The 144,179-nt window shown below is 29.9% G+C and overlaps 4 protein-coding genes across 8 annotated transcripts; 1 reads left to right on the top strand and 3 right to left on the bottom strand.

The window, feature by feature from the left end:
* Positions 1-11,894: 11,894 nt before the first annotated feature.
* On the bottom strand, positions 11,895-12,593 carry LOC135950319 (uncharacterized). The gene is made up of 3 exons (XM_065499859.1): positions 12,412-12,593; positions 12,082-12,351; positions 11,895-12,013 (listed from the first exon to the last, which is right to left on the bottom strand). The coding sequence occupies exons 1-3, from the start codon at positions 12,564-12,566 to the stop codon at positions 11,995-11,997; spliced, it is 444 nt and encodes a 147-aa protein (XP_065355931.1). The 5' UTR covers positions 12,567-12,593; the 3' UTR covers positions 11,895-11,994.
* An 18,829-nt stretch (positions 12,594-31,422) lies between these two features.
* Positions 31,423-96,894, bottom strand: Ca-beta (Ca2+-channel-protein-beta-subunit). 5 transcript variants are annotated; one of them, XM_065501435.1, is made up of 9 exons: positions 75,445-75,888; positions 54,337-54,453; positions 54,053-54,274; positions 53,877-53,991; positions 42,961-43,457; positions 42,731-42,898; positions 42,559-42,673; positions 41,781-42,038; positions 31,423-31,934 (listed from the first exon to the last, which is right to left on the bottom strand). In XM_065501435.1, exons 1-9 carry the CDS (start codon positions 75,559-75,561, stop codon positions 31,423-31,425), a joined length of 2,121 nt encoding a protein of 706 aa, XP_065357507.1. In that variant the 5' UTR covers positions 75,562-75,888. The 5 variants fall into 5 exon arrangements, with proteins under 5 accessions (XP_065357507.1, XP_065357504.1, XP_065357503.1 ...); XM_065501432.1 differs by lacking the exons at positions 41,781-42,038; positions 75,445-75,888 and adding an exon at positions 96,636-96,894; XM_065501431.1 differs by lacking the exon at positions 41,781-42,038 and having other exon boundaries at positions 75,445-75,887.
* Positions 96,895-97,909: 1,015 nt separating this feature from the next.
* Positions 97,910-98,203, top strand: LOC135950366 (vitelline membrane protein Vm26Aa-like). Its single transcript, XM_065499913.1, has one exon. The coding sequence runs from the start codon at positions 97,910-97,912 to the stop codon at positions 98,201-98,203; it is 294 nt and encodes a 97-aa protein (XP_065355985.1).
* A 4,741-nt stretch (positions 98,204-102,944) lies between these two features.
* On the bottom strand, positions 102,945-103,340 carry LOC135952207 (vitelline membrane protein Vm26Aa-like). The gene has a single exon (XM_065502049.1). The coding sequence runs from the start codon at positions 103,319-103,321 to the stop codon at positions 102,995-102,997; it is 327 nt and encodes a 108-aa protein (XP_065358121.1). The 5' UTR covers positions 103,322-103,340; the 3' UTR covers positions 102,945-102,994.
* Positions 103,341-144,179: the final 40,839 nt, after the last annotated feature.

Here is a 144,179-nt window from a genome sequence, read left to right as displayed (position 1 = left end):
ATGACTAATTATGGACCGATCGTAACAAAATTTGGTGACATGAATTTTGTATATATAAAACTTATTTGGAGCGTAATTTGTGGAGATACATTTATAAATTAAACATTTATGAGCGATAAAGTCCAATTTCGAGAGGACATTTGTATGGGGGCTAGGTGAAATAATGGACCGATTTCAGCCAGTTTCAATAGGATTGGTCCTTGGGCCGAAAAAATAATATCTACCAAATTTTATCGAAATATCTTCAAAATTGCGACCTGTACTCTGCGCACAAGGTTTACATGGACAGCCAGCCAGACGGACGGACGGACATCGTTTAATCGACTCAGAAAGTGATTCTAAGTCGATTGGTATTACCATTGTGATATTGAGTCCACTACCATGGAATGGATCTATTAGATCTTTAACCACTCATAGTCCCTGTCGAATCACATGACCTGTTGCAAGTTTCCCGGCATACAGTTATCCTAAAAGTGGATAGGAGTGTTTGGCATCGCTGCGGTAAGGTAAGTGCTGTTTGTCAATTTTTAAATTCTCACTTGTTTTGTAATATGCTGAAAGATTTGCATTGTCCATATATCATGGATTGGCGCAACTTTATTTGTAAGATTTCATTCAACTCTGATGTTTCCATCGTCAAAACATATACAAAATCAGTGAGCAGAATCTGTTAGTGTATATTGCTGGCCTGTATAGAGGATAACAATGACCCATAAATCGTTTGCATTATAATTACTTGAATGATTTGCATGAGTTATTATATATTTGTCAATGAAGTGGCACCACCGAATTATAAATCAGCTACAAATGTCGTCTTTAAAATAATTCAGTAGCTGCCACACGACTACAACTGATTTCAGCAGAATTTGTATTCCTGTAGCCTGTTGTCTTGAATGTGTTTAATGCATTAGTTCTGAGACTTCGTCATCACCTTCATTTGTAAACTCTTCATACGGTGATCAGTATTCTCATCACTTACTAGGACATCTTCTGCATCTGACATTTCCATATTTTCTGCTTCTGTCATTTCCAAATCTGCAGCATATGCTGTTTCTTCATCTCCTCTTTTAGACAATTGTTCATCCTCCACAATATCGTCGAAAATAGATTCGATATAATTAGCTTTTTCTTTATCTGACGAATTATTGTATTGACTTTTTGATAGTAATTCTACTTTAAACAAAATTCTTACTAAATTTTAAAAATTCAAATGATACTCTACCAATACCAAACAAACCTTATCAACAGAAAGTATTTGTGGAATTTCAGCAAACTAGATTCTTTCGTGTTTTCAACAGACAGACGAACGGGCATAGCTACCCACACGCAGAGAAAAAACATGGTTGGACATGGTTACGACAACTATACTATGTTCTCTGTAACAATATATTGTTGTCGTAAACATATAATTATTGTTTTAATTTAATTTCAACAATATTATAGTTACTGTAAACGTTTATATTTTCATCGCAATTATAAAGATGAATACAACTAAATAATGATAATTAGGTAAACATATTATTTTTATATACAACCATTAAATGTTAAGTTTATATACGCGTAGTCATAATATGTTTAAGATGCAAACAAAATATGTTTACTTTTAATAGTCTTTTTTCCAACCATTTGTGAGTGCTGGTGTTTGTCTAAGCTGTGTTGTTTTTACAAGTAAATTTTGAGTGTCTGTAATTCCCATTCGCTCTATAGTTTTATTTGTATATTATCTTTAACTTTCCTAGAGCGAATAACAATAAATTTGATTTTATCAATAATATTTTAATTGTGAATTTAGTACTTTAAAACTAAATCCTATTAAAATTTTGTATTTCCAAAAATAAATTTTAATAATAATATGATTATTTTGGATCATAATATGATTGTTTTGGATCATAATATGATTTAATTGGGTCATAAATATGATGACTCTGGGTCATATTATGATTGTTTTTTATCATAATATGATTATTTCAAAACATATTATGATTGATTTTTATCATAATTTGATTATTTCAGAACATATTATGATATTTTATGATACTAATAATGATCATAATATGTTTTGGACTGCAAGCAAAAATCTGATCATAATATGTTGCTCTTAGTTTATGGTTACCACAACCATGTTTTTTCTCTGCGTGCATATGATATATACGTTTTGGTTCTATGACCCATTTTTCGATATGTTACAAACGGAGTGACAAAATCAATATACCCCCACCTTTTTTGATGGTGGGTATAACAATTGTGTTTTCTATTTTACTAAGATCTTGCTTTTATTTATTCACTTCCTTTAGAATATCAATTGGTGGAGCTCGCTTTTTCACTTGTGTTCCCAAATAATGAAAATACATAGTACATTTATAAACCAATTGAAACTTAACATAAATACCAAATTTCTGTATAAGAATTTCTTTTAGACATTAAAATTATACCACCCTCTCTATTAGCAAAACACACCATCATAAAAGTTTAAAAAAAAAATCAATTTTGTCAAAAATAAAAATATGTATATGAAAAACTAAAACATGCAACTGCAATCACAAAACTAAACAGTACAAGTGGTTTCTCCATGCTGGCCACTTTGTAATTTTTGAAAATATTCGGAAAAAACACAATAAATATAAATAAAAAAAAACAACACAACATCGGCAAAAAAAAAAATTCAAATACAGAGAGTGCTTGTAATTTAAAGTCATTGGTTTTTGCGGTGATTGTATGTATCAAATTGTACATGGCGATATTCTAAATACGAACAACACTAAACAACAACAGCAATGGCAAATAGCAGCAGCAACATCAGCAAACGGCAACGAAAATTGGCAACCAAATGTGCGAGTATGTGGTAGTGGTTGTTGTTGATGGTTATTGTTGTTGTAGTAGTCACAGTTTTGGTAATGACACATACTTGTACATACAAATACTATCACCGTATCTAATGTCATGTTGTTTTTCTATTTCTAGTTTTGTGTTTTTTTTAGCTCCTCTTGTTGTATTTGGTTTACAACTATGGCGCCAATATTTGAAATTGTTACGCGTTTAAATCTTCTCACATAGAAACACCAGCACACAGGCACAATCCTGCTAGCAAACGTTAATTTTTATTTACTACAAACACAAAGACAGACAGACAGAACAGTTAAAAGGACAGACAGGATAACAGATACATACATACATACACCGACAACCAAAACCATTTACAAACATTCATGTGCACCCATGGATTCCCGTTGACCAAATTTTGTTTACGACCGAACACACACTTTGTTTTGTAGGTTTTTATTTGTGAACAGCACATCAATATAACATTCGTTGCAATAATGGCTCTAGAGTTATTCTACACCATTTCCGATAATTTGATTTAACAGTGTTTTATCACTGCTTGCCAAATTGAATATTTTAAGTCTCTTTTTCGATATAAAATTTCTTATCTCCAAAAAAATAGCTTTAAATCTTTATTAAAATTTCCTAAATAACATTGTAAATGGTGTAATATTACTATGTACTTCTACTACTACTAGCTGTAGCTGCAATTGCTTTACTAGTTATGTGTAACCATTTACGCGTGCTCGTTATGGTATCCAGCCACAATTCTCTAATACCCCAGGCAGCCTGTATACGCGGTTATTTCTCTATGGTCTTCATTTCCGGTAGTCATTTTCAATGTGTCCAAGTGTGTCTGTGTTGTGTTGTGCTGTTGTTTATAGCGTGGGTGTCTTAAATGTATTTTACGATTTTATAGTTAAAGGTTCAATTTACAGTTGATAACTGCAATGAGAAAACCAAACCAAAAAAAGTAACAAAAGAATTGTTATTAAAATTCTAGTGACTATTTACTGAATCGATTTTATTTTTGGGTACAAAGATTTACATGCATTTTCTAACTAGACTTTTAAAGATGCATATAATGAATAAATTTAACTATTTGAGTGTAATAATATAAGATTTGCTAAGTAATTTAAACACCTTTAGCACAAATAAAAATGAAACAAGTATGAAAGTATGGTCGGTCAAGCCCTACCAACATATAACAAAAACATTTTTCTTTTAAAATTTCAATAATTTATTTTCGTGAATGATTTTCGGAAGAAGCCCTAAAATGATTTCCGGAAGTAGGCTATGACTAATTATGGACCGATCATCATATAATTAGGCAACATGAATTCCGTAAATATATATAAAACTTATTTGGAGTGAAATTTGAGGAGATACATATATAAATTAAACATATGAACAATTAAGTCCAATTTCGGGAGGACATTTGAATGCGGAATAGGTGAAATAATTGACCGATTTCAACCAGTTTCAAAAAAAGTATATACCAAAAGTATATATCAAAATTGCGATCTGTAGCTTCGGCATATATCAAAATTGCGATCTGTAGTTTACATGGACAGCCAGCCAGACGGACGGACATCGTTTAATCGATTCAGTGATTCTGAGCTAAACGTTACGGTGGGTGTTAGACTAATATTTTTGGGCATTACACACGTCAGCACAAACGCATTATACTCTCGGTATACCTTAAAGTATACCGATCGACTTAGAATCACTTTCTGAGTCGATTAAACGATGTCCGTCCGACCGTCTGGCTGGCTGTCCATGTAAACCTTGTGCGCAGAGTACAGGTCGCAATTCTGAAGATATTTCGATAAAATTTGGTACATATTATTTTTTCGGCCAAAGGACCAATCCCGTTGAAACTAGCTGTAATCGTTCCATTATTTCAACTATCCCCCATACAAATGTCCTTCCGAAATTCAACTTTATCGGTCATAAATGTTTAATATATATATGTATCTCCACAAATTCCGCTCCAAATAAGTTTTATATATACAAAATTCATGTCACCAAATTTTGTTACGATCGGTCCATAACACTATGCAACAAATGAAGACTTTTGCAAAAACACAAGATCATGACATGACTTGACTATACTATGGGCCCCTAAAGTTTCTGAAAATCAGTGGGGCCTCTAAAAAAGGTGTCATCAGCTAATTCAGACTTTGTTATACGGGTTAACTTTATATGGAAATAATATAGCTAAGAATCCGCCAAATAAATTTTGTTAAAATTTTTTTCCAAAAATTAGCTTTTTCGTGCACTTTTTTGAAAAAAATTATTTTTTTTACTTTTTTTAGAATAACTTCCAGGGACTCCTAATTTTTCACTAACAATATTTAGCAAAGGTAAATCTGAATAACTCTTGTGAACATATTAATGCAATCTGAACATATCTAGGCACTCTAAATAGCTGTCAAAAATCACTTTGTGGCTTAAAAATTTTAGTTTTTTTTTACTATTTTTTGACTCTAAAACAAAGATTTTTTGTTAAAAATGTATGTTCGAGTGTATAGTATTGTGCTGGAATAACGAAAAATGGGCAAATCATTATCACTTTATACAATCTTGATCACGCAAGACCGGCTTGATGCAAGATATGAAAAAACTTTAAAATTTTTGAAAATGGGCAAGGTTTGTGGAGCTTCTGAAGAGTAAATATAAGCTATTTATATAAGTTTTTGATATCGGTGGAAACCCTATGACTTGAAGATTGACTAACAATATTTTAAAATGGTGACTTTCCATCAAGAAAAATTCAAATTTTGAATTAGTGTAAAATTTGAACAGTTACAGACATCACAATAAAATTTAGAGGTAATATAGATCTAAATATTCTTAAGTCAATGGCAGCACTAATGTTGCCATTCTTAGCTTTTAAACACAGAAATTCCTAAAACGGGGAAAATGTGTTCCAAAAACTGAGTTTTTTTTAGTAAATAGCCCACTTTGATGTTATTTACAGTATGATATTAAAAACGTTTGTATGTATATAAACAACATATAGCGCTATACAAATATGAAGAGTTTGAGGATCGGTGCTTTTCGTTTTTAGAATTTTTTACTCAAACCAAAAAATTTGTTTCAAAATTGGCCAAGTTTGGCTAGGGCTGGGGTATACAATGTCCGCTTAAGTTAGTCAAATTTTACTTTATACGTTTTTTCATTAAGTTCTCTTTCCAGATCAATAAAAAATGTATATAGTCCCGAAGAAAATTAGTTTTTTATAAAAGAAAAAATATGGGGACATTTTTGGGAAAAAACTTAAAAAACACACGCATACAAAGTTGAAATATATGTATAAAAAGATGCTTCAACTTTGGATGCGTGTAACTTTTTATAGGGACGAAATAATTGTTATCAGGTTGGTTTTATTTTCTTTAGAATTTTATCGCAAATATACGTCATATATAAAGAACTATTTTATTGTAAATTTTTTTAAACACTTTAAATTTTAAGCTATTTTTTGATAAAATAATACTTTTACTGAAATTTTTTTGTATTACTCTTTTAAATACATTGCATTTAATATTGTTATGTTTTCGAAATAAAAAGTTAAGAGATTATTTTCAAACACGCCTTTTTTATTGATATCAATTTGATACATTGCGACTAGTTTCGATTGAAAATGATTGCGACTAACGGAGGGTTAAATTATAACTTAAATCGAACTATGGCGGCATCGAAAAGTTGATTTCAACATACAGATGGGTAGACGGACATGGCTATATCCGTCTTTCCTCTCTCTTCTTGTTATATATTTTTTTAAAACATTTATACTGTGACCAAAACGGGCGATACTGCCTCATCCATGGGCCAATAGGAAACAATTAATCACGCCTGTCTCTGATCATATGTAAACTTTGAGGGATGGTACATGATCGACAAACGAAAACAAAAGTTGGTAATATAACAAAATCGATTGCTCTGTTGTCAAGTTAATAGGTGTTGGTAGATGTGCCCCTATGGCGCATGGTCCCCCTTATACCCACCACTCATGCACATGGGTATAATTATGAATATCTTGTGACTTTAAAAAGAACTGTAAAAATTTCCTCATGAAGTGCTCTTAAGGGTTAATTTCCATTTTTGTGCTGGTATTGTAAATACTAGACTTCATTTTATATTTTTCTTAAGTTTCATCAAAATCGGCCCAAAAATATATTATATTTCGCTATCTTTCCATTAAAAATTCCAAATATTGAAATATTTGACGTTTGACCTTCACGTTAACCCTTAACGTTTTCCGATTTTAGGAAAACTTTCAGACTATATTTAGAATTACCTGGACTATAATATTCTGAACAAATTTTACTTAAAATTAATAACTATATAGGAGGTATTAACATACTTTTTCACATTTTTATTCCCTATGATGTTGTAAATAAATCCCCATGTGATAATCAAAAAATTCCGAAATTTGTTTAACAAAATTTTTAAAAATTTGAAATTGGAGTTTTGAAACTGCCGTTTAAAAAATATTTTTTTTTGGTTATACCTGCGAATAGGTTAAGTGTATCCTATGAAGATAAAAACTCATATACAAGTAAATATGGATATATTTTATGTAAGAATAAACTTTTGTTTTAATATTTCTCAAAATATGTTAATTTTGTTCCTACATTTCTTATTCTAGTGGCCTGAGACACGTTAATGGCCTGGCGATTTTTTAATAACTTTAAAATTTTTTAACCAATTTTTGTCTTTTATATCTTTTTAGAACGACAGTTACAATTACATATTTCGATTCTTTTAAATTAAATTGCAAAAGTAATTTTTTAATTGTAAAAATTAAAAAAACAAATCTAAATCGAAAGTCCGCACTGGTTGCCCTTCTTAGAACAAGCTAAAAAATTTGTTGGTGGTATTTTACGTCATTACGAAAGTATTCAGCGGCTACCGTTTCAACATTTCAAAAAATTTAATTCTAAGGGACACTCTAATGCACAGTAAAACTCAAAATTCTTAGATTTTGACAACTAATTCATCGATTTGAAAATGGCATGAATCTTGAGACACTTGACTCTGCACCTGGGAGGAATTTCTGGATCACTTTCAAGAAACTTTTTATTCAAAACCATCTCTATTCATATATAGGCCATTTAATTAAAACTTTAATACTAAAAAATATTTACTAATCCTCCATTGTAACAGCGTAATAAACATCCAGTTACACAGTTACCAATTAAAATCTCATTTAAGATTTAAGAAAAAAAGTATATCAACAAAATTCTACAAAGTGCGAATATTTGTTGCAAACAAATTTCCATGAACATCATCAACCAACTGACTTCATAAATACTTAAATGCCACATTGAAAAAGAGAACCATCAGCACTATTACTTCACCCCTCGTGCCCCCGATCAGGTACATACGCAAATAAGGACATGAACACGAACACAGGCTTCCGTTTTAAGGTGGTGTCAGTATTGAATGATGCTTTTAATACTCATTTCCGGTCATTTGTGTTTGTGTTACCAATTCAAACACTTTTTGTGGTCTCATTGAAGACTAACAACAACAACAACAACTACACAACATACATTTGTACGTACAACAACAATAAAGAGCTCATGTGATTATTTGTTGTAGTTTTGTAATCGAGGCATACCACCTCAATTCAAATAGTGTTTTGATTCTTTTGCAATTGTTTGTTTTTTGTTCCAGCAATTTTTGCTGCTGTTGTTTGAAACACTTGTAGTTGGTATTAAAATTGACAAGTATTCGTCACAATTTGAGGTCAACCGATGACAGAACATAGCGTTATTGACAATTGGTAGGAGCAGCAGGTAGATTTTACTGCAAAAATAAAATCTGTAATTTGGGTAAATCTCGTAGCAAGTAGCGAAGTTATACTCAGCTATATTTGATTAGGGGTAAAGTGTAAATAATCAACTCCATAGATTTATTTGAGTGTTTGGAGAATTATATCTTTACCCCCATTAACACGAACTCTGGTTATGCCTTAACTAATAGTTATATTGTCGGTTCAAATAATTTTTGTATGAAAACTGTCAGTATAACTATTAGTTAAAACATAACCAGACTTTGTGTTACTGGGGGTTAGTGGTCAAATTTAAGCAAGGAAACATTACCATGTTATTGATAGAACAAAAATTTTGCAAGATTTGCAGATTTAGTTTTGTGGGTAATTGAGGCGAATTTATACAAGTGACTACAATGGTGAATTAAGAGAAAGCGAATTCAATAATTTGCAGTTAAACCATTGCACAGTGGTTCAGAAATTTTTTTTGGAAATGACTCGGTATCTCGGGAACTATAAAAATATTTTAACGAAGTTTTACAAGATTGGAGCTGAGGAGTATTCAAGTTGATTTACTGTTGTTCAGCTTCCAAATTTCAATTTTGGTAATTTTTAAAAAAAATCATTAAAAGTCCATTTGTAATCCGAATAAGCTAAAATTTAAAATATAAATAATCCTTGGGAAGATCAACATAAATTATGCTTTGATGTTTATTTGAGCTCTTCGTTCACGAGAAACTTAGGTTTATTTTTTTTAAATTTTGTTCGATCGTTTTTTGGTTTTTAGATATGGCGGTTGAAAATATCACCTATATTTGCTATAAATTGTAAATATATTAAAACAAAACTTGTCCCTATAAAAGGTTACACGCATTCAAATTTGAAACATATAAAAAGGCCGTATTTTTTAAATTTTTCCCGAAATGTGCCCATATTTATTCTTTTATAGAAACAAATTTTATGCAAGACTATATATAACTTTTATACAATCCGGAAAGAGAACTTAATGCAAAATGGTGTAAAGTAAAATTTTGCTCACTTAAGCGGACATAGTTCCGCCAGACCTATCCAATTTTGCAAACAAATTTTAGGTTTGAGTAAAAAATTCTAAAAACGAAAAGCACCGATCCTCGCAAAAGCTCCATGTTTGTAGAGCCATATTTGTTATATAAAACAAGTAAGAAAGTATGGTCGGTCAAGCCCGACCATATAATACCCTACACTAAGTAAAAGAGCAAAAACATTTTTCTTTTAAAATTTCAATAATTTATATTTTCGAGTGATTTTCGGAAGTGGGCCTTATATGGGGGCTATGACCAATTATGGACCGATCACCATGATATTACGTCGTGTGATTTAAGTCTATATTAAAGTTAACTATGTTGAATTTGGTGTGTATACCAACATTTTTAAGCGATTTATGCACGTTAAAGTGATTTTCGGAAGCGGGTCTATATGGGAGCTATGACTAATTATGGACCGATCGTAACAAAATTTGGTGACATGAATTTTGTGTATATAAAACTTATCTGGAGTGGAATTTGTGGAGATACATATATAAATTAAACATTTATGACCGATAAAGTCCAATTTCGGGCTAGGTGAAATAATGGACCGATTTCAGCCAGTTTCAACAGGCTTGGTCGTTGAGCCGAAAAAATAATATGTACCTAATTTCATCGAAAAATCTTCAAAATTGCGACCTGTACTTTACGAACAAGGTTTACATGGACAGCCAGCCAGCCAGCCAGCCGACCAGACGGACGGACGGACGGACATCGTTTAATCGACTCAGAAAGTGATTCTTAGTCGATCGGTATACTTTAAGGTGGGTGTTGGAATAATATTTTTGGGCGTTACAAACATCTGCACAAACGCATAATACCCTCCCCACTATGGTGGTGTAGGGTATAAACAGATAAAATTTTTTTTACTATCCCACTGTAAATAACTTCACAGTGAGCACTTTTATTAAAAAAACTAAGTTTTTGGTTTCCTTTTGGTCGTTTTAAGAATTTCGGCATTTGAAAATAAAAAATATCAAAAATTATAATGGCATTATTTTAAAAAGATGTGAATCTATATTAGTTCCAAATTATGTTATGATATCTTTAACCGTTAAAATACTACATTAATTAACATTTTATATTTTTCTTCATGGAAAATCACCATTTTATAATTTTTTTAGTTTTTAAGATAAATGAGTCCGAAAAATTTATAAAATTATTTAATTTTACTAAAATATCAATGTACAAGTCCTAAGGTATTCACCAATACCAAATACTTATATAAAAAGCTTACATTTACTCTTCAGAAGCTTCACAAGCTTTGCATTCTTTGAAAAATTGCACCAATTAATATTAGGTGGCAGTGGCGAATTCAGCAAATACAAGCGAATTCATATATTTTTATACCCTACACCACCATAGTGGGGAGGGTATTATGCGTTTGTGCAGATGTGTGTAACGCCCAAAAATAACCTTAAGGTATACCGATCGACATAGAATCAATTTCTGAGTCGATTAAACGATGTCCGTCCGTCCGTCTGGCTGTCCATGTAAACCTTGTGCGCAGAATACAGGTCGCAATTTTGAAGATATTTCGATAAAATTTGGTACATATAATTTTTTCGGCCCAGGGACGAAGCCTATTGAAACTAGCTGAAATCGGTATATTATTTCACCTAGGCCCCATAAAAATGTCCTCTCGAAATTAGACTTTATCGGTCATAAATGTTTAATTTATATATGTATTTACACAAATTTCGCTCCACATAAGTTTTATATATATAAAATTCATGTCACCAAATTTTGTTACGATCGTTCCATAATTAGTCATAGCTCCCATATAGACCCGCTTCCGAAAATCACTTTAACGTGCTTAAATCACTTAAAAATTTTGGTATACACACAAAATTCAACATGGTTAACTTTGATATAGACATGAATCCCACAACCTAATTTCATGGTGATCGGTCCATAATTGGTCATAGCCCCCATATAAGGCCCACTTCCGAAAATCACTCAAAAATATAAATTATTGAAATTTTAAAAGAAAAATGTTTTTGCTCTTTTACTTAGTGTAGGGTATTATATGGTCGGGCTTGACCGACCATACTTTCTTAATTGTTTATATATGAAGTTTGACATTCTAAACAACTCTCTCATTGATGAGAATGTCAAACTTCATATATGAAAAATTAATAAATTAAATCGGATTTGCCTGAATTCGCCACTACCTGATATAAATTCGTCTTGCTCCATACATACAAAATTAATGAACTTTCTTAAATTCGCCTTTGCAGTTACCTGCATTTATATTCAAAATTTGCAATTATTTCCACATACATATGTATTTGTTATTAAAGTAAGCTGTCCTTGTTTCCCAGATTATCATAAAAAAGATTTTTGCCTGCAAGAACAATTAAAAACCATACATTTTCAAATAGCATTACAAAGTTATTAATATATTGTAATTACCGGATTTGTCGAAAGAAATTAATGCGTTTTCTCGCTTCACTCGGTTGAGAGAAATGACCATCCATAAATTTCCCAGGAGCCCATGGAAGCATTTGAAAAACATTTACCGGACGACGATTAAATAGTGGATCCAAATTATCATCTAATACAGGTTTTGGCGGACACAAGGGAGCATAGGGTGCATAATAATCACAACGATAAGTAGTTGATTTAAAAGATTTTTCCTGATTTTCATGATTAACATTAGGTTTATTATTTTCCAAGCTAGAACTACGATAAATGTTTTAATGATTTTTAGTGGTTACTAAGCCAAGGCCATGGAAAACTTACTTTTTGGAATTGTACACATTGAAATTTACTTGCTTACGTCCCATTTTTTTACAGCTGTTGTTTACTTGTCGACCACTTTGCAGGTCTTCATGAGTCACTGATATGGGCGTTGGTAATGAGGGATGAGTATAAAACCAATCTGCATTTAAATTCATTTTGTTAGGTTCTTACGGGATTTTTTAATTTGGTTGCAATTAAAAAAAGAGCATTAACAAAGTTTTATTCAATTTAATATAGACAATTTATTTTTTATTTAAATTCAAATAAATTTTATTTGGTCTTGTCAAGAACATTTTTTACACAAGCTCCCTCTGCTGTTATTAGCCCATGAACATTGTAGAATTTATGACAGTTTGGATTTAGTGAAGACACAAACACCATGTACCGGTATAAACGAAGATTTGGCAGCACTTTTTGTACAGTATTGGCAAACAAAAATAAGGTGAAATTATTATTATAAACGGTCTTTCATTAAATTAATATCTTTATGAGCCTTATTTTCTAAATCCCGAAGTCAAGCGGTTACTGCGTAACTCAATCCGAAACAGAAGTGTTCGAAATTGTGTGCTAAATTCATTGTAATTCGAAACAATATCCTTTCGAAAAGAATTAGGGAGTAATCCCTAGGATTTATTCAAATTTTAAGCTTTTATTTCGATTGGCCATTGCTAAGACCTTTTCCCATTAAAATTATTTTCTTTTATATCGTTTAAGCATCACTTTGGATATGCAAAATTGACTTTCAAAGTTATGAGAAATATGCCTGACCGAAAAATGCCTCACCGAAGTGTGCGGAACGTTGCCCGAATAGTGTTGTTGAACGCTATATCCGAACATGTTGCTTTGGCAAAACGAACTGACAGATGTAGCTTCAACAATAGGGCCGCTATCAACTGTCAACTATCAACTGTCATATAACCAATAAACTCTTATTTACAAAGTTATTGACGATTTACTGTTTTTCGAGTTTGTTGATTTTTGTTCAGAAATGTGACTGATCACAATCAGAAATATGAATGATCACCAGGGCAACTAAAAATATGCAATATCATATTTTTTGCTGTGCATCGTATAAACATATGAGTTAGTTATTTATCCGTTTCAGACAATTATAAGAATTTTGGCATCGATTTGTTAGTGCATATTTTTGCATATTTTGCTCTTTACTGCATATTTTTGCATATATTGCGTTTTATAGCATATTTTTGCATATTTAACTCATAACTGCATATTTTTGTGGCATATTTTCTTTATTTCCATTATTTTGTTTTCTAAATATAATTTTATTGCTTGTATTGTAATTTTTCATTTCTATATTTTACAATTTTGTTAAGGTCTAATGATAATTTGCCTAAGCTACTTAAAGAAAAAATTAGAGTACCCATAATCGACTTAACTTCATTAAATTTTCATTGACTTAAGGGATCTTAGTTTCAATATATTTGAATTAAATTAAAAATATTCACACACAAATATCAAAATTTAACAAATATTAAAAAATACATAAAACATTAAAAGAAAAGAAAATGGGCAACTACTTAACAAAATGTTGGATACATTTAAAAAAAACTTAAGGTGGTTTGAGACAGTTATGGTTGGGCATTAACAGTTTACCACTAATGCAGAATTAAACAACTTTTCAGCAAATGTTCAGAATATTAAGATCCATCGAAAATATCACGTTCAAGGCACGTTGATAGATTTACACAAATTGTAACAAAGATATTAGGAAATCATTAAAAAACAATCAATTGATGAGAAAGAAAGAAACATAGGAAATGTCACGGTATTTTGAGTTCCAATAATAAAAATGCAAAAAAGGTTTTTTTTATTTTTCCGCAGTTTTAAAGAAAACAAATCATTTCACTATTATAAGGCTTTTTGATAATTCTGTTTAAATTTTGGAAATCAAATTTAGATGTTAATCGTCATATATGATGAATGCTCCAAAATCCAATGCAATTTTTTACCAAACAATTACAAACGCTCTCTATAGTGATTTCGAAACATAATTCAAATGAGATTTTAAAGAAATTCTTGATATCCTCTCCCTACAACTAATTACTAAACAAACTTTTATTTACTTCTTATATTATTTTTAATAAAACATTGAAATCAAACAAAAACCAACTATTTTTAAGTGCATATTTTTTATATTTTAAGAGCATATTTTTCGTTTTTTAGTGCATATTTTATGCGCATAAAACACTTTTTTAGAGCATATTTTTGGTTGCCCTGATGATCACTGATCGTGATCGTTTTCTTAATACGATTTTTTAAATTCACATATAAATACATATTTAATTTTTGGCTACAAATATAAGTGAACAAAAATCGAGCTTCTCTTTCGATTAAACGAATATTTAAAACATTTTTCAATTCAAATCAACTTTTCGCCAGCAACGCAAGTGATCTCAAACCTAGCTTTATTCTAGATTAAAATCATATTTATGGACGATATAAGATTTTTTTAATTTTCATATAAAAATGCCAGAAATGTAAGTGATCTAGCTTCTTTTTTTAATTTAACGCAAGTTTGTAAAGTTACTGACATTTCAAGATTTTCAGAGGTTTTCATAATCCATTCAAAATCTATTTTTTTATCAGATATATGAGGGATCAAGGATCAAGCTCCTAATTAAGAAAATACTCGATCAAACGCTTATAAAGAAAGTTATTGGTGATTTCATATTTTAATGATTTTTATGTACATATATTTATATAAATACCGATTTCTGGTCATTATTTTGAGTGATAACACCTCGACTACTAATTTATTTATAACGTTTAAAAATATTCTATGTTCATAATAATACCATATTTTATTGGAATCATATTAATGAAAGATCGTTTTATAAAAACTATTAAAATCTGCACAAGATAAATCTAAAACAGCTACTCAAACTAGTGGATAATGTTGATTTCTAAAAAGAAAAATCAAGTAAATTAAAATAAAACAAATAAATTCAGAAAACCAATAGTGTAGTTCCTAACCCACCGCAACTGTCTAAAAAAGTTAATTTTTCGTCGCTCAGGCGTTACATTAATCAAATGATCATCCATAAACATAAATTCTGAAGAAGTCACTCGTTCCATAGCAAAATCATTTAAAGGTTTGCGGTTCCAAAAGTTATTGGGCGAAGTTTCCTTAAATGGTTGTGAAACAGAAATGTAGTCATAAGGTGCCGCATAATCCCGTTTGTAGGATGTGGTTAAAGGTATTTCTTTGGGATGCTCAATTTTGCTGACTTCAAAGTTGAAGCTGTATTATTTATAATGTGAATACAAATTTAATTTTAATTGAATAAAAGGACTTACGATTGAAAGTTAAATCGTTTTTTGCTAACAATATTATTATTTTGCCGGTTTGTTATGCCCATTTGCAGCATTTCCTGTGTTGTTGATTGTGGTGTGGCTTTATATTCCTCCATATGGTACCAATCCACAGACTGAAGTGGTTTATACATAGTATTTCTAATAGTGAGTTTGGTTAGGAAATATATTTTAGGTACATTGTTTTGTTCTAATTAAAATTGAATTAGAAAAAGGAGCTGCCAAATCAAAAACTTAAACGATTGACAGTTTTAACCCTCCGTCATGCACATGTTCCGATAGTCACGTACGTAGCGCATGTATCTGGCCAGATACACTATGTATTTCAATACATTTATATGAAAAATATGCTATTTTAGTGATAATATTACATTGTTATTACGCCAGGCAGATATATATTTTCTATTTTTTGTTCTTAGTGCATGCGAAACCACCTACCCGTGCAAAAAAAATTTAATGAGAAATAAAACAAGAAAAATTTTATTTTTGTGTTTAATTTAAAAAAAAATAGTTGTTCATTTCAATTAAATTTAGTAGTTATAAAGTAAGTTTTAATTAATTCTAAATTAAAAAAGTCTTATACAGCTTCAGGTAAGCAATTAAAAAAAGTACAGTGCTCTTCTTAAAAAATGTGTGTGTATCTGGCCAGATACATGCGCTAAGATCTTTTAAACCGTTTACGTATAGATGTTAAATTAAAATATTAAGATTTTGATTGATGTCGTAATTACAGTAGAATGAGTTCAATTTAAATTTAGTGTGTCTATTTATAAGATTTGTAGAATATACGATGTATAGATGAAAACATCCACATAAATTTAGTTTGTTGTTTTTTTTAATGCGTTTTTTCATAAAACGATACCTAACAATATTTGTAGAGGGTAACTGGAGACTCAAACCCCTAGCCAAATTAGAAATATATTTAAATCACAGTTAAATTCGTAAAATATCTGGCCAGATACATGTGCATGACGGAGGGTTAATATAAGGAATTGAATATTGATTGGAAATATGAGTAATTGCAAATCGATCCCGATTATTTATAGGGATAATATCAGAAATATGAGTCATAAAATACCAAGTTTCATTTATTGATGAAGTGATTGACGTTTTAAGATCTTAGTAATTTTCATTTAAATTATCAAGATTTGACAGAAATATAAGTGATCACAAAACCAGACTCATACATATAACAAAAAGATTTTCGTTCAGAAATATGAAGGTTTACAGATAGAGCTCCTTTTATCAACTGAGATCTTACTAACAAAGACATTAAGCATTTTCCACTTTTTTTGTTTTTTATATTAATCCCGACTTTTAACCAGAAATATGATTAATCACAAATCAAGATCTTTTTCTCGATTAAGCACATATTTGCAATTTTGAAGCTTTTTATATAAAAACTGATTTTTGACCAGAAAAAAATTCAAAAGCAATTTTTTTTAATAAAATTATAGTCGAAATGCGAAATATTCACATTTATGCAGGGTTCAGCAAAAAAAATATTATTTACATTTAAAAAACTTGCAAAATATACAAAAGCTTTTTGCTTGAAAATCTTTCCCTGATATCACAATTCGAGCTTCTTTCATATAAAAAACGAATTTTTTATTGAAAATATGATTCATCGATTTTTTCGATGAAACACTTATTTACAAAGCTATTGATAATCTTTAATTTTTTGAATTTTTTAATAAACCAATTTTTGAACAGAAATATCGTAAAATATATTTATTTTTAATATGAGAGATCAAAGATCGTGGTCTTTTTCTCGGTAAAAAGCTTATGTACGAAGTTGTTTTAGATTTAAGATTTTCCCATAAAAAATAGATTTTTGGCCAGAAATATAAGTGATCACAGATCGAGTTCCCTTTTCTCTATTAAGCGGATATTTACAAAGATATTGATGATTTAAGATTTTCTGAGGTTTTCTTATAAAAACTCGTTTTTTGTAAAGAAAATTGAGTGATCAGAGTTTATACATACTTTTTTTCTTAAAGCAAACGCTTATTTACAAATTTATTGGCGATCTAGTTTTTTGATATCTATCTACATATATATATAAAAACAAGTAAGAAAGTAAGGTCGGTCAAGCCCGACCATATAATACCCTACACTAAATAAAAGAGCAAAAACAGTTTTCCTTTAAAATATCAATAATTTATATTTTTGAGTGATTTTCAGAAGTGGACCTTATATGGGAGCTATGACCAATTCTGTACCGATCACCATGAAATTGGGTCGTCTGATTTATGTCTATATGAAAGTTAACTATGTTGAATTTTGTGTGTATACTAACATTTTTAAGCGATTTATGCACGTTAAAGTGATTTTCGGAAGCGGGTCTATATGGGAGCTATGACTAATTATGGACCGATCGTAACAAAATTTGGTGACATGAATTTTGTATATATAAAACTTATTTGGAGCGGTATTTGTAGAGATACATATATAAATTAAACATTTATGACCGATATAGCCCAATTTCGGAAGGACATTTGTATGGGGGCTAGGTGAAATAATGTACTGATTTCAGCCAGTTTCAATAAGCTTACTCCTTGGGCCGAAAAAATAATACGTTCCAAATTTGATCTAAATATCTTGAAAATTGCGACCTGTACTATGCGCACAAGGTGTGTCAGCCAGACGGACGGACGGACATCGTTTAATCGACTCAGAAAGTGATTCTTAGTCGATCGGTATAATTTAAGGTGGGTGTTACACTAATATTTTTGGGCGTTACAAACATCTGCACAAACGAAATGGTTCATGGTCATTTCGAAATGGTTCATGAAATGGTCCATGTAATGGTATCACTTGAGAACGGCTGGAGCGATTTGGCTGATTTTTATGTTTGTAACGCCCAAAAATATCAGTCTAACATTCGCCTTAAAGTATGTCCGTCCGTCCGTCTGGCTGGCTGTCCATGTAAACCTTATGCGCAGAGTACAGGTCGCAATTTTAAAGGTATTTCGATCAAATTTTGTACATATTACTTTTTCGGCCCAAGGACCAAGCCTACTGAAACTGGCTGAAATCGGTCCATTATTTCACCTAGCCCCCATACAAATGTCCCCTCGAAATTGGACTTTATCGGTCATAAATGTATAATTTATCTATGTATCTACACAAATTTCTCTCCAAATAAGTTTTATATATACAAAATTCATGTCACCGAATTTTGTTACGATCGGTCCATAATTAGTCATAGCTCCCATATAGACCCGCTTCCGAAAATCACTTTAACGTGCATAAATCACTTAAAAATGTTGGTATACACACAAAATTCAACATAAATAACTTTCATATAGACATAAATCACACGATCTAATTTTATGGTGATCGGTCCATAATTGATCATAGCTCCCATATAAGGCCCCTTCGAAAAATCACTCAAAAATATAAATTATTGATATTTTAAAAGAAAAATATTTTTACTCATTTACTTGGTGTAGGGTATTATATGGTCGGGCTTGACCGACCATACTTTCTTACTTGTTTTTTATTCGAATCGAAATTTTCAGGAGATGGTTTGTAAAGAAAAAAAATTCAAAAATTCCTGGTCAACTCAATTTAAAAACCTCCCTAAATTATGCAGTACAAATTTAGTTGTTGTATAAAAATTGATTTTAGCCAGATATATAAGTGATCATGATACAAAGAGACTAAGCTAAATCCGTTCTCTCTTTCTGTAGCCATATTAATTTTCTGACGTTTGAGCGTATTATTATTTTATTGCCTAAACTCGTGCAACCAAATCTATTTAATAAATTTGAGTTTTTTATTTACTTTTTGTTTAAATAAAAATATTTTTTTACATTTTTTGAGAGGGATCAGTTCATAATCATCAGTAGCGGAAACTAGAAAAAAACTCAAACAAAAAAATTACTCAAAATAATCACACATACTAGTTTTGTTTTTGTTTTCACATAGTTTTTTCTAATAATACATTCTCACCACATAGGTTTTTGACAACTGAGTTAAGTCTTTGACAGGAGAGTTTCCGCTCTATGTCTATTCTCCATGACTCAAACATTATATGAGAGCCTACTCCCACTTATTCGAACATAAATCATTTTAAAAAGGTTGTATCGGGTAACAATTTGTCATAGCTCTTCAACTAGAACTACTCCCGAAAATCACTTTAATGTTCAAAACCCTCAAAGTGATGTATCATTCTGGTTTCCGCTCTATGTGTATTTCTCTGTGAGTATAGCCATATGTTCTTGACAAGAGAGTTTCCAACCTATTTGTATTTATTTATAATTATACCTAGTTACTTTTTTCTATAATGCGAGTGATCTCTTTCAGATTTCAATTATTGCACAAGACACATCCTGGTCACGTTCTCTCTCGATTGGGTGATCAGAAGTGACCCCATAGGTAATGTGTTTAAATATATTAGAAATATTTTTAGGTCTATGCCAAAAAGTCCACAACCAATAGTGTATTGATAGAGGACAAATTTCTGCAAAAAGGTATGCTTTTCATTATATAACCCTAATCTGTGTACCTGCACTTAATGATTCAATCCTTTTAAAATCTATAATTCTCAAATACCTTTTAACGAAATAAAACTCCAAAAATTTTTACAAGAATTTTTTAATTCAATTTATTGAAAAAAGATTATTTTAACATATTTTTTTTTTGGTTTGGTTTGGAATAAATATATTTGGTTTTTTTCTTGTTTTGGTTTTCAAGCTTTTGAAAGGAAATAAAATTTAAATACAAAAAAACTAAATGACTTAAAAAGTTTGGTTTTAATTATATGTTTTTATTTATTAAACAAAAATTAGATTAACTAAAATAAAATGTATTTTACACAATTTGTTGGTTTTTAAACTATATTTGGAGAACTGAACAGAAAACAAAGAAAAACATTTTAATAATTTTTATTAAATTTATTTGTTACTTAATAATTTTATTTATTTCGTGCCTAGTTTTGTGTATTAATAATTTGTTTACGAGTTTTTGTTTTGTTTATATTTCAAATAATTTTTTTTGTTTTGGTTTTATTCGAAATATTTGCAATGCTAAAAAAATAATTGCAATTATGAAAATAGCTGAAAAAAGGATTTTTATTATTTATTATAATTTAGTTGTTATTTCTTTTTTTTTGGTTTTTTTATTTTGACTAATTTTGTTTAAATTTTTTTATTTAATTAAAATTTGAAAAAATACTTAAAGTATTTTTACTATCAAAAATTTTGTTTTTTTTTTTGTTGTTTTGAAAAAAAAGATCAGTTTTTTTTGTTAATTTTTTTTTTTGGTTTTATAATAATGCTATGCTATGGTTTTTTTAATTTATTTATCAATTAATTTATTTTTATTTATAATTTTTTTTTGTTTGAGGACATTTTGTTTTTAATATATTTTTAATAAGTTCATTTTGTTTTGTTAAAGTTTTTGCATTTAATCCTGCTTTTATTTTTCATGTTTAATTTATTTAATTATATTAAATCTTATTTGTTGCAAAAATTTGTTGACTAATGTTTTTTAGTTTTGTTGGTTTTTAATTTTAAAGGAATTTTGTTAATGTTGTTCAATTTTGGGGCGACCTTTTTATTGGTTTCTTAGATAAATATTAAATTTTGTTATTTATAGCATTTAATATAGTTTCTTTTATTATTAATTTGGGATTGTTTGTTTTAGCTATATGAATTTTTATAAAAAATTTTTGTTAAATTTTTTAAGCTTCTTATAAAAAAAAATATTTAATAATTTATGCTCATTCAAAGATTTATGCCAACAAATAATGGAATGAGCATTGGAAAAACCTTTTAAGCTTGTTTAATTAAGAAAACCGGAAACTTCGAGAAAGATTCTGTAGAAATGTTTGATAGGTAAAGGATTTTTTTTAAATTTAAACACGAAAATAAATTGGAGTTGTATTCCATGTTCGGATGAATGGGTATGTCAACAATCCACAAGATATCCAAGAGCGTCAAATACATCCCGAAAAAGTTACTATTTGGTGTGAATTTTTGGCTGGCCAGTTTATCACCGTTAACGGTGAGCTCTACAGGGCGATGATTACCAACATCTTTTGACCTTAATTGGATAATATGGACACCAGCGAAATGTAGTTTCAACAGGACGGCTCTACGTTGCACACAGCTCATGGCATTCGGCATAAGCGATTTGAGGGCATGGTTATTTTACTTGGTGGTGATATTAAATGGCCACCGAGATTGTGCGATTTTATCCCGTTAGAATTTGTTGGCTGTTTTTTTAAGTCTCTATTATAAAGATCAGCAGATTTTCTGATCCAGTGAAAATAGTTTCCCCTCTAAAACATTCTTTATATTTTTTGCCAAGTCTAACTAAAACCTTTAAATCTATTTAATACAATTGAAAATTTTAGATTTCTTCAAACAAGTTTTAGGTTTATTTTCCATATAATTTTTACACAACATTTTTTTTTTTAAAGATTTTCTTAAATGAATTATTTTATGTTGTTTTTTATCATCATATTTTACATAATATTACATTATACGTAGATTTGGAGTTTTGAAATATCAACTAAATTTAAAACTTTAAAGCAGTAGCTAAAAAAAATGGATAAGTTCAATGAAAAAACATTATAATAATTTAAAATTGCCATGTTTGATCGCTTTGAATACAGCACACGTTATTAAAAAATATTTATTAGATAGATGTCTGTCTGCTGAAACGTGTTGAATTTTATTAGCGGTTGGAATTGTAAAAGACTGCTTGCCAGGATAGAATCAGATCGGTTTGATATAAAAGACTTGTAACTTTTTGTCATACAAAAAGTTTTTAAATATTGTAAATGTCAATGTGATAAGCACAGTTGAAATGTTGTGTAAAATGCTGTGAAATAATGTTTTAAGGTTTAAAGTGAGTTTTGTATGAATAAGTTTTGAATAAAATGAAATATATTTTGGACTTAATTTAGGTAATTTCCGATATTGTATGATCTAAGCTGAATATATGGCACATCCTTGTAAATTACACAATATTTTATAAAAACCAAAATATAATTTTTTACAAATTTATAAGCAAAATAAATAAGAATATTCATACATGATTGATATCGATGGCCATAAGTTGACAACCTAATTAAATTAAGATCCATATTGAAATGTAAGTTAAAATTTTGAAGTCTCTTATGACCATCTATATATGCATGCTTAAAAGATTTTATCAAATGTGTTGCGAGATATATCTAGTCAATATTTGGCAAACAAAAAAGTTTAAAAATCTTATATAAAATTCAAGGGTGACCAACTCTAATTGCTAGAAAAGCTAGGAACTCATTACTAAAAATAATTAATATTATAACTGAGTAGAGACAATTAATCCGTGAGTTTGGCCACTAAAACCTCTACTTCTTTAATTTCTCGCTACTTAATTGAAAGTACAATACTGCTCCTGTCAACAGACATCTGTCAGTTGACTTCTGTCAAAACCTGAACAATTTGCTTCATTTAGTTTGGTTTTTACAGACATTAATTGCAAAATACCACGTGACTTGAGGAGAAAGTGGAAAAAAGGAAATTTCGGGTGTTCATTACGCATTATTTTTTGCGGAAAAAAACCATTACTCAAACCAAGGCTAAAGTCGATAAATACTATGTGGTTTACTGAATTTCGTTGTGGCCGTACAAGCACGAACATTCTGGACGCCTAGTTGAGGTCTCTACACCCGAAATAATTGAAAAATTCACGATATCGGAGATTATGTAATGATCACATAGATATGAGAAAGCTTTCCGCAAGACAAATTTGGTGTTTGCTCATAATCGACAAGTAACGCAATATTAATACTGTGTTTGGCCTTGTTCACCAGCAATATGGACGAGTTTTTGCTTCGTTTCGTAACCGTCGATCCACCACAATACACCCGAGACCAAACATCAGCCAAATAAGGCCAAGGTGGGTATGGAATGCATATGGTATAATCCACATTGACCAACCAAGGGTAAAATAATCAATGGCAAATATTATGTCAACTTATCGATTTAATGAGTGTTTGTAAACAACGACCGCATTTGGCCAAAAAAAAAGTTCACTCATTTGCAATTTTCCTGGGAAAATCCATGCATTAGAATTGCTCCCTCATACGCCCTATTCACCGGTTTTAGTCTCGAGTGACTATTTCTTGTGTCGAAACCTCAAGAAATGTTTCGGCTGAAAGTGATTTGACTCCAAAGATGAAATCATTTCACTAGGAAATAACTATTTTGATGACTTCGACAAATCTTTTTTTTTTGGAAGGGATAAACACATATTTTGTGATTGTAACTGCAAAATTAGATTATGATGTAAGAAAAATTTTGTTGTAATAACATGTGAACAAATTCGATGTTCCCAACCGACAAAATATTGCATTAACCAAAAAAATCTAAATTTTTTTGGTTAATGCAATTTTTTTTTTAAAAAAAACTATAAAAATAAATGAAATTTTCATTTAAAAATTAGAAAATAAAGATTTCAAAGAAAATAGAAAGCTGTAATAGAATATTTAAATTCATATTTTCCCTTAGCTTCAACTACAATTTCACCAATTTCTGGACTCGCACAGGAGGTTATGTTGAGTAAAAATCGTTGAAGTAACGTACAAGCCATTATGGAATTTGGAAACTTTGCCCCCCACAATACTGGCACCAAGGAAGTGTTTACGCCTAACCATCTTCGGGACTGGTACAGGTGTTTTTCGGAGTCATAGTAGTGTTCATAATTTTCTTATTGTGGCTTACATTTCTAAAGATTTGTCGGTTATCGTTTAGTTCGGCGTGATATACGAGTTCTATGCTTAGTCGTATTCTGTAATGGTGTTAGTGTGGTTCACCAGTCCAAACGAATATTAACACCGCGGGCCAGTTGGCTGATACACGCAGATAAAAAATATAGTTCTGCATGTTTACTGTAACCATTTCAATATTGTTACAACTTTTTAACAATATTATAGTCACAGAAACTATTTCCATGATTGTGGTAACCATAATATGGTTAATTTAGGATTCACATTATTGTAACAACTATATATATGGTTACAGTAAATAACTATATGTTTGTGACAACCATATTTACGATGAATAATTTTATCATAATATGTTGGTTTCAGATTATGATATTCATAAGCCGATAGCAACATAAGTCCTTCATAATAAAAATGATTGTCTAAAACATATACTTGTTTATTGTAACCATATATATAGTTGATAAAATCATGTGAATCCTTAATTAACCATATTATGGTTACCACAATCATGGAAATAGTTTCTGTGACTATAATATTGTAAAAAAGTTGTAACAATATTGAAATAGTTACAGTAAACATTCACAACTATATTTTTTCTCTGCGTGTAGTAATTTTGGGGTGGACTTATAGCCGATTCCGTATCCAAGTCCAAGCCATGAGAATTTAGATATAAAAAAATTTGACTATTTGACCTGTACTCGCTGGTTTTCATAGCCTCAAACTCTATACATGTTCAAAACGAAGATATAACTGGAAAGTGTTTATTCTACCAAAAACATGTGGCAGCAAAATGTTATGCCTCATTGCTGATATCTTTATCCCAGGTGATAATATAGGTTATAATGGTGAACATTTTATGACTTTATTTATATAAAATCATTAATTTCTTTGTGGGTTAAATTCTCCTCAGCAATAAATAGATTGACTACATGTATTGAAATATTACTCATGCACAGAGAAAAAAAATTCATAGTAAATTTTAGAAGTTGTAACTAAAGTTTGGTTATTATAACCGAAATTGTTCTTTATCAACTGGCTTTCTGTTGATAGAACCGAAAAATGTTATGTGTGTAACCGAATGATTCGATTGATAACAAATTCGGTTGTTACAACGCATCAGTTTTCTCTGTGTGAGTGTCAGAACCCTTGAATTGTAAATCAAAAACATCAAATATTTTGTCAAATCTTTACCTGAACAGATTTTTCCAAGTTTATCAAAGAGAAGAATTATGACATTATATCGTGTTTTAAAACCTATAATGTAATACTTAAATATATTTAGATCAGTATTAATATTTTATCATAAGTAGTTGTGAGTACGAATATATTCGGTAATCTGAATCGAATAATGTGAACCGACAAAATTCTATTGGCGACAAATCTGTTTTGTCTGTGCAACTATATTGAAAAATTAAATGATTTATTATCCAAAAACCTGTGTTCATTCAAAACGTCACGGATTTATTGACCCCTTGCCCTCGTATCTCAACATTCATTATATCGAGCATAACATTTTGTAAACGTTCATTATATAGGTCAGTTAATGTTAAAAATTTCGGTGCATGTTTCGTTAAAGTGAGATTCGTTACAACGGCCTTTTGCTCTACATACATATTGTCACGAATTTGCATTAGCGATTTGAATTTATCGATCTGTAACATTCATGATGTTTGTAATCCTGTCCATCAGTAGAAGCTTCTACTTATCAACAATGCTTGTAAATGTTTAAGCTGCTAAAATTAACATTGAAGCTGCTAAAAGCTGTAAAATTCCAATATTCTAGTTTTGCCCGTTAAGATTTTTCAAGAAGCTACTCGAAGGAAGATGGCGATGTGTATAAATAGTGGCTGCGGTTGCAGTCCTTAGCCAGTTTGTTAGAGTTAACATCAACTTTCTTGTATATTGTAAAGTGTAATTTAATTATTATTATTGTAAATCAAAATCTTATATTTGTATAAAAACACATAGTGAATATTTAAACTGTTGTTGTGTAAATTTTAATAAATAAAGAGTTGTTATAATTTTTAAACTACTAAACTGGTTCTATTTGCAATCAAAAATATCAGGTTTATTCAAAGAAAAGAAACCACCATTTTTAAAAGGTAAAAACGTAATAATATGTAATATCTTAAATGGCAAAAAATACTTTAGGCCAGTATCTAGATTGTAAAAAAAAATTGTATGGAAATCATTCCAAAAATAATTGAAAATTTTCAAAATTATCATAAAATTTATTTCCAACCCTCTGCTTTGTATACAAAGTAATAAAGAACTGGTCACCCTTTGAAACACCTTAAGAAAATATATATAAAATATACAAAATTACTATACAATAGAAAAATATTATTTTCAAACATAAGCAAAGTTTAAGCTAAAAACTAGAAATACAAATTTATTTTAACTTAAAACAAAAAGAAAAAACTTATTAAAGAGATTTCATGAAATTGTTTGATAAATATTATTTATTGATTTATTTGAAAATAAATAAAATAAATTGTGCAATATTGTTGTTTTTTTTATTTGCAATCAGAGTTAAAATTAAATAAATATAGGAATAGAATAGCGTTAAGAGAAATTTATGTACAACAAGATTTTTTTGTTAGAATTTCAAAGTTAGTAAGTTAATTTATGATTTTGTTTAAAGTATTTAGGCTTAAAAATTACAATTGGTTTTTAGGCTAAAGAATATGGAAAATATTCTTAAACTTTATATGGATTTTATATTAAATTTTTATATTTATTTCTTTATTTTCTATTAATAATAATAATATTTAACTATTATTAAAATATTAAAGCTGACACTTATCCAGTACACAATTTGTTTTCAGTTTTGCCTTCATTTGCATTTTCAGTTTTTAGGTTTTTTTTAAATTTATGCAAAAATTTTACAAAAATCTGACCAAATTTTAACCGGAAAAAATTGGTTAAATATGGTCGTTTATTTAATTTTAAAAAATATTTAGTTTTTTATTTAAAAATAAAAAAAATAAGTTTAAGGATTTTGGTTTTGTATTACATTTTTTTACAATTAAAGTATTTTCCTTTTTCATAATTTTTTTATTTAGTTTTTTTTTTTAATATATGTATTTAGCTAAAATTTAAGACACATTAGGCTTGTTAGCATTATCTTTTTTATATTGTAATTAAATTTTATTTTTACTTTTAAGTATAAACAAAAACAAATTAAGTTTTGCAGCGTTGAAGTTTTTTTTTATATTTTTAATGAAAGGGGGCGTTTCATATTTAACTTGATTTATATCATTATGATTTGAGTGTTTTGTTTGTTTTTTTTAAATATTCCTATTAAATTTTTAAAGTTTTATTTGGTTTTTTGTATGTTTTGGTAGTAAAGAAACCGAAAATTAAATTTAAGATTTAATGCTTTGAGTTTTTACATTAATTTCCCAAAATCATGTAAAGAAATTTATTTAATAATGCTGAATTTTTTTGGCACTTTAAAAATGCGTTTTGGTTTTCAAAATAATAATTGATAAATTTGTATGTATATTTTTTTTATTATTATTTACTTTAGTTATGTTTTAATGATTGTTTTCACATGTTAATACGAACAATTCTTTTCAGTGTAAGAGAGAAATGAAACACTTGGTTTTAAAGAGAGAGGGAGAGAAGAAAGTTGTGAGCATATAAAACGACTCCGCAGCTTTAGGAGGGAAAACATTGTAACTGTATGGCATTTCGTACCAAGAAGGTAATGTTTTGTACTGTTTTAAATTTTAGTACCTCTTAGAAATATTCTGCAATAACTCGTCCAGAAGATATAACTCATAACCTCATCTTAGTGTGAAATGGTTTTAAACACAGAGAAGCATAGAACGGAAACTAGAAAAAAACTCAAACAGAAAAATACTCAAAATTATCACACATACGAGTTTTGTTCTTGTTTTCGCATAATTTTTTCTACTAATACATTCTAAACACTTAATTTTCTGACAACTGAGTTAGGTATTTGACAGGAGAGTTTCCACTCTACGTCTATTCTCTATGGTTTTAACAATGAACTTAATTGATCATGCGTACTTGGTACTTTAAATTTATAGCTTCTCTTCTAAAGCTGGGTTTCCGCATACACCGATAACGAAAACTGAAACTGAAAATCGTTGGTGTTCGTCACCGTCTGAATTGTTTTCGTTTCAGTTGGGTGCGTTGCGACATAAAACAGAAACGAAATTATTTTTTAAGTTGTCAAGTGCAAATTAAATAGAATTTCATTATTTTTGACAATATAATAAGAAAATTTACATTTTTATTCATTTTGATTTGCTTTAAATTTGAAATAAAAAAATAATTTCGTTACTACAGCACCGAAAACAACCTACTTAAAGTTGTTTTCGTTCCGGCCCCAAATGACAGGTTTTTCGTTACTGATCGGTGCCGTTTCGTTCCAAATTTTCGTTGCCGATTTCTGAAACGAACTTTTATTTACAGTGTATGCGGAAACATAGCATAACAGAAACTAAAGCCGATCTAAATTTTAACCTTAAGAATCCTAGTCATTTCTTTCAACTATAAAATATAAAATTGATTTGACTACGCTTAAAGGAGTCGATAGGATCAGCTAAGACAAACACCTCAGTGATCTAGAAATTACATACTGGATGCATTAGATAAAAAATTGGACCAAATTAGATCTATTGATGTTACAAACTCCAAAGTACATGAATTTAAGTTCAAATTGTTTTAACACATAATCTATCCACCAACTTAAGATTACTTTCAATGAAATTGCAACCGGTGTTAAAAGATTAATTAATAATAAAGAATTTTAGTCTTCGATTGAGGATTGTTAAGGATTAATTTAGGTTTCTTAACATAAACTAGTAATAAAGGGTTTCTCAATAAGGTAAAGACGATCATGACAGTCTCTTCCATTTATATTTTTTTGACTATGTCTTATTATCGAGTCACTGACAATTTATCACCCTATCAAATTACACGTTTGAGAAAAACGCAATAAATCCGCAAAAGATGAACTTCTTTTGAAACGATCTTGTGGTGGTGCTACAGATCAAGGATAACCAACATATTTTGGTTCTAACATAACGATATTAATGTGGACGACATGTGGTTTTAGCTTGATCTCGCTTAATTCCTCATTAGGAACGTCACAATGGACTATCCGCATGAACTGATTAAAGATATGATTAAATATATGTCTCGCTGATCATGTATCTCGGTGCCCTCAAAGTCTACATAATCCTGGTTTTCACTCCAATTCAGCTGGAAATATGTGGCAGAGTCATTGCCAAGTTAATAAGCTTCAACTCACATTTGGCATATACTAGCCTTTCAAATAAAATCGTTATAGTTTTTTTTTCGATTTAAAAATTGAAAACGTCCTAATAGTAAAACCCTTAGAGGCTATTGCAAAAAGGATGTTTAAATTCATTGCAAAATTTAATAAGTTCACCTAAAACATTATTATTGAAATTAGAGCTCATTAGATGCCAAAAAGATGGACTTCTTTTGAAACGATCTTGTGGTGGTGCTACAGATCAAGGATAGCCAACATATTTTGGTTCTAACATAACGATATTGATGTGGAAGACATGTGGTTTTAGCTTGATCTCGCTTCATTCCTCATTAGGAACGCCACAATGGACTATCCGCATGTACAGTTTAAAGGTATGATTAAAAATATGTCTCATTGATCATGTATATTGGCTATCAAGATCGTGCGATTTGATCTAGCAAATGCTCGATGCCCTCAAAGTCTACATAATCCTGGTCTTCACTCCAATGCAGCTGGAACTATGTGGCAGAGCCACTGCCAAGGTACGAAGCTTCAATTCACATTTGGCATATACTAGCCTTTCAAATAAAATCGTTATAGTTCATTTTACTCCATTTAAAAATTGAAAACGACCTAATTGGAAAACCCTTAGAGGCTATTGCAAAAAGGATATTGAAATTCATTGCAAAATTGAATAAGTTCCCCTAAAACTAGGATCAACAATAACGATGCTGATGATAAAAAAATACTAAATTATATCTCTCTCTCTTTTCCCTCTCTCATTAAACAGTGTTTCCCTACCTTGAGTCTAATTTAACGTTTCCTTAAAATAAATATGAAGAAAACACTTTAAATTGTGATGAAACAAAAAAAAAAAAAAACTAAATCACATGAAATCTCTTTAATACAAATAGCTATTATCACTGCTCAAAATATCTTCTTCGTCCTCTTCGACAATGACCTTATTACGTATGGCATTGGTTAAGTCATCGACATTCGTGAATGAGGATGTGGCATAGTCAAGTTTATCGGCAACGATCACATCCTCTTTGTGGCGACCTCTCAACATTTGATAGTGTTGCTGTTGTTGTTGTTGTGGTTGCGAATGGCCTTGTAGTTGTAATTTCATGTGCTGTGTATTGGTGGTGGCTGTGGTTGTGGTATTGACAGATGGACTAATGACTGAGGTGTTGGAGGAATGTGCTTGATCGATATGGTGAAGATGAAATATATCCGTTTTATCTTGCATTGGCAATGGTGGTGGCATGACGGATGATGTATTGGATGCAACGACATCTGATACAGATGATGCAGTAGGTGGTGACATGGGATTGATAATATGAGACGTGAAACGTGTGTGTTGTTGTGATAATTTATTACGTCTATTCATACTCATACTACTACTCATACTCATACCACTACTACTGGCCTGCTGATGTGGTATTGGTGGCGGTTCGACGGAGGTAGATATTGAGGAGGACAATAATCGTGATGATTTCGTGGATTGTTGCGACTGTTGTTTGTTTGTCTGTGTGGCTAGATGTGGCTGATGGTCTTGATGATGATATTGGCGATCGATATTACTAGAACTACTTGGAATTTCCTTGTGCTCTCTAACCCTTGACGTTGAGGCTGCCGCATCAGCCAGCAACGCCATGCCTTTATTATCGATCTGATCCCACCCCTATATCCACGATTCCTACATGGCATTCAGCATTCTCCTACTACTCCCACCACCTCGGTGCGGACTGTATTCATCGCGATCAACCACCGGAGCACCGCGTCTTGTTGTCGGCGCCGAAGGTGGTAAATCTCTGGGATCTATAACACGCGCTGTTGCCCCAGCCGAATAACGGCCTGCCCTCAGATCTTCACGTTCATGCAAAAGTTCAGCCTCATCCATAACCAAACGACTGCCTCGAGATAAATGGCCATGGGGGCCACCAACCACAACACCGCCCCCTACCGCTCCTACCGCTCGATGTGGTGGATAGTCGGCAGCATAGCTACGTTCATCTAACAATTCCTCACTATTCAGATCGTAATGCATCAAATCACGGTCGCGGGCATGCAAACGTTCTCTCTCACGTTCACGTTCATAACGATCTCGTTCACGTTCTCTTTCCATACGATCACGTTCATAGGCGACACCACCACGTTCGTGATGACGACCAGAGGCTGGACGACGATTATGTGGATAGGAAGCACCTCCTGTAAATTACACAACATTTATTAACATTAATACTTTTTGTGTTACAACTTTTTTAAATTCAAAAGAAGAACGTAAATTTTTTGGGTTATTTATTGCTTTGTTGGTTTGTTTTATATATAAAAAATTCAAGCATCCAAATAAATTTTTGAATTATTTAAAACATTTTTATATATAGTTTTTAGGTAATTAAAGAAAAAACATAACAAAAGAACTAAAACATTAATAAGGTAAAGAAATTCAACAAAAAACATTGTTATATTTATTATTAAAAACAAATCATTTAACAAAACTTCTAAGTTATGAGCGTTTAAGTATTTCATTTAACTTGTAGTAACTAGTTTTTATTTTTGGATAGCACTGTATTGCTTTTGGGCAGGGGATAACAAAAAAAAAATAACTTTTTTTTATTAGTAAGACTATAAAGCATTATGAAATGTGGTAAAATAATGTGGAAATTAATAATAAATGGGGAGATTTAGTATGGTAAAACTTGGCTGATAATAACTTTTAGTGATTTTCGCTTATGGCGATTTTTGTATGATCCTTTCTTGTTGTGTATATCAACCAAGTTGTACTGATTTTTTGTGTGTGCTCTAAAATAATGTTGATTTGTAGGAGTAATAAGGATGGAAGGAAAAAAATCTTTGTTTTCTGTTTTTTGCGAAGGCGCCAAAACTAAATTGTAAAATAAATCTATATGTTATGTTAATAAATTCAGAGTTTTTATTCTAGCCACTCAAAAGTGATAATATTTCAACTAAATCTGCCTCTACTTTAAAGCCTCTTTGTATTATTTAGTGTATTACTCTCATTCCTATAAGGAACAGGCTATAATTGTGTTTAAGGGAATCTAAAGCGAGTCCCCGCGTAGTTCCCTTACGGCATGCCGCGGCACTAGTTGGAACTTAGGGGCGACGATGATCCGTAACTAACCTCAAAACAACACGAATTTCAACAAAGCTCATACAAATTATAAAATATTGTATAGAACAAAAATCACAATCAATTGCAATTTATTGTTTTCAATATACCGATCACAGCCTTAAGGACTGTGATATATTTTTTCTAATACGTTGTGGAATGAATCAGTACTAGCAATCGTAATTATATACATACAATATAAAACAAGTAATGAAGTATGGTCGGTCAAGCCCGACCATATAATACCCTACACTAAGTAAAAGAGCAAAAACATTTTTCTTTTAAAATTTCAATAATTTATATTTTTGAGTGATTTTCGGAAGTGGGCCTTATATGGGGGCTATGACCAATTATGGACCGATCACCATGAAATTAGGTCGTGTGATTTATGTCTATATTAAAGTTAACTATGTTGAATTTTGTGTGTATACCAACATTTTTAAGCGATATATGCACGTTAAAGTGGTTTTCGGAAGCGGGTCTATATGGGAGCTATGACTAATTATGGACCGATCGTAACAAAATTTGGTGACATGAATTTTGTGTATATAAAACTTATTTGGAGCGAAATTTGTGGAGATACATATATAAATTAAACATTTATGACCGATAAATTCCAATTTCGGGAGGACATTTGTATGGGGGCTAGGTGAAATAATGGATTGATTTCATCCAGTTTCAATAGGCTTGGTCCTTGAGTCTAAAAAATGATATGTACCAAATTTGATCGAAATATCTTCAAAATTGCGACCTGTACAAGGTTTACATGGACAGCCAGCCGACCAGACGGACGGACGGACATCGTTTAATGGACTCAGAAAGTGATTTAAGGTGGGTGTTAGACTAAAATTTTTGGGCGTTACAAACAAACTGGCTACTTTCGTTCCAGCTGATATTTGTTATTGCCTCATTCCTCCTCTCATTTTTAATATGACAAGCAATAAATAAGTTGTAAGTTGTCTTCTAGATACCATTCACTTATTTGATCAAAGGTTTTTGACACAAAACCTGTTTATAAACCTTTAATAAAATAAAAGTTTTCAAGTTTTTAGATTTTTAAAATAATAATACTTTTCCTAAACCAATTTTTACAAAAGTATCATCTTTATGAGAAAACAAGTAAGAAAGCATGGCCAGTCAAGCCCGTCCATATAATACCCTACACTAAGTAAATGAGCAAATTCATATTTCTTTTAAAAATTCAATAATTCATTTTCGTTAATGATTTTCGGAAGAGTGCTATGATGGGAGCTATGACTAACTATGGACCGATCGCCATGAAATTAGATCATGTTATTTATGTCTATATGAAAGTTATTTGTGTTTAATTTTATGTGTATACCAACACTTTTAAGAGATTTATACCCGTTAAAGATATTTTTTAAAGATATTGTGGGCCTTATATGACTAATTTTGGACCGATCGTCATGAAATTTTGTTGTGTTATTTATGTCTATATGAAAGTTATTTGTATTGAATTTTATGTGTATACCAACATTTTTAAAAGATTTATGCTCGGTAAAGTGATTTTCGGAAATGGGCCTTATATGGGAGCTATGACTAATTATGGTCCGATCGCCATGAAATTTGGTTTTGTTATTTATGTCTATATGAAAGTTATTTATTTAAGAGATTTATACCCGTTAAAGATATTTTCGGAAGTAGGCCTTATATGGGAGCTATGACTAATTATGGACCAATGAAATTAGGTCACGTGATTCATGTCTATATTAAAGTTATTTATGTAGAATTGTTTGTGTATACCAACATTTTTAAGAGATTTATGCTCGTTGAAGTGATTTTCGGAAGATGCCTTATATGGGAGCTATGACTAATTATGGACCGATCATCATAAAATAAGATCGTGTTATTTTTGTCTACATTAAAGTTATTTGTGTTGAATTTTATGTGTATACCAACATTTTTAAGAGATTTATGCTCCTTTAAGTGATTTTCGGAAGCGGGCCTTATATGGGAGCTATGAGTAATTATGGACCGATCATAATAAAATTTGGTGACATGAATTTCGTATATATAAAACTAGTTTGGAGCGAAATTTGTGATGATACCTATATAAATTAAACATTTATGACTGATAAATTCCAATTTCGGAAGGACATTTGTATGGGGGCTAGGTGAAAAAATGGACCGATTTCTGCCAGTTTCGTCGTAGGCTCCGTCGTTGGGCCGAAAAATTATATGTACCAAATTTCATCGAAATATCTTCAACATTGCGACCTGTACTCTGCGCACAAAGTTTTCACGGACAGTCAGGCAGCCAGCCGACCAGCCAGACGGACGCACATCGTTTAATCGACTCAGAAAGTGATTCTGAGTAATATAAAACTGTTAACTTCATCTTATCATATGAGTAGGATTGTCATGACACTTCCGAATAATCCTCAAACGGAGTCGGGTAATATCTTCACGCAAGTACATATTTATATGAACATTATTGCCTGAATTATTTTAAACGATCGTTTTGTTACCTATTGGGGAACCCATCCATGATGTACACAAAATGATGCCGCGCAAAATATGAGTTTTTGTCGCTCTACTGAGGACAGACGTGAATTTGTTAGTGGTTTTCTAGTTCTATCGATCGTCAATAACACAGTTCAACAGTAAAAACGTCTTCACTAACCACTATATAGATTTGATGCATCATGATTACCTAAGTACAAAAATGAGAAAGTTTTTTAATTCTATGGATAGATTTTTTAAAAAAAAAACTTTTTTTCTAAAATTGTGAATTTTTTTAGATGTTTCTCTATATAATTTATGATAACTAGTCCGATATTATTGAAGTAAACTTAGAAAAATTTAACCTTTAATCTGTTTATATATTGCTTTTTAATCGGCTCAGTCGTTTCGGAGTTATAATAAAAGATTGACACAAAAAATATATTTTTTACCTGAAAATAGAAAATTTTTGTGCTTTAAAAAAATTCATGAAAAATTGAAAACGGTTCAGGTTTATTACTTTGTCAATCGATTGATTCTTTTCGAATTTATTCTTAATTAAGTGTATTCGCTCATTTTCACAAAATTTTACTTTTGTGTTTGATATACATAAAATTGAGTAGTTAATATTCATATTTCGATTGAGTGAATTTTGAAAACATTTTCCCCATGCTATCTACAATTTTCACATATATATTGCGCTTTAATCGGCTCAGTAGTTTGGGCGTTATAATAACAAATTGAAGCAAAAATTATATTTTTTATGTGAAAATACAAATTTTTTTTGTTTTCAAAAAATTGTGAAAAATCGAAAACGGCAGAAATTCTTTAGATTTATTGCTTTATTGCAAAGCCACATGTAATAGAAACTAAGTGAGATATCGGTCATAAAAATCGATGGATTATTTTCGAATTTATTCACAGTTAAGTGAATTCGCTTATTTTCAGAAAATTGTATGTGCTTACAAGCGGGTACTTTGAGTGTACATTTTACATGTGTTGTGTTTTTGTTAAAATTTTTTTTAGCAACAGAATACACTGATATTTTATTTTATAAATAAACAAGTGTATTGTGCATAGTTTAAGCATTTAACCCGAAAAATTAATTTTGAGTTGTGTAACTTTTGAACTGGGTTTGTGATATATTCTGGATCATTATAGTTAGCAGAGCCGATATAGCCATGTCCGCATGTCTGTTGAAATCAACTTTCCGAAGCCTCCGCTATAGTCCTACTGAGGTTGTTATTTAAAATCGAGAAAATCGATTTTTTCACCTAATTTTCATAATTTTTTTTTAACAAATTTTTCCCCAAATTTTTTTCACCAAAAATTATTGTTAATAATTATCATAAAGTATACTTTGGTGAAGGGTGTTTAAAATTCAGCACAACCGAATATTGCACTTGAACTAATTTTGATTTAAAAACAGCAAATTAAATAATAATAATTAAATTAATAAAAACACATAACACTAAAATTAAAAAAAATGTTCTTTAATAAAAACTTCCATAACTATAAAAATCAATATTTATAAATATAAAACTGAGATTAACAGTATCACACAGTTAAAGGCACAACATTCCAAAGGAATTTTTGGAAAAGGGGATAACAAACAAAAAAAACTATAACAAATCAAAAATTAACCACACATTAACATTAACTTTGGAAGGGGTAGGGTAAAACACAAATTCAACATTATTTTACTCACTAATTAACATTTATAAAACGATAAGAATATCTAATATAAAACTATTGACTGTTGAAAACATTTAATGACGTTGAAAACATAAAACAAATACGTATAAATATCACAGGGAGATGATGGAGTTTGAAGTAAATATGTGTAGTTTAAATTAACTAAGTTGAAATTGAAGTATTTAAAATGTAACGAACACATTTATTGTTGTGTGAAACTCTATAAAAATTTTAAAATTATGTTAAACAAAAAAAATGACAGATATTTTTAAACACGTACTACACACGTTCCGGGTGTAACTAAAAATAAATAAAAAATATTAATGAAAACAAATAAAATAAAATTAAATAAAAATTGTATTAAAATATCAAAGAATAAATTAAATATGATGAAAATGTGTTAGCTTTCTTTTGAATTTCTGTAGTACCTATAAAATATTCTTTTCCAATACACTGTAATAAATATTGTATACCATTCAATAGTTTAAGCCTTCAAAGTTATTTGTCAATCAACCGTTGGGAATTAAGCACTAGTTATTTTTCAAACTTTTTAAAATTGGGATTTTTGTATAATGAGTTCAATTACATCATGAGGATTTTATGAAATCTAATACTTTCGAGACAAGTAAATAAACATGATAATTTCTCGAAGGGAATAATGGAAGTCCATATATGGAATAATGAAGGAATCGAGGTTTACACAGATAAATCTCAAATAGAGCATGGTATATGAAATGATGTTTATTGAGAAAAGATAAACATTATTCAGATAATTCGATATTGAATAATTCATTTTCCAATCCGAAAGTTTTTCACTGCCTGAATTCGATATTCTCAAGAGATGTAGTAATATAATAAAAGTAAAAGAAATATTACATGAATGATAGCTAAAGCTATTGGTTCTCAATCAACAACGTGTATTGAAATTTAAATAATTATAAAATGGATGAATTAGCTAAAGCTATGTTTGTCAAAATCGTCTGTGGATAGAGTGACATCCAAGAAGAATTTCATGTTTTTTTCTGATATTTGTGCAGCAAAGTCTTTCCAACAAAGAGAGATTTGAAAGCAAACAGTTTCGGTTTATTTAAAATGGACCATTACACGAGAGAACCGAGCGCCACTGTTTGTTATGGATTTCTACAGAAATCAATGAACAACACTTCTTCTAAAATGAGACTGCTCAAGCAGTGAGTGGCATCGATATGTCATGATAACAGAGTTCTTTCAGCAAAAATTTAATGATATTGATGTGGACAACTTGTGATTTCAACAAACCCAAGTTGCTACATGCCATATACAGCGTGAAACAATTAAATTTCCTGGTCGGTGATTTATCAACATTGGACTTATTTTAAGGTCTATGTATTGAGAGTGAGAATTCAACAATACATCAACGAAATTCAGACACATTTGTGTAAAATTATCTTAGATATGATGGTGGAGCCATTTGCCTACCCCTACTCATGCAAAGCATTGTGTTGGAACTAGGAAAATAGGTTATGGGAGGGAGGATAGAGGGAGTAGTGTTTGTGGACATTATATTTGAATTTTCCTATATTGAAAGTGACAGGAAAGACTTCAGGGGGAAGATTATTCCACATACGGACAGTACGGCTAAAGAACGAATTTTCTCTGTAATGTGTTGTGCGATCCACTGTCCAGTCGACAACGAATTGGTGAGATCAGATGGAGTGAAGTAATTCTTACACCGTTTAAGGAAACCAAGGCACTTGAATGCTTCTTTCGACACTCGAAAAATGTGTTTTGTCCAGCGGACATCGCACTGAATATTCATGCCTAGAACATCAAGAGCTTCTGATTCATTAATATTTACACCACCCATGAAAACAGATGGAGCAACATGATCTGTTGTGCGTTTGTGTGTTAACATACAACATTGAGTCTTGAGTGCGTTGAAATCGACTCTATTCGCACAACCCCATTCAGAGATTGTCACAAGATCTTGGTTAAGCGTATCATTCATGTTTTGCCTCATTGCCCCAATCTCCGACTGGCTTGGTCTATAATTGAATGTATATGAATGGCAAATGTTGCTGTCATCTGCAAAAGAGTAGATATGATTGGAAGTTTGACGTAGAAGGTCGTTTATAAAGATAAGAAATAGAGTAGGAGAAAGAACGGAGCCTTGCGGTATCCCTGAATTGATCTTGAGCTCGTTTGATGAGATTCCATCTATAACAACTCGTATAGTGCGATCTCTGAGAAAACTCGATATAAATCGAGAGAAGCTATTACAAAAATACAATATTACAAAAATACAATCTTCTTGACAAGATTGTCAGGAATGCCTCGAAAGAAGTGCCTCATGAAAGTGATACAGACGATCGTGTCATATATCAGCATAAGGTATATAAGTACCTAAAATACTAGCACCTAGGTTGTCTAATGCAGCAACTACAGAGAGCGCTATAGTTTTATAGCTTAAGTCCATTTATCCAACTTGTAAGTTTAAGGTGGTTGGTAGCAGTGCTGAGAATCTGAATGGAAGACTAGTAGCTGGAAGTTGTTTTGCAGTATCAGCACATGGGCGGATTATAATAAATTAAGTGCTCATCCAAGGACGACCTTCTCACCCCATGTCAGGAGACGTTAATCGATCTCTCACTAGAAAGTTGCTCCAAAAAATGGTCGTCAAGTCTGATGATCAATGATTTAGGTAAATCACCAAAACAAATCATCCACAGGATGAAATTTTAATCTCTAATTTAACCAAAACAACCATGAATAAACAATTTTTTCGTCCGGCACTGGCTGGACTAATTGAACAATAATTATTAGATATAAGATTTGAACCACTTATTGTTAGTTTATTAAATAATGAAGATACAATAAATAAATGAAAATGAAGAAAAAATAAATTTTAAGATAATTATTAGTTGTTCTTTCGAACTCTAGTGTAATACATTGGGGGAGTATTCAAATTATTGGAATCGTCAGAAAAGATATTCTTCGAAAATGCGTCGATAAGAAAATAAGTTCATCGGAAGGGTTAAACATCATTCTTGATCCATGATTCGTTCTGAATACTGACCGCCATTTACGAACTTTGACTCGTTATTCAAAGCTTTAATTCCTTCTATATTGTATCACTGATATAGACAAAAAACTTTAGAAAAAGTCATCATTACATCTTCCCGAAGCCAGATCTATAAGCGTTCAGAGAAGCATGTCAGGCGCACTTCAGTCACTCTGATCTTACACAATTTACTTATACTTTTTCAGTAAGGAAAATCTGCCGTGAGGTGAATTCCGCGTTAAATATTTTAGATGTTGTATTTCTTAAAACCCCATGAGACCATTAATAGGCTGTATCTGTTGAATTCTCATAAAGGATGACACAAAATAAACAAGAATAGGATTGCTAGAAAAATGTAGCACAAGGAATAATCCACTATACAACTATAGTTCTGAATAGCAGTTTTAGGACAATGGGAAAATCTATCCCAAAGCGGACAGAAAATAGCACTTTCGGATTGGTCATCTCCGATTTTAATGCAATTCAGTGTAAAAATGTGACGACTTGAAAATTAGAAAAAATTTAAAAAATTTCATTAAATTTAATTTGAAAGAAAAAGAAATGTCCTTTAAAAAGTTATGAATAAATTACATTTATTTCAAAAGTTCAAAGGTCAATGACATTAAAATTCAATAAATAGTAACCTTGGAAAACTTTATTAATATAGGAAATGACAAATTCGACTGTTGTCCGATTTAGGATGGATCATCCCAATGACATTATTATCCAGTTATTGGATAAAGCATTCAAACGTCTTGTACTTTCTTTCAATAGTAATTATCGCATCTGAGGAAATGGAAGGGAGGAAGCAGTTATGATTTATCTAATTTGTAGGGAGCTATAATGGGCAACCTTAGATACTCAAATACCTTTTTTTGCAGCATAATAACATATGAGTTGCTTGATGAATATGATTTTTTTAGTTAATTTTTTAGTATCAAAGCATAAAAATCAGAAACTAATAAAGTATTAGTAAAAGAAACACAAAAAATTATTAACAAAGGAAAAAAACTCAAAACAGAAAGTAAAAGATTTTAATATCGTACTCATTAAGGGTATGGATGATATAGAAAAAAAACTCAAGGGTATTTTGGAACTGCTTCTAAGACAATTGTGATGGAGTTTTGATAAAAATTAAATTAAAGCTATTGTTTTAAGAGAATATTTCTAGGAAACGAGTTTGGTAAACTAGGGAAACTTAAAACGTAAAGGTACCAAATGATGTATAAGCTAAAATAAATTTGAAAAAAAAAAAACAAGAAAATTATAAAATGAAAATAAACTATAATTATAAAAAAGCTTAGTATAAAGTATTATAATAAACAGCTAATAATATAACTCTTTACACATGAAATGAGAAAAAAGTTGAATTTGTTTTCAATTGTAATTTTAACATCCTGATCAAAAGGAGTATATATGAAAAGTTTTTTATATTTTAAGTAACAAAAAGCTTTGCTAGGGATATTTAATAATACTTGTAATAATATGTATGTATTGTAGTAAACTTTAAATATAATTAAAGGCCAATTAAAAAAATAAAAAAAACAATTTTGTTGATTCATCAAGTTTTAAAAGCTCTGGTAATATTTTGTAGTTTGTAGTAAGTAGTATTTAAATATAAAACATGGTTGAAAAAAATTTACATTTAAATTTCAAAATAAAACAGTAAGTAAGTAATAATAAACTGAAATATAAAGAAAAACATATTATGTTGTAGTTTGTTTACCTTGGTCCCAATCGAATTCTCTATCCCAATCTCTTTCTCGTTCTCTTTCCCATTCTCTTGCTCGCTCGCGTTCCCATTCCAAATCTCGTTGACGTTCACGTGGCGTACGACGACCCTTCGAGAATTCATTATCCCAAAACTCACGCTCATAGTCAGCATCTCGGCTAGTTTCACGCTCACGCGAAATATCTCTCTCGCGACTACCCTCACGCTCTATTGAGCTCATTCTATAATCCCTTTGATCTTCTCCCCCATCCACTAAACGAATGGGAATGCCAGCCCAGCAAGAGCAACAAGACATTTTTTGCAAATATTATCAGAGAACGAGAAAGTTGCGATTCGATTGATTTATTGATTGATTGTCATTGTTTGTATTTATTTTTTAATTTTTTTTCAATATCAATAAAAATAAGTGAAAAAAGTAGAATAAACATAATTTACAAAAATTTGTTAAAAAGGTGTTTTGTTTAAGATTGTTTGAAAATTAAAAGGAAAAATTATAATTGAAAATAGAGAAATCATAAAGAAAGAAATGAAATTTGTATGTGGTGTAAAATTTTCAACACTTTTCTTAATAAAACTTTGATCCTAAATAGAATTTTAATTTATTTTTAAATGAAATTTCCTCGTAAATATGTATTTTATGTATTTTTCAAACATTTTCTAATTGACCTCCAAATAAAAATGATAATGATTTTCGATATTCGGCTGTTCTTGTCATCAATGAAATTAATAAACAAAATCATGATGCAAGTTGCGAAAAACCTAACAAACTTACCGGGTGGTGTAGGACCCATGCGGGCTTGATCTGTGGTAGGTGAAGCTTCCTGAGGTAATGGTCTAGGTATAGAGGCAGCCGTATTAGTATCTGGATGAGTGGCTCTCCAATAGGTCTGGAAGTCAGCAAATTGTTTATTAAAAATCGTTTTCTTAACAAGTATTTATGTTACCTCTAAATATTCAGCAATGTGTTCACAGGCATCTTCTAATTGATTTTCATCTAGGATAACATCAAACATTTCCGGTGGACATTGAGCCAATTTTTCAGCGGCTACCATTTGTACGGAAAGATTTTTTGCCTGTGATTTACCACGTGATTTGATTAAACGCTGTAAAACCTTTAAAAAACAGAAACCAAATCAATAATTTTAAAATTTATTTCAGGTAAATTAACCCTTACCTTACTACTACTAATTTTAAGATAAACTATTGTTGGTGCTAGTGAAGTTTTTGCTAGTTGTGACGGATGATTGATTGTATCACAATCGAGTACTACTAATTGTAACGTTCTGGCCAATTCGAATATTCGCTCGATCTCCTCCTGCACTTTGCTGAGGCAATCGGAACGACTGCTCGATCGCTCCATGATGGCACGCTTCGAGGGATTATTCATGATGGAACGTTTCGCCAGCGAGATATCGGCCATGACTCGTGTTATTATGATACGACCTTCGAAACGATGTTTCAGGAAGTCGAATAAAGCCTTTTGCATCATATCGGTTACTTCGTAACCTTTTAAACTTGGACCCACTAAGACGACGGGACGCATCGATGGCACAACATCGTATGGGGATGCGGTCTCTTGTTTCTTGAAGAACGGTTTGCGTTTCTCCTTGTTGGGCGGTGTGGCGAGTGTTGCTTTGCCACGTCCTGGTCCCATGGAATCTGATTCGTCACCTGATTAGTTAGTATCATCGAAAAACAAGCAAGAGAAAAAAAAACGAAACGAAAAAAGGTATGGAGATTCGAATGAGCGAGTTTATGGCATCTACATGAAAATGTTTATTTTTGATTGTTTTTTTTTCTTTTTTGTTTAGTTTGTTGTTTTACTGGTTTTTTGTGGTTGCTGTTTTAGTTGCAATTTTGATATTGTTTAATTGATTTCTAACGTGAATGGGTGTTTTTTTAGTGGGCTAAATTATTTTGTTGGTTTTTCAATTAACGAAAGTTCAATATTTTGTTTTTTTGGATGTATGCTAAATGTTTAAATGTATGTACAATAATTATACTGAATTTGAAATGATTGGTGTATAATACAAAAGTGTGTGTAAGAATGTGATCGTTATTATAGAGATTTAATTTTTAAAGAGAAGTAATAAAGTGGTTCATATCCTTATTAATGTTATATATTATATACATCATCAGTATAATACCAGAATTTAAAGACGCTAAAACACGAATTTAAAAATTTAAAAACGCTCATTAATACTGAAGTTGTTTTAATATTCAAATATCCGAAACGGATGTATTTAAATAAATAATTGTGATGCTTAACTTTCAAATTCTGCCTATTATCACTTCGACAAATACGATTTTTTTTTTTGTTGGCAGTTTTCGACATGATTTGGACCAAATTAAATTGGTTGGGCATTTAAACAGGAGGAGGTCTCAGTCAATATGACATAATGTTCCATGACTTCGACAACCTTCGTTCCCTAGTACACATGGTGCACCGATTATATTTGCATACAGCTTGTGACAGTTCTAAAGACAAATACTGTCACAAAGTTTTTTTTGCTTCGAAAATATCGAATTTTGTGCCAACAAAGCGTCATATGCGGAAAGTTTTGCGTTAATTCTTTAGTTTGAAAAAAGGGACGCTGAAGCACATCGATTGCTCACCGAAACTAATGGTGAATGTGTTTCATTGGTTTCAACGTTCGAGAAATGGTTTATGCTGTTCAAGAATGGTAATTTTTACAAGGAAGATGAAGATTGTTGTTAAACTCTACAAGGGCTTGCAAAATCAGTGGGAGCTACTCAATCAGGAAATTCTAAAATGTTCGCTAGCAGCAGGATTCATTCTAGAGCAGAGGAATTGGCTACCATACGAATTGAACCGGATACGATTCTTCATGTCCGAATTGATGATTGAACGTTATAAAATAAAATCATTTTAGCAGCAAATCGTATTATGTATAGCCAGGCCAATCAGCCGAATCGACACCAAAGCCAGATATACTTGCCGCTAAAGTAATGCTCTGTATTTGGTGGGACCAAAAGGGTCCTATCTATTATGAGCTCCTGAAATATGTCCAGACCATCACAGGGAATCTATACCGAACGCAACTAATTCGCTTGAAACGAGGAACGAAAACGTAATATTCCATCGTGACAAGGCTCGTCCACATGTTGCAATACCAGTTAAAAAGTATTTAGAAAGATACTCGTCCGACTACTATTTGTTTCGATTGATGAAGAATTCTCTCTCTGGGATACGCTTCATTTCAGAACACTCAAAAGATGAGCAGTTCTTTTGGCGCGGAATTTATATGTTGCCATAAAGATGGGAAAAGGTCATAGCTAGCAATAGCCGATACTTTGGATAAGTTTATATCGTATAAATGTTTCAAAATACAATCTAAAAATTTCTAAAAATCAGCCATATATTAAACTTTTCTCAAACTTTTGAAAAAAGCTTCCTGATGAAGCAACCAGTGAAAATGAAAGGAATAATTAAAATGGAAGCTTTCATACAAAAATTATTTCAACTGACAGTATTACTGTAAGTTTACATATAACCAGACATCGTTATAATGAAGGTTACAGGATAATATAATTTCATTTTAATTTAAATTCAGATGAGAAATCTAATAAGGAGATGGTGTATTGCTTAGCCTTGGAATGTTTAAAGTTCAGAAAACTTATTACAATCCGCGGGAAAATTGTATAAATTTTTGGGGACAGTGCCAACGAAGGTAATAATCGTTCAGTTTCTCAAAGCGCATGCCAGCCATCGTTGAATAATACACAGTGGAGACATTTGCAAAAATGCTGTCTTTAGAACTGTCACAGACTGCATGCAAATTTCATCAGAACATCATGTATACGAAGAAACGATATACATGGAACACAATATCATATTGATAGTGACTTCCTCCTAAGATATCATCGGAGAACAATAGATACTACTGAGATATCAATACAGAGACTTTGGTCGTGTGCTCTATACAGAGCGGGGCTTTGGACGATTGTTCAAGACAGAGTCTGCGGTCAACTGTTCAACACAGAGACTTCAGTCGTCTATTCAGGACAGGGGCTTCAGCCAACTGCTTAATACAGAGACTTCCGTTATCTGTTCCAGAGAGAGAGACTTCGGACAACTTTTCAATTCAGAGACTGCAGTCGTCCGTTCAATACAGACACAGGCTTCGCTTGCTACAAACTGCCCAGTTAGTGAGTCATGTCAATATAGTTGGAGTCTCCTCCGAGGCATATCACGACCTACATATGTACGATGATAACATACAGATGTACGAGGAGGATCCACTGGGTCGTCAGCTTTAAATAGCATTCATAGAGACACCATCAATTCCACAGTCGCTGTATACAGCATAAATGTCATACTTCTAGGTCAACCATCGGCAATTTATTCTCAGGTTTTGGTCAGGGTACCACATGTTTAATTGCCAACAAACCCTACTTCTCTTCGTCCAATGAATTAAGGGAATAACGCGATAGAAGTAGCAGAATCTTCTGATAAGAAAATTTAAGTCTTTGGCGAGATTCATACCTGAAACGTCCAGACTGACAGGAATACGATTTTGTTTACGATATTATTATTGGTGAGACAAGATTGATGAGTTTAATTAAACAGGATCTAAAACTTGATCATGTGAAACTAAACTTTATCAAATAATGAACATAAAATTCCTAATAATGAAAAAATTAGGAATATTTTGATGTGACTAAACAGATAAGAATACACTGTTTTGATCAATACGGTTTCTCGGTAGTCGAATAAACCAAAATTGTACCCGCTTAATTCCAAATACATTTTTTCCGTCGTTTATTATGCGGAGAGGACTAGCTCTGAAGAGAAAATCTACAAATTTACAAGAGTGGTATTTAACCTAAGGGGAAGAGAACTAACACAATACTTGTCACGTGAATAGTTCCAAAGTTATAGGTTCGCATCAGTTCCTATCAGTTTAACATTGCCTAGAAAGCTGCAAAATTATACCTTTTAGCTACTAAACCAAAAGCTGGTCATAAAGTTAGACCAAAATTTATTGATTATACAATATTTTTTACCAAATTTGCTTAAAATTTATCAATAAATTGTTATGTTCATAGCATAATTGGACAAGTCTACTGCGTTTAAAACCAACAAGAACTTCCCGCAGGTAACTTATTTAAGCCCCTATTTAATAACAAGCATCTTAAGTATTTTCCTCCACGCAATTCACACGATGATTTTTTTTTATGTTTGCCCAGACGTCTGTTTTCATGTTTGTCGATGATTGGTGATGCGCGAGGTAGAGAAGAATAGGGGGTAAGAAAACAAACATGATTTTGGTTTTTCATGTTTCTTTTTGACATTCCTCTTTACATTCATTCGTATTCTTCTTATTATGTTTTATAATTTTTCGTTTGTTGAAGTGAAAAAAAACATCATTTATATTAAAAGAGACATTTTTTTTGATTTCAATATCTTCATAGTCATCCAAATCAGAATTTTTAATTGCCAATTCAGTTAAATCAAACATTTCTTCAATTATTTCATCAAACATTTTGAAGTTACTTTAAAAAAACAATTTAAAAAATTGTCCAATTTATTTTCCCCAATCAAATAAGATGTTTTCGTTTAAAAAAAATATTACGAATAAACATCTAAAGAGAATTAACAATTAAATGTCATAAACAAGACAAACATAATTTCATGTAAAAAATCACCGTGTAAATGTTCATGATTTTTTGGAATTCAAAAGGGAATTCGAAAAACAGACGTCTGAAAAGTCTTATTGTAAATTACGCCCTCCATTGATATTGTTACGATGCAATACAATTTGAATTTAACAGTCTGTAATGGCTGCTTGCAACATTCATCATGTTTAGAAACATTTCCAGTGCTCGAAACATCTACTTATCAGCAATGTTGATAACATGCTGTTATTACCACTGCTTATTAGTATAACAATATTAACTGTTAAAGCTATTAACATTAAAGCTGCTAAAATCTCTAGAAATAGAATATTCTAGTTTTGTCCGTTAGATAATTCATGAAACTACTAAAAGATGGCACCATGTATATAAATAGTAACAACAAGTTGCAGAAAGTTAGTGTATATAGGCGCTGTTAGGATTAACATTAGCTATATTACCAGTATGTAATAAACGATTTAATTAGCTTACAATTTGTAAACTCCTAAACTGTTTTTATTTGCTCTTAAAAGAATGCGGTTTATTTAAAGGAAATAAACCACCGTTTTTAAAAGGTAAAAACGTAACAATATAAAGAGTTAGCATTTTAACACATTACATGGCAGTGCAAGTTTAGATATTAAATTACTTTACATTTGTTTAAATGAAGTTTGGCTTGAAAAGTTTAAATCTCTATAATAACGATAATTAGAATAAGGATTCAAAGTTTTATTTACCATAATTAACAATAGGAAAATTTGGTTTTATAAATGTTGTAGCATACTTTTGAGAGTATGTAGGTAATACAAATATAATTAATTTTTAAACCAAATAAAACTAAGAACCCTTGGAATAAAAAAAATTCTTCTTAAAAAAATGGTGAGTGTTTTTTGTGTAATTGATGTTGCCTACAAATTTGTGTAACTTGTGAATATAAATAAAAAAACTATACAAACAAAGCTGTATCGAAACTTAAAAAATATCGCATAAATGTATAAAACTAAAGAAATTAACAAAAGGCAGGGTGAATTGAAATTTATCTGAGCAATATTTGACAAGTTTCTAAGGCGAACGAACGGCGAGACTTAGTGAAACAGTTAATGTTTTATGTAAAACGCGAAGGGTGAAATTAAAGTTTGAAAAAAATCTAAGATTTTCTAATAAAAAAAGTTTTGATTTGCTAAATAGTAATAAAAAGTGTTTGATTTGATATTTTTTGTTTGTTTTTAAGTGTATTTTAGCTTGCAAGACTCACTAGCCAATCTAATCCTTTTTGTAAAACCAATATTTGTTTTTTTTTTGTTGATAACAAAATTTAGACAGATAGAAAACTACTTAGAAATGTAGACAAAGACAAACCTGTTTTTTTCTTTCGAGGTGTTGTACTATAAGGATCTTGTGGTACAATTGTGTGGTTGTTGTTGATTTAGTTTAGTTTGATTTTATTTGTTTGGTTTTAATATAGTTCAGTTTTTCAAGACGTTTAACAGTTGTGTGCAAAATGTTAGTATATTTTTTGGGTTTTTTATATTTTAAGTTGAGTTTTGGTTTTTTGTTTATACAAAGAGAGTTATTAAAGTGCAAAATGATTAGAATTGTCTTTTGTTTTTGCTAAAAAATTTAAGGATTCAAAATAGTCTAACGAAAAACTTCTAAGAAAACAAGCTATAATAGTTTTTAGTTTCTTTTTGTTGTTCTAAATAAAGCTCAAATAATAATCATGCAAATTAACATATAGTTTTCTAAAGAAACGAAACACAATTTTTGTTGGTATATATTTTTAAATATTTTTGTTTTTTTTAAAGGGGGAGTTTTTTGTATTAATTTTGATGGCTGATGATTGAAATTAAAATAAGGATAATAAAAAAATAAAACATAAACCTGTAAATTCCTAACTAAACACATAAATTTATTTAACTAAATCTATATATATTTACAAAAAAATATCCACAAATAAGAAAAAAATAAAACTATTCTAACGATATTTAAACGAACAGTTTTATATTCGGCTATGCCGAAACTAATATATTATTCACCTTGTTACAAAACATTAGTTTTGAATAAATCCGTTTTTTACCCCAATTTTTTTGTGAATCGTTTTAAATCTAGAGATTTCAGAATTGTGTTATGCATTATATTCAGTTTTAATGTCATCGGTATACACTACATTTTTTCAAATATTATTTTTATATAAGATTTTTAATTCTCTTTTTAAAAAGTCGACATTATACACCGAAGATTCTCTCAAAATTAAAGGAAAACTTTTCCTACACAGAGAAAACAGATTCGTGATAGCAACCGAATTTGTTTCCAATCGAATGATTCTGTATTAGTGACCGAATTTTATAGTTGTGGATACAGTAACTAAAGTTTGGTTGCCTCAACTGAAATTCTTCTTTCCTGTTATTAGAACTGAAAAATTCTATGTGTGCAACCGAATCATTCAATTGGCAACAAATTCGGTTGCTATAACGAATCTGTTTTCTCTGTGTACATTTTTAAAGCGTACAATACAGAGTACTTAAAAAAGCGGAATTTACAATAGATGGAATATCTTTTGAACAGGGTTTTTGTTTTTAATAACTTATACGTCATTTTGAAGGGCACATATCTGACATTTATTCTCACTTAGTTATTGAACATTATAGTGTAAACCGCAGTTGATTTTTGCTTCGAAAATGTCGAATTTCGAGCCAACATAGCATATGCTGGAAGTTTTGCTTAACTACTTTAATTTTGAAAAAAAAAATGCAGCTGACGTACACCGATTGCTCAACACAGCTTATGGTGAATGTGTTCCATCTGGTTCAACGTGCGAGAGATGGTTTGTTCGATTTAGAAGTGGTGATTTTGACACGGAAGACAAAAATTCCAAATTTTGTACCAACAAAGCGTCATATGCTGATAGATTTGTTTTACTGCTTTAATTTGAAAAAAAAGTGCCGCTTAAGCACATCAATTGCTCACCAAAGCTTATGGTGAATGTGTTTCATCGGTTGCAACATGCGAGTTTGTTCCATTTAGAAGTTGTGGTTTTTACACTGAAGGCAAAGATTGCTCAGGACAGCCTAAAAAGTTTGAGGACCTAAAATTATAGGCATAACTCCATGAAGATTGTTGTCAAAATCTCCAAGAACTTAGAAAATCATTGGAAGCTACTCAAGCAGCAAATTTCAAAACGTCTGTGAGCAGAAGGATTCATCCAAAAGCAGGGGAATTAGAAAGACGACTTTGCATATCCGAAATTATGCTCGAACGCTATAAAAGAAAAACATTTTTGCAACGAATCATTATTTGAATCCATTACGATAACTCGAAGCATAAGAGATCGTATGTGAAGCCCGGCCAAACAGCTGAATCAACACCAAAGCCAAATATCTATTGCGTTACGGTAATTCTCTTTATTTGGTGGGATCAAAAGGGTCTTATAATTATGAGCTGCGGAAATGTGAGCAGAGCATACCATTGAACCTGTACCGAATACAACTGATTCATTTCGATTGAGCTGAGCATTGGCCGAAAAACGACCGGAATATGTGTCCAGACATGAAACCATAATAGTCCAGATTATGCACCATACGACTACTATGCGATCGATTCCGAAAGCTCTCTCTGGGATACTCTTCACTTTGAAACAGAGTATCCGATATTGGCTTGATTCGTTCTGGGCCTCAAAAGATGAGCAATTCTTTTGGCTCGGAATCCACATTTTGCCAGAAATATGGGAAAAGTTCATAGCTAACAATGGCTAATACTTTGAACAAATTTATACTGTACAAATATTGCAAGCTAAAAATTTTAAAAAATTCCGCATTTTTAAGTCATACACTCAATAATCATCAACCATTGTCGATGAAAATTTTAAAGTTTTACTACTTTGAAGTCCTTTGAAATGCCTTACATTTGATATAAATATTTGGGGTATTCACACGGTCTCCTATTAGTCGTATTGTCATAATATCCTAATATATTATAATATATATTGTTGTGTTTTAAACAAAAAAAAGTATTATTTTATGACAAAACAAAAAAACATAGTTCAAAAGTTTTATTAGTTTAGAACTTTTTTGTATGAAACACAACAAAAATTTGATTAAACTATTATAATATATTAGGACATTATGACAATATGACCAAATAGTAGACCGTGTGAATACCCCAATTGTCTGTATATAAAGCATAGTATCGGAGATGTAAAGCCACGCCCACTAGAAAGTAGGCGTCAGCGATAAATATTTTTTTTAAACTGGATTTCCTTATAGACCAATTCTTTGAACGCAGACCATTTAGAAAATAATTCTTACAGATTTTATTGTGTTTAATATTATATGTTATTTGGCAGCTTCCAGAAGTGTTTGTACAAGGTGGCGCAAAAGTAATCCTCTTATCAGAAAATGCTATAAATTTGCGATTGGCCCCTAATGTCAGTTCTGTTTTGACATTTGTGTAGTAGAGCAGTGTAGCGTAACATTGTTTATTAACGTGTATTTCGCATGTGTTTACTACAAAATGACAAAACAGAACTGACATTAGGGGCCAATCGCAAATTTATAGCATTTTCTGATAGGAGGATTACTTTTGCGCCACCTTGTACACCAATTTTGAATATAAAATCGAGATATTCATGGGTATTTGCATATATCTCAGTTATTAACGAAATCAAATTAAGATCCAAACTTGAAAAATGTCACTAGAATCGAAAATATGGGTTTTTAAACAGGGTTTTGTTTATGGGAAGATCCTTGTGAAAGCGGACAGCAGTCCGATTTACCATCTCCGATTTTAATGATATTTACCACACACATAATATATTCAATATATTTCTCATATCAGTGACTATTTCAATGGAAACTCATTCCGATATAAAAATATCGCGATTTGAAAATTGAAAATTTTGTTAAAATTGTCTAAAATTACATATACATAATTGTCCATAACTTTGAATCTACTCAAAGACCAGCATAATTTTTTACTCCATTTTAAAGTCAAAGATATTGTCCTTAAAATGGTGTGAATAAAATTGTTTACTTCCATAAGGTTGAAGTTTAATATATATATTTCAATATGAAAAATATCAAAGATCGTTGTGTTAAAAATTAAAAAAGAACATGGTTGAGGACACCTATACTCTCTACTATATTTGTGCAAAATAATTTCGATTGAGACTCGATTAGTTCAGGAGTTATAAAGCAAAACGTTATTAAAAGTACGTTTTTTCATATAAATTTCCTTATATCTTCGACAGGTAGTAAGTTTTTCTGATATCATTCAGTGCATTTAGTTCTATATATCACTTGGGATCTTCCCAAAGTAGTAGTGGGTCTTTTCTTATATATAAGCCATTTAAGGGACGATTTTCATGATTTTCAATAGCAAAATCCTAATGATTATATTATAACTGGCGGCTTCGTGAACCATATTTTTGCAAACACAATGACAGGCGTATAAGGAATATCCGGTATCCGTAGTCTACCTTATGGGGCCACAAATGTACAGGCCTTTAACATGGTGAAAGTCATAATTATTATAACGCATTTCAGATAAAATCTGTTCTTCCATTCTTAGTACTACAGAAAAACTTAATTCTGTCATATTGAAATAAATGGTCCTAATAAATTATAGAAAATTTCACTGCGGACTCAGAGGTTTAACGAATAAAGTATGTGATTTTTAGAAAAGAAGTGAGATTTAATATAATTTAATTAGTTGTCAAATGACATCGGACAATAAAGAAACAAACTAATATAAAGCTCAGTTATTATTTCACTGTCAGACTATGCAGAAAGTTGCTCTACTGTATCTCTTCTTTTTGTTGAAACCGGACAAATACAGAATTTATGACAAATTCTTAACAAATTACGACACCAGATGTTATGTGCTGATGTACTTAGCAGTGGCTTCTTTCGCGGAATGTTAAGCACTGGAATATCGTATTTGAAAATGTTTGTCATAATGCTTTATCTGAATATATATAAAGCTGCTGATTCCTGTTCCCTAACTCTTAGTATCATTTTTTAAATTTCAAAAATAAAAAAATTAGATTTTTTTTACAAAATATAAAAAAAAAATAAGTAAAACACCTTTTCTGTACACACTTACAATATTTAAGGAAAACATTTGTTTGTTTTGTTTTTAGGCAAAAAAAGAAGAAATCAAAAACAAAAGTAATAAAGAGAATTTAGTTCATTTTACAATATACAATAGATATATACTCCAAAAAAGTACACCCCATTTAAACACGATTTAGAAAGAAAGAAAATATTAAGTTTAAGCAAATATTTTCTTGGTAAATTTCCTTTTTCCAAAAAAAAAAAATAATAGAAAACACAACATCAAATTAGAAAAAAATTAAATTATTTAAACCGAAAACCAAAAAAAAAAACAAAAAAAAAAATTAAGAAATAAAATAAAAACTAAGAAATCATAAGAGTAACATGAACATGTGTGTCATACCAGGTGTAGGGGGTGTGCTACCTCGTGATGGCTCCGCACCTGCTTGACCGCCGCCGCCTAAATTCCCACTGGATGAGCCTTTTGTACCATACAGTCTTGAGGGTCGGTTTTGATTCTTCAAAAATAAATTAATTTTAGTATTCCATTCCTCTCCCTTAATATATTTAATAACTCACCTGCACTCGTATGTGTTCTAGCTTAACGGGGCTGGGTATGAATCCCACATCACAGCCTTCTTTAACCAATCTACCAATCCACCAGTTATGATCGTATTTCTCTTTAATGTGTAGAAATTCCCTAACATCGAAGGACACGGCATTACCCTGCACTGGTGAATCATCATCGATGGTGCCATCGTAAGCAACATTTGTTCGCACAGCGAACGCAACTGGTTTAGTCTGATTTAAAGAAATATTTGTAGTTTCTTTCAAGTATTTTATAGTTGTTTTCAAATACTTACTCTCGCTTTATCCAACTGGCTTAAGGCCTGACGTTCCTTATCTCGCCGAAGCGATTCCTTTTCCTCGTCTAGCGACAGATCGGATGACGGTTGTGAATAATTGGAGTCGGCAGAACCCTAAAATACAAACAAGAGAAATGAAATTGAAATTAATATATTTGAAATTGGAATTATATAGTACAAGTTACATTATAAAGGATTACTGCCTCATACTGAACAACAAATTTCCATTAAAAATAAGTAGAGAGCTATATTCAGCTGTGCCAAACCCTTCACTAAAGTATACTTTAAGAAAAATATTGACACTGTTTTTGCTGAAAAATTTTATTAGTTAAAAAATATGGTAGAAAAAATTTTTTCGTGAAAAATGGTTTTTGGAAATAATCGGGTTAAAAAATATTTTTTCCGATTTTGACCAATTGTAGGTCCGAAATATTATGGAGTTATATACGTCGTTAGAAAGGTCTTTGAAATATCTATAATTAGATATTCTCATTGTCTATACTAATGACTTAGTAATCCAGATATAGAAACAAGTAGGTCAAAAATCGAAGTAGTCATGGTTTTTTTATTATATCTTAGCCAATTGTGGGCCGATTTTCTCGATTTCAAATAGCAGCTGAACCGGAACTATAGCGGATATATTGATGTATCAATCATGTATTTATATTAATTGGAGAACTTCTGAAAGTTGATTTCAACAGACAGACAGACGGAGATACGGACATGGTTATATCGACTTCGCTATGACTTCGCTATCTATAACGATCGAACATATATGTATTTACTTTATGGGGTCACAATCGGAATGACAAACTTATATATACCCTGCACACTCATAGTGAAGTGGTGAAATAACTAACTGAAATTCAGAAAAGCTCATAATATTAAAAAAATTGGATTTTGAAATTCAAATTAATATTGAGAAATTACAAGTTAAATTCAGAAATCCAATTCAATAGTTTTCTTAAAACCAATTAAATTTGATGAAACTATATAAATATTTAGAAATTAAAACTTTAATTTTTCTCAATTCCATCTTGAAATGGTGTAATTTAATTTAAAAGCTTCTACATTAAAAGTACATATAAGATTATTTCATAAATTGTTAAATAAATATTTATTTCTTTTGCTATTTTAATCCAATTTGTATACCTTGTAATTTCAAATGTCAATGAACTCTCTTAACTAGGTACAAATGAAAATTTTCTATGCCCACATTTTTTACATGTAAATCATAAGGTCAAAGTTCACATAATTTTTGTGTGCTGAAAAACAAAATTTATAATACATAAATTCTGTTATTGTTTCTTTTCTACATACAAACATTTGTTTATAGAAAATAATATAAACAATTTCATTTAATCATTCAATAGAGTTATAAATTTAAAAATAGAATTGTATAATAAAGTGAGTTCAGTTAAGGTTAAATTGGCGGTCAAATTGATAATTTATAATATAGATCCTAATTTAATTTGAAAATTAACAAACACTTTGGTAACATTTTCAATAGAGGAGAACACTATCTTTCGTTTCAAAATAAATCTCAATGTTAGGTGAACTATATAATAATTTTTTTAATGAAACAAAGATAATACAGGGCAACAGAATCAGAAAAAAATTTAGAAGCTTTTTAAACCACTACACAATGTATTGATGTATTGTGGTTCCAGTAGTACAAATATGGTCGAAATTTGAAACTGTACAAAAAAAAATTTTTAAGTAAAATTGTGATTTTTTTTAGACGTTTCTCCACATTACTAATGATTACTTAAAAACGGTTAGTCCGATATTGTTAAAGTAAACATGGAAAAATTTAAATTTGCATAAACTTTAATCCGTTTATATATTGAGTTTTAATCGGCTCAGTAGCTTTGGAGAAATAATAACAAATTGAAGCAAAAAATATATTTTTTTTCACCTGAAAATAGCAATTTTTGTTTGAAAAAAATCTTGAAAACGGCAGAAATTGTTCAGATGTATTACTTTGTCGCAAAGCCACGTGTAATAGATACAAACGAGATATTGATCATAAAAATCGATTATTTTTTTTTTTATTCGCAATTAAGTGAATTCGCTTATTTTAGTTTTTTGTTTGATATACATAAAATTGAGTAGTTAATGTTCTTCTTTCGATTGATTGAATATTGAAAACATTTTCCCCATGCTATGTACAAATTTTCACATATATATTGCGTTTCAATCGGCTTAGTAGTTTCGCAGTTATAATAACAAATTCAAGCAAAAAAATATATTTTTTAAGTGATAATATCCAATTTTATTGTTTTAAAAAAATCATGAAAAATCGAAAACGAGATATCGATCATAAAAATCGATGGATTACTTTCGAATTTATTCACAATTAAAAAATGGTAATTTTTATCACTCAAGTCAAATCCACCCAACTAACCAGAACTTCGGCCTATGGAAAGGCTCTGTCAATGGACATGTCCTATTTTAAGCGTAAGTCGAAAAAGGTAAGAGAACCTACTATAAAATCTCTTATGAGGATAAATTTATAAATACCGAATAATATGTCAATATTTTAATGCTTAATGAATTTGTACAATTTTTATATTGAAAGGTTTAAGTTTTATTTAACTTAATAAAAGCATAACTTTTTTTTTGGCTCACTTTTTATGTCACAAATATTGCAAACAAATCTGAGAGTTGCCAATATTTGGAAATATTATAGTAGAAGTCTATTAAATAGGTATTTAAATATCAGATATTAAATAATACCTTACAAGACTACTTCTAGGTAATGCGGACAATATACAGTTGTCATTGAAAGATATGTTATTCAGTAATTACAAGTCATTTCCAAGTCTTCGGTTTGTTCATATGCTGATATTTTATTACAAATTCACTAAGAAATGCAAAAATGCGATATGAAATATAAATCAAAGTAAAAATTTTAAATATTTAATTACTTATTACCAGGGCAACCAAAAATATGCTCTAAAAAAAGTGTTTTATGCGCATAAAATATGCACTTAAAAACGAAAAATATAAAAAATATGCACTTAAAAATAGTTGGTTATTGTTGATTTCAATGTTTTATTAAAAATAATATAAGAAGTAAAATTTGTTTAGTAATTAGTTGCATTATATTGTAGGGAGAGGATATTAAGAATTTCTCGAAATGTTTCTATTCTACATAAAGCTTTAAAATCTACTTTTTTATCATTTGAATTATTTTTCCAAATCGCTATAGAGAGCGATTGTAATTGTTTGGTAAAAAATTGCAGTGGATTTTGGAGCATTTATCATATATGAAAATTAACATCTAAATTTGACTTCCAAAATTTAAACAGAATTATCAAAAAGCCTAACAATAGTGATATGATTTGTTTTCTTTAAAATTGCGGAAAAATAAAAAAACCTTTTTTGCATTTTAATTATTGGAACTCAAAATACCGTGACATTTCCTATGTTTCTTCCTTTCTCATCAATTGATTGTTTTTTAATGATTTCCTAATATCTTTGTTACAATTTGTAACAAGCGTGATATTTTCGATATTTTTGAACATGATATTTTCGATGGATCTTAATATTCTGAACATTAGCTGAAAAGTTGTTTAATTTTACATTAGTGGGACACTGTTAATGCCCAACCATAACTGCCTCAAGCAACCTTAAGTTTTTTTTAAATGTATGTATAGAAATGAAAAATTACTATACAAGCAATAAAATTATATTTAGAAAACAAAATAATGGAAATAAAGAAAATATGCAACAAAAATATGCAAAAAAGAATGCTATAAAACGCAAAATATGCAAAAATATGCAGTAAAGAGCAATATATGCAAAAATATGCACTAACAAATCGATGCCAAAATTCTTATAATTGTCTGAAATGGATAAATAACTAACTCATATGTTTATACGACGCACAGCAAAAAATATGATATTGCATATTTTTGGTTGACCTGCTTATTATAGCATCGATACAATGTAATGCATCGATGCAGAAACTTTTCAATAACTGGATCAAGTAGTTTGATAATGGCTGACATATAATCTGATATATAGGTGCTTGTTTACTAAATTCATAATAAAATTCATTCAACCTTTGAATGATTACATTTTTGTTAATTAAAATCTAATCCAAATTGATTTAAAATATTTTTTCATGTAATTTGTCTTTTTTTTAATCTCTTTACAAAATAAATGAAGATTGTAGTAGACTTAAGATAACAACTTATTTAAGTCCCCATTTGTAACCATTTGTGGTAAGTACGTAATAAGTTCAAAATGCCAATATTTAAATTGTCATGATTAATTAATTATATGAGTTAAAATCATTACTTTGTAATGTAAGTTTTTGCGGGAATGTTATTGGTGTTAAACATTCACTTTTCTCGTAACTTGTGAAAATAGAGTAATTACTAGGGTATTCAATCGATTAGCCGTTAATCGGTTAACCGATTAATTTTGGCCGGTTAACTGTTCGAATAATTTAAAATTGACGATTTTCAAATAACAAATAAACCGATTAATTTGTGTCGATTAACTGATTAACCGATTTTTTTTTTGCACTTTATATAGAAATATAATTTTAAACACACAAATTTTATTTCATAACTCGTAAACATTCCCTTCTAGCAATAGTTTTTTTGAAGTATAGTACGATAACTGACACTAAGGAATTTGGAAATGACCATTTTTTCTAGAATGTTCTATGATGAACTTAGTCGTAATGAGTCGGTGGACGATATGGTAATAGACGAAACTGAAGACATACTGAAACGAACCTTTTACACAACTTAGCGAAACTATTAAAGTATTAAAAATCCAAAAAGGACTCACATGGTATGATGGAGGATTTCATATGCTTAGAAAAAACTAAAAAAATAACTGAGAAATTGAATATTTGTTATCATGCATTACTTTCGATTTCTCCAAGTACTCTTAAGGGTTGATTTCCATATTTGTACTGTTATTGTGAATACTAGACTTCATTTTATATTTTTCTTAAGTTTCATCAAAATCGGCCCAAAAATATATAATATTTCGCTATCTTTCCATGAGAAATTCCAAATATTGAAAAAATTGACTTTTGACCTTCACGATTTAAGGGTTAAAGTTTTCCGATTTTAGTAAAACTTTCAGACTATATTTAAAATTACCTCGACTATATTATTCTGAATAGCTTTTACTTAAAAATCATTACAGTAAGGAAATTCTGGTCATTCCCCAAAATATGGCCAAAAAATTAGTTTTTCTCGAAAATCGCAAAATTTATATCGCAGGTACGGAACAACTATAGGAGGTATTGACATACTTTTTTCACAGTTTTATTCCCCATTATGTTGTCAATAAATCCCCGTGTGATGATCAAAAAATTCTGAAATTTGTTTAACAAAATTTTTAAAAATTTTAAATTGGAGTTTTGAAACTGCCGTTAAAAAAATTTAATTTTTTTGGTCATACCTGCGAATAGGTTAACGGTATCCTACGAGGACAAAAACTCATATACAAGTAAATATGGATATATTTTAAGTAAAAATAAGCTTTTATTTTAATATTTATCAAAATATGTTAATTTTGTTCATAAATTTCTTGTTCTAGTGGCCTGAGACACGTTAATGGCCTGGCGATTTTTTAATAACTTTAACATTTTTTCACCAATTTTTGTCTTTTATATCTTATTATAACGACAATTACGTACACATTTCGATTCTTTTAAACTAAATTGTAAAAGTCATTATTTAATGGCACAATTTTTACAAAAACTGAAAAAATTTCATATTTTCCCCTTGTAAATGCACCTCAAAACTTCAGCGTCGTTGCGCCACCAGTTAACGTTATCCTATCATCCTAATATTTTACACAACGTGTTTCTACAATACATAGAACAATTCTAGAGGGGGGGACGGCCTGTACCTAGAAAGTTTTTTTCGTCCATACAATCTTGGAGCACTCTAATATCCATACGCCGAGAGCAACATAATATGGTAAGTCCTTCATCATATAAATGGTTGTCACAAACATATACTTGTTTACTGTAACCATATACATATATGGTTGATACAATCATGTGTATCGTAAATTAACCATATTATGGTTGCCACAATCATGTAAATAGTTAATGTGACTATAATATTGTCAAAAAACTTGTAACAATGTTGAAATGGTTACAGTAAACATGTATAACTATATTTTTTCTCTGCGTGCACGCAATTTGTTTAAATGTTTGTGATGTGAGATCTTGTAACGTGTATCTGGGCTGAATTTACAACTCTACTTCATAATAAGTATTAGAACTAGAATCTCTCATATTTAGTCACTTCCCCTCTATCTAAATAATCTAAATATCTCTTATTCAAATAAATTCGATGAAAAATCTCACCACTTACAACAATTGCAACTGAAAATATTCATCATGATTTTCTAACAACACGAGTTTCTTTTTTTTGCAAAAGCCATAAAAAAATCAAAAATTATTTTATGTTTATTATAAACAATAATTATTTTAAAATTAATTTAACATCTGGCAAATAGCCAATTACAATAAAGATTTAGAAATCGGGTTTTTTTAGAGAGCAAACTTTTCATAGGAATGTTGTTTATTAAACTAAGTTAAAGGTGTTTAGAATTTTATGGTTGTTATAAGAAAACACAATTATTAAACAAAATATTTTTGTTTAAAATATTTAAACAATTGAATAAAAAAAAAGAATTAATAGAACAAATTTTGCACTTGTAATATGAAGTACATCAAAATTAAATAAATATAAACACACTCACATGTGTAGACTTGTAAAAATGTAAAGAATGTAAACGAGTGATGGCTGAAAAGTTATTTAGATCAATTTTGTTTTTAAATACACTAGTGCCCGAAATTCGACCAAAATCATTAATGAAAATTTGAGGAAATCATATAAACAGTGCAGTGTTCCATGGTTAATTACCTCACCAAATTATCAGGATCTTTGGGTAATTATCCGGGGAATTCATAAAGCGAAGCCTGGGTTTATAAATCTAACCCACATTCAACTGCTCCCCATCTAAATAGAGTTAACCTAGCTGTTAATCAAGTTGTCAATGTTATCCCTTATAGACATTAATTGTAACTAATATCTGATCACTTTGCTGACTCAAATTTATATTTTTTAGGTCGTCTGACATATATTCGCACTTTGTAGAGCAGAGAGAAGTCAATTGGTTACTATATACATCCCAGGTAATCTATCCTGAAGTCGATTGTCACTTATGTGTCTCGAAGTAATCTAGAGTGTAACCACTTTAAATATTTATTTTGTACTGCACTTTTTTGTGAGTAAATCGTACAAACTGGTTTTATACAAATTTTGTTGATATAATTCTCATACAGTTGATTTTCTTTTTGCTTAACTATAATGACATCCCATGTAACCAAAAGTAAAGTCAATTGTCAAAGTTTATTGTCACTAAAAATTCGTTTATCTTCAGTATTATTCGATTTCCATTCCAATAAATGAAATCATCATTATAGTCTTTATAATTGCATTTTAAAATTACTTCTCAGATTGTCATTACATACATAGTTTTTGCAGTATAAAGTGTTATTCAAGTCATAATTCATCCTATTTACTGTGTACATAGTTACATATGTATATATAAAGTAATACATAAAACTACATACATTTTAAATGACCCCTTTATTTTTGCTTTTAATCCCTATATACACATTCACACACACACACACATAATCATTTATATATTTATATAAAACATAAGGATAGATGGATGTAGTTCGTGTATATTTGTATGGATGTATGAATGAACCAATCCTTTATTTTATTTCAGCCTTATTTTCTGTTCTTCTTGAATTTCTAGTATATTTTACTAACAAACTCAGTGTTAAAGCGCATCCACTTGAATGAATTCATTATTATTTTTACATTTTTTGTTTTATATTTTTCACTTCAAACGTTATGAGAAATACAGTGCAGTTGTGTAGAGAATGTTAGCAGTGGGACGATGTTGTAACTGTTAGATTACCATCGATATCTTCAATATTTTAAGTGATACAATTACTTCCACTCTAATTGCAATAGTAGTTTTGAAGTTTAGAAATTTGTTAAATAGAAGTAAGTAGCATTTGCTTAAATATTATAAGTTTCACTGTTTTACATACTGAGCATTCGTGGGTAGTTCTATACCATTTTTCATTGAAATTGAGAAAATTCCATATGAAATTGAGAATTTCTAATTAAAATTGAGAACTGATCGCAATGAAATTGAGAATTTCCATTTTAAATTGAGAAAATTCCAAATGAAATTGAGAATTTCCATTTTAAATTGAGAAAATTTAATTGAAATTGTGAAAATGAGAAACATTGAAATGAGAATACATATAAATTATTTTATATTAAAAAAAATTAACGATTATATCAGATGTGGTGGTCTGGATAGAGAGACCAATTTTAATTTATTTTGTCGTAGAAAACATGGTTGGTCTCGTGTTGGATCCCGAAAAGTTCAATACCTACTTCCCGTGGCCACAGGTATTATTCAAATGAATAGTCTCATAGGTTCGTTTAAAGCGCAAACGAATGGGTCAAACGAGTTCTTGGTAGATGACAAGAGTTGGGAAATCAGTTATTTTCTCAATTTAAAATGGAAATTGTCAACTTCATTTGGAATTTTCTCAATTTAAATTGAAAATTCTCAATTTCTTTTGGAATTTTCTCAATATCATATATAATGTTCTCAATTTCAATTAAAATGGTGTAGTATAACCTACATGATCACTTCCTTATAGAAATTTTGATGAAAAGTGGATTAAAACAGAAATTGAAAGACATTGATTTAATAATGAATACATTGAATAAATAATTTTTCGAAAGATACAATGAAGTAACTATTATTATCGAGTCTGGATATTAACTACCAAGTAAATTATTAGTTCAGTCTCAGTTTCTTACAGTATTATCAGCTTTTTTAATAGAGATCAAAATTCATTTCCAAAATCTTTATACGGACATGGCTGTGCTGTTTTCATCTGTGATAGTTTTACTCTGGACAGTAATCTTTTCTTAAACTGAATGTCACGGAATGAATAAAGAACGCTACAGTTTCTGTTTACACCTGCAAGAGAGGGATTGGAAGATCTGGCTCCAACGATCTTTCATTGGTTCTACACAGAAAATTTACTACGAATTTAACCCCAGTGTCATTGGATTTGCTAGGAAAGCAGGTGGCGATGATCAATCAGAAACTATTTTAAAAATTTACTAACATTTTTTACTTAAAGTTTACGGAAATCGCTTCAAGTTGCACGATCGTATTGATCTCAATTTTCATATATAATCGCTATAATGTTTTTCATGTTGAGACCATGGCGATTAAGAAAGTAGCGACTGTTATCTCCAAAACTTTCGAGAGTCAAGAAACCAAATATCATAATTTTGTTCTGGACAGTATGTTGATCTTAAAGTGATATTAATGCCATAGAATGAACAAAGTAAACTCCAGTTTCTGTTTACACCTGTAAAAATGCAATTGAATGAGTTAGCTCCAAGGAGCCTTCACTGGTTCTACATTGCAAATTTAGTGCTAATTTAAATCATTTTCAGCTTCTAGTTGACCGATCGTATTGATCTTAATCAATCATATATCAAGAAGGCTCCAAATCTGCTATAGTGTTTTTCAGATGGAGATAACAGCGATTAAGAAAGTTGTGAATAGGTGTCTCAAAAATGTTCGATAATGTCTGTTCTAACAGTCGAACAGCCAATATTACCATCAGATCCAACCACCAACGTTTTCTCGATAGCCTCACAACTGTGGAAATAGACTCATTTTCGAATAATAGAAGGTATATCGTGGTCTGAGAACTGAACATTGGTGTATTGGTTAGAACAGTTACTGAATGACTGAATTTAGAAAATAATATTTTCAGCAAGAACTGCAAAAAACAAATTGGATAAGAACTTTTATTGTTCCCTGTTGCTGAGAAAATTAATAATATTCCTGAGATTGGCTGCCTTTATTGAATAGGTGCAGTTATAGTTAACATCAACTTGTGCATTACAAAGTGTAATTTAAGTGTGTGTATTATTTTGAATACGTGTAATTGTATAAAAACAATTGTATAAAGATTTGTTACAATTTTCAAACTACTAAACTTATTTTATTTGTAATCAAAAGTAACCGGTTTATTCAAAGGAAAGAAGCCACCAATTTTAAAATATAAAATATTATAATATATCTATTTCCAAGTAAAATGAGAAGTATTTCAGTGATTAAATTCGGGTTTGTTTTAAATAAACTTTCTTATAAAGAATCAAGAAGTCTTGGAATATTTAAAAATCTACTGTAATCCAAACAAGATCTTGCTCAAAGATATAGATCAAAGAGGTAATTGAAATATCAAAGCTGATAATAGAAAATGCGCTATAGTAAATGGTTTAGCTAGCCATAATTATTACAACATAAATAATTTAAAGAACTTGGAAAGCGAATTGCTCTATGGCAAAGACCAACAGTTGAAAATATTAAAGAAATACGTCAGTGAAATGTTGTTAACATACCCTACCAAAATGACAAATATATAACATAGCGATCCAATATATCACATTCGTAACACCAGGCATATATCAGTCCAAATTGCAAAGCAATTAACCGTAGCAAAAATGAAAATTCAGTGGAATGCGATGGAATACCAACAGATAACCGATGTCCACCTATAAACAATGCTACTTAAATCTATAGTTACAAGTTTCTGGTACAATATACAAATCAATAACAAGATAAGAGAAGGTCTTATTACTAAGATTCAAAAAGCAAGACTAACCATGGCTCAAATGTCCTGGAACCCCTATTTAGACGAAAGAATGCTAGATTTAGACCAAACTAGTTCAGAGTACATCAATATGATCTACTTAAAAAAGATAGAGAAACAGTTAGTGAAACTTACTCTTTGTTGACTTGAAGAGTGTTTTTGAGACACTCCAATATAATCCAAGCTAGAAGGGAGTTCCGCAAATAATTGTAGTACACATTAATGAATGATGCCTACTAGTATATATTATGGGAGTATGCTATTGTTGTTACGAGTAATTATATTATCAAATAACTTGGCATTACATGCAGTCTTTACAATAGCCTCGACGACCTCGACTATGTAGGTAATGTTTTTCTTCTCTCCCATCGCTTCTCTGAAATACAAGCAACAATCTAACTTTTAAATGAACATGCTGCAAATGTGAATTACAAGTAAACATCAAAAAGTCGAAATCAATGAGAATAAACTTTTTGAACACTGCACGGTTCCAGCATATGCGACTGCACATTGGCGATGTTTACCATGTACCTTGCAAAGGCCGCAAGAATGAAACAAAGAATAACTGCACAAAACTAATCAAGCTAAATAAATTCACAAAATCCACCGGAGTTTCCAAATACATTCTAATTTGAAGGGTATAGAGATTCGATATAGCAACGTAACCTCATTTGGTTTCTAATGAAATATTTACTCAAAAATATTGAAAATCTGTCAAAAGCACTTTAAGGCCCTAATCATAGACAACAACTAGATAGGTAACTGAGAGCCAAAAACCTAAGTCTGTTGTCAAAAACCTAATTCATGAGAATGTATTGCATGTATTTTGTTTTTGTATCACCCGTATGCATAGATGTCAGATTTGACGATTTATCGATTGACGATTTGACTATTTCTTTCTCGAAAATTACGATTTTCTGCATTATGAAAATATGGTACTATTTTATAAAATAGTTAAAGAATTTTCTCATTTTGTTGGTGATTATTTAGATTTTGAATTTTGTCAATTAAAATTTTTAGATTTTAAACAAATTTTTGTAAATAAATTACTGAAAGAAAACGGAAAAATTCTAAAGCAACTTTTTCTACTTTGATAAAATTTATTCAGAATATAATAATAAATGAAGCCGACAAGTTCGAATTTATGCTTTAATCTCAGGCATTATTACCTTCCGAATGGACCACCTCCAGCGTGGTGCTATATTTTAATGAAATTATCTTCAAAAAGTAATGTCAGAGATTGTTCTTTCGGGTCATAATAAAGATTTAGACGTTAAATTCTATTTTATGTGTTTTATTTAAAAAACTTCTGAATGAAACCTTATATTATAATTAAATTGAGCTTTACTTTTATTTTAGTTATCCCTTATTTATAAACTTCAATTTTAAGAAATGGTTTTTGATAAATGTGATGTTTCCGTTCACTTTTTAAATGGAAATTTAAAATTCCTGTTAGGAATATTGACCTTTTTAATTTTCCGATTTTTAAAATTCATCTGGCAGCCCTGCCCGTATGTGTGAAAAGAGAGTAATTTTCTCATCTTTCCTTCCGTTCTAAGGGTTTATTCTATGGCCCTAATTTTGTAAATCACGTCACCAAAGTTATATTTATGAGGAAAGCAAAGACAAATTTTAAAAATTTATTTTTGTTTTATATACAAAATTTTCAAATTATGAAAGGTATGTAAATCAATACCTGAATTGTGGTGTGTTCAGAATTTTTATATAAAACAAAAACCAATTTTTAAAATTTTGTTTTTGCTTTCCACATAAATATCAGTTTGGTGACGTGATTTACAAAATTTGGGCCTAAATTTATCGAAAGAATTTTTGTAAGACTTGTACAACCAAATTTAGTATTTGAATAAATTTAATAATTTTCATTAAAAAGCTTCAGAATTAATAAAAATTGCAACAAATTTTTATTATAAATATCTATCAGTATGTTATACCTCCAAAAAATATAACACATTAATTTCAAGGTTGATTGGAATTTATTTTTATGAAATTAAAATAATATAAACAAATCAATACTTTCTAGCTGAAATAAACACAAACATTAAATATTCAAAACTATACATAATAAAATTAATGGTTTTCAAATAAATCTACACAAGAGAATTTTCTTAAAAAATTCTAAATACAAAATAAATTCCTTTCGAATTAAGCATCAATTAACATTTAGAATAATATCATATTTTTTAATATCAATTATACCAATTTTTTTTAAAATAAAAGAATTAGAAACTTTCAAAAATAAAAATATTTTTCTTGTTTTGTTTCGATTTTTTCTTGTTATCTTGTCAAATTTCCACATCCTTTTCAAAAAATTATAAATATTGTTCACTACTGCGAACAGAGTACCTACCATAGATAAAAACCCATATAATGAAAATTCTATATCAAACTCTCCTGTCATAGACCTAACTCGGTTGTCAAAAAACTAAGTAGTGAAAATGTAGTGGTAAAACCTATTGTTGCTTGAGTATTTTTATAACTTTTAATTACCTTAATGACAAACATTGTGCTACTTTTTCTTCCTTAACTGTTAACAATATTCAATGCACATGATGTATTGTAAAAGGTTTTACATGTTTGTATTTAGATGTATGTATAAATTTGCTAATATGTACAAATGTATCCATAAGGATATTTACATACATACAAGGTGAGTGTCAAAATTACAAGGTTATTTAGTTTTCATTATGTTTATCCAAAAATATAAATGGTATTGATTGATACTAATGACTAAAATACTTATTTCTCAAACGTTATCAGATAAGAATCCTAACAAACCTTATCAACAGAGAGAATGGAAAATTTAAGCATTCAGGAGGACGGGCGGACATAGATAGATCGTCTTAGAATTTTATGAGGGCCCGAAGTATATACACAACGAATATTTTGGTGTGGTACAAATGGAATTGAAATAATATGTACTGACCTTATAATTTTTAAACACTTCGAACCTAACTTTTTATAGCAAGTATTTAAAAAACCATAAAAAGATCGAGCAAAATTAAAAAAAATAAATCAATAAACCTGAATATCTCTTCAACTAATAGAAATAACTCTTCAACTAATAGAATAAAAGAAATAACACTTGTAAGCGTAGTTTTTGTAGATCTTCTCAAGGACCATTTACATTAAAAATTTAAGGTCATTCGGGTCATACATGGATTTTTGGCGATTTTTTTAATAAATATGAGACCCGAGGTGACCAACTTTGAGGGGCTACGCACTGGCCCCCATTGGCCCAAGGAAGATGAACAAACGTGAATCAACTCCGAAACGCCTCAGCTCATACCATGTGAAATTTCGTAACAATATCTGCAATAGTTCCCAAGATACCGAATTATTTCCAAAAAAAAAAGTTTCTAAACCACTGTGCAACGTTTGAGCAACAAATATTTTACCCAATACTTGTTACAATCAACACTATTTGTATTTTTGGATAAACAGAACAAACTGTAAGTGACCTTATAATTTTGACACTCACCTTATGTAAATATATAATATATCTGCATACGAGTGCATATATACATCCATTCATATGTAGATATTTACATCACCAACACTGCCGTCTATTATTAAACTCTTTACTTTTAGATAAATTGTAGATTGTAGTTCAATAAAAAAAGGGTCGTTTCGTTTTATTAAATACCTATATCCTGTTAAAAACAATAGATTTCGAAAACATCATAAGAGACAAGTACTTTTTCTAACCCCCTTTTATTATTCAAAACATACATTTACATTTATCTCACTATATGAGGAATAGTGTACTCAACACTTTTTTTATTTATTAGGAAAATAAAAAAGAAAAACTTGTTGATTTAGTGTTAATAAAAGTCCTTTTAAATTACAAAAATGTTTTATATTTAGATGGCTGTCATAATTGAGTGATTTGTGTGACAAAATAAACTAGACTCGATTACGGCCACAAATGGTTTTACATTTGACATCATCATCTCAATTATGGAAATATACACAGCTAATAGAAATAATCCTTTTGAAAATAACATTATAGTTTTTAAAAAGAAATATTTTTGTATAAAACATTAAATCTATGGAAGATATATTAGCTTATAAATGTTATAAGTTCTGTTTAAACGCTTCAAGCGTATGTTATTCCATTAAAATATACTTATATTCTTTGAAATTGCATACGCTTTGTTATTCGCATGCGATGAAAAATGTTCCCAAAATTTTGAAAGAAACAATGATAAGTAGAAACAAGTAAGAAAGTATGGTCGGTCAAGCCCGACCATATAATACCCTACACTAAGTAAAAGAGCAACAAAAATTTTTCTTTTAAAATTTCATTAATTTATATTTTTGAGTGATAATTGGTCATAGCCCCCATAATTGGGGGCTATAACCAATTATGGACCGATCACGATTTCATAAGGCTTGGTCCTTGAGCCGAAAAAATAATATGCATCAAATTTCATCGAAATATCTTCCAAATTGCGACCTGTACTCTGCGCACATGGTTTACATGGACAGCCAGCCAGCCAGCCGACCAGACGGACGGACATCTTTTAAACAACTCAGAAAGTGATTATAAGTCGATCGGTATACTTTAAGGTGGGTGTTAGACTTTTGGTCGTTACAAACATCTGCACAAACGCATAATATCCTTCCCACTATGGTGGTGTAGGGTATAATAAAAGCTAAATATTCGATTAATCGAACAACGCTCGCTAATGAGTTAAGCCGATATATTTTTTAGAATGTATTTTACTGCTTGTCTCCTTTTGATGAAAACGATTTATTGTGGGCTTATAAATGATATTGAGTGATAATTTCGTAAATACAGCCCATTAGTAATTATATTCTTCAGATTCATTCTTCGGAGTTTAGAAGGTGAACATCTAAAATACTCTAGTAAAACAGATCAAGGCCACAAAATGAAATTATAGAAAAGAAAATCAAGTTTAATGTATCAGTTTGTTTTATAATAAAGGCATATAGAGATGGAGTGTGTATGATTTTGTCATTCCATTTGTAACACGTCGTTATATCCATCGCAGACCCACAAAAGTCAATATAATATGGGTCCTCATAGGATTCTAAGATGATATAGCTATGTCAAATACTATCTGTTGATAAGGTTTGTCTGGTATTGAAAATGAACAACATCGGTTGATGATTTCACGTACCCCCATACAAATATCCCCAGGAATACTGTTTGAGCAGTCATAAATATGTTCATTATGCGGTAATCCTGATAAAATTTTGCACAATTTATTGGGTGTATGACCTTAAAATGCGGGATTTACAATAAATGGCGTATTTTTAGAATTCGGTTTTTGTTTTTAATAAGTTCTATGTAATTTTAAAGGGTACATATCTATCATTTATTCGCACTTAGTTATTGAACATTATAGTGTAAAAAACAAAGTTTACTTCGAAAATGTCGAATTTTGTGCCACCAAAACGTCATATGCAGGAAGACCAAGAATTGCAGGCATTACACAATGAATATTGCTGTAAAACTCAACAAGATCTAGCGAAATCATTGGGAGCTACTCAAGTGGCAATTTCAAAACGTTTACAAGCAGCAGGATTCATCCAAAACCATGGAATTGGATACCATAACATTTTAAGCCGATAAGCCTTGAAGATATTTTAGCACAGTATCATTACTTGTGAAGAAAAATGGATCCATTACGATAACCCGAAGCGTAAGAGATCGTTCGTGAAGCTCGGCCAACCAGCCGAATTGACACCAAAGCCAAATATCCATGGCGCTAAGATATTTCTCTGTAGTAGGTGGGTGCAAAAATGTCCTGTCTATTATTGGCTGCTGAAATCTGACCAGACCATCATAGGGAACCTGTATCGAACCCCACATTGTTCGAAAAACTCTCTTGACAATGCTCCGCAACATGTTGCAATAAATGTATTTACAATGAAGTGGTTCTTTCGATCTCCCTGGAATACGCATTACTTCGGCCTCAAAAGATGAGCAGTTCTTTTGGCTCTGAATCCATATGTTACCAGAAAGATTGGAAATGGTCATAGCTACCAATGGCCAATACCTTGAATAAATTTATATTGTATAAATATTTCAAAATAAAAGCTAAACATTTGAAAAAATCACGCATTTTTAAGTCATGCAACCATTAATACTGAACTTAATGATAAAAACACGATGTGAAATCATTCAGTGATCAGTGTGAACACTTACTTTCTAACCCGTCTTTAGCATATTGTGTTATAAAAACGTTGTTGCAGATAGTTTAAACTGGAATAACAATTTTCAGTTGATACATACAACTTCAGCTAATTCGACATTTATTGTCCGAGTATAACTTGGGTCGATCTCTAGCGAAGATTCAATTGTTGTAGGAATGACTTGAGATTAATTTTACAATGGAATATTTTCCTTGTATTATGATAATAGTCCTTATGAAAAGGAAGCCTTAAAAAAATACCTGAAGAAAAAATTTCAGATTATTCTAGATGCTGATATAAACAATTGACCGATCAAGTTACAAAAAGGCGTGTCATAAAATGTGACCGATTTTCATATGTTTTGTATTTTAAACTCATAAAAGTAATTTACCAAATTGAACATTTCAATAATTTATGTTTCAAAACCTATTATCATAGAGAATTATTCATAGAGACGAGACACTTCGATTTGTCAAACAAAAATACAACAAATAAAATGTTTTAAATACATTGACTTTCAAAGATAATTCGACAAAATTTTATACAAACTCTTTTATTTCAACAAGACCGAAGCCTATTCAATTCGATTCGATTGGGTCCAATATTTCTTCAAGCCCGAATACAACTCCCCTATATATGTACAGTCAGCGTCAAAAGAAAGTGTACAACTTGTTTTTACATTTAAAACGTTTTATTTACATATTAAAAAACAATTTTTTCTCCAGTTCTAGTATATTTAACAAAACACTTAATTGTTCTCTTGCAATATATAAACAAAAAACTAAACTATTTCAACTGCAACAAAAACAGTAACAAGAAAACCAAAAATACTCCATTTTTAACGCGTCAGAAAAAAGTGTACACATTTAGAATTGCAATAAGATTTTTCTAGCTACATAAAAAAATATATTGTTATTCTTTATTTTTGCCTAGATTATAATTTTTTGTGGATCTTGCTGCTAGTCTCATGAGATTTTAAGATAGTAGCTTTTCTTGTTTGATCGCGAGAACTTTAAAACCAAAATGGGAAAACAAACTGCAAAACAAGAAAGTAAGCCATAAAATTTAAAAATGAAGGCAAATCGTCACGTGAAATCTCCTCTATAATAGGAAGAAGCCATAATACTGTAAAAAAATTACAGACAAACAAAAAAATTTAGAATTTTAGAAGATCAGCAACGTGCCGGAACACCAAAACGCCTTAACTACCTTGAAATACGATCGATTGTGAGAGCAGTGAAGAAAGTATTCACAGTAAGTGCAGTAAAATTATGCGAAGAATTAACAGATTCGTCTGGAGTGAGAGTTAGTAACAGTACTATCCGAAGCATACTTCTTAACTTGTTAATGAATGGTTATTGTATCATACACCGAAACAACTGGAACAACCCCCACAGTCACCGAACATTAATCCCATTAAACATCTGTGGTAGCATTTGGACAGACAGATCAGAAAATGAAATATTACCAGCAATGACTCACTACACGAAATCCTGCAGGAAGAGTGGTTCAACATCCCAACATCGGTGACATCAAAATTGGTAGAAACAATGCCAAGGAGGCTTGAAACTGTTTTAAAACCCAAAAGATGTCAAATAAAATACTAAACACGTTTTTTCTTCTAATTTCCCTAAACTGTACACTTTCTTTTGACGCGTTAAAAATGGAGTATTTTTGGTTTTGTTGTTACTGTTTTTGTTGCAGTTGAACTAGTTTAGTTTTTTGTTTATATATTGCAAGAGAACAATTAAATGTTTTGTTAAATATACTATAACTGGAGAACAAATAATTTTTTAATATGTAAATAAAATGTTTTAAATGTAAAAACAAGTTGTACACTTTCTTTAGACACTGACTGTATATAGTTAATCTCTCATAAATATCGTAATTATTTAGGTATCTAAACAAAATTCAGATAATTTGTATATAAGATAAGCTAAGATAAGATAAAAATTTAGTACCGATCGATCTATAATTTCCCATAGCACCCATATAAGAACCCATACTCGAACATCTCATTAAAGAGCATAAATCTCCGAAATATCCATATAAAATTTAACAATTATTCATAGCTCCCACATAAGGCCCTCCCGAAAATCACTTTAACGAACACAAATCTTTTAAAACTACATATTGATATCTAGATAAAATTTTACAAAAATAAGTTCTGTATGCAAAAATCAAGGTACTAAATTGTTTGATGATCGGATCATAATTGGCTATAGGTCCCATATGTATATCGCCCACTTCATAAAACTGGTTTGTTAAATGGCTAAAAGTCTAGGAGTCTTTAATGGCAGTAATCCAGTCCATGTTCATTATTTCTAAAATAATGGCATTAAGAGCTATAACTTATGAACCATTTCCCAAAGTGATGTAAAAGAAGACATCAGTCGCCATTATTTCTGATATAATAGCATTAACGGCAACTTAAAACTGCTATAACAAGTTTTAAATATAGACTGAATCAATTAAGTCTCCGTACAGACATACTCATAATATAAACTAGCAATTTATGGTCACTTTTCAATACATATTTAAACCTTTTTTTAATTAATTTTATAAAAAATTCTATAAACTAGAAATCAACATAAAAAAATAGAAACATTTTCCTTAAAATCATAAAAATTTACATAAATTCAATAATTGTAAGAAAAGTATCACCAAAAAAGTCTCCGTACAGTTAACTATTTTAAGCCAAGGAATTCCAATATTAATCTTAATTGAATTTAATATGTGGTAGGTCCTCCTTTCTGAGCAATTGCTTCATTTAAATGGCTGTGCAAGGAATGGACCAGCTTTGTTGTTGTCAGGGAATCCAAAAATAAGCCAATTTTAATGTATAGCAAGAAAATTATTATTAACTTGCAAAATGAAGGAAAAAATCTAACCGAAATCAAGGATATTATAAAAAGACCACGCTCTTCCATTCAGTACGTTATTCAACAGTTCAAAAAAACCGGAACAATGGCAAATAAAAAAAGAACTGACCATCCAAGAAAAATAGACCACCACTTAGAGAGAAGAATTGTACGATTTGTAGAAGGTAATCCAAAAATTAACGCATGTGTAATTGCGGGAAAACTAGTGATGAATTAACGGTAAACCCCCAAACTGTAAGAAACGCTCTTAAACTAAATGGATACAATGGTCGGGTAAGCCGTAAGAAGCCCCTTGTTCGAAAAGTGAACATGAAAAAGAGATTGGATTACGCTATCGAGCATATTGATAAAGATTTTTTATTTTGGGATCGAGTTATTTTTAGCGATGAAAGTAAATTGAATGTTTTTGGTTCTGATGGAAGATAAATGTTATGAAGAAAGCCAAATACTGAAATGAATCCGAAGCATTTGACGCTAACCGTAAAGCATGGAGGAGGTAACGTTATTGTTTGGGGTTGCATGGCTTCATCTGGAGTGGGAAATCTTATTTTTGTTGAAAACACGATGGATAAATATGCATACTTTAATATATTAAAAGAAAACTTAAAACTAAGTTCTGAAAACTTAGGCTTGGGACGTTTGTATTGCTTCCAACAAGACAACGATCCCAAACACACCTCTAGATTAGTAAAGGAATGTCTTATTTATAATGTTCCTAATCACTTAAATCGCTCAGCTCAGTCACCTGATCTCAACCCGATTGAGCATCTATGGAGCAACTTGGAATCACGGCAGCACAATATAACGATGTTATTCAAAAGAATCATATGAAAATTTCCATGACTTTCAGATAAAATTTGAAAAAAAAATATGAATTTTGCATCTGAACGCCAATTGTGATCTATGGAATCTACCCCTTAAAGGGAATCTGTCTGAATATTACAATCTATATAACAGCTATTTGTAAGGCTTTTTTAGGGCCTGGCTCACTAAATGCGAACGAACATTTTCTTTCTTATTTTATATTGAAAACAATAAAAAATTTCAAATTTATTTGTTGTCTTCAATATAAAATAAGTAAGAAAATGTTCGTTCACATTTAGTGAGCCAGGCCCTTAATTTTACACATTAATATAAATTTTTTTAAATAATTCACTAAAAAAGACTAATTAAAAAAAAAATTATCTTGACCAAATAATGTTTGAGAGATCAATGAATAAGAAATTTTGTATATAAAATTTCCAAAAAAAAAATTAAAATTCAACCAACCTGTGTAAATAATTTATTGTATCCACTTTGATATGATGAATAACCGAGGCCAAATCGAGACTCTCGATGGCCTCCCGATACCGAGGGAACATCTGAAGATGATGCACGTTGCACCATGGGCCGATCAGCCCGATAATCTTCTTCGAATGAAGATATTTTGATGGTATTAACGCAAACAGTTTTAAAAGAAATTTAACAAACACTTTGTGGTTGTTGTGGTGGTGGGGTTTCGGCAAACTAAGACGATTATTTTTTATTTTAATTTTTTGTTCTACACGGTTACAATTGGCGACAATAAAGCGCCAATTGCTAAGAATTTAGGCAATTTCTTGTTATTTGTGGCGAATATTTTACACTAGTGTTGTCTTTGTTACTTTTTGTAGTTGTTGTAATGTTAACTTTAGTTGAGTGGAGCAAATGAGTGTGTGCTTTTGAAATTTAGGTAAGTATGACACTAAATTACTCGAGGGGACAATATTGATAGAGAATGAGAGAGTAAAGCAGAGATATAAGAACTAAAAACAAAGAAATAGACACACAGGACTCTAATGTAATATACACAATCGCACAAACAAATACTCTATGACAGTTATGTTAGGTTTTTTATTTGTTTTCTTTTGTATTTTATTTAATTTTCTTTACTTAAAACACAAACAGCAGGTTGGTGTTTTAATGGCAGACGTTTTTCGTTTTATTTATTTTCTTTTGTTTTTTCTTAAATGGAAGTGCGTAAACTATTTTGCTAATTTTTGTATAGGATTTTTTTTATCTGTAGAAATTTGTGTCGTTTTTCTATAAAATGCAAGTGGTTTTATTACGATTGGTCGAGGATTTATTCGATTTTTTAAGGTTTTTATTGCTGATTTTTTTTCTTAATATTTTTTTCACTAAAGGTCCTTTTATGTCAATAGCAGCAGCAGGAATTTAAAAACTAGGTTTCAACTATTTGTGTGTAACTATTTTTATAAACTCTATCTCATTAGTTGTTGTTTTTTGTTGTTGTTGTTGTTGTGTGTGTGTTTTTTTTTTAGCATGGAACTTTTAAAACGGAACACTTGAACTAAAAACGACAAAAATAATTTGCATTTATTTCTACAACTTTGCTATTTTAAGCTGTTTTTTACACTTCACTTGCAAGGGGTTTGCATTTGAGACCAAAAAAGCGAAAAAAGAAAAGAAATAGTTGAGTTTATGTTAAAAACAACATGTTCTAATGGCTGTTTTACACACGACCAACTTAACCTCAAAAAAGTAACATAAAAACACATAAAAGGAAGACAAGGAATAAAAATACGGAAGAAGAACACCAAAATGGATATAAGACTAAAGGGCAAGAAACACAGCAAAGACAAACAAGAAAAAATTAAATTTATTTTAAAAACTAAACATATTAAAAATTAATATTGAAAAATAAAAAAGTTTTTTCCTTTAAATTTTTTTTTTAATTTAAAAAATAAATTGCACTTAATTTGCCTTAATTTAAAAATAGCAATTTATGTCAGTTCATTGTAATTTGTTTTTTATATATATTTTTTTTTTTGAGAAACGTATACATTTCTTGTGCCAGAATTCTTTGTTTTCCCCCAAACCCAACTATTTGGAATCCTAGTTAGGCATATACAAGGTTGCCATTAACAAAATTTGTTCACATCTTTTTTTTTCCAAATTTCCAACAAAATATGTTTCTTGCTCCTAAAATTTCTTTTCGTTTTTCATCTTTTGGTCTTCAAACTAAAAACCCTTTTATTTTCAAATATTCGTTTATTTATTTATTATCACTAAACCTTTTTGTACTAATGCACTTCTTTTTTTTAATTTATATTTTTTTATTATACAAAAATGAATTTATTTTATATTTTTAATAAAATTTATACACTTTTTCCATTCGATTTCAACTTTTCTTACTTGTCTCTGCACTCTAACTAATACAAAAAAAAAAAAAACTTTTCATTCTTTTCTGTATTTGGGAAAATGTATTAAAATATGTTGTTTTCTTCTTTTCCACTCTCGCTATTTCTCTCCGTTGTTCCGTTATCATCTCATCATCTCTCAGTGTGCCTCCCACCCTGTGTTTTCTATGTGCCACCCTTTTTTCTAACAAAGTTTTGACAGGTTCGTGTATATTTTTGTGTAGAGTTTAACGGGAATGTTTGTGTATGTCTGACTGGCTGGCTGTCTGTCTGTCTGTCCGTCTGTGCATGTGAGTGTGTCATGGTTTTCCAGTGCGTAAAAACAGATGTTGTGCTCAATGGTGTTGAAGTTACCAGCTGTTTGATGTAAATAAATTTCAGTATGATAATAGAATACATTGAAATGCCGGTTTGGCATAGTCTTTAAAATAATAAAATATTTTATTTATTTATATCTTTAAAATATGCAACATACGTTTTATAGTTTGTTCATATATTGTCCTACTCTGTATCACCCTAGATAATGAATTGAAATTGATCAAAAAATTCAAAATCATCTTTTTATTTCCATAAAATTGTTAAAAAGCGTTCTAAATTTGATTGAAAAACAACAACAACATATTTATGTACATCTAAAACACGTGTATTTGTACACAAACGTGAACAAATATTTTTGCGTATACTCAAAGTAACTGTATAATTTCGTTATTAGTGGCCGAATTTGGGCGATCCTATTCTTAAATATAAATAGGCCACACGTTTTTTTGTGGTACACTTTTAAGTGTGTAATTGTCCACCAATATTGATGAAACATATATGGTTTAAAAGGTTTTTTCTCTAGATGTGCACAATATAAAAAATATTTAAAAATTCTTTCTATAAAAGTAGTAAAAAGCGTTTTAAAAGTGGTCGAATTTCGGCCACCAGACGATCATAGTATTCATAAATCGACTATAAAGATATTGATATTTTTACGAAATTGTACTTGAATTCAAATATAACGATTTTAACGGCTGATTTAAAAGTTGCATAATGATTTCAAATAACAGTGCCTCTCAAACTGTAACATATCTGTGGGCATTATTAACATTGAATAAAAGCTTTCATTTATCGTAAGTAGTGCTACGCTGTTTGCTGCGACCGTATATTCGTATTCGAATATTCAGTTAAAAAACATTGTAGAAAGTACACCACAGATGGCATATGTATTAGAAAGCTTTAGAATATACGAGCTTTGACAGTTAAAGAGCAATTTAAAGGAAATAAACCAACGTTTTGAAAAGGTTAAAACGTAACAATATGAATAAACAATCGTAATTAGAGTGTAGCACTCAATAATAAAATTCATCATACGCATATATTAGAGCGACTCACTTCGTATGAAGAGCGCCTCATATTAAACCGTGATTTGTTTTAGAATGTCTCCCAAAATATTGACTTAAAAATGCGGGATTTAAAACAGATGGCGTCTTTTTTTAACGTGGATTTTGTTTTTAATAACTTAGTATGTCATTTGGAAGTGCACATATCTGTCATTTGTTCTCACTTAGTTATTAAACATTGTAGTGTAAACAATAAAGTTTTTTTTGTGCTTCGAAAATGTTGAATGTTGTACCAACAACGCCTCATACGCGGTAAGTTAAGCTTTACTTCTTTAACCCAGATATGCCGACTGTAATACATGTAGTTCTTGTTTACAGGATACGTCACGTTTATCAAAATAACATTTTGTTTGTTCACTTACTTATCACTCACCAATACCTCATGGGAGATTGCGGAATGGCATTTTTTTTTTGCTACTAGTTTTGAGTTATTGAATTTTTAATTTGTGATATTTTCATAATGCTCATATTCAGTCATTATGGACCTATCTCGTTTGTACGGAAAGTAAAATTTTGTGTATTTACAAGTGAATAAGTACTCATTTAAACGCCTAAGTTTCCCATTTGTGCAAATATGCGACGTGTTTCATGAACCCACCTTTTCAATTTTGTGCAAGTTTTTAAAGAAAATTTATATTTGATAAAAATATCAAATAAAACTAAATTCAACAAAAAAAAGCTTTAAAATTTTTTTGTTTTTCAATTGGATAAATTTTAATTTGCAAAATGTTGAATGAAAGTTAAATCTTTGGAACAAATGGTGGTATACATAGTTTGGAAGATTTTGTTTATGTTCTAGCTGTTGGTTAATGTTTTCATACACAATGCCATTTAATCCAATCATTCTGTTCCAAAGTTACACAGTTTTCACATGCACAAATTTTTTATATTTTTTGATTTTTATTTCTTATAAATAAAAGTAAACAAAATCAGCTTATTCATCAAATGCACAATAAATTCAAACTTATCGGAGTTGTGCAAACGAATTTCTATAAATTTGTTGACAGTTCATTTTCGAGAGTGTAAAAATGCACAGATTGCACAGTTTGCGAGACCTTTAAGCGTTTACATGAGGACCCCTTATATTTTTTTGAATTTATATTAATAAAGATTAGCTTGATTGTTATATGCATAAATGTTTCATTATTGCGTTTTAGTTTTAGTTTTGTTGTTGTGACCCCAATGTTCTCTATATTGGACGACTTAAAAAACCCCTTTTTTCAATAAATTTTTAAAAAACTCTAATTGCACTATTTATACCCCACACCACCATAGTGGGGAGGGTATTATGCGTTTGTGCAGATGTTTGTAACGCCCAAAAATATTAGTCTAACACTAGAGTGTCCCTTAGAATTACATTTTTTGAAATGTTGAAACGGTACCCCCTGAAAACTTTCGTAATGACCTAAAATACCACCAAAAAAATTTTTAGCTTGTTCTAAGATTTAGTTTCGAGGTGCATTTACAAGGGGAAAAATGCATTTTTTGTCAGTTTATTAAAAAATTTAGCTATTAAGTAATTACTTTTGCAATTTAATTTAAAAGAATCGGAATATGTACGTAATTGTCGTTGTAATGAGATATAAATGATAAAAATTGGTTAAAAAATGTTAAAGTTATTAAAAATCGCTAGGCCATTAACGTGTCTCAGGCCACTAGAACAAGAAATGTAGGAACAAAATTAACATATTTTGAGAAATATTAAAATAAAAGTTTATTCTTACTTAAAATTTATCCATATTTACTTGTATATGTTAACCTATTCGCAGTTAACCTATTCGCAGGTATAACCAAAAAAAATATTTTTTTTAACGTTTCAAAACTCCAATTTCAAATTTTTAAAAATTTTTTTAAACAAATTTCAGAATTTTTTGATCATCACATGCGGATTTATTGACAACATAATAGGGAATAAAAATCTGAAAAAATTATGTCAATATCTCCTATAGTTTTTCCGTATCTGCGATTTAAATTTTACGATTTTAGAGAAAAATAACTTTTTTAATAACTTTAACATTCTTTAACCAATTTTTGTCATTTGTATCTCATTAGAACGACAATTACGTAGACATTTCGATTCTTTTAAATTAAATTGCAAAAATAATTACTTAATAGCAAAATTTTAAAAAAAAAATTAATTTTTTCCCCTTGTAAATGGACCTCAAAACTAAATCGAAAGTCGGCACGGGGCAACCCGTCTTAGAACAAGCTAAACATTTATTTTAGGTCATTACGAAAGTTTTCAGGGGGTACCGTTTCAACATTTCAAAAAATTTAATACTAAGGGACACTATCTAAAAGTATACCGATCGACTTAAAATCACTTTCTGAGTCGATTAAACGATGTCCGTCCGTCCGTTCCAAATAAGTTGTATATATACAAAATTCATGTCACCAAATTTTGTTACGATCGATCCATAACACAGAGGAACAAAATTGAAATTTTGGTTTGGTCCCGCGGAAAATGTTTTTGATAAAACATGTATGGGAACTTTCATAGTCAAAACTATCTTTAGTTTTTTTTGAGGAGCTCTTGTTTTTAAGATATCGCGGTTTTAATTTTTTTTGTTATTCTGTATTTTTTTCTCTTTTTTTTTGATTATTTCATAAATGGAGACTAAAATTGAAAACGCATTTTTGTACTGGTATTCTACACAAAATTATCTTTTCTTTGACATCAATTTTGTTCATCTAAGTTTCAGGATATATTGGATGTTGAAAATTCACTTTTTCAAGTTTCATCCTTATAAGTTTGACCCATGGTAAAAGGGTTAAAAATTTTTTCACTATATACAATAAAAACATATCAATAAACTAATTTATATAAAAATTTATATACTAAACTATTTGGCAAATAACTCAAAGTTTTACAATATTTTTCATATGTTTGTAAATATTAATTTTTTTCTATAAAATACTAGTGTTTTTAATAAAAATTTTAAGATATTTTCACCAAAAACGCTGTAAATCACGTAAATACAAAATTTGAAATATTTTAAAAACGTCAAATGAAATATTTATATTGCTGTAGTTAGATTTAAATGTGTATTAAGAAATAAAACTAATGACTACCTAAAAATTTATTTATAAAAAAAAATTTTATTTTAGGATGTTAAATTTCGGGATATTATCTAAATATTTCATTAAATTTTTAACTAATTTTTCATTTGAATTAAAAACTATGTTCGCTATAATGCCTTGAATGTACAGTGCTAAACTTTTATTTAAAATTTTTATAATGCACAATTTTATTAAGGATAAAGCTGAAAGAGTCAAATTTCAAATTTCCTGAAAGATCAGACAAATATGCCAAAACATCCATTAGAATTATTATACTCAAAAGAAGCATATGTTTACGTAGACAAGTCTCATGTTAAAAAAAACATTCTTAGCTGCATTACCAAAAATTTTGAAGAAAAACACAAAAAATAGGATATTCAATGAAAATATAAAAACCGCGATATTTCGAAAAAGCGAGCTGACTGGAAAAAAACAAGTATAACATAGTAATGAGGGTTCATCAACTTCTACAAAACGTAGTTCAAATCTCGGGCACCAAAATCCCTGTTCCGCAGTGTAATTAGTCATAGCTCCCATATAGACCCGCTTCAGAAAATCACTTTAACGTGCATAAATCGCTTAAAAATGTTGATATACACACAAAATTAAACATAGTAAACTTTCATATAAACATAAATCACACGACCTAATTTCATGGTGATCGGTCCATAATTGGTCATAGCTCCTATATAAGGCCCACTTCCGAAAATCACTCAAAAATATAAATTATTGAAATTTTAAAAGAAAAATGTTTTTGCTCTTTTACTTAGTGTAGGGTAAGTAAGAAAGTATGGTCGGTCAAGCCCGATTCTTATAATTCTTACTTGTTTTTATTTCTCATTTGCTTCCAAAATAATATAAAAGTAATTTTAAAATGATCAAGCTCAAGCAATCGGCATATCTGGGTTAATTTGAACAAAAAAAGTACTGCTGAAGCACACCGATTGCTCATTAAAGTATGGTGAATGTGTTGCATCCGTTTCAACGTGCGATAGATTGTTTGTGCGGAAGTCAAGGATCGCGATATTTTGGGTCTAGTGATAACCGTTATTGAGCTGGAACGTTTAAAAAAAAGCATTTTTTAGTTTTTTAAAAAAATTTGTATTTTCTCTCAAAACAATGCATATAATATAGGGTATCATATGAAAGGGTACTTCCAACCGAATACAACGCTATATTTGACATAGACAAGTTTACCCTTAATATAGATATTCCAAAATGATTTAACCCTTTGACGACCACGGGGACACCGGTGTCCCAACACTAAAGTATTCAATAACTTAACATCGAAAAAAAGAATGGGTTCCATTTTAATTCTCAAACTTTAAATACGAAAGTTTCAGAATTGCTGGGACGTAATATCCCAGTAGTCCCGAACTCAATGTAGGGTATTATATGGACAGGCTTGACCGACTATTCCGACTATTTTATGAATGTAATTTTATATATTTTATAAATCTTTCATGCAATGATAAACTTTTATATATCCTTACCACTAATAGTGAAAGATACAACAAACGCTGTAATGTCGAAATGGAGCCAATATCTGACGTATTCTTCTCCTTTTTAACTTTTTGACAAGGCCATCACCGTTAACGACGAGCGCTATAGCTCTACGATTACCAACTGAATCGGATGATATGTACACCAACAAAATGTGGTTTCAACAGGTTGACACTACGTGCCACATATCTCACGCGACTTTAGACTTTCTGCACCCTCGATTTGAGGGCATGGTCATCTCACGTGTAGGTGATGTGAACTGGCCACCGAAATTGTGAAATTTTACGTTAGACTTTTCATAAGCAACATAGTAACATTTTATTACTTTCTTCTATTCAAATCATCTTGAAAAAAAGTTTCAAGGGTTTTTGTTTTTTCAGTCGTGGTAGTAGCGATTCTCGTGGAATTGTCCATATGTTACTTGTTAAATTATATTAAATATTAACATATTTCAAAACACTTTCCCAAATTTGTTAATTTTTAAATCTGGCCACCTCAATAAATTCGTCATCGTTTCATTAGTATTAAAACAAGAGAGTGAATGGAATTAATAATATTGTGTCAATGGAGAAACATTTTTTTCTTTTTGTTTTCATTCCAATCTACACTCGCGCCTTTCAAAATGTAAACAAATCTAAAGGAATGTTAAATGCTGTTTTTTATTTTTATTTAGATAAAAATTAAAAATGCATTTAGCAAAACATTCCTGTTTGTTTCAATTTCATGAATGAATATGACGAAAATGGATTTATTTTTAAATTAAAAAACAACTAATAACAACCTTTTAAAAAAGAAATGAAAATAAAAAAAACAAAATTTGGTCTATTTTTACTACGACAATCTGTGAAAAAAATTCCCATTCATAGAAGAAAAGCATGTCTACAAATGAAATAGAAAGAAGAAAAAAAAATAATGTTAATTGTTTTAGCGCAGGCGCCAACAAAATTTGTTTAATTTCTTTTGAACTTGTCAATATGTTACAGTTTGTTTCTTTTACTTGCTTTATTTTGAATTCCCTTGCAATTATTTGCTTGTGGCTGTCACAAACAACGATTTTCTTTGGCTGTCAAGCACAAAAACAGAGTTGTTTTTAGGCGCAATTACTCTCTATTTATGAAATGCTTTCTCGGATCTGTCATATTTTTCATTACTTTTTTTTTTTGTTTGTTTATTGTGTTTTTCCACAAAATGTTCGTACACAACTCGTAATGAACTTGAATGTTTCTTTATTATCTTCTATAATATTTTTACTCTTTCATTCCTTTCATGCATGTTTTCTTTTAGTATTTAGTCTTCTTATTTTTTCTTGTTAAGTAAAATAAATAAATAAATTCTTTAATTATTTTGGCCATGTGTTTTTATGAGTTTTGCATTTGCTGACTAATTGGAGAAACAGGCTAAAATCACAGATTTTTGTTTACGCAAAATGTTATGATTTATTAAATTTGAGAAGATTTTGATGATTTATTTAGTATTTATTTTGATTTCCGCTTTCTGTTTTTTTTTCTATATAAATAGTTAAACATTAATTAGTTTAAGTACTCTTGTTGTTCTTGAGTCAATTATATTTAACTAAAGAATTCTGGATGATTAAAATTTAATGTAGCCAATTGCTTTATGCAACCAGTTAAAAGAGCTAGCTTAACATAAAACTAGAACAAGTAATGGCTTTAAGAATGTGTTCTAGAATCAGATCGTCGAATTAGTTAATTCCTTTTGAGCTTATTTCACAAAAATCTCAATTCAGAATTTAAAATATCAACAATTCATTCCATAAATCCATTCCCCAAAAAAACTAAACTAATTCTTAAGCTTCATTCAAAGGCTTTTTATTTAAATATGTAGAATTTATTCATTATTCAAGACCGTGATTACATTTTTGTTAATTCATATCTAATACAAATTTAATTAAAATTTAATTGAAAGAAATTGACTTTTGTAATAGATTTAAATTGAAGAAAATTTTAATCATTTAATATATTTTATTAATTTTGTAATGTATTTTGTTCATGAACTAGTACTCAGGGGCTGCAATGCATTGTATTGGAACTAGGAAAATAGGTTATGGGAGGGATGATAGAGGGAGTAGTATTTGTGGACATTTGATTTGAATTTTCCTATATTGAAAGTGAACGAAAAGATTTCATAAGGAAGCTAATTCCACATAAGGACATTACTGCTAATGAAATAATTTTCCCTGTAATGTGTTGTGCGAGTCACTGTCCAGTCGACAACGAATTTATGAGTCCTTGCCGAAGAACGTGTGTTGCGTAAAAAATAACGGGTTTCGGGAACACGGGCACCCTCATTTAAGCAAAGCACATACCATTTTATTATCGGTAGAAAAGTGAAACACAAACCACATTGCGGCGATGTTCCAGTAAATCAATAGAACTGGATAGCTTGTTCTAAGATCTTTGTTAAGCATAACATTCATGTTTTGCATCATTGCACGAATCTCCGACAGACTTGGTCTATAATTGAATGAAAACGAGTAGTGAATGTAACTGTCCACTGCAAAAGAGTAGATAAGTTTGGAGGTTTGACATACAAGGTCGTTTAGAAAGATAAGGAATAGACTAGGAGAAAACACGGAGCATTGCGGTACCCCTGAATTAATTTTGAACTCATTCGATGATATTCCATCTCGCATAGTACGATCTCTGAGAAAGCTCGATATAAATCGAGAGACGTTATTACCGACACCAAAAGCAATAATTTTTGATAAAAGCCAAAACGGTGTATTTAACAACACCATTTTTACGATAGGTAGGTTAGCAAGTCTCGCGTAGAGAATCCTCTACGAAAGCCATACTGTCGGTCGCTGAGTAAATTGTTGGACTCTAAATACTTAAAAAGATGGTAGTTAACCACACTCCATAACTTTGGAAAGTGCAGAACAAATTGCATTGGGTTGTTAGCCTCTCCCTTTTTAGGAATTGACGTTACATTAGCAACCTCCCAATATACAGGAAATTTAATTAAAGTGCTGCAAATGTTAGCTAATGGACGAGCTAGCGTCGAAGAACACTGTTTCCAGACCAGTGCTGGTATACCACTAAAACACTTTTAACTGCGTGAGCGCGAAAGAATATATTTGGCATAGTTTTTATCCCGGAAATTCTCGGTACAAATTTCCCGGGAATTTTGACAATTTTTCACTACCCGATTCCCGGGATTTTTAGTCGGGAATCCCGGGAATTAAAAATTTACGAAAATACATAGAAAACAAATTAGAACTATATTTTTTTCACCAAAAAACAATGAAAAGTTTTTCACAGTTTTTTGCCTATATTTCGGCAATGATAAACCGCTTATTATAATTATTTATTTGGGGTTTTTCGTATGAAAATTTAAATAGAGAATTCATTATTTATAGAATTTATTTCTTATTGAATCATTCTAATTTCTTTAAATTTCTTTTTCAAATCCATAACAAAATTTCTTCAAACATTTATTAACCCTGCTGTTAGGTTTGGACCATTTTGGTCAAATTTTTTTTTATTTTTTATATAAATTTGCAATGGCTTATCGTATCAACTTAAAACGTCTGCTCAGGTATTATTTTTCTATTTTAATGATTTTAGTTAGTTTTTAGCTATATAGGATAACATAGAACAGAAAAAAATTAAAATTTACAAATCTTAGGTTATGGACCATTTTGGTCCATGCAATATATTTTATTCTTTATATGAGTAAAAGTAAGAAAAAACAATTATGGCTTATTGTTATTTTCGAAGCAAGATGAAAAAATTGTTTTTCGATTCGATTTGCATACAAATATGTTGGATATAATGCATTTGGCATTACATTTGAACTTACATCAATTGCAAATTCCCCATTTTCTAGTAGCTGAAATTTGTATATCAACTCTTGTAGATGGTACACTATTTGATGGCGAAGCTTTTTGTTGAGTCAATAGCTCTGCTGCAAATGGATTTTTAGGTTTGACTGTCCATTTCAAAACGTATTCTTCTGATAGGCACATAGCTAACTGGGGTAAAAACTCGGATGTATCATCTATATTTGAAAATACATCATTTTACCATTTATTTAATTTTCTTTTAGTGTTGTAGTAACTAATCGTTTGATCAGCAGTATCAACGCCTCCTAAGATAGATAAAGGAAACTTTGTACAGTTATAATAAGAAACGATTGCAGGTATCTTGTTATGATTATTGATGGAGCTCATCAATATAGTTCCTTTAGTTTTATGGCCGATATATATAGCAAACAAGTGCTGCGATTTCACTAAAAGCAAATGCGGATGTATATAAAGGAACTTTTTTGGACATAAACAATTTCGGTGGAAGTTTTGTTTTCCCGAAATGTTCCCATATATGTCCATCTCCTTTGCATCTTACTCAAAAGATGAAGTTATCACCTGTTATCAGTATGTTATAAAACATTGAAAGAAGAGTTTCCCAATTGTCCCATAACTCAAACTTGTCACTACTTTTTTGTTGTCTTCTGTTGACAACATCATCCAAGCTGAGAGCACTTGTATCAATTAAAAATTATCCTAGCTCTTAATAGACCAGAAAATATGCCAAAACTTGCATAAAACTAATCTTCGTTTTTGCCACTGCAATATAAAATTATTATGATAACCTAATTACGTATATACAAGACCAAAATCCCAGCAAGAATTATAACACCAATAAATCTTTCCATTTGCTTTCAAATTTAAGTCTACCACATTTATTCGTATTATCCATGATTATTTTCACACCACAAAGCGTTAAACCTGGTGGTAATGATGTAATATTCTCCGCTGAAGCTCCAATGTGACGTGGTAAAGGAATCCATTGCATTTTGGTTTTCGCAATGTATAATGCATCTACAGCATAATCTGCTTCATTTTCTTCACCATTGTTCATTTCACATTCACCAATGTGACTTTCTTTCAATATTTTCATGTAATATGGACGAAAATGAAATATCAGAATCAATTTCATTTAGAATTTCGGCAATATCACTGATAATATTTCGTCAATTTTCCATTTTTTTAAATTTTTTTATAAAAATTTATATATTCACTTTTATAAATATTTAAAATGTCTGGTCAAAGAGTTTTATGTAAAATTTTTTATGAAAAATACAAAGAGGACCAAAATGGTCCCTTACCTAAGATTCGTAAGTTTTTTTTAACCTAACAGCAGGGTTAAATGATTAAATTGTTCTTCAATTCAAATCTATTACAAAAAGGATTAAGACAATTTTTTCGATTAATTTTGTAAATGATTTGATTTAACAAAAATTTAATCATTAAAAGTTGGAATAAATTCCGTTATTAATTAACTTTAAAATTAATTCAGTATAAACAATGAATATATATATTGGAATGAATCTAAAAAATAAATATTAGGAATGGATTTATGGAATGAAAGGCTGATATTCTTTAATTACGGATTTTAGTGAATTAAGCACAAATTTTATTAATTAATTCGAAGCTCTGATATTTAATTTTTATAAGAAATTTGGCTATAATATTCCTAATTTACAGTATTATTATATATTTCGAGAATAGCCGGGTACCCGGGAATGTAGAAAAAATTTTCCGATTCCCGGGAATCAAAAAAGGTCGGGAAATTAAAAACCCTAATAGTAACTGATACTCTTTCGATATCGGGTAGTGGTTGATTGCCCTCTGGTAAGTTCGAATTATTTAAATGGAATATAACATAACGCTATTCCGAAATGTCCAATATTCCGACAATCTGGCTCATAAATCAGACTGTATTTGAGCGATGGCATGGGTTATGTTGGCTTCAAGGGCTGCTGTAGTTTGTGGCTTAATCGTAAAAAGTCTGACCGCACGATTTCGGTGGCCATTTGATATCAAATCTGCACGGTTAGGTTATAGATTGATATAGAGCTCGCCGTTGACGATGATGGCCTGGCAAAATTCGTGAACCGAAGACGCCGCCAAACACACCAAACAGTGACGTTTTCAAAATGCAATGGTCACTCTATGATTTCATGTGGATTGGTATCGTCTCAAATTCAATAATTCAATTATATCAACCATTTTGATAAAACAAATATATCATTTGTTGAACATTATTACATCCGTCTTGTTAAAAGGAATAAAATAAATGGCAGCCAACTCCACAGATTTATCTTCAACAATAATGGGAGTTCCCTATTGGAAGACGCTTTAATTACTTTTCATGTTCTATTGTTTACCCAAGTTTATATAGGCTATCCTCAAAATTTAAATTGCGTTTTGCTGAAAAAGAATTTTTAGAATTTTGCAAAAATCGTTAGTACTTAAACATTAATTTTGCAACATGGATACTTTTACTATGTACTCCGACAATTCAAATTAGTTTTTAAATATTTTACACTTATACAAATATTAAACAAGCTTGAATATCTTGGCGACATCTTTGATTTAATAATTATCGATATTGAGCAATTCTTAATTATATCAAGAATTCAACAAATAATATTGAAAAAAGTGGGTAATAACTTTAGATTTGATTATCATGAAAACTTGAAAAAGGTATAAAATTGCAATAAAAAAACGTTTAAGAAGGAAATTGAAAGTAATGAATATTTTTCAAATTATTGAAAGTTCTCATAAATTAATAGGATGAGTTTAGATTATGTTGCATTGCAACTTAATTAATTCGTTTATAAAACGATTAATATCACTGTGCTCGAAATTGACACTTTTTTATGTTATAATTCTTAAAATAATTAAATATATTCGCGTAACTCAAAAACGGAATTTGTTTATAAAATCAAAAGTTGTGAACAGATTTTAATCATTTAGAGCTTGTTTTGTTTGGAACTTTATTTTCTATACGCTTAAAAAAAATTAACAGTTTACCGTTTCATGCCGTTTTAAAAAATAAAAATTTCGATATTTTGCAAAAAAAATAATTTTTTGTTTGCAAAAACAAATTTATATTTCTAAAGCGACTGCGAAGATTAAAAACATGTTAAACATTTCCTACGTGTAATTTTATTGAGTTTCGGTTTTTTCAATTTATTCAATAAACTTAATCGTTTTTGAGTTACGCGAATATATGTTGTGCAACCTCCACCATTTTCGAAATAACGATATATCTCGAAAATACGAGCTAACCTAAAAAAACGGTTAGTACCACTGAATTCAGCGTACCCGAATTAGTTTAACCCACCCACAGTGTATTTATTTAATCTCATGAACTTTAAATTTCAAATCATTTTGTAAACAAAACCTTCGAAAACAACTTCATTTCACCGTATTATCGTTGTTCCACTGTTTTTGTATGCTTAGTAAAAATTAAACATTTCAAGTGTTTAATTTTGTTTGTTTATTGATATCAACAACAACAACAATAACAAAATCATAATAAATTTGTATGTGTTGCTTTTCAATGTTTTTGCAGAGTAATGTTTTTTATTTGTTTTAAATGCCTCTCACTTTGAAATGAGTTCAATATTCTACTAGTATTTTAATAGTATTTTTATATTATTTGTATATATTTAGAATTCTATGTTTGTATGTATGTTTATATATTTTAGAGAATTGAGGCACGCTTTTCACATTAAGTTGCATATTTTTTATTTTTTTGTTTATAGTTTCAATAATTTTTCTCGTGTTTATTGTAGCGGCAGTTTTTGTCCACGTTGTTGCGTTTTTATGTCTCTATACACCCAGCTAAACGTTTGTACATTAGGATGGTCCTAATTTTGCAGTTTTTGGGATTTCGATGCTACCTAGGTCTAAATTTTTTTCACAAATAAATTTTTTTTAAAAAATTTAAAAAGAAATTTGAAAATTGTTTTTTTGTCATTCAATTTTTTTCACCAAATAAAGTTTTTTCACAAACAAATTTGTTTTAAAAAATTAAAAAAGAAAAATAAATTTTCATCAATAAATTAAATAAAAAAATCAAAAAATTTTTTAAATTTTATTTACCTAAAAATATTTAAAATTTATATTTTAAAGTATATTTTGGTGAAGGTTATATAATATTCGGCACAGCCGAATATAGCTCTCTTACTTCTTTTTAATTTTTTTGCAAAGCAAGCTCCACTCTAATGTACATACAGTGTGTATGCATGTTGTTATGTTACGAATACAAATAAAAACTATGTTTATGTAAAATCAGCAAAATAAATAATATTAAGTGATTACAGTGAAATGTAATTAAAATGGACAAATTTTGAAAAAAAAATATTTTAATTTTTAACAAAAATCATGATGAATAAAATTCTATAAATACATAAAGACACGTATCCGTATACGAATACGTAATAAAGCTGGACACAAAATTATTACGTATTCGTATACGAATGTTATATTCCGCCACGACATTTGTATGCGGACTAGCTGAAATAATTTCTTAAACCAATTTTTATCGTAACTGCATAAGAAATGAACGATGTATGTACATTAAGGTGGCCCCAATAAAAGTTCTAAGATACCATTTCTCAAAGCGACTTTCAGATACTTCTACATGATTTCCTGCATTTACTTTGCGAGAAATATGAAAAAAAAAATCATAAAAAAGCAAGTATCCTTTCACCAAATAATGACACTAGGACAAAACTATACTAAACTTTCCTGGGAACATCGACACCTTAGTTTTTCTTCATACAAAACGTGTCGTTACTAGGTCTCCTCTCACACGATATTTTCTATTGTTAATTCTAATTCTAACATTTCTGATCAACAAAGATTGTATAAGCATATACCTATTCTAGAGTAATTGTCAAAAAATATTGTACCACGATTACTATAAATTTGAGGCATATTTCGGTTTAATTTCATCTCATCTATTTCATATACACTAGCATAACCCGGTGCACTTCGCTACCCTTACCCTAGTAAAATTAAAAAAATATGAATGGAAATATGAAAATAACACATACAAAATTTGAGAATCTCTCAATTACAATTCACTTGATTTCGAAAATAACTAACTAATTTTGTATGGGAGATACCACTCCACTGCTCTGATCCCACCCATTTTTAAACTTTTTATGTAAATATCAAGCTTTACTTTAACTTTCCTTTATAAGGGATTGGTCATTCTTACTAAGCCGATCATGCTTAGCTAAACTTCGAACAGGGATCAGGAATAAATTCGTTTTTAGCTAACCTCCTTAGAATGGTAAAAAATTTATTGATACAGAGTAGAGGTGCTATGCCCTCTACTCGAATTCCGTCTATATTCAGCTAAACTCCGCACATTAATAAGAAATTAATTCGTTAAAAGTTTAAACACTTTTACAATTATAGTTCTACAGATATTCGAAATTAATTATATACTTTGTATAGGGTGTGCCACGCCCACTATTCCAATCCCGATCAATTTCAGCGAAACTATGAAAATTTATAAAAGAGCCATTTAGACTAAGTTTGAAGAATCTTGCAATTATATTTCACAAAATATTTAGAAATAACTATTTACTTTGTATGGGAGCCGACTCACCATTTTTTACGACCCGTCCCATTTTTCATTAAACTTCATGCAGTGATAAACCGTTGAAAATCGTCACAATTATAAAATAACTATTTACTTATCTACAATTACATATTTACCCCCACATGCATAAACAGTTTTTTAAATTTGTCAAAGGTTTATAAAACAAATTTTGTTTTATAAAACTTTTATAAATTTAAAAATTGTTTATGCATATGGGAGTTAGAAAAACACCTTCAAAATATATTTATTAAAGCGAATTTAAATTACTAAAGTCTTCTTCTTTGTTTTCTATAGCAACTCTCACTTAAAACAGAGCGAAATCAATACGGTTTAATTGTTACTCTTATTTATTTACAACAACAAATTGAACAAACACGCATTGCTTTGTTTACTTTTTAGCTTAAGGTTCACATGTATACGTTTTTGCATATGTGTTAGTAACATATTTAAACGCTTATACCTATTGCAGGATCATTTATCTCGAATTAATCGTATTTAAGAGATTTTAGCAAGTGGCCATAATATGAAAATATATGGAAGGAAATTCACAAAATCCAGTATTTGATTTGTACATACACATAACTAATAACTTGTGTAATATTTTGGTTCGAAAAGAATATTTAAAAAAAATGTATGCAGGTTATCTAATGTGTTTTCAAAAGTAGTCCTATGACCAATTGAATCGTTTATTTCAAAAACCAGTCAAGCAACAAATTATTGATTTAAATCAAAAAAAAACTTCGTAGCTAAACAAAATAGATATTTTTACCTATGAAAGTTATCCATTAGAGTAACTGTTTGATAAACATAAAACTTTTGGTATCTGTATTAGCATATATCTAAAAAAAATATATCTAAAAAATATAAAGTCTGAACTTGACTGGTTTCCGAAATAATCAATTATATATTATAAATTTCATACGAAATAATATAATTTTATTAGAAACTTCAAAAGTAAAATGACAAGTGAACTTTTTAAAGAGTTTAACATCATGTTCAAAGATTGTTCTGAAATAACTATTCGTCATCATACACTCTTGACTGCTTTGTGTACCAAACGGATTTCACGGTTTTGCTTCACCATAATTTTTTTTTGCATGAAACAATTGATTTACCTTTACAAAATAGTAATCGCTCAATAACTCAATTTTTGATTTTTTGTAGCTTTGAAATAAACGATTTAATTGTCCCCCCCACATACAGTCAGAATCAAAATTTAGTATACAACACGCATTTTCATCTATGAAGCTAAATATTTTAATTAGAGAAAGAAATATATAAGTTTGTAGAAACTTAAAATTATATTTAGAGTTTAATCTTTTATTATTTTAGAAAAACTTTGAAAATTAAAGTTGATTTCGTGGAAAATTTATGGGAAAAAGAACAAGTTCCTAAAACCACCAGTCAAAAATAAGTATACAGTTGATGGATAACGCTCTATTTTATACTACCAAAATCCGAAAATAATATGCTAATATACCCTTAATAGGTTATAGATTATATAGGAGTTACAAGACCTAAATTTAGGGTCTTTGATGGTGTGGGTGTGGTGTGGGCTGTATGTCAGCTGCAGGACCTGTCAATATTGTATTCATTGCAAGTACAATGAACAGCCGAGACTACTTACAAATTTTAAAGGATAATTTTAAGTGCTGAACATTTAGATTTTGTAACTGCTATATAATCTATAACCTATTAAAGATCGATTGTCATAAATCTATGTATCTTATAGGTGACCTATGCCAAATTATGAAGAGATCGTCAAAAAAAAACCAATTGTATGATTTTTGAATACAACTAATCTGTGTAAAATTTTGGTTCGGTATCGATATTTTATACGATTTTTATTTAGGTTAATGTGTTTTTCAAAAGTTCTCCTAATAAAGAGGCTATGATCAAATATGGACCGATTTACATAAAATCGCTCAGTTAGATTTTTACATACATATTACTTATCTGTATAAAATTTTGGTTCGAAATCGATAGTTGCAAGATAATTATGTAGATTAATGTGTTTTTTTGGAAGTTTTCCTTATATTGGAGTTATATGATATTTATGAGATTAATGCGTATTTATAATACAATTGTTGTTCCTTATTTAGATAACTTAAAGTTCTGACTTTCAAATACCTTTTAAAATTTACAAATCAAAGAACAATTGTCTGAGTAATGGCCATATTTCCAATAGCACCTCTTAATTAATATTAATCATACGTCTAGTATGAGAAATTTAATTTTAAAATAGGTTTTTAGGTTTTTTTTTTGCTATTTTTTTAAAAACTTTGAAAACTAAAACGTAAATAGAAGTTAAATCTGAAATCAGAGACAGTAATATTTATTAATTTAATTCACAATAGACATAAATTTACCAAAAAATTTACCAAAAATTGGGAAAATTGGAATTTTTTCTTTAAATGGAAGGAGTTATTTTAGTTTTATTTTAGCAAATTAGTTTCGGCTATTTATTTTTAAATATAATGTATATTTTCAGAATTTTATATGGATACTGCTATCCGGGGAGATATCTGTATGAGCCTGGGAGAAATCATGCATCGATTCTTACCATTTTCAATAGAGCCTTCCATTTTATATGTGCAAACTTTTATGTTATCATCTGCAATATATTTAAAGCAAATAGCAAAACATTTTTCAAATATATCAACTTTTAGGACCAAAAATTGCTGATCAACATATAATATTTGGGGAAAATGTCAACTAATTTCAATTAATGTGTCCAGACAGACGGACGGACATATCTGGATAGTCTTAGAATTTTATAAGAACCCAACCTACATATATATACATTTTCGTCATACAACCAATATTTTGATATGTTACAAACGGAATTACAAACTCAATATACCACCCACCTTTTTTGTGATGGGTATAACAATTATGAAGCAGCATTATGCTTTGAAAGACGTACCGAAAGGGTTAAAGACAACTGTGTCCCATAAACTAATATTAACTCAACGTAATAAAATTATTGTTTACATAAAGTCTCAAATAATATTTTAATTTTGCAAATATTTGTGATTATTCTCAATATTATATTCTATTCAATTTTGTTTAAATATTTCGAAGCCTAATTTGACAAATGAATTAACTACTAAAAAAGCAAAGCAGAAAAGTGTTAAATTAAAGTAATTTTGTCATTAAGACAGTTTTATAAAATAAACTATAGACAAATGCAATCAATATGTGATACAAATAATAACATTAAAATCTAAGAAAGCAATCAGAATGTGGAGATAATCATTTTGGCAAATGAGTTATCCAATTAGCAGAATGAACATCAATCAAAATTATAAATATGAATGCCTTAAAACAAACACATTTTTGTTTATCTTTAATATTCGAAACAAAGTTAATATTTTTTTGTTTAACAAAAAAATAAAACTTTTTTTTTGTTTATAAAAATTCATCATTTGAAAACAATAAATACTAACTGAAAAAAATTTAGTTTTTGTTGCATTTATTGTTCTAATAAACTTGAGACAGCCACAAGTGAGTGTGTGATAAAAAGGCCATTGAGAAAAATAAATAGAAAAAAAAAACAACAACTAACTGAAAGATACAAAATAAACAAAAAAAAAATAAAAGAATTTTAAACTAAAAAGAACAAACATCATGTATTTAGTGGTTAAAAATATCTTTTCTTTTGGACCTGACAAATCGTGTCTACTGAGGACTAGGGGCAAACAAATGCAAATGTTTAAGAGGAGGGAATACAACGAACAATTGTATATGAGCAGACAAATGAAATGATTTACTGAACGATGCTAGAAATGAATTAGCCAAATAAATTCTTTTAAGTATTACTAGATACAAAATATTGTATTTAGTTATTTCACAGAAAATAAATATAGAATTTATAAATTAAAACTTAATTTAATTCTAGGTCTTACCCGACGATTTTTATTTTTGAAACGTTTATAGGCTTTGCCCTTGTGTTTGGCACCACCCAAATGAAGTTTCTTCATGATGACAATATTTTAGGTTCTAATGTGAACTTTTTATTTTCTTTTTAACAAATTAATATTAATTTTAAAACACACACAAAATTATGCAATATGACAATATTTTGTTATTATTAATCTTTTTTTATTTATATTAATTTTAATAGCCAAATTTAAGGTTTTTGAAAACTTTTCAAATATATTTTTTATAAATAAGATTCTTGTAAGGCATGAGACTCATATATCTAGTAAATTTTATTTAGATTTAATAAAAACTTATTCGATTTTTTCTTAAGATTCTTCTTACAAAATAAATTTATCACACAACATCTTTTTTTTTCATAAATATTTGAAAATTTATTTCGTTATTCTCTTAAACCCCCCTAAAAACGCGCACATCCGAAATCCATAAGATAAAAAATTCAACTGATTTGATATTTTCAGTCAAAACGATGCGACAGAGACAAAAATTGTGTTGTTAATTTTTCTTATTTTTTTTTTGTTTTCAAATTTCAATTCGCAACAAGATCAGCAGCGAGACTACAGCAACAACAAAAACAACACTATTCGTGAAGAAGATTTTTCATTTCTTTTTTTTTGTGTTTCATTTTATTTGTTTTCAAATACGTAAGTATTCAAATCGTAAAATGTTTTGTTGTTATTTCTTCAATCTATTTTACATTTGAGTTGGTTTTTTTTTCAGCTATTGTATACTGATGACGTTGTTGTGTCTGTTAATTGTTTTGGGGGATTTTCTAAGAAAATTTTGAAGTATTAAGCATTTGTTTTGGTTATGGGAATTAACAAAATGTTATTGCTCCCTAGGACTATAGGATGTTTATGATAAAGACAAAAACAAAAAGATTTGGAAAAAAATCATGATATTTTATTTCCCATAAATCAATAAATACTATTAATATCAATATTAAAATTTTCGCAATATTCTTTAAATAAAAGAAAAACTTAAAAAATAAAAACCTCTCAAAAAACCACATAGTAACACTTAACATAATCAAAAAATTGCTTACTTGATACAAAAAAAAAATAGTGCATACAAGAAAAAATTACAAATTATAAAAACTGATGATCTGTCCTACACCACCCATAAAAACTAATATTCAAAAACATATAAAAACTTCTCTAACCATCCAATTCATTATCAGTTTCATTCAATTCATTGTTTATTGAACTCAAACATTTCAACACCCACAACAACTATCATCATGAAAGTCTTCGCTACTATCTTTGCTGTCATTGCAACTTTGGCTGTTGCTTCTGCTGGCGGTTATGGTGGTGCTAGCCCTGCTGCTTCCATTCCTGCACCTCCCTGCCCCAAGAACTACTTGTTTAGCTGTCAACCCAATTTGGCTCCAGCTCCTTGTGCTCCTCCAGCAGCTGGTTATGGCTCTGCTGGTGCTTATTCCGAAAATATTCCAACCATCGTTAACGCTCCCTATGGTTACCAGGGATTGCCTCAAAATCTACTCCAAGTTCCCAGCTATTATGGAAATCATTAAGCGTGTGACTCACCAACTGGATGCAAAACTTTAGTCTAAGTTTAAGAATTTCTTTTGTTATTTGGCTATTGATTTTAATTTTAATAAAATATTTTTAAACTTTTAAAACAAATGGTTCTTAAAATGTGTGCTAATTTCAAAATATTCCCAAACAAAATTAGGATAAGCTTCAAAGTGTCTTCAAAATCAGAGAAGACACAATTTTTAAAGGAAAATTGGCTTCACAGAAGACACATTTTCTATAGGAAAATTGGCTTCACAGAAAACACATTTTCTATAGGAAAATTGGCTTCACAGAAAACACATTTTCTATAGGAAAATTGGCTTCACAGTAGACACATTTTCTATAGGAAAATTGGCTTCACAGAAGACACATTTTCTATAGGAAAATTGGCTTCACAGAAGACACATTTTCTATAGGAAAATTGGCTTCACAGAAGACACATTTTCTATAGGAAAATTGGCTTCACAGAAGACACATTTTCTATAGGAAAATTGGCTTCACAGAAGACACATTTTCTATAGGAAAATTGGCTTCACAGAAGACACATTTTCTATAGGAAAATTGGCTTCACAGAAGACACATTTTCTATAGGAAAATTGGCTTCACAGAAGACACATTTTCTATAGGAAAATTGGCTTCACAGAAGACACATTTTCTATAGGAAAATTGGCTTCACAGAAGACACATTTTCTATAGGAAAATTGGCTTCACAGAAGACACATTTTCTATAGGAAAATTGGCTTCACAGAAGACACATTTTCTATAGGAAAATTGGCTTCACAGAAGACACATTTTCTATAGGAAAATTGTCTTCACAGAAGACACATTTTCTATAGGAAAATTGGCTTCACAGAAGACACATTTTCTATAGGAAAATTGGCTTCACAGAAGACACATTTTCTATAGGAAAATTGGCTTCACAGAAGACACATTTTCTATAGGAAAATTGGCTTCACAGAAGACACATTTTCTATAGGAAAATTGGCTTCACACAAGACACATTTTCTATAGGAAAATTGGCTTCACAGAAGACACATTTTCTATAGGAAAATTGGCTTCACAGAAGACACATTTTCTATAGGAAAATTGGCTTCACACAAGACACATTTTCTATAGGAAAATTGGCTTCACAGAAGACACATTTTCTATAGGAAAATTGGCTTCACACAAGACACATTTTCTATAGGAAAATTGGCTTCACAGAAGACACATTTTCTATAGGAAAATTGGCTTCACAGAAGACACATTTTCTATAGGAAAATTGGCTTCACACAAGACACATTTTCTATAGGAAAATTGGCTTCACACAAGACACATTTTCTATAGGAAAATTGGCTTCACAGAAGACACATTTTCTATAGGAAAATTGGCTTCACACAAGACACATTTTCTATAGGAAAATTGGCTTCACAGAAGACACATTTTCTATAGGAAAATTGGCCTCACAGAGGACACATTTTCTATAGGAAAATTGGCCTCACAGAGGACACATTTTCTATAGGAAAATTGGCCTCACAGAGGACACATTTTCTATAGGAAAATTGGCCTCACAGAGGACACATTTTCTGTAGGAAAATTGGCCTCACAGAGGACACATTTTCTGTAGGAAAATTGGCCTCACAGAGGACACATTTTCTGTAGGAAAACACATTTTCTATAGGAAAATTGGCTTCACAGAAGACACATTTTCTATAGGAAAATTGGCTTCACAGAAGACACATTTTCTATAGGAAAATTGGCTTCACACAAGACACATTTTCTATAGGAAAATTGGCTTCACACAAGACACATTTTCTATAGGAAAATTGGCTTCACAGAAGACACATTTTCTATAGGAAAATTGGCTTCACAGAAGACACATTTTCTATAGGAAAATTGGCTTCACAGAAGACACATTTTCTATAGGAAAATTGGCTTCACACAAGACACATTTTCTATAGGAAAATTGGCTTCATAGAAGACACATTTTCTATAGGAAAATTGGCTTCATAGAAGACACATTTTCTATAGGAAAATTGGCTTCACACAAGACACATTTTCTATAGGAAAATTGGCTTCACAGAAGACACATTTTCTATAGGAAAATTGGCCTCACAGAGGACACATTTTCTATAGGAAAATTGGCCTCACAGAGGACACATTTTCTGTAGGAAAATTGGCCTCACAGAGGACACATTTTCTGTAGGAAAATTGGCCTCACAGAGGACACATTTTCTGTAGGAAAATTGGCCTCACAGAGGACACATTTTCTGTAGGAAAATTGGCCTCACAGAGGACACATTTTCTGTAGGAAAATTGGCCTCACAGAGGACACATTTTCTGTAGGAAAATTGGCTTCACAGAAGACACATTTTCTATAGAAAAATTGGCTTCACTGAAGACACATTTTCTATAGGAAAATTGGCTTCACTGAAGACATATTTTCTATAGGAAAATTGGCTTCACTGAAGACATATTTTCTATAGGAAAGTTGGCTTTACAGAAGACACATTTTCTATAGGAAAGTTGGCTTTACAGAAGACACATTTTCTATAGGAAAGTTGGCTTCACAGAAGACACATATTCTATAGGAAAGTTGGCTTCACAGAAGACACATTTTCTATAGGAAAGTTGGCTTCACAGAAGACACATTTTCTATAGGAAAGTTGGCTTCACAGAAGGCACATTTTCTAAAGGAAAATTTGGCTTCACTGAAGACATATTTTCTATAGGAAAATTTGGCTTCACTGAAGACATATTTTCTATAGGAAAATTGGCTTCACTGAGGACATATTTTCTATAGGAAAATTGGCTTCACTGAGGACATATTTTCTATAGGAAAATTGGCTTCACTGAAGACATATTTTCTATAGGAAAATTTGGCTTCACTGAAGACATATTTTCTATAGGAAAATTTGGCTTCACTGAAGACATATTTTCTATAGGAAAATTGGCTTCACTGAAGACATATTTTCTATAGGAAAATTTGGCTTCACTGAAGACATATTTTCTATAGGAAAATTTGGCTTCACTGAAGACATATTTTCTATAGGAAAATTTGGCTTCACTGAAGACATATTTTCTATAGGAAAATTTGGCTTCACTGAAGACATATTTTCTATAGGAAAATTTGGCTTCACTGAAGACATATTTTCTATAGGAAAATTTGGCTTCACTGAAGACATATTTTCTATAGGAAAATTTGGCTTCACTGAAGACATATTTTCTATAGGAAAATTTGGCTTCACTGAAGACATATTTTCTATAGGAAAATTTGGCTTCACTGAAGACATATTTTCTATAGGAAAATTTGGCTTCACTGAAGACATATTTTCTATAGGAAAATTTGGCTTCACTGAAGACATATTTTCTATAGGAAAATTTGGCTTCACTGAAGACATATTTTCTATAGGAAAATTTGGCTTCACTGAAGACATATTTTCTATAGGAAAATTTGGCTTCACTGAAGACATATTTTCTATAGGAAAATTTGGCTTCACTGAAGACATATTTTCTATAGGAAAATTTGGCTTCACTGAAGACATATTTTCTATAGGAAAATTTGGCTTCACTGAAGACATATTTTCTATAGGAAAATTTGGCTTCACTGAAGACATATTTTCTATAGGAAAATTTGGCTTCACTGAAGACATATTTCCTATAGGAAAATTTGGCTTCACTGAAGACATATTTTCTATAGGAAAATTTGGCTTCACTGAAGACATATTTTCTATAGGAAAATTTGGCTTCACTGAAGACATATTTTCTATAGGAAAATTTGGCTTCACTGAAGACATATTTTCTATAGGAAAATTTGGCTTCACTGAAGACATATTTTCTATAGGAAAATTTGGCTTCACTGAAGACATATTTTCTATAGGAAAATTTGGCTTCACTGAAGACATATTTTCTATAGGAAAATTTGGCTTCACTGAAGACATATTTTCTATAGGAAAATTTGGCTTCACTGAAGACATATTTTCTATAGGAAAATTTGGCTTCACTGAAGACATATTTTCTATAGGAAAATTTGGCTTCACTGAAGACATATTTTCTATAGGAAAATTTGGCTTCACTGAAGACATATTTTCTATAGGAAAATTTGGCTTCACTGAAGACATATTTTCTATAGGAAAATTTGGCTTCACTGAAGACATATTTTCTATAGGAAAATTGGACACACTTTGCACTTTGCAAAGGAAAATGGACTTCACAGAAGACATAGTTTCCTAAGGAAAATGAGCTTCGCAGAAGACATAGTTTCCTAAGGAAAATGAGCTTCGCAAAAGACACAGTTTCCTAAGGAAAACAAAGCTTCACAGAAGACACAGTTTCCTAATTAAAATGGGCTTCACAGAAGACACAGTTTCCTAGGGAAAAAGGGCTTCACAGTAGGCAGAGTTTCCTAATTAAAATGGGCTTTACAGATAAACAGTTTCCATAGGACAAATTTCATTATAGAAGACTCAGTTTCCATAGGCCCTATAGGCCATAGGCTTTTCTATATAGAATATTTTCAAATCAACTTTTTAGTTAAAATATCTTGAGTAAATTTTAAAAAAAAATAAAAATTGTGGAAAAATCCGGGAAAATGTTTTTTTACAAAATGGAAATGTCCCTTTTAATTAGATCACTTTCTATTCAAAATTAATAACAATTTTAAAACACATACATATTTAATTTACAAATTTTAATTTATTCACATCAATCACATTTAGCATCAAAACAAAATAAAAAACATTAATTTCTTAAAACTTAAACAAATCATACATATTCAATAGTCAATCAAGTTGTTTTCCTAATTTCATTTAATTGCCACCAACAATTTGTCCATAATAGTTGGGGAATTGATTCAATTGTTGTGGTAATCCTTGATAGCCATAAGGAGCATTGAGAATTGTTGGTACATTTTCGGAGTAGGCACCAGCCGAACCATAACTAGCTGCAGGAGGAGCACAGGGAGCTGGAGCCAAATTGGGTTGACAACTGAACAGGTAGTTTTTGGGGCAGGGAGGAGCTGGTATAGAAGCAGCACCATAACCACCGGAACCGCCAGCACTAGCACCACCATAACCGGCACCGGATACAACAGCCAAAGCAGCCGATACAATCAAAAGAGTAGCGATGGTATTCATGATGATTTGTTGCGGTTTGTGTATGAGTACAATACAAAATGAATTGAAATGAACTGATAATGTTCTGGGTTTGTAATGGAGTTTTTATATGATTTTTCATATTTTGCCAATAGTGTTTGCGTAGGAAAGCTATTCAGTATTTCTGCAGTTGATTATTTTGTATGTTTCAGCATTTTGTTGTAGTTATTTTTACTGTTGTACGTAGTAATATTGTTATTTTTTTTAAGAAAAAACAGTCATTGACATATTTTGTGGTAAAAAATGGTTGTCATCAGTTTTGTGTAAATAATTAGGTCATTTGCCTTTTTGATTTTAAAATTTTCATTTGTCGAAATTGTTTGTAAGCAATAGTACAATATACTAATATGTTGGTATATGTTAAGATTAGTCTAATATTTCTTTATATTTACTATAGATTTGATTTGACATATAAAGATTAGAGTTTTTTTATAATTTCGTAGTTATAGGCATTTCAAAATTAAAATTTTAAAATTTTGCCATACCTTGGTCCTTTTGTTAGTTCGACAACTAAATTACCAATAATACACAAAAGATTTCAGACCAATTTCAATTATGGATTTAATAATAAACAATTTTCAATTTAAAAATTTAAAAATTCAAAAAATCGTAGATTATTACTGTTTTTCGGCCGAAAAGGTGACTTAAGTCTTTTTTTTATTAATAAAAAACATTCTTTAAGAACATATAACAATTTTATGTTTTTCTGTAAGGTATCTTTACAGAGAATATTTTCCTATAAAAAACATGTCCTATTTTTCGAAGGGCGTAGGGGCGCCCTTTAGGCTTGGTCCTTGAGCCGAAAAAATAATATGTACCAAATTTGATCGAAATATCTTCAAAACTGCGACCTGTACTCGGCGCCTAGGCCCAAGCCTATTGAAACTGGCTGAAATCGGTCCATTATTTCACCTAGCTCCTATACAAATGTCCTCCCGAAATTGGACTTTATCGGTCATAAATGTTTAATTTATATATGTATCTCCACAAATTCCGCTCCAAATAAGTTTTATATACACAAAATTCATGTCACCAAATTTTGTTACGATCGGTCCATAATTAGTCATAGCTCCCATATAGACCCCCTTCCGAAAATCACTTTAACGTGCATAAATCGCTTAAAAATGTTGGTAAACACACAAAATTCAACATAGTTAACTTTAATATAGACATAAATCACACGACCTAATTTCATGGTGATCGGTCCATAATTCGTCATAGCCCCCATATAAGGCCCACTTCCGAAAATCACTCAAAAATATAAATTATTGAAATTTTAAAAGAAAATTTTTGTTTGCTCTTTTACTTATTGTATCATACTTTCTTACTTGTTTTAATTTAGATAAGTTAATTTTTGGTAAAAAAAATTTCAACTCAATATCTCAATTAGATTCAAAAATATGCCACCTGAAAACTCCGTCCATCAAACATACTTCACATTTTCATATTTTAGTTGTTGAATAAAATATTAAGAACATTTATACAAGTTTTTTGGTGACCCATGAACGATTTGGCTATGGAGAATATCATTTCGGTCACATATTTAATAAATTTATTTCTTAAAAAAACTTTTATTATCCTTTTTCTAATATTTCATATCAGATTGCTTCTTTGTGAGTAATTTCAAAAAGAATCCACCGATTTTTATGACCGATATCTTATTTAGTACCTATTACATGTGGCTTTGTGATAAAGTCATAAATCTGAAAAATTTCAGCCCCTTTCGATTTTTCATAATTTTTTTAAAACAAAAAAAAAGCTATTTTCATGCAAACAATATATTTTTTGCTTCAATTTGTTATTATAACTCCGAAACTACTGAGCCGATTGAAACGCACTATACATTTGAAAATTTGTACATACCATGGGAAAAATGTTTTTGAAGTTCAATCCATCAAAAGAAGAACATTTACTACTAAATTTTATATATATCCAACAAAAAACTAAAATTTTGTGAAAAAGAGCGAATTCACATAATTGTGAGTAAATTCGAAAAAAATCAATCGATTTTTATCTTTGATATCTTATTTTGTTCCATTTACATGTGGCTTTGAGATAAAGTCATAAATATTAACAATTTCTGCCGTTTTCCATTTTTCATGATTTTTTTAAAACAAAAAAAAATGCTATTTTCATGTAAACAATATATTTTTTGCTTCAATTTGTTATTATAACTCCGAAACTACTGAGCCGATTGAAACGCACTATATATGTGAAAATTTGTACTTAGTATGAGAAAACTGTTTTCGAAATTCAATGCATCGAAAGAAGAACATTCACTACTCAATTTTATGCATATCAAACAAAAAACTAAAATTTTGTGAAAATGAGCGAATTCACTTAATTGTGAGTAATTTCGAAAAGAGTCCATCGATTTTTATGATCGATATCCTATTTTGTTTCTATTACACGTGGCCTTGTGATAAAGTCATAAATCTTAACAAGTTCTGCCCTTTTCGATTTTTCATGATTTTTTTAAAACAAAAAATAGCTATTTTCACGTAAAAAATCTATTTTTTGCTTCAATTTGCTATTATAACTCCGAAACTACTGAGCCGATTGAAACGCACTATACATTTGAAAATTTGTACATAACATGGGAAATTGTTTTAAAAATTCAATCAAATGAAAGAAGAACATTAACTACTCAATTTTATGTATATCAAACAAAAGACTAAAATTTTGTGAAAATGAGCGAATTCACTTAATTGTGAGTAATTTCGAAAAGAATCCATCGATTTTTATTATCGAAATACTATTTTGTTCCTATTACATGTGGCTTTGCGATAAAGCCAAAAATCTGAACAATTTCTGCCGTTTTAGATTTTATATGATTTTTTTAAAACAAAAAAAAAATTCTATTTTCATGTAAACAATATATTTTTTGCTTCAATTTGATATTATAACTCCGAAACTACTGAGGCGATTGAAACGCACTATATATTTGAAAATTTGTACATAGCATGGGGAAATTGTTTTCAAAATTCAATCCTTCAAAAGAAGAATATTAACTACTCAATTTTATGTATATCAAACAAAAAACTAAAATTTTATGAAAATGAGCGAATTCACTTAATTGTGATAAATTCGAAAATATTTTATTGCTATTATGTGCGGCTTTGCGACAAACTAATAAACCTGAACAATTTCTGCCGGATTAAAGGTTATATAAATCTAAACTTTTCTAAGTTTATTTTAATAATATCTGACTAACCCCTTTTGAGTTATCATAAATTATGTAGAGAAACGTCAAAAAAAATTGACAAGTTTACTTAAACATTTTTTTAAAAAAAAACTCTCCATAGAATTTAAAGTTTGGACCATATTGTTACTACTGGAACCACAATACATCAAAATTGTGTAGTGGTTTAAAAAGCCATCTAAAATCTTTTCGATTTTGTTTCCCTGTGTTATATAACCAGAATTATTCGCATATATGATGAGATTAATTTCCCAACAATTTTGAGAATTTATACGATGGTAACGCAAAATTCCTGGCAACACTGATAGTCTCGCCACCATAATATTTATAACCCCTAGCGTATTTTTTCTAAACATAGCAGTAAATGGTTTGTGTATTGGCTAAACCACTGAAACTACGTACCACCAGATGGCGCGTTGTTATTTATTTTGGAGTTGGCAACATAAAAGTAACGTTATTTTTAACATTGAATAAATCCAGTAAAATGTACATATGATTTAAAAGATTGTTTGATTTAAATTAGAAAATGTATCATGCCCAGTGTAATTTAATAAGCTTAGATTTATATAAATTTATTTATAGTGAGGTGGTATCATATGAAGAATATTATATTTTAATATTTCAAAGGGTAAATTCTTATATGGACAGATTGATAGACTAATATTCCTGGGAATTAATTATTACAATTAAAAATAATTCTCATTTTATTAAATTGAGCAATTAATATTGTACATTATGAGCATATCAGTCTTGATGTTATATTTTAAAAATAAATTAAATTTACTGCGAAAATTCAGGACTCCAAATAAAGTTAAATAATAATTTTAGTTTCCTTAATGAGTTTCAAAACAAAAAATTTCTTATTGAATTTTGATGGTTCCCTAAAAAGGTACTTAAAATTTTATTAGAAATCAATTAATTTATAAAACAAATGGCTAAGGTCAAATTCAAAACAGAAACAAAATATGAAACCAATTTAATCATAAAATAATAAAAAAAAGTTTATTAAAAAAAAATAAAACGAATTTTTGTGACAAATGACTGAAATGCAAATATTCTTTTTTTTTGTTATTCTGTGATACACTCAAAAAACCATTTGTCGGTCATAACTCAATTTGCTTAATTTACTTGACCATTAACTCAAACAAAAAAAAATAAATAAAAACTATATGAACAAAATGACATACACACAAAATAAAAGACAATTTGCAACCGAAAATAAATATACTCGTAATAATAAAATCAACATGAAATGAAATGGTCAAGTTAAAATGCTGAATGACCAACAACTCGATGAGTGCAGCAATAAGCTAAATGCTTAAGTTATTTAACGAGACCACCCTTTTTTCTAGACATTAACTTAACTTGACATGGGAGTAGAAGAAACAGGAAGCAAATTATTTATAAATAATCAAATTATGTTTTAAAAGAAATTCTATAAAATTTTATGTGTTTTAATGGAGCAAAAGAGTAGAAAACATGCAAATCCTTTTTTAAGGGGGAATTATGTTTTGAATTTAAATATGTATTCACAATCAGTTTTGAAATTATGCTTTTATATTCATACACATCAAACAGTTTTTAAAGTAATTTTAACTGTTTTTAATAATAAAGCCTTGAAAATAAATCAAATGTTTGAATGTATGAATATCGGTGAGTGCTGTTGGACAGGATGGTAGATTGCTTATGTATAAATACTAGGGGAATTCAGAAGATATAGTATAAGCAAATATGCTGAAATGGGTGTTTGTGACCTTTGACATGTTCATATATCTCTGTGTGGGAAAAATGTGTCGATATTCATTGGAGGTATTTTGTGTGAAAATTACATTTGATGGCAGACTTAGGTGTGCAAACAAATCTACTGACAACGAGGTTTGAACAAGAACATAACATCGACAAGAGATGTCCACATGAGAGAAATATATGTACGGTGAAGAAATTGTCCGTTAAGTGAACAAGTTGATGGCTTGATGTTCAGAGAATTCATATGTGATTGGCGTCGATTTTATGCTGGAGGCATCATTGAAATATGTCAGTTACCGGTGCTTTCTGCATAAATTGGATAATATTTATGTGGCCGACATGTGGTTTCAACAGGATTTTTATGGGAGTAAGCATTGGATTGATCATTGAAGAGCCACAAAATTACATTTCAGTATGTTGGCCAATTTTTTAAATTTTGTACCAACTGCAACTCAATTTTATGCATTAAATTTTTTTTATCTCAACCCAGTGAGTGAATCTCCTTACTAGTTGGTTTTTAGAAAACCATTTGATTTAAGGTTGGTTAAACGAAACTGAAATCAAAGAGTAAAATAAAATTCCCCAAAAATATATTTTGAAATTCTAATGCATAGAGTAACCGTACATACTACCATACTATGTATGTTTTGGCCATAGAGTGTATAAGTAAATCAAATCAAAATATAATTATATACATGCGATGGTGTGTCTCAATTTAATAATGGGTTTCACATCAAAATGTTAAATTTTTTTTTTCACTTTTCGCTCTACTGCCATCAAGCACACACATAGAAATTTTCAAACATATTCAATTCTACTTTAGAAAATTACCCTTTTTGGCCATTTGCTCATGCTGACGATGGTGATGTTGTTGCTATTTTCTTTGAATTAAACTAAAAATTTAGATCAATATTGCTTTTTAATATATGTATATAGTTGTTTTTTTTTTGTTGTTGTGTATGGTGAATATTCTATATATAACGGTACATGCTTTATGCCTCAGACATGACCTGAAGTTATAAAATCAGAGTAGTTTGCGGTAAAGCATCATACAAGGCATGTTTGTATTTTGATGTTGTAGTATCGTCATCATCGTTATAGTTGCAACACTAGTAATCAATCGGTAGTTTGTTGCGATACACGTTTTTTCTTCTGTTTATACAAATTATAATCAAATTGAAGTAGACGATATTTTTTTTTATAAATTTTGATAATCTTTATTTTATTATTTTAAATTATATTAATTTAATTTGTTTTATTTTAGTGAAGTTGTTCTAGGAGAAGGTATGCCAAAAAATACAAATGTAAATTAGTTTCTAAATGAAAATGTCAACCAATAAAAAAAAACTAAGGATAAATATTTTAACAAAGTAAAAAACAATGAAATAATTTTCTGAAAAGATTCGTCTTATAGAAAGAAGAGACTATAATACTATTGATAGATCAGACTATATATACTCGAGACTATAGATCCTCAAACTATTGATAGCCGATATCATGGATAGAAGGTATGCCAAAAAAGCCATTTATATGGCTAAATCAAAACTTATCAGTGAGGCTATATAAGAGGAGACTATTACCAAACAATAGAGAAACGAGACCATAGATAAGTCAGACAATGGATAAGTCAGACTATAGATGAGACTGTATATCAATGAGACTATATATAGAGAAGACTATATATAAACGAGACTATAAATATACAAGACTTTAGTTAGACGAGACTATGAATAAATCAGACTATAGATATGCTAGACTACAGATCCCCAAACTATAGATAGACGAGAGTATAGATAAACGAGACAATAGATAAACGTGACTATAGACACACCAGTCTATTTATCGACGTGACTATGTATATAAGAGACTACATATATAGACGAGACTATGGATATATCAGGCCATAGATATTCGAGACTATAGATCCCCAAACTATAGATAGACTAGACTATAGATAGCTGATACTATAGATATACAAAACTATAGATAGACGAGACTATAGATGAGACTGTATATCAATGAGACAATATATAGACGAGACTGTATATAAGCGAGACAATAAATAGACGAGACTATGGATATATCAGACTATAGATATGAGAGACTACAGATCCCTAAAATATAGACAGATGAAAATAGCTTTAGATAAACTATAGATTGTATAGATTATAGATAGACAAGTCTATTTACCGATGAGTCAATGTATCGACGAGATTGCATATATAGACGAGGCTATAGATAGACGGGACTATGGATAGACAAGACTATGGATAGATGAGACCATGGATAGTCGAGACTATGGGTAGATCAGGTCATAGATAGCCGAGACTATTGATCTCCAAACTATAGATAGACAAGACCACAAATAGACGGAGGTATTGATGAGACTACATATATAGATGAGACTATGGATAGATCGGACTTTAGTTAGGCGATATAGATGCTAAAACTATAGATGGACGAGACCATCAATAAGCGAGACAATAGATAGACGAGACTATAGATATGCGAGACTGTAGATATACAAAACTATAGATAGACTAGACTACAGATAGACGAGACTATAGATAGGTGGGTATATATATCGACGAGGGTTTGTATAGACGACACTGTATATCAACGATACTATATACAGATGAGACTATAGATAGACGAGATCATAGATAGACGAGACTATGAATAGATTAGACTATAGATAGGTAAGACTATATATTGACGTGTCTATATATCGACGAGATTATTTGCCGACGACACTGTATATCCACGAGTCTATATTTAGATGAGACTATATATATAGACAAGACTTGTCTGTTGACAGAAAATCTGGTTCAGGTATAAGGAATGGTCCACATGATGTTTCTAAAGCCAATAAATAGAAAGCATTTTCAAAAGATCCCCCAACACATCCGGTAGGAAAGCAGTCAGGTTAGCTAAGTACTCGGACTATTTGGTACGAAAAGTAAAAAGCCTTGTATGTTTTTAAACAATGTATGTTTAAAAACATACAAGGCTCAAAAAGTTCATGACAGAAACTTTTCTAAATATTTAGAGGCCAAAGACAAAGCATGGAAATTGAAGTCAAATTTTATGCAAAATGGATGACGAAACGTATTGTTACGAAATTGTACTTGAATTCAAATATAACGATTCTAATGGCTGATTTAAAGTTGCACAATGCTTTCAAACTGTAACATTAACATAATTAACATTAACATAATTAACATTGAATAAAAGCTTTGAGTTGATCATTGATCGTAGGTATGGCAACGCTGAATGTTTGCTGCGACTCGTATACTAGAATTCGAAATATACGAGTTTTGATAGTTAAAGAATATTGTAGATAGTTCACCAGAGATGGCGAGTGTATTCGAAAGCTCTAGACTTCGAATATACGAGTTTTGACAGTTAAAGAACATGTTAGAAAGTTCACCAGAAATGGCGTGTGTATTCGAAAGCTCTAGACTTCGAATATACAAGTTTTGACAGTTAAAGAACATTATAGAAAGTTCACCTGAGATGGCGTGTGTATAAATAGTGGACATGGTTGCAGTCGTGAGTTCAGTTTATCAGAGACGCTATTCGAATAAACATCAACTGAGTGCCTTAAAGTGTGTGCTGTATTTTCCAGTGAATTCATGTACATTATAAAGTGTGTCTGTATTTCTGCGAATTAACAAACGTGTACAAAAAACACTGAGCGACTATTTAATTCTGTCGTTGTTGTACATTTTAAATAAATAAAGAGTTGTCACAATTTTTAAACTACTAAACGCCTTTTATTTACAATCAATAGTATCCGGTTTATTTAAAGAAAATAAACCAACGTTTTGAAAAGGTTAAAATGTAACAGTATGTTGTGGAAAATTTTTCGCAGCTTCCGGGTCAATATTTTATTATGTTGCTGATGCTCGAGGGAATGTTGTAGAAAAGTTTAGCACCTAAAAGCAGAAAATTTTCCCTTTTGATGCAGTTGCGTCAAAAGAAGCCATTCATTTGTTACAAAGGGCTCTATAAATACCGAAATTTATATCAAGGAATGTTTACAAAAGAGAATGCTTCATTCACAAGACTTCTTTATGTTTCCACAAGAAGTATAATGAAGAATAATGTGGTATTTGTACCAAGAGAGGCAAATCCTCCAAACTTCTTGGAGCTAAGGCCAGTAGAGAGAATTGAAGAGCACAAAAAAGGATTCCAAAAGTGTGGTAGATTTAAAGGGAGGTGCACTATCTGTTCGAATAAAGTGACAGAAAGCTCTATAAAAACCTTAATGGAAGGGTTTCCAGAGGTTCAAACTTCCGAGGTTGTTGAACCTCCGAGGTTCTTAACTTTGAAATAATGTTGATCGCCCTTTATTAAACATTGACATACTTTAATCTGCTCCAAATCTTATCGATAATTGTCTATGCAATATTACATTGTGTCTTTTCTTTCATGTATGTTGTGTCTTAGCTAAATGTCTTCGAAAATAAAAGGTCTCGATATCTTAGCTAACAACTAAGATATCGAGCGAATGCTTTCGTTCGCTTTATATTTAATTTATTTGGTACTAAATTGTACAGGGTATCCAAACAAATGTCTCTTTCTCTGTTTACAATACTTTCTCTGTCTAACGAAAGTTTCGGCATCAACGAGATTCTCTATAAATAACATGATTCTTTTATACACGAAACGCACTATCAGCATACCTTCCCATTGCAAAAAATCCTTATTTGTATTTAATCCTATGTGAGTTTATGACAGGAAATTGTTCTCTTTATGTTTCCTCATTTGTAATGAGCTTCAATGATTTTCCCCGCCTTTTATACGTTTGCTGTTTACAATCAAACACTCACACAACATTTATTCGCATAGGATGTCTAACAGTGATGCTGTAAAAGCACAATCGACCAATTAAACTACATAATCGTGACCTACAAAAAAATTACAAATATAGTTTTTTGCATTTCTTTTTAGTTTTAGGTGTTTGGGGAAATGTTAAGTAGAGACTAGTCGTAAATGTTTTGCACATAAAACACATAGATAAAGAAATTTATGAATGTGTGTTACAGTAAATGAGAAAAGTGTTTTTATACAAGTTTATCCCAGCAGTTCTAGGAGACAGTACCGAACTAGTGATTTTACCCATCATTTAGGGTGGGAGCTAGATACTTCAATAGCCACGTGACTAGTCATTTTAACACGGGCATGTCCTAGGCAGGGGGTCAATTGTATCTTTTTGATTACAATGGGACTGTCTAATAGCTGGTGCAAAGTAGGCAACGCATTGGCTTCACATACTGGCTACATAGCGTCAGTTGTCTTACTAGATTTGTAACTGGTTACTTGATCAGCTACTTGACTAGTTATTTTAACACGTGCATGTCCTAAGCAGGGGGTCAATTGACCCTTTTGATTACAATGGGACTATCTGATAGCTGATCGAAAATAGTCAACGCTTCTGGTGGGTAAAATAAAGTGCAGTACAAAAAAAAGTTTGAAGTGACTTCACCATAGGTTACTAAGAGACACTAAAGTGACTATTGACTTCATGATATGTTACATGTGATATCAGTATACTTAAGCAAAAATAAACTGTATGAGAATTATATCAACACAATTTGTAAAAAACCGTTTGTACGAATTACTCACAAAACATTTAAAGTGACTACACTCCAGATTACTTAGAGACACTTTAAGTGTCAATTGTCTTCACGCTAGATTACTTGGGATGTATAAAGTAACCAATTGTCTTCTCTCTGCACTACAAAGTGCACACACGTGTCAAATGACCAAATATATAAAATGGTGTCAGCCAAGTGATAAGATATTTGTGACAATTACTGTCTTTAAGGGATACATTGACTACTTGCTTAACTGATGGGATAATTCACAGAAATACACACTCTTAAATTACACTTTATAATGTACAATATTGCAATTGATGTTAAATCTAACATTTATGTATAGCGCCATATTCCATCCAGTAGATTCATGAAAGATCTATTTATACAATGATCAACTCAAAGTTTTTATTCAATATTGTATATTCCATAGCTATGTTAATAATATCCACAGTTGTGTTAACTGCTGTTAATCGGTCGGTAAACAACATTGTTCACAATTAGAAGTCCACAGAAATAGAAATGTAGAGAAACATGATGCTACTTTAAACCAGCCGTTAAAACCGTTATATTTGAATTCAGATACGATTTCGTAACAACATATTTGGGGTATTCACACGGTCTTCTATTTGGTCATATTGTCATAATGTCCTAATATATTATGATAGTTTAAACAAATTTTTGTTGTGTTTCAAATAAAAATAAAAACTAATAGGACTATTTGAACTATGTTTATTGTTTTGTCATAAAATAATATTTTTTTGTTTAAAACACAACAACAACTATTATAATATAATAGTGACTAATAGCAGACAATATGACTAATAGCAGACCGTGTGAATACCCCAATTGTATCTTAAAAGGTCTCATTGAACAGAAGCTTTTTAAAAATCGATTATTGATGGATTGTGATTTTGTGTTCCCATACGATGCAATTTAATCGATCGTAAACTTCGAAATACAACGAGATGTTTTTAACATGCAAGGATGTAAAATTTTGAGTACTGTAGAGTGATGAGCAATTAAATTAGATATCTTTTCATTCTTCTATTAACTTTGACAGGGAAGGGAGCTGAAATTGAACGAGTTATCTGATTCTTCGGAAGTAATTAGTTTGTTGAAGCTCGTCCTTATTGAACTTTTACTCATTTTCCCCAAATATTTATTTAATTTATCAGCTATTCCTAATGCAATCAAATTGATATAAAAATAAATACTTAAACATAATTTGATTTTGGTATACGTTTACTTTTACCTCACACTGTATATTTGTTGTATAAATTTACATGTAATAAATTGTATTAAGTGCATAATTTATAAGAAGACATGAAGTGTCAATTTGTTTAATCGCAAGCTTTATATTTTGTTTAATTGTGTCAAATCTCTGATGAACAGAAGAAATTATTAAATTATTTGATTTAATCAGCTAAAGTAATAGTACTTAGAAGCAATGACTATCAACAAAGGATATAGAAATCAGCTCAAAATTCATACAATGCTAATTTTGAATATAAATTATGTATTACAATTTAAATCTAGTTATAAAATCAGCGAATATTTTCCTTTAAATCCGTTCTAAAAATAATAGAGTATCGAAAAGGAAACAAGCAAATAACAATTATTAAGTATTGTAAAATAATTGTCCAATTAAGGAACAATTAACTAAATCTAAAAATGATTAAAAAATTGGTTCCATGAAAAATCTGTTAAAAATACTTGTTAAAGCTAATTTTACATTGTAATTTGATTGCATGTTCCCCACTGATTTTATTTGTGCCTATAAAAGTTTGCCTCTTACAAAATTCTGTTTTACAAACATCCCCGAAGTTTAAACAATATTTTAATTAATTTGAACTTGAATTGCCTGCTTAAGTTTAGCAAACGATTAGTTATCCTCAATAACGCGTGCTGCAGCAAAGTCAGCTGTCGGTGTCTGGCTGATAAAGCCTTTTCTCGCTTATAATAAAAACAATACTAAAGGAACAAAAAAGAAAACATCCTGTTTGGCCTTAAGTTTAGCATGTGCCAAAACAATGGTTTAAAAACAAAATGAATTCACAGTATATTACTCATATGTTAGATCGTATGAAGCGTACACATTATTATCCTTATTGTGCCTGTTAGCGGTAAATTTTTCGGTGATTTTGAAAAACAGAAACAGGTGGTTTATTGAAGAAGTTTTTTAGAACTCAAAGAAAGCAAAGGCCCACTAACATGGAGATAAACAAAAAAAAATTCAAGCAACACAATTTTACAATAAATTTATAAAAATTTTGGCTGCACTTTTGTTGTCACAATTGTTGTATGCTTTGGAAATTATGTATTTGTTGTATCAAATGATCATGCCATATGATCGTTAAAATATTTAGTTTTTTCTTAGATTAAGCTAAGTATTTTAAGTTAAAAATTTTATTTTTTTTAAATTTGTATCTTCCTTGAATTATGCTTAGGTTTTATTATTTAACTTTAGTATAAACATCCATAAATACGCCACCACCTGCCTGGCACGACGCGACCATGAATGATCGCCAGACGAAATTTTAACAACCCTCAATAAGCGTAGAACAGCATACGCCCTTGTTATGCTGATCATACCGTAATGCTTCAACACAAAGTTGCAACTATAAACCATTTGAAAAATAATATGCCACAACAGCACAGTGGGTAGGAATTTAAATATATTTTAAGAAAACCAAAAAAGATTCGTAGAAAAAGTAATGAAGGTTTAATAATTGTAATCAAACCTTAATTTCTATTCCTTTCAGTATCTGCAGGAAACTGAAACCTTGTAGTATGGAAACAGTAAAGCGACCTATTCCAACTCAATTTGAATGCGTTTGTGTACGACTGGTTTTTGCGAAGTTTATGGTAAATATATTTAGCTTTAGAATCTTAATATGATCTTTCAAACCTAGGTTAAAGAAATTAACCGACAGTCCGTGTTATAATCTTAACAGACAGATACGAGATTGCTAAAAGATATAGTGGAACTATTTTGGAATGTACTTGAATCAATTTTTACTCTCCGAAAAGATATCTCTAGAATATGTGTTTTAAACATAACAATTATTTCTTCATTAATCGTAAAACGCTTAATTTTTGCTGTGCAGTAATAGGAAATGTCACTGTAAGTCATTGCTTTATTAAGGGTGTACGACAGTTGACCCATTAAAAAGATTTACTCTTTTTAAGATCACAGATTTTTAATCTCAGATCATTTACTCTGAAGAGCTCCCTAAAAGTATACTGTTGTTCAGTTACAGGTTTGTATGCACAGATGAGTGGCTATTTGCAAATTACGATCTTTTTCAGCATCACTAAACGGGAGTAGGCTAACAGGTATTCTAGAGCAACCTGAGTGGTATACTAACAATGATCCGTCGTATATAGTTAGTTTATCGTACTTTGAAATGTCACTAAAGCTGAACTGTGTCTACCCCTACCTAAAGAATCGGATTCTATAGGCTAATTCCTCAACAATTTTAAATCTAATAAAACAACAGAAGTGCTTATTGATTCAAGAAACGATCACTTTTGACGGGGACTTTTGGCTTTAAGAAACTGTTTACGATTAGTAACTGGAATGCTAGGACTCTGTGTGAAGCGTCCAGAATTGAGGAAATGGAAATGGTGGAACTGGAATGGGAAGCATCAACAATTGAAAACTTACCAGAAACATTAACTAATTCATCCTCGATCCTTGTCTTTAAGAAACGGTTTACAATTGGTAACAACTTCCAGAATTTATAAAAGGAAAATGGTGAGTAACAGAATCCGAATATCTGAATAACAAACGCAAATGAAGAAAATGAAGAGAATAATGCTCATCTCTACCAAATATCACTGCTAAATTAATTAATGCTCTTGTTCATATTTACAGAAATTGAAATAGATCCTCTTCTCGGATTAAAGTAGAAGCAATCCTTGTCGTGCTTATGTCTCTTATCAGCGCTTGTTGGATTGGTAATCAGATACCAGAAGAGTAAAAAAATGTTGTCGTAGTTACAGTCCTAAAGAAGGTTATCAATTTTATAGTTTAGGTAATGAGATCGATAATACTACAAAGAATATATCTGTTATTGGACCTAACTACTTTCTGTGCAGAGAACAGCAGCTCTACGGGTGACGTCAGCATATCGTACAGTGTCTATACAAGCTGTCTTAACAATAGCTGGAATGATACCCATAGATCTTCAGGCAATAGAGCGCCAGATGATTTTCAATGCCAAGCAAAACACGGCTCAAGTGCAAGATGAAGCGACTATACGGCAGGACATTTTACAAAAATGGCAACTCCGATGGAGAAATGGAGAACAGGGCAGGTGGACGTTTCGACTGATCACTGATCTGAACACGTGGCTAAACAAGAGAAGTGGTGAAGTAAATTACTACTATACTAAATTACTACCTCTACCACATGGGGAAAATGCAGTTCACCATTCGGCATTTACGAAGAGGAAGAAGTTTTAGATGACGCCGAACATACCTTTTTTATCTGTCGCCACTGGGCCGAGCGCCGTAATAGGTTCGAAGAAGTTATCGGTGACATAGCAGTCACAAACATCATACAAAAAAATGTTAAACGATGAAAGTTGCTGGAATGCAGTAAAGAGTTTTGTAGAACATGCCCTCCATGAAAAGAAAGTGAATATAGATGCAGTGGCGTGAAAAGCGGAGCCCGGACGCGGGTACAAAGTATTGAAGTGATAAACTACCATATAGGGGGCCACCTCGAAGGAGAAATGGAGAACAGGGCAGGTGAACGTATCGACTGATCACTGATCTGAACACGTGGCTAAACAAGAGAAGTGGTGAAGTAAATTACTACTCTACTAAATTACTACCTCTACCGTATGGGAAAATGCAGTTCACCATTCTGCATTTACGAAGAGGAAGAAGTTCTAGATGACGCCGAACATACCTTTTTTATCTGTCGCCACTGGGCCGAGCGCCGTAGTAGGCTCGAAGAAGTTATCGGTGATATAGCAGTCACAAACATCATACAAAAAAATGTTAAACGATGAAAGTTGCTGGAATGCAGTAAAGAGTTTTGTAGAACATGTCCTCCATGAAAAGAAAGTGAATATAGATGCAGTGGCGTGAAAAGCGGAGCCCGGACGCGGGTACAAAGTATTGAAGTGATAAACTACCATATAGGGGGCCACCTCGAAGTAATGTGGAAACGGTTCCGATGTGGTACAATTGCCCGATGATGGCTCAAGGTGGGCATATGTCCGGCGTATAACGAGCATGACGATCGCTTTAGATGCGCAACATGCGTTGCATCCCATCTTGAACCGCAAAAAAAAATAAATTGGGCCAAGTTAGTAGTTTTTGTGTGGACCCCATCAACACATCAGTTTTATAGATTTGGATTTATTATCAACTCTTGTCAACAGGTATCTGTTAGTTGACTCCTATCAAAATTTTAACAAGCTACGTCATTTAGTCTGTGTTTGATAGCTGTTGGTAGCCATTGATTCGGCGTTCGGTATTCGTCGTTCGGCGATTGAAAGTGCAAGAGATTGTGGAAGCTATAGGCATCTCACATGGCTCAGTGGTTTCAATTTTGAATGATCCTTTGGGTATGAGAAAGCTTTCCTCAAGATGGCAGCCGCGTTTGCTCAGTTTCCATGACAAAAGTCCATTAATTAGTCTATATTCTCGGCGGAAAGAGATTTGACTCCAACGATAAAATCATCTCACAAATATATACCTATTTTGATGACCTCGAAAAGTCTTATTTTTTAGAAGGGATAACAAGGAAGACTATGTTGAAAAATTAAATATTTTTTTCACCCAAATTAGCATTACGCGACTTATATAATGACCCTCAATGTACCTAATGATTTATTGCGAATTTTCAATATATTATGCTAAAAACTATCTTATCGATCTTTATACAAAATAGATTCCCCGAATTGGATGTAAATGCTAGGGCTATATTTCGGCAATAATTCGTCGAATATTCGCTTCCAAGTTCTCGATCGTTTATCTGCATATACCTGGGATTTATCTCCATACAAAATAATGGCGTCAAATTACCTGAACGAGCACGAGACGAATTGACACATTTGGATCATCATCAACACTACGCTACACATGCTTATTATGTGCTCACTGTACGGCGTATTATCGTTAAGAGTAAACGTATAGCGAACACGATTGATATTCCTCGAATTAATCGCTCTGGTGGACAAATTGATCCAAAATATATTTTAACAATTTGATTTTATTGAACATCGAACATGGATTTTAATAACATTTTAATGCTCGCTTGAAGTCTGACCAGCGATTTATTAAGATTTTAGTTTATTTTTGATAATTTTTAGGAACTTCGTATTTTTATTGTTAAATAACCAATCATGTTCGACCCTGGTGGCTATAAGTAACAACCACAGACTTAAATTATCCATTTACCTTAAGAAAATAATGAATAAACCTTTCTTTTTTAAAACTTTTCACATCTTTAATTTCTACATCAGAATTACCCACTGTGCAGTGTTATAACTGCGAACCAAAAAAAAAATACTTAAAACCAACCCAAAGCAAAAAAGCACTTTGGCTCATAGCAAAAACAACAAACAAAATTGTTTTCCAGTGTATTTCAGCTCAATTTAGCTTAAGGTTAAACAAAAACGAACACGAAAACAAGAATAACTCACTCTTACATACAACATCCTTCAAGGATTCGTTCGTTTGTTCGTTTATTGCACACGATATAAACAGAATAAATTAAATAACAAATGTCTAATTTCTTATATTTTTTCTTTATTGTAGACAATAAAAATTGCCAAAAATTTGAAACAGAAAAACTTAAAGTTGCTGTTGTTATGTTTATAATATATAATTTGAAATCGTATTGTAGGTATATTTGCTATAAATTGTATTTTAAACTGAGGTTTATTTATTAAAAACAATTATTTGGAATTTCGTTTGAATTAAAGCCAGAACTTTGAACCAATTATTGTAATATAAAAGATTTAATATATTATTTATAATGCTAAAAAGTTTACAAAAATAATAAGTAGAATGAATAATACCTGTTGGTTCTGCAAAGTTTCTCTGAGTGTATATTATTGTATATTTATCGTTTGTTACAATTATTTTATTATTATTTTATTATTATGATTAATTTTTTTTTTGTTATTATTTTTCGTTTACGTTCCTAATAATATCACCTTCTTTTATTATGTAAATTATTTATGTGTATTTGTTTATACATTTAATGCTTTCTTTCTTTGATTCATTTAATTTAATCTAAAAGTTGTCCTCATTTTATTGATCTGCAAATAAACAAAATAATAATAACAATAATAATAAAATTATATTAAATAACGAAAAGTTTATTTTTAAAGTGAAATTATTGAAACAAAATAAACAAATAAATGAAATGAAATTAACTAAATTAACTATTATTGTTTGACATGCTTTTATGGCTTTATATTAAAATAAAGGTTGTTGTCTAAGCTAAAATTATAAAAATAGAAATAGCTTAAATAATAGAAATAGTAAGAAAGAAGTAGTATTTTTGAAATAAATCTACAAAAATATAGTATTTGTTAAGAAACAAACGTTTTACTTTAACAGGCTTCTAAGTTTGTTTTAAATATTTTTTTAATTTTTAAAAATATTAATTGTAAAAGCTTCATTGGTTTTCAATTATTTAGCATCGCATGATAAGATGGTTACAAATATTTTGCAGTGAAATGGATGATATTTTACCAAAGATATTTCAGATGATAAGAAATAGTAGTAAGTAGGAAAGTGATTTTTTTTAAGTATGGACCATTTTTTTGGTTTTAAAAATAGTATTTTCCTTAAATAATAGCTCATTGATAATTTACTTCTGCAGTAAACATTTTCACCGAGAGAGTAAGGTCGAAATTTGTCTCTCAATTACTCAAAAATAGGAAAACTTAAATGAACAATTTACCATTAAAAAATAATAAGAAAATTTTTATATTTATAGATAATATGCTGCCGAACCATCCATCCCTTCATCATATAGATCTTGTTTGAAAACTAATTTTAGTTACGAGGTGTCATCCTACGATTGCGATATCATAATTTTATAAAATTTCTTAATATTTAGATTCTAATCGATTTATAGTACATCTAGAGAACGTGACTCAATATAAGGTTTTTTTAAATCTTACACTTTCAATAGGTCATAGAAAGTTCAAAGGTTTATATCTAAACAAGTAAGAGTGCTATATTCGGCTGTGCCGAATCTTCACCAAATTATACTTCAAAATTTTAAATATTTTTAGGTAAACAAAATTTAATTTTTTTTTCAGTTGTTTTGTTTTCATTTTTTGGAAAAAAATTTTTTCGATTGTTATTTTTTTTTTAAATTAAAATTTTTTTTTTTTAAATTTAAAACTTTTTTTTTTGTTTTTTGAATTTTTTGTGAAAAAAAAATTCGGGTTTTTCCGATTTTGACCCATTGTAGGCCCATCTTACTATGGTCTTATATACGTCGTTGCAAATGTCTTTGAAATATCTATCATTAGATATCCATATTGTCTATATTAATGTCTTAGTAATCCAGATATAGGTCAAAAATAGGTCAAAAATCGAGGTTGTCTTGGTTTTTTCCTCATATCTCAGCCATTTGTGGAATATGCTATTTAAAATCAGCAAAATCGGCTGATTTTAAATAGCAAAATTCTCGAAAGCATGTCTGACAGAATTATTGAAGATTTGGATCCCGAAGATATCTGGGGTCTTCAGAAAATTGATTTCAACAGACAGACAGACAGACGGACATGGCTTAATCGACTCCGCTATCTATAAGGATCCAGAATATATATACTTTATAGGGTCGTAAAATTATATTGTGGAAATTACAAACTGAATGACCCTTCTCACGAAGGTGAAGGGTATAAAAATCGACCTTATTAAAATGCTTTAAGAAAAATTTATAAAGATAAGAAAAAACTCTTTTCTATACTTAAGTTAAACGCTCGTTTAGTTTAAAATTTATGAATCAAAATGTAGTATGAAATCAGTGTTTCCTACAAAATCATATGAAAAATTTAACAAAACCAAAACAGCAATTAGTGGGACAGATTACAAGTCGCTCAAGAGCAAGAAGGGTACCACAGACATACAGATTGCAGCATAAAAAATGTTTCTAATTTTTCATATTGGTCCTTCCTAATTTAACTAATTTTATGTCGAAATTTCTAAATTCAAAATTGATTGAAAAATAATAGAAAATCGTTTCAAATAAAACTTTGCATTGATTAACATATTTGTTTAAAAAATAATATTTTTTTATACTTTCGGGATTTTTTTTTTATTTTTTAAATTTTAGTTTGAAATTAAATATTGAATTATTCGATAATTATTGATCGAATCATCTTTTATTATAAAATGAAACATTTTATAATAAATTCATTCGAGTATTCGAAAATTTAAATGTTTTATTCATTCGAATAAAAATAATTTGTTTCCACTATTATTCGAATATTCCATTATTCGAATAATTTTTATTCGATAATAAATTTATTCGACAATTGTTGATCTACTATTCAATCGAATTATTAAATTATTTCTTTCTTCGATTATTCGAATAATTTTTAATCGAGTATTTGACAATTATGATTTTATTCAATATTGAAAATAATTTTTATTCCTCAATTATTGATCGAATAATTTTTTACTCCAATTTTGAAAAATTTTATTCATTAAAATAATTTTTTTTCCCTCGATTATTCGAATAATTTTTATTCGATTATTAAATTATTTGATAATTAATTTTTTATTCGAAATTGAAAATTTTGTATTCGTTCAATTAAATTACTTTTTTTTTTTGATTATTCGAATAATTTTGATTCGATAATAAATTTATTCAAGTATTCGACAATTATTAATTGAACAATGTTTTATTTTAAATTAAAAAATATTATCATTCGAATAAAAATTAATACGTTCCTCGATAATTCGAATAATTTCTATTCGAGTATTCGACAATTATGAAATTTTATTCGTTCCAATAAATTTGTTTTCTAATTTATTCGAATAATTTGATTCGATAGTAAATTTATTCGTAAATTATGATAGAATAATTTTTTATTCTAAATTGAAAAATTCGAAAAGTTTTTGTACGATATTAAATTTAATTTTTTTTCTAAATTGCAACATTTTATTCATTATATAAATGATTTTTTTCGAGTATTCCATTATTCGTATAATTTTGATTCGATAATAAATTCATTCGAATAATTTTTTATTCCAAATTGAACAGTTCAATTCATTCGAATAATTTTTATTCGATTATTCGACAATTATGACCGAATAATTTATTATTCTAAATTAAAAGATTTTATTCGTTCGATAAAAAACATTTTTTTTCTAGTTTATTCCAAAAATTTATAGAAATAATTTTTTTCATCGATGATTCGCATAATTTTTATTAGATTTTTCAATAATTATTAATGGAATATTTTTTTATTCTTAATTGAAAAATGTTATTCGATCAAAAATTATTTATTTCATTCGAATAAAAATAATATTCGAAAATTATTGATTGATCATTCGATCAAAAATTATTTATTTCATTCGAATAAAAATAATATTCGAAAATTATTGATTGATTTAATACAATATTGAAATGTTTTGTTGATTCGAATAAAAATTATTTTTTTACACGATTATTCGGGTATTCCATTATTCGAATAATTTTTATTCGATAATAAATTTATTAGTTTTTTATTCTAAATTGAATAATTGTAGTCATTAGAAAAAAACAATTTTATTCCTCGATTATACGAATAATTTTGATCAAATATTTCTTAATAATAATTTTATAAATATTTTATTCGTTAGAATAAAATTTTTTTTCTAGTTTATTCCAATAATTTTTCTTCGATAATAAATTTATTCGACAATTATCGAACATTTATTCGACCATTAAATTATTCGAAAATTATTGATAAAATAATTTTTTATTCCAAATTGAGAAATATTATTCATTTGAATAAAAATTATTTTTGTTTCGATTATTCGATTATAAATTTATTCGGGTATTAAATTTTTCGAATAATTTTTTTTTATTTTAAATTGAAAAATTGTATTTATTCGAATAAATATACGTTTTTTTCTCGATTATTCGAATGACAACGTTAAATAATACAAAAAATTACAAAATACATAGTATTAAAATCTAGACTGTTAAAAGAACCACAACTTTCTAGACTTCAAATTGTAATTGTCCAAACATAATAAGTAATTTAAAAATTATCTCACTAAAACTCAACAAATTTTCTCATGAAACATCTCATTCAAATATTTATCATAAAATACAAATATTTAATCTAAGAACGATGAAGAAGTGAGAAGCAATTTCAAAAAACAAAAATACACAAAATTTAAATCATTCATTTATTTATACCTCATTAATTAGTTCAACTTCAAAAAGTAACAACAACCACAACAACAAAAAATTTTTGTTATTTTTTTTTATATTTCAAATGTTTATACACGAATATTTTAATGCCTTCATCTTTCCATTAAAATTAAAAATGTGAACGAGTGTTCTGTGTGTCTTCAGTTTTCAGTTGTTTAGCAATTTCGCGTAATGTTCCTTTAATAATAAAAATTGCGAGTCCGTTAATATGACTGACGATAATGTTTAGTTTAGTGTCCATGTTGCTGAAGCTGTCAATGTGTTTGTGGTTTTGTGTATATGAATGATATTTGTTGGTTGCAGCGTAGTTGTGTTGTTCAAAACAATTTTCAAAGTCAAGGTTAAGTTTAAAACGTATCGTTTGTTTATTTTTTGTAAATTTATATATATTTTTTTTCCTTCTAAAGTCTTGCTGTTGTCTTTTATTTGTATTTTTAGCTTTTTTTTGCAGAAAAAAAACAATCCGCCAGCAACATGTCTGTATCTGTGTGCATGGGAGTACGTACGTATTTGTTTATGTACGTAGAATCGCTTGAAGCATAGGAAGTAGGGAATGGTGTTTGAATTTTAAAATAAGAAACATATTTTTGCAAGCAACCAAATAATAACAAAAACACTTCGCACACAGGCAATTGAATGTTAGTACACGGAGAAAAATATGCCCACTAGAACTGTTTTTTAAGTTATAGTTACCGGAACTATAGGAAATGGAAAGAGTCAATTGACCTCATATTAAAGACGAGATAGGTTTGCCAGGAGAAGCGAGGTCTAACATTCAGAAACTAGCAAAACCTGCTAGACCACAGAAGAAATATAGCGCATATGGATATGGTCAAGAACGCGACATTCGTATGGCTTTGAACTGAAAAACTAAGGAAATATAATTCTATTTTTTCGATAGCATTTTAGTAGAACTTTGTTTAGTTTCCAATAAATTAGAAATAAGCATGAGATCAATAACGTTACAAAAAAATATAACTCGTTTTCGACAGTGAAAAAAGATCAGGAGATGTATCGACATCATCCTGCTTTTTTGAAGCTAATAATGGTTCTAATTGTAATTTATGTTTCTTGTTAACTAATTTTCTTGAGTTTGACCGATTACATTCGAAAATTAGTCACCATATTCTTCTTTGCATTTATGTTTTCTAACAAACATTTTTACTTTATTTATGTCTTAATTCCGGTCAGTGTATATAAACAAATTTTTAAATTTATCTCATGCTTTTTAAAATAACGATAGCCCAAAAAAAATATATTTGTTTAAGTACAAGTACTCAAACCTTAAAGTTCCCTCAAAGTGCAAATGCTGGAATAAATGCGAAGAAAAAAACTTAAACACACGAGACTAAATACAAATGGACGTCATATGTTGCAAGTCTGGAACAGGACATGAACATACTGGATGCGCATTTACAATGACAGGCGATTGAATAAGGCAACGTTCGGGACAAAAAGTTAGTGTTAAACATAAAGTTCTTTCCACTAAGGAAAAATGGAGCAAAACAAGATGGGTGTGAGGTATTAAAAACGTTTTTAGAATGTTTTATATTCATATCATTATTCAGATTTCCGTCGTTGCTTTGAACGAATTCGATCCGCCTTTTCAATATCGATGCACCTTTATTCGAAACTATTTTTCATAAATATGTATGCATTTTTTGCAAAATTTTCCATGATCATTTTGAATAAAGGTGACTGAAGTTCGATTATGTTCTAGATTTCCTTCTTCAATGCAAGCATGATTATGACCTTTTAATATATCATTGACGTCAAATAACCTCATTAAAATTAAACCAATGCTGTTAAATGACGCGATCTATGGTACCAATTCTGATCACCGAAACGAGAGAGTACACGATCGGGATATATATTATGCTGTAATTGAATTGTTCCAACTTAGGCAGAAAAAACCATGTAACCACGTCTCGATATCGAACATCTATAACAGTAACTGCTTGGCCAGCTCCGATTTCGAGTAAAGCTGTTTTAATGATTTACAAAGACATCAAGGTAAAAAGTATATTCATCGCTTAGAATGATTTTGTTCAAAAAATCAGCAACTAGATATTGATTTTCATAATCATCATTTTTACTAGGCTTCTATACTGTTCATGGTTAGGCTTCCGTTTTGCAACCCTTGTCCCAACGACGAGTTAATATTCTAACACTCTAACTCAATGCTACAATATTTGAATGGCTTATTTTTGGACGATCGTCGTGTTTATCATCATCATTTGATCCAATCTCCATGAATTTTTCAATGACCCTCCACGATAAATCTCCAAACCTTCACTATTTTCTAAATATTGAACAATAAAATCTTGAATTTTGGGAAACTGTTTAAACTGAAAATTTAAAAATATCTAAGAAACTAGTGTAAAAATAAGATCTCATCCATGTTAAGTTTTTAAAAATCCATATCTTAGAATATGAAGAGTCCTTTTATTACCTCCAAACATCGTTCATTGTGTCAACACTTCAATTTCCTATGCGACTCTTCGGTGTAAAGTTTATCTTCTCAAAATTCCTATCTAAAGCTGGGTTTCCGCATACACCGTAATCGGCGCCGATAACGAAAACTGAAAAACGATGGTGTTCGTTACAGTCTCGTTTCTGAATTGTTTTCGTTTCAGTTGGGTGCGTTGCGGCATAAAACAGAAACGAAATTATTTTTTAATTTTTGATGTCGCACATTAAATAGAATTTCATCATTTTTGACAAAATCTATTATGTTTTCCTCTTCCAACAAAGAAAATAAATTTTTATACCCTCCACCACAACAAGTGGTGAATGAGGGTATATATAAGTTTTTTATTCCGTATGTAACATTGAGAAATATTCATCTGAGACCCAACAAAGTATATATTTTTTTTAACCTTATGAAATTCTAAGTCGATTGAGCCACGTCTGTCCGTCTGTGTAATACACGCTCACGTCCAAAATACGCAAACAAGATTGGTAGACTTGCAAAAAATATGTTTATTGTTGTCCTAAGCAGTTTGGTATAAAAAATCAGCAAAATTGGTTCAGTAAACCGGTGCTATGAACCAAAATGTGAGACAACCTAAAAAAAATTGACAATTTTCACATATTTCTGAAATCACAACACTAAATTTTTTGTGGATCGGCCCATATTTGACCATAGCCCCCATATAAGGTTCACTTCCGAAAATAACTTTCGTCATAAATAATCCCCATATATACCAAAATCGCTATACCGAATTCTATGATGATCGGCCAATTATTGGTTATAGTTCCCATATATATCAACTTAAAAAATATGTATGCAGGTGGAGGGTATTTAAGATTCGACAAAGCCGAATATACCGTTCTAACTTGTTTTTATTCATTTAGATTTTCTTTAAGTTTGAAATAAAAAAATAATTTCGTTCCTACAGCACCGAAAAAAACCTACTTAAAGTTGTTTTCGTTCCGGCCCCAAATGACAGGTTTTTCGTTACTGATCGGTGCCGTTTCGTTCCCAATTTTCGTTGCCGATTTCTGAAACAAACTTTTTTTCGGTGCAAATGTATGGAATTTCGTTTTCAGTGCCGATTACGGTGTATGCGGAAACGTAGCTTAAATGAGAAAGTTGTGGAGGATTTTATACTACTCCCTATTGTGTTTTGCATTGTAGTGGACAATTTTTCTGTAATTGATTTCCCTGTGACGCTGATACAGTCTTGGGATATTTGACTAAACATTATTTCTGGTAGAAGAAGTGTTAGTTATAAGATGCTCTCACTTGCACTATTTTATGGGATCCACAGATCATAAACTGTCTATATAAAAATGCATTTTGCAATGTCAACCATGGCTGCCACCCATCTCTTATCGAAATAGTTGAGCACTTTTATATATGATCATCATAGAGACATAAAGTGAGTCTGGCAGACTTCGGTATAGAACTGAAGAGTTGACGAAGCATTTTATATTTCCGAATAATGCAAGACATATATTTTAGCAGGTGTCTGGATAACCGGATAACGAAGGGACTTCATGGCATAAACTGTCTGGACAATTGGATATTGAAATAAGTTGGCATATTAGCTTTATAACGAACTCTGATTATCACAACTCCGCCGACTCAACTTGAGGAGGTCTGTTTGATTATGGACCAATATAAAAAAGTATGTAGGATATCATATACGAGAAGTTTAACTTTACTTCTTTAATTTGAAAAAAAGTGCCACAGAATCACACCAATTGCTCGCCAAAACTTATTGTGAATATGTTCCATCGGTTGCAATGTGCGAAAGATGGTTTGTTCGGTTCAGAAGTGGTGATTTTGACACGGAAGACAAATATAGCCCAGACCAACCACAAAGGTTTGAAGATCAAGGCATTACTACAGGAAGATTATTGTAAAACACAACAAGAACTTGCAGCAGGATTCATTCAAAAGCTGGGAAATTAGATACCATATAAATTGAAGCCGAGAGACCTTGATAGCTGAATCGACGCCACAGCCAAATATCCCGGGCGCCAAGGTAAGTCTCTGTATATGGTGGGAGCAAAAGGGTCATATCTATTATAAGCTGCTGAAATCATCATCACAGATCGAAACAATACCTCTTAAAAAGTATTTATAATGAAGTGGTTTGGAAGTTTTCCTCATCCACTTTATAGTCCAGAGTACCCTTTCTTTTGATTGACACTATCTCTAGGATACGCTTAACTTTGAAACAGACTATCCTATATTGGCTTTATTCGTTCTTGGCATCAAAAGATGAGCAATTCTTTTGGCTCAGAATTCATACTTTGCTAGAAATATGGAAAAATGTAATTTGTAAACACACACCCAATTACATAGATTATATTAATTATTTTGACACTCGTCATGGGATAATTGGCAAAATACTATTCCTGGTACACGAAGATAGAAATAATCTTCCAGCATCAACAACAGCACCTAAATATTATCTCCAAAACTATTCTGAAAATCTGAATATTCTGACGGTCAACCCACCTAAAATAGTAATTCCTGAGAATGAAAGATCTCATGACTAACTCTTCAATAGATAATAATCATACAGGATAACATCAGCACTAACCAGCTTGGCAGACTTTGAATACACACAGCAAATCACTTGGGAACTAAGATAGCACTGAAGATTTGGAAAACGAAGAGGTGACTTCTTATGTCACGAATTCTCTTCATGGGATTAGTCCTTTACTGTACTGACCTATAGAACTTTTGAACCAGTAATAGTGCTATAAACATCAAAGAAAACAGTTTGGTGAAACAAATAAAACAATTTGGTGAAACAAAAATTTATTTGAAAAAAATTGGTGAAAAATTTTTGTGAAAAATATGTAGGTGAAAAATCTAGGCAGTCGCGGTTTTATGATTATATATCAGCCATTTATGCATTTTCTCGATTTTAAATAGCTACCGAACCGGAACTATAGCTGAACATGTATCAATCTAGTATATAAGTTTTTTGGGGGCTTTGGAAAGTTGATTTCAACATATATACTGACATGATCATACCTTATGGAGTCGCAAATGAAAAATGTGGAAATCACTCTGCCAGTCATGGTGAAGCTCTTATGAATACTTCTTTCTTGCAAAAAGTTGGTTCAAAACTAAGAATCTTAATATTTATTCCCTTCTTCAAAACACTTGAAGTGTATGTGTAAAATTCGCGTTTTAGTGCTTCATTTTTTTTTATTCATTTATTTTTTGGTACAATAAACATTTGCAATCATACCCGTAAATATAAACGAAAATTCATATTATTTGTCACATTGTTGTTGGCAATGTAGACATTTATCAGACGACGACGATTAAATGTGGCAAAACAACTTAAAATTTCAGTTGTTTTTGCATGTTTCAGTTTCAGTTTTATTTTTTTTTTATCATTTTTGGGTTGAGCCCAATAAGAGTCCCTAAAAAATGTACACACGATATAACAGCCGAATGTTATGAAAATAACAAAAATTAAAAATTGTTTTAAATCGTTGATCTGTAAAATTTTATATGTATGTGAAGGAAAACAAAGGGAAATGTTTAATATTTTGGTACTAGGTACTAGGCTGACCCTATTGGATCATACCCAAGGTATGATTTAAACCAAAATCGAAAAATATCCAAAACATAATTACTAAAAAACTTCTAAATTAATGGTCGTTTAAGAAATATATTAAAATACAAATATTTGCAGAGAAAAGTGTTACAAATAGTTAAACATTTCTGACTGGGATGCTTAAAAATAATTACAATTTCATTGCAATATTAATTCATTCATGACTTCATTCAACATTCCTTTCATTTACACCATACACTACATACTAAAAGCCAGTAAAAAAAAAAATAAAAACAATTTCCAACTTGTTGATTGTACTGACTGTTATTAAATTTAAACGATTCTTTTTGTTGGTTGGCTCACCACAGAAACAAACGAAAATAAAAACAGAATTAAAATAAAATTAAAAGTTATGAATTCATTGCACATCGTCACAAATTAAATGTCAATAATTGTCAATGAAAGTAATAAATAATTAGACCGCCATTGGTTAATTGGAATATTAAGCAGGTGATTGTGCTAGCGTTGTGTCCAACGCTCAAACTGCTTGTCATACACATACGTTGCTTCTTATGTTCTCTTAAGTCTTGTCTGCACAATTGAATTTTCGTTACTTTTGGTTTTTGCACAAAGTGAACAAAAAAAAAAAAAAAAAATTCAAAAATAATTCTTTTCCATTTAATTTGAATTGTTGAAATTATTATTTAAAGAATTCGTTAGAAAAATTATTAAATAAATGAATAATATTTAAGTTTGTGTGTGAACGTGTGTCTGCACACAATTTTTATATGTCGAACACGTTAATTTTTACGGTGATGCATTAAATTGTAATTTCATGACTTGTTAAAAGTATTTATGATGTATGTCCATAAATTGTATGATGAGTGTGTTGGACAACTTATGAATTTCATATTTGCTGTTATTTTTTTTACTTTCGATCATACCATATTCGCAAATATGGAGGTATAAGTACATCGTGATTATTAAATAATAAATTATATGTATTAATGTATAAATGATGCGCTACTTTGGCTATATGTGACTATATTAAATAAAGCTAAAATGCTGGTGTCACTATAATTAGAATACTGGTTTTGTACTAATTTTGGTTTCTTTAAAAACTAACTATTTAAAAGATGTTTCGGTGATCAGAATTGGCCCCCTAGATCATGGCATGAAAAGGGAAATTCTACTCTGCATCAACTAAATTCAGCCACATTCATGGAAATGGCCATTAAAAAATTCATCAATGAGTGCGCATGTGCCCATAAATCCGAGGAGACCATTACCCCTGTGTATTTTAAGATTAATAAAAAACAAGTAAGAGTGCTATATTCGGCTGTGCCGAATCTTATATACCCTTCACCAAATTATACTTCAAAATTTTAAATATTTTTAGGTAAACAAAATTTATTTTTTTTTAGTTGTTTTTTTCATTTTTTGGAAAAAAAATTTTTCGATTGTTATTTTAAATTTTTTTTTTTTTAAATTTTAAAAAATTTTTTTTTGGTTTTTTAAATTTTTTTTTTTGAAAAAAAAAATTCGGGTTAAAATTTTTTTTCCCGATTTTGACCCATTGTAGGTCCTACTTACTATGGTCTTATATACGTCGTTGCAAATGTCTTTGAAATATCTATCATTAGATATCCATATTGTCTATATTAATGTCATAGTAATCCAGATATAGGTCAAAAATAGGTCAAAAATCGAGGTTGTCTTGGTTTTTTCCTCATATCTCAGACCGATTTTGCTGATTTTAAATAGCAAAATTCTCGAAAGCATGTCTGACAGAATTATTGAAGATTTGGATCCCGAAGATATCTGGGGTCTTCAGAAAACTGATTTCAACAGACAGACAGACGGACAGACAGACAGACGGGCATGGCTTAATCGACTCCGCTATCTATAAGGATCCAGAATATATATACTTTATAGGGTCGGAAATGAAAAATGTAGAAATTACAAACGGAATGACAAACTTATATATACCCTTCTCACGAAGGTGAAGGGTATAATAAACAAAACATAACAATTCAACCAAAAAGTAAATAAATTTTTTTAGTTTTAATAAAACTCGACTTGGAAAAACTCTCTCGCTGATTGTAGATGTTGGAGAAATCGAAAGTAAGACATGATAAAGAATATCCAATCTGTCATATATATATTTTTAGTTTTCTCTAAGCATATAAAATCCTCCATTATACCATTGGAGTCCTTTTTGGACTTTTTAGATTTTAAATGCTTTTAATATTTTTGATAACTTCTGATAAAAACTCGTTTCGGTAGTGTCTCCAGTTTCGTCTATTATCATGTTCTCATCCGACAATTACATGTAAATTAAATTATATATGTATATTAAATTATACTCACTAAACATATTTCTTGAATGTTCGACAAAATATGTAATTTTACTTTGACATTTGTATTTGACGTAAAATGGAAAATTAAAAACAAAAACAATATGTTAAAGTGCAAAAAAAAGAATTTTCGGTCAAACGGTTAACCGACACAAATTATTCGGTTTATTCGTTATTTTAAAATCGGCAATTTTGAATTATTCGAATAGTTAACCGACCAAAAGTAATCGGTTAACCGATTGAATACCTACTAAAAACTCAAAAAAAAGTGACTTTCGAATATAAAATATTTTTGGAATTAAAAAATTCTTTACAAATTTGTAAAAGCAAGTCTAGAAAGTAACTTTTAGATCAAAAACTAAACTTCGAAAATTTATTCGAATTTTCGAACATTAGAAAATTAATTTAATTTTGAAATATAAATAAATTAAGTAAAATAATTTTTAAATTCGAACAAATTTAAATAATTTTTGAATTTCGAACGTTGAAATCAAATAATTAATAGTTTTTCCTTACAAATTTTTAAATGGATTATTTGGAAAATATTGTTTGTGACAAAAACTAAAATTCGAAATTAAAATCGAATATTCGAACTCGAGCTCGAGAAAATTTATTTACTTTAAAAATATAAAAAATTAATAAGTTTTACACATTTTTCTTAAGAATTTCGAAACTTTGAAAAAAATTGGAATTTTGAATATTAAAATTTAGTTGGCATTAAACCATTTTAATATTTTCTTTACAAATTTTTAAAGAGCAATTCTGGAAAATAATTTTTAGGCAAATACCTAACTTCGAAAATTTGTTCGAATTTTCAAACATTATCTAGAAACTCAAGAAAATTAATTTAATTTTTAAATATAAATAAATTAAGTAGTTTGTAGTGGTTTTTCTTGAAATTTTCGAAATTCAGAAAAAATTTTTTTTTGAAATTTCAAACATTGAAAATTTTTTGGAAACAAAAAATTTTTATGATTTCTTTACAAATTTTTAAAGAAAAAAATTAAAAAATATATTTTAAGCCAAAAAAAAATATTTTTTGAATTAAATAAATTTAATATTTCATTACAAATCTGGAAAATAATTTTTAGATCAAAAAATCAACTTCAAAATATAGTTCGATTTTTAGAACATTAGCTAAATACTGAAGAAAATTAATAAAAAGCTAAAAATTCTAATGAATTTAGTAAATTCGAAAAAATACAATAAAATAATTTTAGAGTTTCAACACTAAAATCAAAAAATGTCGTATTTTTCTTTATAAAATAGTAATGATTAAGTTGTATAATTTATTTTTAGGGTAAAACTAAAATTCGAAATTAAGTTTAAATTTTGGATTAGCATACAAAGATGTTTAAATATAAAATATACATATTTTATGACATTGATAACCAATTATAACTTGTTACCAGGGACCCGAAATAACTGTTATTTTTTTTTAAATAAGCAATTGGTTATAGAAAAAATAACTGCAAACAAATAGGTCCCGTAATAACAATTATAAATAACTCAAAAAAGTTTTAGTCTTTGATAACCATTATGAAAAATTTAATTTTTTTTAGGTCTTTGATAACCATTATGAAAGATTTTTATTTTTTTTGGTCTTTAATAATCATAATGAAAGATTTTTATTTATTTCGGTCTCTGATAACCATTATGAAAGATTTTTATTTTTTTTGGTCTTCAATAACCATTATGAATGATTTTTATTTTTTTGGTCTTTGATAACCATTATAAAAAAATTTAATTTTTTTGGTCTTCGATAGACTACAGCCATTACAAATATTTATACCCTACACCACCATAGTGATATAGCGTATAGTGCCCCAAGGACGAAGTCTATTGAATTTGGTTAAAATCGGTCTATTATTTCTCCTAGCCCCCAAACGATTGTCCTATCTGAAAATAGATAATCCCTCATAAATATCTTAGTTATATAGATATCCAAACCAAATTCAGTACAAATAAGTTTTATATAAGCCGAACTCTCACTACTAAATTTTGTGACGATTGATCCATAATTAGTCATAGCTCCCATACAAGTCCCACTTCCGAAAAGCATTTTAACGAGTATAGATTTCTTAAAAAAGTTGGTATTCAAATAAAATTTAGCACACTTTCATATATACAGAAGACATGTCACTTAATTTTATGCCGATTGGTCCATAATTAGCCATAGCTCCCACATATTGCACATTTTAAAAGAAAACTTTTTATAGTCATAAATATTCTTGATTCTTATGAAATTCTGAACCAATTTATCTTTCTCTGTCTATTTTAAAATACAAGAAAACCAGGTCCATGCGACCAAAAAACTTTGTTGGTACGGAAGACCAAAAAAAAATAAAAATCTTTTATAATAGTTATCAAAGACCTAAAAAAATTAAAATATTTTATAATGGTTATTGAAGACCAAAAAAAATAAAAATCTTTTATAATGGTTATTAAAGACCTAAAAAAATAAAAATCTATCATAATGGTTATTGAAGACCAAATAAAATAAAAATCGTTTATAATGGTTACCAAAGACCAAAATAATATTGGTTATTTTTAACTGTTATTCAGGGACCATTTTTCAAAAATTCTTGATAAACAATTATTTCAGGATTTTTTCCAATATTGGTTATAACAGTTATGTCCCTGCTTGTTACCAAAAAAAAATTTAAATTTCGATAATTAAAATCTTGTAGAAATTTTCTTTACAAATTTGTAAACAGAGAGAATATAATAAATATATACAAATTAAGAAGTTTTAGTTACTTTTCTTGAAAATTTTGAAATTCGGAAAAAAATAATTTTGAAATTTTGAACATAGAAAATTTGTTGTAAACAAAGAAACTAAAAAACATTAGCTTAGATGTTAAAATATAAAATATAAAAATTTTCTGACATTGATAACCCATTATAATTTGTAACCAAAAAATCATAAAAAAATTGGAATTTTGATAATTGAAATCTTGTAGGAATTAAAAATTGTTAATATTTTGTTTACAAATTTGTAAAGAGAAAGTCTGGAAAATAATTTTTATACCAAAAACTGGTTCGAATATTCGAACATTAGCTAAAAATTCAAGCAAATTAATTTAATTTTTAAATATAAGTAAATTAAGAAATTACCAGTGATTTATCTTGAAAATTTTAAAAATACATACGAAAAAAACCTCAAATAATTTTGAAATTTCGAACATTGTAGATTTGTTGGAAAGAAAGAATTATATTTTCTTTAAAAATTTTCATAGAAAAAAAAGTGAAAAATATATTTTAAGCCAAACTAAAAAATAATGTTCGAATTTTGGAACATCGGGATAATAATTTTCCCGATTTTAACCCATTGTAGGTTCAAATTTCTATGGCGATATATACGTCTTTGGAAAAGCCTTTCAAATGCCTAGTATTACATGTCCAGATTGTCAATATTAATCACTCAGTAATCCAGATTACAACAAAAATAGGTAAAAAATCGAGGTAGACGTGGGCCGATTGTTTTATATAACTAGTGTATAACCAATGTATAAATAGTGCCAAAGAACTGGTTTCTCTAAAACTCTACAGAAAATAGTGTTCAACAGAACTCGTTCCAGAAGTAATTGTCATATCACGAGTTTCAAGGCTGTCATTAAATAATCTGGAGTGGTTCGGATTTCATTCGTTCTAGAACTTGTAATTTTGAACTAGTTCTAAAATTTTTCATGAATTCATATATTGTATTTTTAATTATTTTTTAAAGATTTTATTAATAAAATGTTGATAATGCAGAATTGCTTTGTATGTATTGTCATATTTTCAATGTCACAAACGTTATAATAAAGTGCGGATGCGCAAAAATAATATCAGGGACATCAAAGCGCCAATATATTTATTGTCAATTGTTGTACAAGTATAAATAAATGTATTTATGTATGTACTTGGTTAAAGTTACTAGTATTTTTTGTACATTTGATGTTTGTCATTTAAATATGTCATCGTCATACATATTTTCTTCACTTCTTCAACCATAACCTGCTACTGATGTTTCTGTTTGCTATAAAACTTGATATCATCAATAGACCAAAAAAGAAAAACAAAAAAATCAACAGAACATGTACTCATGACTTTTAGCGCGTCTTTAATGTCCATAAAATATGAATTTCATTATATTTATAATAAAAAAAAATATTGGTTGCTGTTGCCACTAATCACTTAAATGTTCAGTGTTCATTGCTTGTTTAAGAGTATCTCGCTACCCATTTGAGTACTGGGTTCCTTTGTTCGATTGATGTTTAACAATTTGTTTAACCATTGTTGCTGCTGCTGCATACTCGTACTAATAATTGTTTGAGTGTAAGAACGTGTATGACATGTGAAGTTTATTAGGAATATTTATGATTTTAGTTGTTTTGTATAACGTACAAATACGTATGATTGCTTTTTCAATTTAAATTCAATTTAATTCTTAAGTTTTTTTCGGTTTATTTCTTGCAATTTATAGTTTCTAGCTTGTAGTGTGTTGGGGCAAAGGAAGTGGTAGTTGTTGCTGTTGTCGATTTGAAATGACAGGAAATTGAAAGTGAAATATTGAATATATTATAATTTGATTGCGTTTTAAAGATACCGACCATATTTGTTTAATTGTGAGCTTTTTAATGTTTAACAAGGTTTAGAGTATAGGATACATCCACCTAGAGACGAAGGTGATTGAAAAAAATAATAAACATATTTCTAAGATGTTACAACATTAAAATACAGTGATTAACACAGATTTGGTTATTGAGGAAATTATGTTTTAGTTAATAGTTTTAGATTTTTTCCTTTGATCTGCTCTTCTATGTACTTTTCTTATCTGGTTAGGAGTAAAAGTGAGAAAAATGTTTAGTGTTGTTATAGCGCTATTTAAATTGATTGTTTACAATTTTTTATATGATAAAAATGTTGTAAGTGTCATTTGTATTTTGAAATGTAAAGGAAATTTAAAGCCGCCAAATAGTCTTTCTTGGAAATATGTTTATTTTTATTAGGTTTTCACTATGATGATGGGAGATTGACATAAAGGTTTGGCCTTGAAGTTATTTGTATAGTATGAAAGGATGAATATTATGCTATTTACAAAATAAATTATAATAGTTTTTGCGCTAATATTGAGGAGTTAAAGTTTTAGAATCCTGTATCAAGATAGAAGAATAGGGAAATTTACATTCAAATATGCTAGAAAATAGCTTTGGAAGCAAGGAATTTAGCATATTAAATCTTATTATTAATTACAAATCCGATACTTTATTAATTAAGGGTTTATAAATATAAGTTTGTCATTTCGATTGTATTTTCTACATTTTTAATTCGGGACCCCACAAAGTACATGTATATTGTGGATCGTTATAGATAGCGTATTCAATATAGACATGTCTGACTATATAACTTAGATGATTCATACATCAATATATTCGCTATTCGCAACCTCGAATTTTGTCTTATTTTTTATCTACATCTGGATTACTAAGTTATAAATATAGACAATATGAATATCTAATGATAGATATTTCAAAAACCTTTTCAACGACGCACAGTGGTATGAGACAAAAAAAGATGGAAATAAATCTGTAACTTCTAAACACTTTGTCCAATTAGAATGAAATTTCACTTGCGCAAAGAGGAAGTGCTGTCGAGTTTAAGTTTTGAATTTGGACCTCATGACCCCACCACAAAGTAGCTATCAATTATATTTTATAGCTCAGGAGATATTCGCATTTGAAAATTAAATTTTCAAAATTTTTACCCACCCTACTCCAGTTTTTTGATGACCGCGGATGGATAGAGGATTTTGTCTACTTTCCAATAATGTATATAACTTTTGACAATTAAGAAATTAATGGAATACTTTTGTGAAAAATATGACAAATAATGCTTTTTAATGAGTTTTTGCATAGATACAAATTTTTCAAATTGAGATAAAATTTTTATTTATGAATATTTTGTAATTTAAATTTTACACTTATATAGACTTTTTTATTGAAAATGTCAACATGAAAACAAATTTTGAAATTTGTAATCAGGAATCCCGCAATTACCAAAAATGTATTGAAAAACTCCAAAAATGGGATTTTTTCGTTTTTTGGCTATAATATCCATACTGGGGGCGGGGTTATCGGAACCCTTTAAAAAATAATTAAGAACATATTGGGCCATCCAATAAAATGATTATTATAATTTGATATCGACTATGCGATTTGAGAATTTTTGCTCTAAAGTTGAACTTTACATAAAAATAGGCATTTTTTGAATGGACCCCTGGTCCCCTTGTTATCAAAAATTATAATTTTTTTTCATTTTAAAGATGTGATGTAAAGCTAGCTTTTCGAAAAGTACAAATTCATTATTAGAAATTTTTTAGATAACTTAAAAAGAATAAAAGAACTTCTATATATGTAAGTTTTTCGAAATCGGAACACAAACGAAGAAATAGGATCATTTTTAAAATTGAACATACCCGAGGTGTCCTACTTTAGGGACCCCTGGTCCCTAATTTGTCGCACAGTGGTCTCATACCACTGTGCGACGTACAATTTGTGCAAATCGAGAAAAACATTTTTTAACCCAATTTTTTTTTTCAGCAAAAAAAAAATAAAAAATTTCAGTAAATAAATTAAAAAAAAAAATTTTAAATGGAAATTAAAAAAGAAATTAAATTTTGTTTACCTAAAAATAGTTAAATTTTTTATCTTGTATCAATCAAACTTCTGTTTCTTTGAAATTTGTTTCCAAAATTCTTGTATGACAGATCACTTAGGTATGAATCAGCTAGTTCCATTTGTTTCATATCACTATAACCTGTGATTTGTATTTAATAGACAATTATTAAATACATTCAAATAAAAGTCTTACTTCTAACCAAATAATTACAGTTCAGCCGATTTGGTTATTAGGCCAAAAGTTCAGGCCAACTACCAGTACCGAAACTTTTAAAAAGAAATCATACAATAACACAAAACAGATGTATAGAAATCATAACACAAATCCGTGAACTTGAAATAAACGATATTTTAAAATCTTTCGGAAATATTACATCTTCAAATACCACACTTTTTTTCAAGTCAAAATTAAATATCGGTTCGGTTTCTGCTTTAGAAAAGGGGAACCTGTATTGAACATAACTGATTCATTTGAAGCGAGGATTGACCAAAAAACGGCCAGACATGAAAACGTAATATTCCATCATGCCAACTTTCGGGTACATTTATTTCAATATTAAAAACTATTTAGAATGAACTGGTTGGGAAGTTTTGCCTTACCCGCTAAGGCAGAGAAGCAGAATGCTCTCTTCTCTCTAATCCCAGAGAAGCAGAATGCTCTCTCTGGGATACGCTCCACTTTGGAACAGAGCATCCGAAATTGGGTTGATTCGTTCTTGGCCTCAGTTCTGAGCAGTTCTTATGGTTTGGAATTCTTATTTTGCCAGAAAGATGAGAAAATGTCATAGATAACAATGTCCGATATTTTGAATAAATTGATATTGTACAAATGTTTCAAAATAAAAGTTAAACATTTAAAAAAATCCCTCATTTTTAAGTCAAACACCTAATAACAAAAATATATTCGGAGTTCCTTTCATACACTCTAGGACTTTTAAACGATTTCAGCATAAATTTTCAGACAGAAAATCAGATGCTACATATTTCGCAACCATAAGTTAATAAATATGGGGGATTTCATGTCAAGTGAACCAACTTTTGAAAACGATGTCTGCCGATCTGATTGAAATATGCACCAATGTAGCCCTATTGGATAGTAATTCAGACACAATTATTCAACAAGATTGGTCAAGAACTCTCTGAGTTAGGGGGTTAACATATTACCTATTGATCTTACCAAAACGTGCATAAAATAATTTAAATTGCTATCTCTTCTTCAATCTTCAAAAAAAAAAAATTAATTTTTTTTCTAAAATCGAAAAACTTTTTAGCTTCTTTTTCAAAATGGACCTTTTTTCTCAAAAAATACCCATTATGAAAAAAAACAAAAAAAAGTTTTTGATTTTCGAAAAAAAAAATTATTCACTTAACATGAAATCTCCCATATTAACTTAAAAACAATCATCCAAAGTAAGGGCAGCTACATTGAGGAGAAGGATCGTTTGAGAACTATAACTTTTAAGGGTATTTTACTGACATAATTTATAGGGATTAATCGTCCCATCAGACCTGATAACATGAGCATACTGATCAAGTCTGCTTCATTAATTGTTTCAAGCGGAATAATTGTGATGTTTACATTCAAAGGCAAAGTATTCTCTGTGGAAATGTATTCCACGATTTTCAGTGGTGTATTATGATCCCTCAGAGAAGGTCAGAACTTGCTGTGGAAGTCCAATAATATATGGAGCCATCAGTGCAAAAGTGGTGTAACCCACAGTTTTATTTGGTTGCTGTTCTGGTGTTACAATTAATTTAAAGAGGAGTAAGCCACCTTTTGCTTTTCAAAAGCAGATGTAGCTGAAAAATCGAGCATAATATAACAAAGTAATAGAGCAAAAGTGGTGTAAGTTACCCCTACCCCTAAGTAAATAGTATGGGGTTACACCACTTTTGCGCTCATAGCCTCATATTTCCTCAGCACAAATTTAAACAATAAGGATTTCAGAAACGTATTATTTATTTTATAGATAAAAAATTGTATCTCGTTTGTCACAACAAAATGTCTATCGCTATAACCAACAAATTCTAGTATCATTCGAATGACCTCGAATCTGATTGCCACAAAGAAATCATTTTATTATCGCTGTATAGAATAATGGATTTGGAAACCATACAGGATACACAATACCCCTAAGATAATCGCACAATATAAATTATATTTTGTACATTTAAATTTTCAACTCCAAGGAGTATTGTCACTTGAAGACACACACACACATCTAAAGACAACTCTATACCTAACCTTAATGGCATCGATTAAATTGATTGAATTTATCTTTTTAAAAAAAAAAGTTTATCTCAAAAAAATATTGAAGTCACACCAATAATTTTTGTTTTATTGCGCATTGCAAAATAAATTTAAAGAATCTGTACTTAACAAAAGTATCCTTTTTAGACCACAAAAGAACTCGAACGAAAACAACAATGACTCAGAATGTATAAAAGAACACAGACAATATAAAGAATCGTAAAGAAATAAAAGAAACAATAAATGAATTAAAATTTTATGCAACTCACAAATAATGAAAATGAACGCAACTCATTAACGGTCAAAAGTGAAGTTTTACGTGGAGAACTAAATAAATGTACAGGATACTTAAAACAGATACAGACACAGCTACAGCCACAGATAGAAATTGGCAACAAAACACTAAAAATGTATCTCGAACTCTACACACAGAGTAAAGATTATTGTTATGAATCTCTTGGAGGTTTGTTTGTATGTTTCATTTGGTAGTTAATGTGACTGAATAAATAAAAAATTAAAAACCAAAAAATACGTATGGAAAGATACTTTAAGTTGGATTTTTTTATCGGTTTATAAAGTATATTTCATTGCAGTCATTAAGTACAACATTTATTTAAACTGAAATCTGCTTGTTGGCTGTGTGGCTGGTTGGCTGACTGGATGGCAGGCAGGCTGTCTCTTGGGCGATTTTTGGACTAAACTGGACTGACTTGTCTGCCATGATGACTGACTAAATGACTGCGTATGTATATGAAATGAATAAAAATTCAAAATCCATTACATTTTTGTACTCGTACAACTTGCAACTGAAGAGAACTTGATCATAAAGTGCTGTTCTTTGAAATAAAAGTGCAAAAAGGTTTTATTTTTTTGTTTACACAAAAAAATTAAAAAAAAAAAATAAGAAACAATATTATAAAATGTTGTTTGTAGTTTTTGGTGTGTGAAAATGTAAGAAGAAATATAAAAAAGAATTAATATAAAGAAAGATGAAGAGAAAAAAAAATTATTCTTTTATTGAATTCTTTTGATAAGGTAAGGAAGCACCAAACGAATGATATGATGGTGGGCCAACATTAAAAGTTTTCTATTAAATGACAAATTTATTTTATAAATCATTAACATTTAGCTATTATACGAAAAAACGTTAACCTTTTTGGAAAGAGGCATGGTATGTGGAGCTTGAAGATGTGATATTGGGATTGAAGATTGATATTTTGGTAAAATAAAACTAATTTAAAAAATCTTTGAACGACATTCACCTTAAAAACTAAAAAGATTATAATATGGTGATTTGTCATGAAGAAAAATTTTAAATTTGAATAATTGCAAAATTTCAACGGCTAAAGATAACATAAAACATTTTTTAACTAATGTAGATTCACAAGTCCCTAATTTCTTTATTTTCAAATACCGAAATTCTTGAAACGGGGAAAATGTGTTCCAAAGCTGGGGTTTTTATAAAAGTGCCCACTGTGACGTTATTTATTGTGTGCTAGTAAGACTACTTTGTATGTATTTCAGTGACATACAGGGCTATATAAATATACTTTATACTAAAGACAGTTGTC

This window comes from Calliphora vicina, chromosome 2, assembly GCF_958450345.1.
Source record: "Calliphora vicina chromosome 2, idCalVici1.1, whole genome shotgun sequence".
Lineage (NCBI taxonomy): Eukaryota > Metazoa > Arthropoda > Insecta > Diptera > Calliphoridae > Calliphora > Calliphora vicina.
The sequence above is the reverse complement of the archived record's forward strand: the minus strand, read 5'-3'. Positions and strand labels throughout refer to the sequence as shown.

What these genes read in the sequence shown, in the direction of transcription:
- LOC135950319 (XM_065499859.1), bottom strand. Translation starts at nt 12,566, where the DNA reads ATGAATTTAAATGCAGATTGGTTTTATACTCATCCCTCATTACCAACG. An exon ending in AATGTGTACAATTCCAAAAA is followed by an intron (nt 12,352 to 12,411) that starts GTAAGTTTTCCA and finishes CATTTATCGTAG; the next exon opens with TTCTAGCTTGGAAAATAATA.
- Ca-beta (XM_065501435.1), bottom strand. Translation starts at nt 75,561, where the DNA reads ATGGTGCAACGTGCATCATCTTCAGATGTTCCCTCGGTATCGGGAGGC. An exon ending in TAGAACACATACGAGTGCAG is followed by an intron (nt 53,992 to 54,052) that starts GTGAGTTATTAA and finishes TTATTTTTGAAG; the next exon opens with AATCAAAACCGACCCTCAAG. An exon ending in AGAATTCGATTGGGACCAAG is followed by an intron (nt 31,935 to 41,780) that starts GTAAACAAACTA and finishes TGTAATTTACAG; the next exon opens with GAGGTGCTTCCTATCCACAT.
- LOC135950366 (XM_065499913.1), top strand. Translation starts at nt 97,910, where the DNA reads ATGAAAGTCTTCGCTACTATCTTTGCTGTCATTGCAACTTTGGCTGTT.
- LOC135952207 (XM_065502049.1), bottom strand. Translation starts at nt 103,321, where the DNA reads ATGAATACCATCGCTACTCTTTTGATTGTATCGGCTGCTTTGGCTGTT.